Source organism: Colossoma macropomum, unplaced genomic scaffold (genome assembly GCF_904425465.1).
Source record: "Colossoma macropomum unplaced genomic scaffold, Colossoma_macropomum, whole genome shotgun sequence".
NCBI classification, from domain to species: domain Eukaryota; kingdom Metazoa; phylum Chordata; class Actinopteri; order Characiformes; family Serrasalmidae; genus Colossoma; species Colossoma macropomum.
In genome coordinates, this window is record NW_023494793.1 from 11,752,462 (window position 1) to 11,896,640 (window position 144,179).

General features: G+C 39.5%; 7 protein-coding genes and 1 long non-coding RNA gene across 10 annotated transcripts in view; 4 read left to right on the forward strand and 4 right to left on the reverse strand.

The window, feature by feature from the left end:
• Positions 1–4,413: 4,413 nt before the first annotated feature.
• On the reverse strand, positions 4,414–58,733 carry antxr1a (ANTXR cell adhesion molecule 1a). The gene is made up of 18 exons (XM_036578503.1): positions 58,076–58,733; positions 47,205–47,276; positions 45,529–45,600; positions 43,122–43,203; positions 42,857–42,890; positions 42,546–42,625; positions 39,759–39,827; positions 39,313–39,393; positions 37,368–37,428; positions 36,337–36,435; positions 32,660–32,729; positions 32,342–32,420; positions 31,628–31,723; positions 25,411–25,452; positions 20,893–20,988; positions 19,656–19,823; positions 17,355–17,435; positions 4,414–7,158 (listed from the first exon to the last, which is right to left on the reverse strand). Exons 1-18 carry the CDS (start codon positions 58,228–58,230, stop codon positions 6,802–6,804), a joined length of 1,794 nt encoding a protein of 597 aa, XP_036434396.1. The 5' UTR covers positions 58,231–58,733; the 3' UTR covers positions 4,414–6,801.
• A 3,263-nt stretch (positions 58,734–61,996) lies between these two features.
• On the reverse strand, positions 61,997–64,379 carry LOC118812885 (beta-microseminoprotein). The gene is made up of 4 exons (XM_036577995.1): positions 64,327–64,379; positions 63,998–64,079; positions 63,768–63,885; positions 61,997–62,247 (listed from the first exon to the last, which is right to left on the reverse strand). The coding sequence occupies exons 1-4, from the start codon at positions 64,327–64,329 to the stop codon at positions 62,121–62,123; spliced, it is 330 nt and encodes a 109-aa protein (XP_036433888.1). The 5' UTR covers positions 64,330–64,379; the 3' UTR covers positions 61,997–62,120.
• Positions 64,380–75,043: 10,664 nt separating this feature from the next.
• On the forward strand, positions 75,044–76,556 carry LOC118812886 (beta-microseminoprotein-like). The gene is made up of 4 exons (XM_036577997.1): positions 75,044–75,123; positions 75,290–75,383; positions 75,507–75,624; positions 76,183–76,556. Exons 1-4 carry the CDS (start codon positions 75,061–75,063, stop codon positions 76,298–76,300), a joined length of 393 nt encoding a protein of 130 aa, XP_036433890.1. The 5' UTR covers positions 75,044–75,060; the 3' UTR covers positions 76,301–76,556.
• A 5,428-nt stretch (positions 76,557–81,984) lies between these two features.
• LOC118813270 (beta-microseminoprotein-like) lies at positions 81,985–86,788 on the forward strand. The gene is made up of 4 exons (XM_036578504.1): positions 81,985–82,107; positions 83,514–83,607; positions 83,691–83,808; positions 86,268–86,788. Exons 1-4 carry the CDS (start codon positions 82,105–82,107, stop codon positions 86,392–86,394), a joined length of 342 nt encoding a protein of 113 aa, XP_036434397.1. The 5' UTR covers positions 81,985–82,104; the 3' UTR covers positions 86,395–86,788.
• Positions 86,789–101,198: 14,410 nt separating this feature from the next.
• LOC118812887 (beta-microseminoprotein-like) lies at positions 101,199–103,760 on the reverse strand. Its single transcript, XM_036577998.1, has 3 exons — positions 103,631–103,760; positions 103,430–103,547; positions 101,199–101,440 (listed from the first exon to the last, which is right to left on the reverse strand). Exons 1-3 carry the CDS (start codon positions 103,647–103,649, stop codon positions 101,314–101,316), a joined length of 264 nt encoding a protein of 87 aa, XP_036433891.1. The 5' UTR covers positions 103,650–103,760; the 3' UTR covers positions 101,199–101,313.
• Positions 103,761–114,185: 10,425 nt separating this feature from the next.
• Positions 114,186–118,093, reverse strand: LOC118813271 (beta-microseminoprotein-like). Its single transcript, XM_036578506.1, has 4 exons — positions 117,863–118,093; positions 117,171–117,255; positions 116,951–117,068; positions 114,186–114,662 (listed from the first exon to the last, which is right to left on the reverse strand). Exons 1-4 carry the CDS (start codon positions 117,863–117,865, stop codon positions 114,536–114,538), a joined length of 333 nt encoding a protein of 110 aa, XP_036434399.1. The 5' UTR covers positions 117,866–118,093; the 3' UTR covers positions 114,186–114,535.
• Positions 118,094–118,134: 41 nt separating this feature from the next.
• Positions 118,135–125,412, forward strand: LOC118813272. The gene is made up of 5 exons (XR_005007620.1): positions 118,135–118,292; positions 123,775–123,930; positions 124,107–124,198; positions 124,599–124,716; positions 124,990–125,412. It is a non-coding gene; the product is annotated as an uncharacterized LOC118813272 (long non-coding RNA).
• A 3,084-nt stretch (positions 125,413–128,496) lies between these two features.
• Positions 128,497–144,179, forward strand: part of kansl3 (KAT8 regulatory NSL complex subunit 3) — a 23,944-nt gene continuing 8,261 nt past the window's right edge. The window contains exons 1-19 of one of the 3 annotated variants that reach the window (XM_036578507.1): positions 128,497–128,670; positions 129,835–130,128; positions 131,263–131,433; positions 131,620–131,710; positions 132,041–132,226; positions 132,496–132,627; positions 132,988–133,104; positions 133,365–133,463; positions 134,187–134,258; positions 134,343–134,417; positions 134,955–135,112; positions 135,838–135,901; positions 136,085–136,273; positions 136,814–136,970; positions 138,278–138,355; positions 140,394–140,573; positions 142,155–142,242; positions 142,579–142,706; positions 143,022–143,110. In XM_036578507.1, coding sequence (XP_036434400.1) covers positions 129,914–130,128; positions 131,263–131,433; positions 131,620–131,710; positions 132,041–132,226; positions 132,496–132,627; positions 132,988–133,104; positions 133,365–133,463; positions 134,187–134,258; positions 134,343–134,417; positions 134,955–135,112; positions 135,838–135,901; positions 136,085–136,273; positions 136,814–136,970; positions 138,278–138,355; positions 140,394–140,573; positions 142,155–142,242; positions 142,579–142,706; positions 143,022–143,110 — 2,289 coding nt within the window. In that variant the 5' untranslated portion in view covers positions 128,497–128,670; positions 129,835–129,913. Of the gene's footprint in view, positions 128,691–129,834; positions 130,129–131,262; positions 131,434–131,619; positions 131,711–132,040; positions 132,227–132,495; positions 132,628–132,987; positions 133,105–133,364; positions 133,464–134,186; positions 134,259–134,342; positions 134,418–134,954; positions 135,113–135,837; positions 135,902–136,084; positions 136,274–136,813; positions 136,971–138,277; positions 138,356–140,393; positions 140,574–142,154; positions 142,243–142,578; positions 142,707–143,021; positions 143,111–144,179 lie in introns of all 3 variants that reach the window. The other 2 variants (XM_036578508.1, XM_036578509.1) reach the window with 2 other exon arrangements.

Sequence of the window (144,179 nt, forward strand, 5' to 3'; positions counted from 1 at the left end):
GGTTTTCAGATGTGTTCCTGAGCCCATGCAGTGATTTCCACTACAGAATCATGTCTGTTTTTAATGCAGTGCCACCTGAGGGCCCAAAGATCAGCCTTTTGTTCCCCCTGTCTCAACTTTTTTGGAGCGTGTTATTGGCATCAAATTACAAGTGGGCATATATTTTTCAAAAAACAATATAATTTCTCAGTTTCAACATTTGATATGTTGTCTTTGTACTATTTTCAATTAAATATAGGGTATAAATGATTTGCGCATCATTGCATTTTGCTTTTGTCATGTCTGTCTCAAAGATTGTTGACATTTCCTGTCAACAAATGCCATCTGTGCATTATTAACTTGCTAGCTAGCTCCATCTCTTTCTCACCCCTTATTTACTTTTTTTAGCAAGGCATTGTTGAGGGTAAGATAAACTCACTAACGGTTCCTGTTAAGTCAGTTTACAGTGCTGAGTGTTTCTCTGGAAAAGAGTTGACTTTGTCATTAGTTGCCCAGCACAACAGTTGTGACCGCTTAAGATTCCTTGTTGTTTCTCAACTTTATTCTCTATACGTAATTTCCCACCATTGGCTGACGGCAAACTTCGCTGGAAATACTATTTGGAAACCTTACAATTAGTAACACATGGTCCTATGGCCAAATCTACAGTATCCTTCCCATGTCATAGCTCTGGGACATGTTGTCTGGGGTACAAAGCATCCAAGAGCCTTCTGTGATGTAGTTTTCACACCACACTGAAAGGTCTGGTTGGTCTGGAACACCTGTTTGAACATGGATGGCAGATCTTGTTGAATGTTTTCCGTTACTACAAATGTGTATTCATTTGGTCAGTTGTTCTTCTGGGCATTTTGAAGCAACTGCCAACTCATGAACATTGATGTTGGGCAGAATGTTAGGCATCTCAGGTCTTTGAGTAGTGGTGCTAACTAGACTATGGTTGAATTTTTCCTTGTCCTGGTGTGTTTGGCTGAGGTTTGGGCTTCGAGTTTGTGTTTTTTGGATTCAGTACTGAGCTTTTGTGCTGCACGGTTGGGGTTTGGGGATGAGGTGTGGTTGTCCACGAAATGCATGAGCTGTTGTCCCTTGCTAGCTGTTAACAGCCTTGGCTACAATGTTGAAAGTCTTTGTGAGGCTCTGCTTTGGTGCCAGATTAAAAAATGGTGCACTATAAAGCCAGCAAAATAATTAAAACGATATTGTATATATTACATATGCTTAAACAGTACTTGTCTATGCCTCAACAGCCCTAGAAACCCAAGCCATGGGGAGAATAAATGACATGGTGATTAGGAGTTCTGCTCAGGCGAACACAAGACTGTGTGAAAGTTGTTTTTCTCCAAAAAGACTTCAGGTTGCTAACGGCACGGCTATGCACGCTACATTTAGCGTTCAAGTCTCAAGCCAGAAAAAGTGGATCTGTTGGTCTTCTTCGCCAAAACCAAGCCTGAACCTTAATTTATAGAAAATAATCACAGTTTTGCTCACAATGTCATTTTTAGGTGAAAGTACACTACTAATTTAATTCCTAGTGTATTTTAATAAGGTTGCACAGTACATTGTTTGCTAATCATTGTCGCAGTAGTAGTGTTTGCGATACTATATTACATATCGCAATATGCAACTTTTAAAAAAATAAATAAATCAGTTGTTCTGTGAGCCTCCTGGACAATGGCAGATGTTCCAGATAAGTTTCTGTGAAGGAATGTCAAGGAATCACATGATTCACCAGCACAATGCAGGCCGGTCTTCTTTTAGACTATTACATCAAGGCATTTTTGATGGATTGCAAAGTACAGATAAAGAATCTACTCTGCATTGCTTAGTTTATGTTGAGGAGCAGAATGGACTAAAACTGGCTGCAGAAAACATACACCATAGTTCATTTGATCAGTCTTAAATGAAAACAGCTTCCTGAAAACTCTCGGGTACCATTGCACTGCAGGAGCTCAGGTCATGCTTCTGCCTCCTCTGCTCACAAACAAATAAAACCACAGAGACTTGTAAAAAGTGAATGGAAACTGAATGTAAGAGAATGTCCCTCCTTCAGCTTGAGTTAGGTGAGGCGAAATCCCAAATACATTGAACTTCTGTTTCTTGCAACGTCTCTTTCTTTCTGCGGAGTTGTCTTTGGCTGTGCTTGAGAGAGGGTGTACTAAAGCTATAAGCACCAGCTGTGACCATAAGCAGTTTTAACCTCCTTTGATATCAGACACATCCATGACAGTGTGAGCTCTTTAAGATCTTTGCCTAAATACTGGCCAGCTTTGTGTGCTGAAGTCTGTGTGAGAGCAAATAAAGCACCAGTCCAAATTTGGAGCGTAGAGATGCCCCACTCCTGTTTTTTAGCCGCTGATCCAACCTAAGTCTTTAAATATGATATAACAGCCAATACTGAGCTGATGTATTTTGGCTGATATAATACAGGGTGATTCAAAAAGATTCATCTGATTTCAAAGCGCTATATTTTTACAACCGTGAGGTGTCTAGGAACCAATCACATACCAACCGAAAGGGGGGGTCATAGAGTTTCTGACAGTCACCCGAAGATGGCTCCCTTCAGTCTGCGAGGAGATGCGACCCCTGAGCAGAAAGCGTTTTGCGTTCTCCACTCTAATAAGAGTGAATCAGTCATAACTGTGCAACATGATTTTCGTGGGCAGTGAACCTCCAACAGCTCAGAGCATTCGTAGTTGGTTCCACAACACTGGATGATCTCCGAAATTGCGTTGAAAGAACCGTGAGTACAGTGACACCCGACATGCTTAATCAAGTTTTTTTTTTGCATGTGTTTTTATTTTTCCCAAAATTAGTTGTGGCTTATTCCTACCTACTAGCTAGGCCTCCTCCTCACACAAGGCTGGTAGGTTGAATACACTGCATCTTTCCAAACAACCACTAATGCATCGTGATTGTACAGCCGAACACGCTTGGAGGAGAACACTAACTGCCATCTGGACTTAGCTGGCTGTATCAGCTAACAGACCCCCCCAGTTAGCTTATCACTGTGCTGAATGTGCTCACTCTATAGTGTCATATATAAGGTACAACTTCAAAAGGCTGTGACACGTTATATTGTTTTAAATGGTTGCTCCCAGCATTAAGCTACAAAGTAAAGTTTTACTCATTTTAATAGTTTACAGTAAGTCATGTTGTGTCGTAAACCATAACCTAATGAAGAGCTGGATAAAGTTTGAGATACAGGCTGAGGGAAGTTTTGGCGATGTATACTTCTGTGCAAAAAAAAAAGGCAAAACATTGAGCTTTTAATGGTCTTAACAACAAATCATTAAACAAGTAAAGTAACTTGGTACATAACTTTAGTTCACTTTTATTTCTTTAAATGTTTTAAATGTTTTTCTTCAAAAGTCTTGTGAGTAAATTTGTGGACGACCTTTTACAGAAAGAAGAGTCAGTATTGTTCCACTGAGCGCTGATGGCTTCATACAGTTGAAAAACATTGCCAAGCTAGTTTGTGAGACCAAATATTCTCTCTAAGGTTTAAGGACTCTGACCACGCCAAAACCATCAGGAACAAACCATTATATTGAGCTTGGCCCCCTGCAGGGGAGTGTACTTACAGAAAGGTTTTTGACTGTTGACATTGTATTATAATTGTTGTCAGCAACGTTAGCCTCATAGCTCCATTGCTAAAGTAAAGAACCTGATCTTGGCTGATTGACCACGTCTATGATAATTATGTAAATTTAGATTTTCACCTAAATATTATTTTGATACAGCTGATACCTGATGCCTTTAAAAATGCTCAGATTGGCTCTGATACCAGTCTTTAAGATTGCTCTTAAATTGTAAAGCTTACACTTAAATGCATTAAATGTGTTTCTAAGACAAGTATAAATGTTAAAGTTGATGCCTATGTGTGAATTTGCTTGCAAAGCATAACATTTACATGGATAAAAATACGTGTATGAAATGATCCACCCCCAGCTGTTTTATTTCGCTGTTTTTATGTTTCACTGTCATTCTAAAAAATAAAACAGAAAAATAGGAAAATAGAAAAATAAAGAAGACTCTTTCAGGGCCAAATCTAGTGATACTATGCAAGTTTTTGACTGTTCTGGTTCTGTATATACATATATATTGCCCTGTTCATACCAAATGATCTGATCACAGCTGGACTGTAAGATAGTCTTTTACACCTGGCATTTCCATAGGTCTGAAATTTCTCCTGTAATGGCTTTTGATCAGATTTCATGACTGAAGAAAGGGTAGAAGGGAGATACAGTATCGCACACATTTAGTACATCAGTCTGTCGCAGTGCTTGTTATCAGAAAAGTCCCACAAGTCCTTTTTCCTGTACACATGTGAGCTGTTACAGATATTTAGATCATGTGGATTGCAAATGCAACTTAAACAAATGGGAGACGAAAAAGGAAGCTATGCTGCCCCTTTCGTCTCTTGCTATGATGACGCAGTTAATTAGGCAGTCCTTTGTGGCTGTATATGTCCCTGACCTCTTCTGAGGGTGGTTTGAGTGGTTGGGTCGCAGTGCATCTCCAAGACACATTTGACCCCATTCACACCTATACCTAGTGCTGTCCGCTGATTGGATTACCCAAGACGTGAGATGATGCCAGGTGTGGACGGGCCTTTATGTACAAGGAGATGGTCTGGCCAGGACTAAGTTTGGAGAGAAGACATAGTGATGCATTAAAAATTGAAAGTGTCATGAGAGTAGAGAAAAAGATTTTATCGTGTTAACAGAAAATAAGTGGCCAGTTTATCAGGTCGATTGATAAGTGTCCACAGATACATCCATAGTGATATGCACACAAATTTACACGTGTTCGAATTTACTAGTTAATACATTTTCAGTCCCTGCAAAGATTTTTCTGAAACTCGTGAGTAGTCAAAGTTTATTCCCATTTTCAAACTGCGTTCTCCTTTTAGTCTGTCTGACATTCTTTTAGTCTGTCTGACATTCTTTACCCCAGCACTCCGTCAAAGAAAAAAACACACAACTCTTATTTGTCACTATTTTAGTGAGTGATGCAAAACACAAGGAGAATGCCAAGTACAAAAAAATGCCTGCTGTCTTGATTTGCTTTGGATTCCTTACAGTCACCCAGCATGGAAGACCACTGAACTATCATGAAAACAGGCCATGAGTGTCATTCAAAGACGGTTTTGGCATGAGTGTTACTGTAATAACTTATGCTGAAAACGGCAAAAAAAAAACACAAACAAAAAAGGATTACGCATTATGTAAAAGTGTGACATGATGTATATACAACAGGTACAGAGGAAAACAAACATATTCAAACAAACACTTGTGGCATATTAGTCCTTGACCAGAACACGTTTTCGTTGGCAAGCTAGCAAAGGTTTCCAATGAACAAAGCTACTCGTAATGGTCTCTTGTGGTTATTCTAGGTCAGTGTTCCGAAGATGTAATGTGGCAGACGTGAGATTAATGAAAATAATCAGAATTCTCAGTTTCAATGTTAACTACTGAACTTCCCAGGTGTGCAAAACACTTCCTTTAGAAACTTACCATGCTCCAGCCAATGCAATCATAAGCCTCTATCTGACAGTTAAGTAAACAAAAACGAGAATACCTCTTATCTGATATCAAATCAAAAAGGAAAAGGCGAAGGGATACATATATTTATACATAATGCATGTATAAAAGTATGTGGAAAATAGCTCAGGTAATTGTGCTCTTGTACACCTTTACAGATATGTATTGTGCAAAGTAAGGTGTTGAATAGATTACATCCACTTATTTTTTGCATTGATAGCCCAAAAGACCCGTGCACAGACACCTTTCTAGGTTTATCCTGCTCTCCATATCTCAACTAGCATGTCTCTCATTTCTTCAGGAGATATTGTTTCTTCAGAGCTCCACCCCCCACTCCAGAATGTTCCACCTAGACCTTTTACTGAAAGCACTATTGCACAAGCGAATGACTAACATAAGAGTGAATGTTTCCTTTGGTAAGATTAAGATTGCTCTAGTTTTTGCTCTTTGGTCTGTAGTTTAAAGTACATTTATGATAAAAATAAAAAAACTAGCCTAGACCAAAGAAATGTCAAAGTACCATGCTTTGACATTGTCAAGTACACTAGTGTCATTGCACGTTAGCATAGGCCTGTAATGATTTATCTACAAACTTCCTACACAAGCAGGTTGGTGGATGTCTTGGTAAATTCAAAAGAAAATGTATGTATATTGCAACTTTTCCCACTGAATACATATCTCAAATCATTCGTGCATTGTGGTCGCTTTGTGGGCTTTTTGGTAAAATTCTGTAGCTCCATGAATTTTGCCTTTGGGAAACAGCAATATATGCATCCATTAATTTTGGCATGGGTCAGTGCTTTTCCCCGCTATTACCATTCTCTATGTTCTCAGGAGTTCATTAACAAGCAAATTGTGTGAAGTGAATGTCCATTTTGTCACTGGGGGTGAGCAGTGGTGGTCTTTTTGTGAGAGTCTGCTGTTAAGCTTTGAAGTCTTGACTGGTTTGTTCAGTGTCGTCTGGAATATTGCTTCCTCTAGTCCCGGTAGTTTTATGGCTTAAAAGTGAGTTGTATTCCATTTCCTAGCATTTTTCAAGAGAGCGGGCGCTTCGTTTCCTCCGGTGGGTCCATGCAATTAAGTTTTTAACTGTCAAAGGCCACAACCGTGTTGTGGTTTTGCAAACAAGAGAAGGAGGATATGGGAAAATTGAGTCTTTTGCACTTCCTGCCCTCAGATTTTTACTTCTCGAGTCTTCTGGTGACGTCCTGCCGTCAAGTTTTTACTTCCTGTTCCTCTCCATCCAGTCAGAGCCTCAGCCCTAAAGAGAGGGGCGTGGCGGTGGGCGCTCAGGTGGCGGAGCTCTCCCGGGGGGTGGAGCCTGAGGGGGAGGAGGCAGAGAGCCTGTGGGTGTGGTCGGGGCGAAGAAAAGAGGCGAGGAGGGTGGAGACCAGGCTGGCGGTGGTGAATATGAGGGAGGAGGAGTGATGGGTGGGGATGGAGTGATGGAAAGAGGAGGAGGAGTGGATGGAGGAGGGCAGGGGGGAGGGGGTAGCTGGCTCTGGGGTGGTGGGGGGCTGCAGCCTTGCTGGGGCTTGTAGATGGGGGTGGAGTGACTGTAGGCAGGGTAACGGGGTGGGGTGTTGGACTTGATGCGGGTGAAGTTCATACAGCGACCCTGGAAAGATATAATTAGAGGAAGAGTCAGTTGCATGTTATTAGCGTAGCAATATTCAATATAGAACCGTTTTTCTGTGCTCTGTACATTGTGTATTTCATGACAGAGCAATTTAACAAAAAACGTATAAAATCACATTAAGAACAACTTTTTCTTCTGTAAAATTAATGTTTCAGAGATTTTCCTAAGACAGCAACAACATTTAATGTATTAAATATAGAAGTATTCAGTAGCCTATAACAACTTTTTGATCATAGAAAAACAGCTTGTATAAAATCAGGACCAACTTTGTCTTCAGTTTCAAAAATTAACCTTTCTTTACATCATTTTAGTAAATCATACCATAAGCAAAATAGTAATAGTAGCATGTCAACCCAGTTGTTTTCTCCAGAATGACTCCCCATTGTTAGCCAACCCTTTTGACATTTACGCAAGGGCTTGAAAACTGGTGATATAAAAAAAAAAAACATAAAATGAGGCTTTTGCTTTGGCAGGCACTACAAAGGACCCCAGCAGGTTCCTCCTTGGATGGCCTTTTTAATAAAACGTTTGGCTTTTGTCACTGCGTCACTCAGCATCAGTGTGTTAGAGATGAGAATGTGCAGCATTACATTACTTCATTATTGGACTGCAGGTTGGTCTGAGCAGGTGAAGGGGCCAGCAGCATAAAATGTCTCTCTGACATGTAGCTAAGCTATAATCACGCTAATATTTCCACCAGATACAGCCTCAACACCCCGTGCTTTATGGGGAAGGCATGTACAGTCCACATCAGGCCCAGATTTGGGGTGAGGAGTAAAGCTGTTACCTCCTGCAGTGAGGTTCATACTGAGGAAGCTGTAAAAGCCAGACCTAAACTTGGTTTCAATAACTTTGAGAGGAAGGGAAGGCTTGCTGTTTTCTCTAAACACTTAAAGAAAATAACAGAGCTCTGCTTCCTCTCAGCTAATGAAGAGGTTTATGGAGAGACTGGATCTCGGCCTGTCACGTATCACTACTCTACAGCTTCTTCAGGAAAATGAAGAGCAGTTAAAAAACATACAAGTCTAATTTACATAATTTTCCCATCGTTATCTATAAAAGTGTCTATGAAAATGGACAGAAGCTAACAAGTGGCTAATAAAAACAATAGTAGCAGCCTGAATTTTGTATGTACTTTCATCTATTTAACACTCTAACATTCTATTTATCATCTTCACGTGGTTTAAATCAAGTCTGTGATGATTTAGACATGCATTTTGTATAATGGCTTATAAGGGGGGGGTGTGTAAGTTTTGGCCAAACATTACTTTAACATCTCAGGGTGTTTTCACACCTGGGGGTCCAAACCAAGCTTCATGTTTTTGTTATACTGTATACATTTAATCTGGTTATTTTTGGTTTCACGTCACATGTTAACGAGTGCACTAAAGAACATACCTACGTTCTGTCATCACCTACATGGACTGCGTCTCCCTTTACTTAACACTGGTTTGTAGAGAAGTGTGCGTCTGATGTCAGTGTGTTCCGATTGAATGGAGAAAAATTAATAACCTCTCTTTTATTCTCTCAGAAAAAAAGGGTTTTTTTTTGCATTTTATGCATTTTTTCAAGTTGACTTTTGACTTTTTCGTTGGACCAAATTGTAATTAAACATTTCGTCCCCTCCTCTTCCCATGTGCTACCACCACCTTTAATTCTCTCCCAGTTCTTTTTCTTCCTCTGTTGTTTTATAGCTGATGATAGCCTGCCTCAACTTACTGTAATTGGTCAGAAAGTTCAAACCATCAAAAAAACTGCACCGCAAACGAACCAAACCATGGGTTTGGTACGTTGGTCTGGTACGTTGGTCTGGACCGTGGTCCGAGGCAATCTTTCACTCCTGCTATTTTGGTTCGGACCAAATGGAAAAGTCAGAGGGTCCAGACCAAACAAGTTGGTGTGAAAGCACCCCTATGTACTAAGCCTCAAACACAACTAATAATAATGCAGCACATTAGTAAATAAGGGCTTTTTTTCTTGCAAGGATTTAAACAGCATTTAATGGACAGAATTAATCAGATCATTTTTTTCCACAGCTTGTTTTAAGCCTCCTCTGTTCTCTCCTCTGTTGTGGCAGCTGAATCTGCACCTCACTGAAGTACAGATGACCAACAAAGGATTTCTTTCTAGTTTTACTTTCCGACCATCAAGCCAAGCTTTCTCTCTCTCACCCTCTCCCTGTCTCTCTCTCTTTCTTTCACACAGTTTCCCTTTATGCTGTTTCTTAAATCTAAATTCCTCCGTCATCCATTTCAGTGGTTACATAATATTGAGGCGCATGTCCACGCTCTTCCTCCCTCTCTCACTCTGTCGTCTCTATATCCTTCGTTTCTTTGTCATCTGTCTATCCTGATGAAACCTTCACCTTAACGCAAGTCTTTCCTAATATTTCTAACTAGATGAAATGAACAGAATAGAACTACAAAGCAAACTGAGGGAAATGTTCCAAGATCAAGTCTGTTTAGAAAATTGCTGCAGTTTTAGAAGTTGGCGATTAGCAGTTTTAGCAATTATTAGCTAATTACAGAACAAATTCACTCCAGAAATACTAGCACACACTTAGTGGTCGACTTGCAGAACTTTTATATAGGACAGATATCTGAGAAAAGCACTTAAACATGTAGCAGAGGCTGCATTCTTTGAAAATTAGAAGATTGATCCAGTCACTGACTCCAAAACTGTGCGTGACCGCAGTTGCTATGCTAACCAAGATACACCACCGCTACACACACAACACACTAATGTTCAGAAACTGGGTCAGGCTCGATGATTTGTGGAGAATTTTGGGGTTTCTCAGTACTCATCCAACAAGCGACACGACTCCTCTAGACTGCTGACTGTGCGCGTGTTTTTCAGAGCACACTCTGGGGGTCAGGAAGGAAATTTAGAGCAACTTCTCGATTTAAAAGAAGGTTGGGGGGGGTGAACGTTAGCGACTTGGGGGTGGGTATTAATCTCTTTCACAAAACCATACCACAGTGTTCAGACGGAGGCCAGACGCCTCCCCAGGTGTCGGGGCATATTTTAAAGCTGGGTGCTTGTAATGGTTTTCCCAGACAGCACTGAGATGAACTGTTTAAGTCTAGCGCACTTTATGCATTTGCAGCCGTCTAGATGCCAGCTCGCAGCACAAAACCTGACGGCACATCTGTGTGTGTGTGTTTGTTTCACTGCTCACAGCTGCTTCCTCTTGACTTCATGCACACTCCCCTTGTTCATACTTTAAAGAACCACTCCACCAAATTTCAGAAGTCTCACCAACAATGAAGCATGGTAAACTTATGAGGAGTACTGCGCTGTTCAGCAAGTCAGAAATGCAGATTTGAGCCTGTACCGACTGCAACACGAATATAAATGCAGTTCATTATGTAACTGTAATTAATTAGGAAAATATAATTACTTATAAGTACAGCAGAACAGCTGCAGAAGTCTGAAGGTTATACATGCTCAGTTTATGAGGAGTATCATGACATTTTGCTGCTAAGATTTTGGTCTTTAATGCCTCATTATAGCGTGACTTGTTTTAAAACAAAGCCCTAGAGCTGCATTCAGCCATAGCGTCCAATGAAAGTATGAATGTAGAATTTGGAAATATTGGTGGAACCGCCTTGTAGAAGAAAAATGGCACTGGCTAAGCCATGTCGACGCCAAAATGTGACTCATAGCTGGGCTCGAGCGAAGAGCAGGACATAAGGCTGAGGACTGGCTCCCGGGAGAAAAGGTGGGGGTGCATTTCTGCGCCATTAATGACAACACCCTCGCCGTGCGGCTCTCACTGCACAAAGTGCTTTTTTGTAACGCTTGCAAGTCTCATTAACCACCATCACCAACAAAGATGAAGACCAACTAGCTGCAGTAAGCATTCTGTGTTTTCTGTTTTCACTCACTGTTTTAATGAGTTTAATGAGGTGGGAAGTAATGAACTACAGTCATTACAGTACATTTTCCCTACAACTGTAATTTTGACCATACTCATGATAGCGATTACTTTTATATGTGTGTCTTCCAGCTTCCGTTCTGAGGAAGCAATTAGCTGGCCAGCTAACTAAGACAGCACTTTATCAAACCTAAAGCTGTTGGGTTTATGTTCTATTTCGGTTCTTTCTAGCTAGCTAAATTTAGCTAGTGTACGCCAACATTCATGGTATGCTAATTGGATAGCTTAGTTAGGTAATAAACCAAGAGAGCCCTTAGGCATCAGACCTACTTTTATAAGGTGAATGTTAACCCCTTTAAATGGCCAGGGGTCACCACCAGGCCCAAAGTTTTATTACACACCAACTTAAGAATAGCTCAGCCAGTTTGCATTGAAGTGCCTTTATAATAAGCCTTTTTATGTAATAAGCTTGGGATTTTATGGGCTTAACCTCCAAGTAATTATGAGTAGTTTTTATACTTATCATATTTATCCCTACTAGAGTTGTTTTAGTACAATTTTTAATTTTTTTATTTATTTATTTTTTAATTACTTTATACCAGGGGTATAGCACAGCAACATGCGGCTCCAGAGCCACATACGTCTCATTTACTGCCCTGTTGCAGCTTCAGAGCAGAATTTGATTTTTAGATAAAAATAAAATAATCCTCCTTTGCAGTAAAATAAAGCTCTGCTGATCGTTCTAACACAGTTTTAACAATAAATGGTCTTGTTCAAGACAACGATCTCGCCTAGCTAGTAGCTAACGAAAAGGCAAAGAGATATAAGATGAACATCGATAATTTGGAGAAGAATGGACTTACTTGCATTTATAATCATTCTAGCTGGTTTCCTAATATGTTTAATCTGCAACGAGAAACTGTCAAACACTAAAAATTCACGAAGCTGAAGTCAGCTTCTCATTCACCAGCTTCTTGCTTGAATTCTCCTATTCCACGTTAAATGGTGCAGCAGTTATATTCTGGCGCCTCAGGCACCATTTGGATGGAACGGGAAAGTAAGAACAAGAAGCTGGCGAATGAAAAGCGACTTCAGTTGAACGTTGAGAGACATTTTATGTGAAACTTTTCCACTCATGCTGGAGATGTGAAAAAAGGCTATAGCTGAGCTAAACCGTTTTCATTTGTTATATTTTTAGCCTGTACTAGAACATCAGCACATACTGAGACATATTCACAGCCAAGATGGTAACATGGACATAAAATGTTGCGGCTCCCAAGGTGGTTTGATTTTTGTTGAAAGGACAAAATGGCTCTTCGTAAAATTTGGGTTGCCAACCCCTGCTTTATATTAAGTGAATTATCACATCAGTAGCAGTTCTCTTACTTAAACAGACTTTTTCAGTCCTCTTGCCACTTCTGTGGGATGCATCATTATATTGTGATTGATTATCAATATGTTGATTTTCTCAGTTATGTACAATATATGACAATTTTTCAAACATAGTTGTCTGTATTCGCTCATAGTGCCTTCCATGTGATGCCCTGTCTTGCTTTCCATCTACAGGTCAAGGCAACAGACTGATTCCCTCATTGCATAACATAACCACTGACACGTCCATTTGTTGCCAAACTATGTGGCCCAAGATTATTATGGCTTTCTCATTTCTCCTCTCGCTTTCTCTACACAGGCCTGCCCGTCCAGGCTACAGAGTGGAAAGTATGATGCATATCTAAGAAGGTGTTCACTCTTCACTATAAAGCAGGCACAACTGAAGTCAGTGACTGTGTTTTAACACTTAAACAATGTCTTGTCCCTTTAACCCCTGTCCACACTTCAATTTCTCATGACTATCTAATTATTAGTAAATAGCTAAATCGTTTTTGTGGTGGTTACCCAATTATTAATAGCAGTTTCTGCATAAATCTTAAGATGAATGCAGTTGTCGCTGGCAAGAACCAAAGTATGTAATTTTATATGAATTATATCTTACATGTAGCTCACGAAACTTATCAATATCACATTTGTAAGTAAACATATTTAAAAAAGTACAGTCCTCTCAACAGAAAAAAAGTCAGGCATGCAATTCAAATATAAATGTAGTTCAGTACCTAACAAACTATGTAAATAATAACACAATTACATTTAAATAGCAAATCAAAACGACAGCAATATCTCTTGACTTCCTCAGAGTTAATAACTAAATAATAAACCTGCAGGTTAAGAGGTCAACCTGGAAGAAGAGTTCCAAAAAAATAATTTTACATAAGTAAGATGAATGACGTATTCCCCAAAATAACCATGTCTTTTATATGGCTGTCAGTGCTGTAGGGAAATGGTAAATACATTTCCGCCTCTGTCTGTTTGCCTGGGCTGGGAGAAATGGCATGTAACAGGTGGCTTTCTCATTTTCAGTCTTTTGGGCATTATTTTTCGATCTAGGATTGAGGCATGTTTAGAAGCGAGGGAGGGAAAATAAGTACATGCCCCTGAGGACGAGTTCAGAGCTCGCCTGTGGTGCTGCTATGCACCATTAAACTCCTGACATGTGTTTATAGTCTGCTGATCCTGTCATTTTAGGTCAAGCGACTGACAAAAAGAAACTCCTCCGCTTGTTTTAATTTCATTCCTTCACCATTATATTTTTTGGAAGATCACTGAAATGCATCCTGAAACTGGAAACTGAGGAAAGGCTTCCAGAGAATGAACCTTAATGTTTACACTGTTTAACCTCTTAAAAGGCTTCTTATGTTCTAAGGCCTATTATTCATTTACCACATGGGCTACAATGTAAACTGGCTAAGATTTCTTAAGTTTTAAAAGGCCAGTCCTGGCTATTTAGTTTAAAGGACAGAGTTATTATTGTAATTTTGCTTTACATTTGAATTACGTTCTGTACTGGCCTGACAACTTGAAAAATGACAAATACATAAAGTAACTTGCATAAAGTAACATACATACAGTAACTCTTCTTCTGTTTACAAACACAAATGTGGTACCGATTGAAAGTTTAGAATCTGCACTTTCTTTGCTTGTTTCATTGACCTACATGGGAAAAATAATTCATATAAAATGTGTGTCTCATTACTCTCAGTACTCCTTTGCTTGTTGCCCATCTGCACTGTCTGTTAGTGTTTATTACTGTATGACTGTAACCCTGGAAAATGATTCTGTTTCTGATGTGCACTCTAAGCTAAGTAAGCAGATTCTGGAATACTTTGAGACTCAATTTAATGACATCTTGGATTAAACCAACCAATATGACTTTGATTATATTACTTTGCACCTCAAACGTTGCTTCACATTTATTTAATTTAAAATCCACAAACAGACTCCTGAATAAGGCACTATTCATACATGTAGCTGTCTAACACAATAAGTGTGATGTTGAAAAGTGGCAAAATATTTATTTGCTGATTTTTTTGACATTAAGATGTTAGAATTTTGTAAGATTTTGGCTGCAAAAAAGTTCATCTGTGGGACAACAGTTACTATCAATAATGATCTACAGAGGAGTTAAGAATAAACTTTTTTCAGTGTCACTGTTTTCCAGTACAGAAATAAATGACCTTTCTAAACTCATTGAGGATGGTTGCTGGTCAACTTTTTTTCATTTTTGTCCAGTTTTTTTCCTAATTTAGTCATGTCTCATTTCTAACAGTCAGCTAGGTGTCCCCATCTCACATGATGCTACCAAGCTGGGAGGGTAAGAGCACATGCTTCCTCGAGATGCATGAAGCATCTTTTCGGATAGTCCTTGAACAGCTCAAGACACTTGGAGGAAAACACTTACTGCTAATTCTATTAGGTCAGCTAACAGATGCCTACGTCGGCTAGCATCGCGCTGAGAACGTGGACCATGCCACCCACCAAGAGAGACTTCTGGCCATGGATGGTTGTTGCATCAGGAATAAAAACTCCATTTTCACCAAAACAACAGTTAAACGTTTGAACGCGCTGGATGGAACGTATGGTTTTCATAATCATACATTTTGATCGAAAGACTTTTATTTAAATGCCGGAAATTAGTTTTTAAGACAAATATAAACAGTTAAAGTTGACTACTGTATGAGTCCTAACCATGTAGTCATTCACTGTTGAAGATATTTTGTTAGTATTCTGTTTCATATCAAAATTTTGTGTCCTCAAGATGGTAGCTGTACACGAGAAAGAAGAAACATGCTTCTAACAAGATTTTAGTCTAAGTTGTTTTGGAGAAAGAAGAAACATGATTTTAACAAGATTTTTTAGATTTAATTTTAGACCACTTGTATTTCTGCATTCATCATGAAATTTTGACACAACGCAAGAGCAGCTGACATTTTTACATTACAAAAATAAAAGAAATTAACAAAAATGGAGATGTTTTGTTCCGACAGCGACGATTTGTTTGTTCTCTGATGCCTGTGCATTGAAGGTTACAGCCCAGAGTCAAGATTTCATTTCATTGGACTGTAAACACAAGCCAGCACTAACAGCTCAAGCTAACAGATCTTATCCTGTTATCTATATTAGAGCAGCCAGTGACTTTCTCTTATGTCAGCATGCCGCTGCATCTATACTGTAATACACTGAGAATACACTGAGTCTGCTATAAGCAAACATAAGTCCTCAGATCTATCTTATCTGCATCTATGCTAAACACACTGTGAGCTTCCCTGTGTCAGTGGGAATCTGCTTTTCATTTCCTCTCTGGCTGTAAGATGCTGCTGTATTCGTCTGCTCTCATCCGGCCAGGGGAAAGCTTCATAAAGCCAGGCTTTATGGTTTTGACTGACAGGTTTAAAGGTTGCTTAGCAGTTCAGCATGTTGGACTGGGGAGAAAAGGATGAATGATTAGATCAACACACTTTAATAGCTAGTCAACTTTCTGTAGAGACAGTTTGCACAACTGAGTACAGTACGACAGTAATTTCTGTTGGCCGGTGCTGGTGAACGTTCAACACTTGGCTGATTTCTTTTTCTTGACCTTTTCTTTACTTTTTCTCCCCAGTCAAAGTTTTTAGTCGGGTGCATCAGTAAACTACACCCCTGATTAAGTATGTATTTTTCATAATTCCAAAGGCATTTTGATCTAAAGGTGCATGCTTAAATGCTCAAAGCGTGTTTCAGCTAGTGAAGTTGCCTATGTATGAATTTATTTCCAAAACAACCTAAATTAAAAAATGTTGAAATACCATAAAGCTTAAACATCTTCTTGCTCACAACAAATCTAAAACATTTAGATGTAAACATTAATGCAGTCTATCTGATAGATGTACGAATACACCTCAATTGCTGAATCAGATGTAATAGAATCGTCAATCGATGTGTTGGCTTCATAGATTAGATCCTGAGGCGACCAGCTAAGCCATATAGGCGCCAATTAGGCTATTTCATGCACTTTGCAACCCTCACTTAACAGTGGTCATTATGAATACACTGAAACTAAGACTAGAACATGCAGTAAAGTTCTGTCATCCATTAAAAATGTGCATGTATTTGTTTTATATATGTGCTGTTGTCCTTTATTTTTGCTGTTAGCTAAAATTTTTCATGTCACTGACTGTGGGCAAGTGAATTATGTTATTTGGATAGTTTTGATCCAGCAATAGGGCCACATTAAATCTTAAGCTTTATAAACGTCTCGTTATTGGCCCATTTGTATTTGCCTTTATAGTCAACTTGGAGAAAAATGATGAATGTAATGAATGTAATTCATTCATACACACATAATTGAGTTCAGATTTCTGTAGTAAGTTGTGCGTATTTTCTTGTAGGACTTTGATTCATTTTCCTGGTCATACATTAGTTTGAATGTTGCACTCCTACATCATGTTGTCACAGTTGTTTGCGTGTTCTTCAACAACCTAAAACAAAAGCTCTTTGCTAACAATAAGTTTCTTGGTGGTTTGAGATGTGCCCCATTTTATCACAAGACCTCTTTTTCTCAAGCACCTTTGAAGTCAGTTTTAAATGGAATGTTGCAGCTCGAACTGCAACCCATTTATCAGTCCATTTTCCATTTTAACGCAGTGGATAACAAGCAGATGTCTTTACTGATAATCAGATCAGCATAAACATGTGTTGCCACACAAATGATCAAATAATAGTTATGTGGACAACAGCCGAGCATAGCTATGTGTTGAGTAAACATCTCTGATTGGAGTGATTCCCTTTGAGTTATTTCATACTTTTGATGTCTTCGCTATTATTCTGAAACATGGATAGTAATAAAAAATAAATCTTCAGGAAAGAGGTGTGTCGTTGTCACTTTTACCACTTTTTTGCTGTTTCCAGGTTGTATTGAGGTTCTTACCTTGTCTCCTGGTTGAGGCCTCATGATGGACACTCGGTCATAGCCCTTCTTTAGCAGCACCCACAGCGCGTCCAGCTTACCCTGAAATATCCCAACAAAGCAGACACATCAGGTCAGAATGCTTTATGAGATTATCATTATTAATATTACTTACATACATATAATTGCATTTATAAAGTGATGGTTTAGCCAAAAATCTAATTAAAATCTAGTTTTCCCATTACCTAAAATGTAGGCAGTCAGCCAAGACATGTTTGGTGTTTGAAGTTTGCTTCTTTAGTTTTATCAAGTTTCATAATGTTACACACAATATCCATAATTTAAGGGTTTAAAATGGCTTCAGCTGCTGTTTTTAGCTAATTCTGTCCATTTTCAGTGTCCAAATCTACGTAAGCAAGTGTATTTGCGATAACTATTGAAGTCTATAGCAAGTATGTGACATTTGCACAATGCTAAGTGATGATTAAGTTTTCATTACTTGTTAACTACATTAGCCACGTAGCTCCAGTGCAAAACTAAAGAAGCAAATTTCAAACACCAAGTATGTCTTGGCTGATTGACTACATTTGGGGTAAAGGGAGAATTGTGTAAAGTCGATTTTATGGCTAATGCATATGGCTAATGCATAACCATTGAAAAGGAAGCCAAAATGTAGTCTGCAGTATCTCCCAGTGGTCAACATCCTTCTTTGGATACAAATTCTGCAGTTGTGCTAACCTCTGACCTTCCCCCTTAGCAAACTGGCAGAGACTCAGAGCCACATTCGAACTCAATCATGGCTTGGCTATTGGTTTAGTGATCATTAGCATGCAAGTTACATGGAGTTCAGCTTTTTACGAGTTACAAGCCAGTTTATTAGCAAACACAATGGACAGGCATGCAATTAGAGAGTACTATAGACATTTTTAATAGCCAGCTGTATGTGCACATTGTTTACATGCAGAGGAATGAAAAAACTAAGAGAAACTAAGGAGAAAATAAAAGGTCATTAATGAGACAAAGTACTGGAAATAAATAGCATACAGGAGAGTATAGCTATACTGAAAACTAAAGAAGCAGAACATAATGTAGGAGTAAAATGAAGAGAAGTTTGTGTGTAATAGAAGCGCTGGATCTGCCACCTCGGGCTCCTGTGAATCTGCTCTACATTACAGACCCCCACCAGTTGGCAGCATGCATATGGAGCTCCACACCCAGGGCTACCTCACTTAACTTGGTTCTCCAATGCCATATGTACAGCTTAGGTCATGAGCCAGAAAGCTGGAGGAATCGGTTCAGCTATGATGAAGTGCGGCTTAGGGAAAATACTTGGTACAAATGGCTGTCAGCTGAGCTGCTCGCTAGAAGACCCATATCATTATACAGTTACTTCTAGGCATCACATATTGGGTGACCACAATAGTGATACACCAACTGCACTAGATCAAATATCTTTTACATAATGTTTACACTTGGTGCCATGACCCGTGAGTATAGTGGGTATGATATGTTGACACATTTCGTAAACACTTACAGGATCGAGAGTGAAACAAAGGCCAAATGCTGGATAAAAAATAAAAGTGTTTGGAAATCTAGAAGTCCAAACATCATCACACAGCTGGAGTTAAAACTACAGTTTGCCTCATAGAAACAGCAGTAGGTTTATTCAGCAAGCTATTGATGTCATCTTCAACACAAATCATATCTGAAAAACACCCTTTAGAATGAGAGTGGATTGTTCAACCACTTGGCAAAACCATGGAAATTCCTGGTATGCTGTAATTATCTAAAGAGACAGCAGTAGCAGCCATCTTAAAGTCTGGACAATTTTCATAGATAACAAAATGCCATACAGTGTCAGAAACTACATACGCAAGGCTTTTTGAGATTGAACAACACAGTTTGAGGAAAGTATGTGACGGTTTATGCCTGCATTACTCCATTAAGTGTCAGCAGCTGTTGTCTTATATCTCCAATAGAAAAGTAAGAAGTGGGCTTAGGACCTCAGAGTTGGTGTAGTGTAGTTGGTAACATCTTTGCCTTCTATGCTGTAGAGTGGGGTTCAATTTATGGCCTGGGCAAGTACCCTACACTATAACAGTAAGAGTCCTTGGGCAAGACTCCTAACTCTATCTTTGCCTACCTGTGTAAAATTATCATAATTGTAAGTCGCTCTGGATAAGAGCATCTGCCAAATACCATAAATGTAGATTTGTTTATTTTGGTTAAACTATTTCTTCAAACTCCACCCCATGTTCAATATAGGTGTTAAGTTAGACCACAGTGTAACTTGGCTAGGGTGCTACTGGTCACCATCCTCACCTTAATTGGTGAGTACCACTTGCGAGGACCTGGGGGTTTCCGCATGCCATTGTTGAGGATCCGGGCTGGTAGCGCTTCAAACTCTTGTTCTGGCATCTTTACTCTGGCGTTCTTCGCCTTCTCCAGCTTAGCACCCTCTTCAGTCGATCCTTTCTCTCCCCAGCGTACCTGGAGTCAGGGACCAAGATGGAGATAAAGCATATTCTTTCTGCTCACCCACATTGTTTTTGCTGCTGGTTTACCAGAAATGTTTGGGTTAAAGCTTTTCCTCGTCATTTAATTTCTGGAACAAACAAAACATAATAGCTTTTAGAAGCTTGTGCTAGAAACTGTGATGCAACTAAGACGATTCCAGAGAATCAGTGCAGCACTCGCTGTAAACTTGATTGTTTGCCATCTTTGTAAACTATGGATATTCTTGCTGCAAAGCAAGTTTTAATGGGCTGTAGCTTATTTGTACATTTGCGAAAAGGCAGCTGTATATCGCAGACAGATTTATTGAGGTTCTTTGTCCTTATGGTATAGTAAATGGAGTTTTCTGTCTGTGGTTTAGTTACATTTAAGTGCTATTCTGGCCTTGTGCTTTTGCCTCAGAGCTGATGTAGACTGCAGTCTCTTGTTTCTTGGTAGTTGAGTTCGGGTATATTTAACAATAGATGTATAAACATATGAATGATAAAATACTGATCCATTTAAAAATGGTTCGTATTTCACACACATAAGGGAATTTCCTTCTGCTATATAAAATAGAGTGAACACTTCGGAGAACAATAGTTTGGCAAAAATGGAGTTTACACAATTTTCCTCGTGCCTCAAAAGTAGTCGATCAGCCAGGACTTGTTTGGTCCAATGTTTGCATTTTTAAAAAATAGACTTTAGGTTGTTTCTTCTACAACACAGTTATCTAGAAAATGTACAGTGTGTGTAATGATGTAGACATGCAGTTTGATAAGATTATAAGATTCCATTGCTTGTTAGTTACATGGGCCTTGTGCAAATGTAAAGAAGCAAACGTCAGACACCACACGTCTTGGCTAGGTGACTACATTTGGCGTAAAAGGAAAACTGTATATTTAATTTTTCACAATTCTTTTTTTATGGACACTGAATACAGAAACAGTACGACTGATATAACTGACAACCTTTTGGACACTTCCCTGAGCTTCTGTGCATATTGTTTGTATATTACAATGCTGTATGGTCCACTTCACAGTATTTAAACGTCATAGAGCCTTACCTCCATCCTTTTAATGCCACCAACACCTCGCCCTCCATAGTAGGAAGCATCTACTGTAGGCCACTTCTTCTTTGGAACTCCATCCTCCTCCTCATCCTGATAAAGTAATTAAGGGGTGAGAATAATAGCCGGCAATACAAGCTACTCATTGTCTGTGCATAACCATGCAAGAACAGTGAAACTTTTCAACCAGTTTGGGTTTTTATGGTGCTCAGAGCACGTTTTTGGCCCAGTCTTCCAGATGGCCCAGTGCATTGCCAAAATAAGGTGTGACCCTTTCTTCTTGACATTTTCATTTCTTGGCCTCTTCAGAGACCAGAGCCCAGAGACGCTGCCTTTTGCTGTCCCTCCTTCACTCTCCCTGATCCCGTAAACTCAGTTCGATATGACCCGCCCAAGTCATTACTTCATTTTTTCCAGCTCTAGTTTAACAGGCTTTATTCTTCCCTCCGTCCTTCAGATGAAATTGCCGCCTCTTCTTTTTGCCTTAAACTTTTCCTGTTGGCCTATCAGCTCAACCTGACCACCCACATGCACATGTCTAACTCTTCTTTAAAGGAGAGACACACTCAGATCTGTTTAATCCTTTTTGAAAGACAAACGTCTGTTACACACTTCAGTGACCTGAGAATTACTCAGCCAGTTTGCATCGTATTCTGTGTAGTTACTGAATTTAAGATAAACTTGGATTTTAAAGGGTTACGTGTTGATTGTAGACACCATTTGTAGTTTTTCTCTTAGCCCAAATATAATTGATCAACCATGATGTGTTGCCTGAAGTTCACTTTTTACCCTGGAGCTATGAGGCCAGTGTAGCTAACAAACCATACAATCTTTATATCGTCGCTGTCCAAAGAAAAAGAGTATCTCCAAAATGGTAACTTTACAGGATAGGGCAAAAACTTTGTTTACTTTTAATGTAAGTTTATGTATAGATATTCCAAGTAATTTTACAGCATTGCTATTGGTCCATATCCTGCCTTCCGCCCAATGACAGCAGGGATAGGCTCCAGCAGCCCCCACAACCCAGAAGGATAAGCGGTTTAGATGGGGGGTTTTGTGTGTGTGTGTGTGTGTGTGTGTGTGTGTGTGTGTGTGTTTGTGCTATTGGTCCATTCATCATGAAATTTTCACACGATGACAGCCACCATGTTCAAATAATGCAGAAAACTAAAAATTGACAAAAATGGAAATACATGTTTTTCTTTGGACAGCAATGATATATAAATCAAAACTTGCTTTACATGGATTGCTTATCTTTAATAAATTGCTTCTGTGGTTTCTGACATTGCATGACCTACTTTTATCTATAAAACAGGCAAAAGTAGCTTAAAGATGAACAGATTCAGACGCTTTTGTCCATTTTATACAGATAAGTTTGTCATACAGCATCGGAAAACCACACAAGCAAGTCTATCTGAGATTACTTAACAACTCCAAATGGTTTGAGGGAAGTGTGTCTTGGCTGACTGACTACATTTGGGGTAAGGCACGTTTTTTGCTGATCTGTTCCTTTAAAACCATCTTGGAATATAGTAACAGCAGACTTTCAGATAGGTCCTGCAATATTGCATCTGGAGCAAAGCCAGACCGATCTATCATGGCCCAATAGAGCTAAGACTAGGTAGGTAGGTTGTAATGAGTTCTGAGGTTTTATTGTATAGAACTAAGCTCCCATGTAACTGATGAACCATTTTGCAGCATTCAGAGGTTAATGTAGCTCAAAGTTCAAAAGTTAAAGGGTGCTTAAAATATCAATGGGGTGCTGAGTTTACCACTGTGTCACGTATTCGGCCAGCCAGCCTCAAAACTACGATTCCCAGAATCCTCTGCTTCATCACCTGACTCCAGGAAGATCATCAGCAGCCTATCACCGCTCTAGTTCTCCTGAATATTGATCATTTTCACCTGTATGTTTTCTCACATGACCTGTTTTAGTTAGTATATTAGCCCAGGCTATAGTCAGGTTCAGTGCGAGGTATTGTTTTCCTAGTGAAACCACTGAGCGTTCTTTCTGGTTTTGATCTCCCATGTTTTGACCTTGTGTTTTGACTTTGTTTCTCGGATTTTCGGATTTGCCCTTTTGGTACTGTAGCCTGGTTTGCTGGATATATGGTTTTTGACTTTTGCCTGTGTTTTGGACTTTGATCTGCCTAGGCCTATTTTGTTATGATCGCCTTCTGTGTATTTTTGCTGACTTTGGAACTGACCCATGCCTGTGTACTGACAATGATATCTCGAACTAAATCCCCAAGTAAAGCTTCTTCACTGTTTTACATCCGCGAGCGTCTGCTTACTGGTCACACGTTACACACTGGCTAAGGATAGACTGACCTGACGTCCTCGGTTCCAATCAGCGTTAAGGGAGTCCTGTTTTACTGTAGAATAAGACTCCTCTTTTCTGTCCTTGTGTGTCCAACTAGTTAACCATGTATAATGACTAGCAAAAAGTATGACATCATCTTCAAAAGATTATTTTTTTAGGCCTTAGTTCACTTTCCAAGCATACAATCTATAACAGATTTGCAGCAGTAACAATAAACGCATGATCTAATGAAGGGCTAAAAACTCAGAGGCCATGATTTAGTTTGTTCCCCTGTAATTACATATAAATCTAATTTTTATCTCTCCCCAGAGATGATCGCATATGAAAATGGTTCACTAATGTCATTAACTTACAGTGAGCTGTGGAGCACATGTAAATACGCACAGAGACGCTGAAAACTTAAGTGGGACCCTGTTGCGACAAAAACAAATGCCTTGCCCCAGTGGAGCAAAACGATCACTTATCATTTGGTTAATATGCATTTAAAAACTGAAATGAGGCCCTAGCTTGCACAACCAGGCCTGTGCCTTCAGATGTGTGTTTACTGAAAGCAGCATTCATACATTTCGTCAATTGACTGGTCTGTAATTGTAAACAGGCGAAAAATTGGCACGTAACTATGTAAAATTGCTGTGCATGTTCGGAAAAGCTTCCAAATGTCCACTATCTTGTCCTCACTGAATAACATCACCGTAATGTGACAAAAGAGGAATTAGCAAAGTGTTTCCAAATGTCTGCAAAGCTTTGCTTTTTAACCTCCTCGTTTTTTTCCGACATTTTCAAGATGCATGATTTGCATGATGATATTGTTTTGTTTCTTAAATAACCTGGAACAGACAAAATAGAACCTGTACTGTCACAGAAATACTATAACAAAAATAATACATAAACTTAAAACTATGGTGATTTTTATTCTATGCTTTTCAAAATGCACTGCGTTAAATCCAATTAAACAGGACTTATTTTGATCTCTTTGTAGTGAAACATAGTTACTCAGTGTTCTGCAAGCTCTTAATAGCATATTGTCACATAATTTATCACAATAACAATAAAATATCGTCGTATAACTCAGCCCTGCCTCCAGCAGCAAAACTTTTCAGACATTTGGAAAGGTTTTGCTACCAGGGGTATAACAGTGAGGAGTGAACTGAATTGAAAACAGCATTATGCAAGAATACAACGTGGTCATGGATTCCAGCAGCATTCAGTCGTATTCTAAAGGTTTCCATTCATTGTTCTGACAGAAACTGGACCAAGACCTGCAGTACATTTCAAGCTCACTGCTATTTCAATTCACAGTAAACCATATCAAATATCTCCAAAATAAAAGTGCCAAGTGAGGCAAGTGTTTTTGGATTTAATAATTGAGATGTTGTTTTTTTTCTCCAATTAAGTGTAACCATCTCTCTCTCTCGCTCGCTCTCTCTCTCACTCGCTCTCTCTCTCTCTCTCTCAGGATTAGCTTATGTGGAAAATATTTGTATTCTCTGGTTGTGTGGGCTTGCTTCCCGCAGCATCTTAACATCTGTTCCAAGTTTTACATTTCAAAGCTTACGTCACCACTTTATTTACTGGCAAAGGACTCATTTAACTGTGTTAAATGCTACGTGAACACATTTTGTAGTTTTTGTAATCTTGAAAGCTTTTTCTTCTTGGGATCTACTTTGGAGGTTCTGTTATGACAGCGGGCAATATGACAAAAATACACCATCACAATGCTGATGATACATGACGTGTCACAAAATATTTAGTTTTGTGAAACAAACAGACAAAAAGCACCAGTAAAATAGTAGCACCACATTTACAGCGAGGTAAGAAAACTGAGTAAATATGCAGTGTTGAAGGAGGTGACTGGTAAAAATAAATTCATAAAATAAGATTGTATAGAGGGCTCGCATCCATCTACCTGTTTTTTCCTCATGCACTTTATTATTCTACACTGATTCTATATAGTAATAAAGTGCAGGGGGGGGAAAAAACAACTGATTGTTGTTGATTGTAAATTTTCACATGTTCATTTCATATTTGTATATGATTTACTTTATTGCAGTGTATTGTAGGAGATTTATATATTTTGGGCATTTCATTTAAATTGATCTTGTGTTTTGTTACATCATGTTTTCCTGTTGAGCAAAAACATATGAGCCTGATTTCCCCAAAAAAAAAAAAATTGAGAAAGAAAACAGTCTTACCGAACTTTCCTCTACTGGCGGTGGCGGGGGCTCATGGATGATCTAGAGAGACAGAAAAAGAGACAGAAAATGGAAGGAAACGGGTGAGAATTATTGGTCTCACGTGAGTCCTCTAATGCTGCTATGGCAGGCCACATGCTCTCCAGAGCCCAAAAACACTTTTTTTTCTGCCCCTCTTTCACCAACATGTCAAAGGCCCAAGTAATGCATTCAATGTGTGCCAGAAAGTCAGATTACACAGAAACACATGGTCAAAAAATTGCTTTCTCCCCTTCTTCCCTACTGCTTTTTTTTTGCACACTATTTACAAGCACGCTAAAATGACCTAGAAATCTGCTGGCCAGATCTGCTTAACCTGGAGAGGGGGCTGCTGGAGAAGGATGCGGGGGGGTGAGGAGGAAGTGATTACACTTCTCTGCACGCAAGCACCTCGTGACGACTCACATGCCTCTTGTCCGTCCGCTTTGTTTTTGTTTTGGTTTTTGGCGCGCTGGAAAGTTTCTGAGAATGACGTGTGAGGGGCCGTTCAGAGAAACAGAGGAAAACTCGAAAACATGTCACAGTGATATAGGCATGTCTGGTCCCTGTTGTTTTCTACTCTGAGCTCTGAAGGAATGCTGTGATTAATTGAAACGTTCACTTTACAAACCTCTGCTTTCCTGTGGTTATGTAGTACTCGCTCTGTCAACAAAAGCTATACATCTAATAATAGGCTGTAGGGTTTTTAAGGGTTCAGAGGTTCAGTGGTTCAAGGGGGCAGTGCTGTCAGTGCTCTGTAATAGTGCTGTTTATTATAGTAATTCAAACTGGAACACAGAACGGGGGGGCATCTACTTTTCTTTAAACATGCCTTCAAAAGCTGATCACTGAACAATCCATTCTTGTATCACTGCTGTCGGAACAAAACCTCTCCAAAATGGTAACTTTGCAGGAAAAAAACGTAATTTTTAACGTAAGTCAGTGGAAAAAGAATTTATTCAAAGTAATTTTGGGCTGTTTCTTTTGGTCCATTCATCATGAAATTTATACACACAGGGCAACAGGCATTTTCAAACTATGCCAAAAACTGAAAAACGATAATGGAGATACGAGGTTGTGTTCCGACAGCAGCAATATATTGTTGGTATTATTTACCCATTCTGTTGCATTAAAATATAATATTTTATATCTTAGGGGCCGACTGGATCTTCCTGCATTGCATTATATCCCTCCACCTAAACTTTTCATGACCTCTTTTATGGTTAAATTCTGCCATGATTTGATGTAATGTAAGGTTCTGGGAGCAGATTCCCACAATAAGATATGCAACATATAGTGAGGCCGCTATGAAACAAAGGAATGAAGCACCATAAAACAGTCTGAGGAGGTATGGCCAAAAATGTATATCATGCTCTAGCTAAAATCTTTCAGTAAATATCATGCTATGGTTTATTTTTGTAGTTTTTTTAAAAAAAAAAAACAGTTTATAAGTCCATTCACTTCCAAAAATTATATTGACAAATAAGAACTGAGCAATATGTAGATATGTCTGTGGCGTATACATCTGAATTTCTAATCTTTTGTCTCATACATGCATCCCATGCACTCATGCTTACATCTACGACAGCAACATTGCTGGAATTTGTTAAATGTTACGAGTCGTTCATGCTATCAGTAGCAGCTGTTAAGCCATAGATTCTTCATTTGATGCGACTGTTCCCAGAAACAGAAGCACAGTAAGCATAACAAGAGATTAGCCATTTTATGAAACATATTTCTCGCTAATATCCGCTCCCTCAACAGCAAACTGTTGCGGGGCTTCTGTGTGTTTTCATTTTTTTCTGTTGAAACGTGACTGAAACATCTGACTCCGTTCAGAAAAGCAGGCCATGGAGGACTCCAGAGTGATGCAACTATCTAAGCATTGACAATAGAGTCCAAGAGAACACAACTGGCCTCGTTTTCTCTGCATGGCCCTCCCTCTTCCCCCGTTACTCGGCAAGATGATGGCTAACACAGGCATCTGTTAGCTTATGTAACACAACTGGCAGTTAGCGTTCTCCTCCAAGCGCGCTCAAGCTGTCCACTGACGTTGTATTAGCCGTTTGAAATGCAGTGCCTGGAAGTTTGGAGGAAGCTTGTGTTTGCCTTTACCCTCGAAGCACTGGTTGTATCATGTGATAGAGGGCGGAATTGGATACAACTAAATTGCGGAGAGAATGAAGAACCAGAATTCAGCTACATGTGTGTTTGACTGTTTGTATGTTTGTATGTGCTGTTGTATGTGTGGCAGACTGGTATAAAAGTTAGGATAAAACTCATACACCCTTAGAGCCAGTACATTGTCCAGTATAACCATAAAAGGGTCAAACTAAAGCAAGTTAAACAGAAGTCTGTGACCACAATTAATTAATTATTTTATATCTTGCATACTTGCATACTTAGGCATTGCTGGTGATTGAGGTGGTGGTGATGTTTTTGGGTGGGGGTCAGATGCCTGACCACACCTATGTGGTAAAACTGTTACTAGGTTAAACTTAATAATATAAGTTGTAGTCAATTACATGTGGTTTCTCTTTTAATAGATCAATAGTTCAAATAACTGAATTTCTTAAACAACGCACTAAATCAAGAATAGCATTTAATTGAGTGCAGACCTACATACTGCCTTGCGGTTCCTCCCACACATTCTGATCGGATTTGCATGGTTGAGATCTTTTTGCTTAAAAACACTGCAAAGTGCAAATTAAACTAGTGCAAGAAAAATCCATGCAGACTGTTGGCTTCAGTAATAAGGTTCTGTAAGGTTCTGTTGGGTGTCTGAGCCAACCCCCGGTTGACTTGCCAGTCAAATAAATATGCATGAATGTGAAGCTGGACTGTTCTTCTCCCAGTCAGTCCAAATGCTAAAACATGCTAAAACAGAGCGCTTTCCCATAGTAACCGTAAGCAGCTTTCCTAAACAGAAATCCAGCCCCCTTGAAACTGATGGGGAGAATTCTAGCAGTGGAAAAACAGAGCTACCTTGTTAAAACAGACAAGTCTTTTTCCACTTTCAGTTTCAGCGCTTGTAAAAACATTCATTTTAAAAGGAAATCTGTTTGCCCCAAAGACTTGAATGCGACCCAAGTTCAGTAAATTTTTATACAATCTACGAGACACGAACCGAGCTAAGGAAAGGCTACTCTGATTAAGTAGGGGTGAGCATGCAGCGTGGAGATGGCCGGCACTGTCCTCCACAGAAACTGATCACCATGGAACATGGAATGTGTTTTGCTGGTTTGGAAACAGCTTTGGCAATTGGACATGTGGCTTATTGCCTCTTTGGCCTGGTGTGAACTTTGCTCCACTCTTACTCCAGTGCTAATTTCCAGGCTGTTCTAATATGGGTGGGAGCAATTTCTGTCCTCATCTTATCTTTCCAGACACACATTCCAATCTTGTATAATCCCTCAAGTGTGACCTCACTGAAAGCTGTTGGATGGCTGAATTAGAAGAAGATCCGGAGTAAGAGCTTGGGGTATGTTAATGTTAAAAAGACACAGTGTCCGGAGCCTGGGGCAGTGGATCTCATTCCACAAGCACCTACGAAGAATACAGCCCTTTCCTTAGCTATCTGAAATAAGTTTACTTATTTTGGCAGCTCTTCCTTTCGATCCATGCTCACTTAATCTGTCCCTTATCAGTCACTCCTCATCCAAACCCTACTAAAAATCCCAGTTCACCACAGTTTATTAACAATTTGCGCATTTGCAGATAAGCTAGGGAAACATCAACATCAAGTGGGACTGTTTTTCTTGTTTTGTTCCCTCCAATGACTAATTTACGATCTTATTCAATTGCACAATTCCCTCTGGAAGGTGTGCACAGAGGAGACTTCAGAAGGTAGACGTTTTGTTTTCTTTGTGCTCCTGAATTGCAAAAGCAGATCCACATTCTCTTCTGACTTTGAGCACCTTGAGAAGTCAAAGGTGATAAGAGGTTCAAGGGTCACTCTCAGGGGGAGTAAATTTGCACACCAGCCCCTGCATGGCACTAACAGACTCGTTGAGGTTTTAACAACCTGCTAAAGGGCAAATAGGGCGTGAAACTGAGTCCCGTATGACTTCAGCAGGCTGCATGCAACCCATAAGAGCTCTGGCTACAGGCAGTCGACCTTTCTCCATGATAAGACAAAACAAACATGGAATAAATCAGTGAAGCATCCAGCAGCGGAGATGATTCAAACCCGAGATATACCCATGACCAGCTGACCTCTTTTGAATGCTGAGGCATGCCTTTCCTCATAGGACTTCTCCTGTAAGCATTTACTGTGCCTAAAGTATGTTTTCCTTAAAAGAAAGCACTGAGGTGATCCAGAGTCTGGGGCTGCTTTTGCCAGCAGGCATCTGTCACCTCCGCTGCTGTGCCCTTCATAAGAGGAGGTGGTCTGGCAGGGATCAGGGAATATCTGGAAAAGTCCTTTGCAACATCTACACCTATGAACTATGTATTTTCTAGTGAGTTTTGGCAAAACTGTTTTATCTTTGTTTTTCCTGGAACCAACAGTTTTGTGATGTAGACGTACCTATTGTCAGAGAATCTGGTAGGTTTTATCACTTATTGTGGCCAAGAACTGACTACTTGGTCAGGAATAGGCCACTAACAGCATGAAATGACCAACCATTGACCATTGTTTTTGTGCAGAGGTGTCAAACTCAACCACTAAAAGGGCCATATTTAAAAGTCTCAACAAATTTGTGGACCAGAGATCATTTATATTTTAATGTGCCAAAACGTCAACAGCAAAATATAGCGACTTGTGATGAACCTTCAAATATTACATGTGAATTCTTGATGTATTTAGGCTACATTAGATACAGATACCCTGTTCTTCAGTGGTCAGGGCTCCCTTGGACCCTCACAGAGCAGGTACTATTTGGGTGGTGGATCATTCTCAGCTGCTGGGGTTTTTAAACACTGTGTCCACTCACTGTCCACTCTATTAGACACTCCTACCTTGCCAGTCCACCTTGTAGATGTAAAGTCAGAGACGATAGCTCATCTGCTGCTGCACAGTTTGTGTTGGTCATCCTCTAGTCCTTCATCAGTGGTCACAGGATGCTGCCCACAGGATGCTGTTGGCTGGATATTTTTGGTTGGTGGACTATTCTCAGTCCAGCAGTGACACTGAGGTGTTTAAAAAGTCCAGCAGCACTGCTGTGTCTGATCCACTCATACCAGCGCAACACACACTAACACACCACCACCACGTTAATGTTACTGTAGTGCTGAGAATGAACCACCACACAAATAGTACCTGCTCTGTGAGGGTCCACGGGGGTCCTGACCACTGAAGAACAAGGTAAAAGGGGGCTAACAAAGTTTGCAGAGAAACAGATGGACTACAGTCTGTAATTGTAGAACTACAAAGTGCACCTATATAGTAAGTGGAGCTGATAAAATGGACAATGAGCGTAGAAACAAGGAGGTGGTCATAATGTTATGCCTGATCGGTGTATTGAAGAGCATTTAGCCAGTTAGTGTATCAATGACAACTTTCTGATAGCTGTGGCCATCTTGGCATACAGTGAATATTAGTTGATCCAGTCTGAAAAGTGCAGACCATCTCTGGGAAATGAGATGAGGACGGCTCTGATCAACGCAAGATTGATTTTAAATAAGTCTTGTGTTCTGAATAACTTTTTCAGTTCAGATGGGCTTTGGGCCCATTTTCTACTAGATTTTTAGCTTCTTTAGGTCTGTTGGGCAGGATGGGAGACTAGCAACAATGTTTATAAATTATCTGAAATATTTAAATGACTATTGCCTGTTGGTAAATATTCAAGATTCAACTCTGAGGTTCAAGTAATATGTATTCCATACACTGTAGGCCTCAAGAACTGAGGTAAAAATATAGTTTGGCATATTGGGGTTAAATGCTGTAAATGCAGATTTATTTGTACAGTTGGAGCAATTACTGTATCGACATTGGTCATCTTAACAGACCTCGTGCAAGGCATCAGTAAGTCAGAGTCAATATATCTGTGGTTAAATTGTGTGTAGTATAGTAATTAGTAGTAGTATAGTAGTATAGTATAGCATGCTACTTTGAGTGATCCTCAGTGCGTTAAATGAAATGACAGTCTAGATAATTGAATATTACAACGGCTATGACATGTAAATTGCCTTTCCACAATATTAATTCTCCCTGTGTTAGCATTTCAACACCAAGACTGCATTTGGAGAATGGTCTTACCACTGTGCAGCACAAAGGCCAGAACCACCACAGAAGGGCCAACATCAACAGGAGCATCAGAATGAGCAGAGCTATGGCCAGGATTGTACCATCAGACTGTAAAGATAAACGACAGAGGACTGTTGAAAAACAGAGATGCAATAAACAGTATGTAGCTGTTGTAACAAAACCTTGCATGTCCAAAATGGAAATTTTTAGATTTCCCAGCTTTTTACCCATTTTAAATGGTCAACTCATCATGAACAGGGATTATTACTGTTTTGGGCATGATAAAATAATATAAAGATAAAGATTCATCTGAAGAGAGTGCTAGCTTTGAAATAACAGATGATTCGTAATGGCTGGAGGGGATGGTTATCCAGCCAGGGGCCAAGCAGAACTGCAAGGAGTCACAACAGTAGAGTACAATGCCATGTGCTTGTGGGGAACACTGGAAGCCATCTCAAAACTGGCAGGTAAGAAACTATTGTGTTTCTCCAAAGATCTATAACTGGCACTAATTTATAATCTTTAAAAATACCAGCGATCCATTTATTTGTTCATTTGCTTTCTTCAGGCTTTACTTGGAAGCTCAACAGATCAAGATTTCCACGTAGGCATGCAATTAGGGCATTGCCAAACTTTTTAATACAAATTGTAAATGTCATTTTGTTGACAGCATGGTTTCATTGCCACATGCTTTCAAAAGGACGGCACATTTGGAAAAGTACTTACACAGCCCACAGTGGTGATGGTCACAGAGCTGGAGATGAAGCTAAGGCCTTCATTCATGCTCACGTAAAGGGAAGCCGCCCTACAGCAAAACATAAACATGATGGTAAAGTTCCTGCACTGATTATATCACCTCTATCTTATTCTTTGAAAAAATATAGGTTCTTCCTAATGGTTGGTGGTTTGGATGTCGGATTCTAGAAAAAACACTATGACTTGTATAGAAGTTGAAAAAGGTTCTTCACACCCCGAATCTCATTTACAAAAGTGGTTCTTTTAGGGCACATCAACACAGAATCCTTACTGAGCAATGCAACTTACGTTCCCTCTTCTCGAAGTACTGGTGCAGGACATAGCAGGTATGTGTCCTCCACTACCAATGGCTTCACCACTAGAAAAACAGAGTGGAGGAGATGGTATATGCTTAGAGCTCCAACCTTTTAAGACCTTTTATACAAAGCAGAGAGCTTACTTCAAAGCATTGGACTTGATGAGACTGATTCCATGATAAATCCAACATCTAAGAAGCTGGTTGACCAAAAATGGCTGCTGCTGCTGTTGTTATTGTTCTTGAAAAGGACATAGATATTCCACTTAACATCCATGATGGAAAACTGATTCCCTTACTTTCATAGCCCAAGGCTTGACTGTTTGCTCTGGCCAGAGTATAACATACCGCAGCTCTGAGGAAACCGACACGTTGCCTGCCTGCATCTCTAAAACATCAGCCTGGATGAGGAGGTCCAGGGAGGAGAGGAGAGTTGAAGCTATAAGGCATTAGGATACTCCATGCATGCCCGAGAGAGCCGAATGATCACTTGGGCCAAGACAAACCCAGTGACATATCAGATTCTAGAATTTATCACATCTCGACCGGGTCAGGGAGGAGATGGTGGTGGATCTGGGTGTGAGGAGCAGCTCCCAAAGGGCAGACTTGTGCAAATGATAGTCTGTTTTTTCCTTCATCCATTAGAAGAGGATTCGATCCAAGCTAAGACCCTAGAGAGGTCATCTTGCTTTTGAAGCGGTGCCAGAAGAATCAGCATACTGGTGCATTGCCTTGTAGTATGTCTATGTGTTTCATTGGATTGTTTACCCATAGCACTGGAGAGAATGGCCTATTTTTCTCTTAACTAAAGACATGTGCTTTGGGTTTATCCTTGGTAAATAGATTACTCAGAATCACTGACAATGCAAGTTTCATCACAGTCGTCTGAGTGGGTGGCTGAGGTTATTAGTGTGTGAAATTATGTAAGCTGTTGTTATTTGTGGAACAAATAAAATTTTTATGTGAGCTGCATTCCGCAATATAATTCAGTGCCCCCAAATTCATGGCCATCAACAGTTTTACTGAGCTTCACTATTCCTCTCACAAACTGACATATACAACAACAGAGCTATTGGTGCTACAGTGCAAAGTTGGCAGTACAAAAACAAAATTTTGAGATAAACTACATCTTTTCAACCTTAACGACTTTGTACGGTGTTTGTCGCTTCCTGAACAGAACTCCTGATTGCCGTGGTAATCTGGTTCGCTGCCACAAAGCAGGCTTGCCACCTATCCTGGATTGTCCTGGATTGTCCAGGATTTTGGTTATTTTCATTTCTGGCCACAGCATGTCCAGGAATCCAAATAGGAAGTTAAAAGTGCTTTTTTTTTATTAAACCGTCTGCATAAAAGGATTGTGTCAGGTTATTCTCAATGTAGGGAAATTAGTTTAGGAAAAGTGCACTGCTGGTGACATGATTAGGCACGAAGCAGCATTTCAGCAGAGAAGATGAGATTCTGTAACTAATCTGACATCTATCTGCTGAATTTACTAAAAATACAAGCCGCTGATTGAGTGTCCAGGAATTTTACAGGGCTAATGTGGCAGCCCTACTTCTAGCAGTGCAGAGACTCACAGGGTTCTTTTTAAGTGTACCTACGACAGCGTGTTTGGGGGTAGTTCGGTTTCAGTTAGGTCTTGCATCGTTTGAGGTGGACTTTCAACTTAGGGGTACATCTGTCACTAAGAGAGGGTGGTATGTGGTGGTATCCAGTTAGTATTTATGTGCTAGATAATTTTGCTTTTCATTCATTTGGCTGATTAACACCTGCAGCAACACATGGTTCCTTTCCGTTGAGGCCCTTTAATCCTGAAAGCTGGGGCTATTAAGATGGGAGGGAGGAGAAGGCAAGGACCAAATCTGCCAGAGGGAGGGATACTAGGGATCTCAGCTAGTCAAGTCAAGTATGGCCTACTTTGTTTGGAACTACATAGGATGTGCATGAGTGTCATTATCTCTTATTTGCAGAGACCCCCTTCAGTGTTTACAGTGATCAAGTGTAAACAACCAATCTGCCCCTGTACAAAGACCTTAAGTAAGTTCTCTGCGGGTTTGGAGGGTGGGAAAGCAGGGGCGGTCTGGCTAGAGGGTGACTGGAGGGAGGCTGAGAAAAGGCATTTCCTTGTTTTTTTTTCCTAAATTGCTTCCATGTCACAGGCCTGTTCTTTTTTGCTTTCTGGAGGTTCTGGCCTTTAATTGGACACAAACAATTAACGTGGTGTCTCATCTAAAGTGAGCTGCTTTTATCCAGACGAGGGGGAAGACGAGAGAGCTGGCGCCAAAGCTGGTGCCAGTTAGTAATGCAGTACAGTGAGATTGGAGGCAGATGACTGGGCTTTGAAGTTGAAAGGTCCGGTTTTAATGGAATTACAATTGTTCAGCACATTTGATACCTGCTCCAAGGCATATTGCTCTCAATGCATGTGAAATACCCAATGCAATCTCGTCCCATTACACATCAAAGCATAGCGGTGTGAGACAGTCAGTGGTGGGTGGAGAAGCATGAACCCATACTGAAGTAACTTTATTAGATAGTGACACAAGAAGACATAAATTAAGCTCCCCAAATCAACTTGACTTGAAGTTCGTAGTGTGCCTATACTATGTTTGTTGGACACTATTGTTCTCTTTTTGTGATGATGAGGTGTGAACACACACAGTGAAAGTTGCAGATGTAATTAGTAACTAAAAGTGACAACAAACATTTGCTATTATTAATTACTTAGTAGTGAATCAGTTGTGAATATTGACCACAGGTTCTCTACTAGCCTATGTAATTAAGGGAATAGCCCACCACTTTGTCAACCTATCTGCTACATCTGTACTGCACAGTCAATTACCACTGTAAATAATTTTCTGGTACCTGGCAATTTGCTTGGCAAGGGTATTTTGAATCAATAGTTCTGGTTTTTATGAACTGAATACAGGTAAACGCCTTGTCCAAGGTACCTGATCATGGACTACAAATGGGGCAGTTAGAGAATGAGCACTGTATAGTTTTTTTTGCCAGAGTTCACACTAGAGGATAAATGCTGAGCATTTCATCTTCCTCCTTCTGTTTACCTCTAATAACAGAGCCCTCTGTGCTGTGCTGTGGGTTGCATGGTTCTCAGGAGGTGCCCTGTGTTTAGAAGCAAGGCCTCCAGATTAAACTGCATGGGGTAGAGCTTGGTTTTTGCCTGAAGGACACTGCTAGCTCCACTTAGCCCCTTGTGTGGCAACAGTTTTCCCTTATATCTCTGAGCTGGCACAGATCCACCCTATAAAAGCCTAAATGTGCCCTTTAAAAACTCCAAATGCCATTATCAGAAGAAAAATAAGGTTGGCACTCATTTGAGCAGAGCTGAAGATATCCTATATTCTGAAAACTAGCACTTGGAAGGAGAGTGATGGCTAATCATACATTTATAGGAGCTGATCAAAGCTCCAGGTTCATAGTAACTCCAGGAGGGAGTTAAGTTTTGTGGCACCTTTGTTGGCATTCATAGCCAAATGACTGTGTGGTTGCTTGAACAGTATAGACTTAAGGCTAGATAACATGCAGCCTACTCTGGTACAAGTTTTCACAGAATCTGTGTAGATTTTACATTGCCTCTGAGAGTCGTTAGCATACCCCAAGTTTTTTTTTACTCCGGAAATACACTGTACGTGTTACAGAGCTTACTTACTCCTGGTGAGAGTGTCATTAATTCTGAAGCTACACAGGACCTTATCCACATTCCTGGCATGGAGGAACCCATTCCCTCTCACGACAACTTGGAAAGACTCTGCAGGAGAAGGAGATGCATGCTAAATTAATAAGGAATTTGTCTTTCAATCACTTCCACTAGGCAAAAGATGAAGTAGCAAACCGAACAGTCTGTATATTTGTTGAAAGCAACTGTACCGAGATTTTACAGCAAGTTCAGAATCCACTAGAACAGTCTCTGGGAAACCTCACCAACCCCACCATAGAGGTTTTAAAAAAGAACTTCTTCACCAGAGACTTTGAAAGGCATATTGCGGTGAACGAGGTTTGTAGCTCCACTCAAAACGATGTAACAAATCCAAGGCAGTCGAAGCCAGACAGTACAAAACCAATAGTGATAGTTCCTGCTCTACTTTCTGCTGACTAAGCGGATCCATTTGAGGAAATTGAGTCAGAAGGTCAAGTTGTTTTTGGATGAGTTTACCAAAGGCTACTAGGAGAGCTCTGCTGTAGATGTGAACTCTGATATCGAACTCTAACTGTCTTTAAATCAACTCCCTTCAGATTGTACCTTCAGATAATCTCAGGTCCTCTCCAATATGTTCCTTTTGAGATGTGACTCAAGGCCTCAGTATAAATCTCGAGATCAAGGTCTTTCAGGATTGTTTTGACCATTTGACCAGTCCTTCCAACTTGAGAAAACTTCTCTTTGAAACGGTGACCACAACTTCACGAGGGTCACTCTTTACTGCACAACTTTTTAAGAGCTAATCCTATAAACCCACTCAGCACATTCCTGAACAAAGAGCCCACATTCATTGAAGCACTCATCATCTCTGCCAGCTAGCAAAACAAGGATCAAACAGGAAGTTTCAGTACTCTTATTTATGCCTTCATTGAAAGAACAGTGACTCATCCCAGCTTGAGTTAGAGGTTGATTTAGAGTCCCCCACTGTCCACAGCTTAGCTCGATGATCGGGGGTTGGGCACAGGGATTCATAAAATACTCACCTCCGGCACAGATACTGGAAGGTTCCGCTGCAAGAATCTCTATGCAAGATCTCCTTAGGATCTGATGGGAACAGAGAGTGGAGTTGGCATCATTTTAAATATTCGTACCACAGCAGGCATGCTTAGGCAAGACTTCAGGAATTCTCTTCACTATCTGACCCTTCACCATGGTGTCAAGGCTTCCCTGCCACCATATTGCAACAAATTTGTGGAGTTTGACCCACAGGTCACATATGCCATTGTTTGAACAGCGACCTAGGAATGGATTTGAGGTTCTTTTGTTCTTTTATGTCTACTTTCCTTCTCGCTGCCTCCTGTAGAAGTCCAGTGAAGTGTGCACTCAGTGCCTGAAGACCCTGCTGATTTACAGCTCTCTGTCTCATTCTCTTGGGCTCCAGCCAGGAGCTTTCAGCATGCGGTTAATTGGCAACAGATGCTGTCCGGCTGCAGCGACCTCAGCGTCTGCTTGAGGAACAGGCAACTACTGACCTGACCAGACAAGTCCCTGCCCGAAGAAGGTCTCTTTTAATTCCGCCCCAGCGTTTAGACGTTAATGTTAGATGAATCGTTAAATATAAATGAATACCTTTGAATGTAAAAAGATAGGATAGAGTGAACTTGCTTTGATGCTGCTTGAGGAGACTCCAGCATGTGGGATCAAAAGCAGCCATAGTGAGGGCACAGCAGGTCCTTTTCAGAAATCTCTTCTTGATTTGACTCCAGCATCCTTGACCGTGACTGACCGAATATTCCCATTTGCTGTTCTTTATGGTTTCTTCTGTACTTCTTTCATTTTTCATTAAGCAGCTCATTCCAGAATCTGGTGGCTATGCCAATTTTAGGCCCAAAAAATCAGTTTCCAGGTTGAAAGATTAAGACCATGCAGTGATAGAAAAAGTATGTACACTGAAAGCTTTTTAGGGAAAACACTGATCAGGCATAACATTATGACCACCTCCTTGTTTTTACGCTCATTGTCCATTTTATCAGCTCCACTTACTATATAGGTGCACTTTGTAGTTCTACAGTTACAGACTGTAGTCCATCTGTCTCTCTGCATACTTTGTTAGCCCCCTTTTACCCTGTTCTTCAGTGGTCAGGACCCCCGTGGACCCTCACAGAGCAGGTACTGTTTGGGTGGTGGATCATTCTCAGCACTGCAGTAACACTGACGTGGTGTGTTGGTGGTGTGTTGGTGTGTGTTGTGCTGGTACGAGTGGATCAGACACAGCAGTGCTGCTGGAGTTTTTAAACACTGAGTCCACTCACTGTCCACTTTATTAGACACTCCTACCTTGTCAGTCCACCTTGTAGATGTAAAATCAGAGACAGTAGCTCATCTGCTGCTGCACAGTTTGTGTTGGACCTTCAGTTGGCTGGATATTTTTGGTTGGTGAACTGTTCTCAGTCCAGCAGTGACACTGAGGTGTTTAAAAACTCCAGCAGCACTGCTGTGTCTGATCCACTCGCACCACACACTAACACACTGCCACCACATCAGTGTTACTGCAGTGCTGAGAATGATCCACCACCCAAATAGTACCTGCTCTGTGAGGGTCCATGGGGGTCCTGACCACTGAAGAACAGGGTAAAAGGGGGCTAACAAAGTACACAGAGAAACAGATGGACTACAGTCTGTAATTGTAGAACTACAAAGTGCAGCTATATAGTAAGTGGAGCTGATAAGATGGACAATGAGCGTAGAAACAAGGAGGTGGTCATAATGTTATGCCTGATCGGTATGTATCAACTACAACCCTAATTTTTTTGATGCTGAAGACCCCTGATGGAGTTAATGTAGCACTAGTTTGACTCACTAAGGTCATTTCAACTTATGCTGCTATAGTTGTACAGTGAGTAAGAATGTAACATTTGTATTTGACACTAACGAAGCATTTATTAGGAATACGGTGTTCATAGCAAATCTTCTCATAGAAACACTTACCGAATCAATGACGCTTTGCAAAGCCTCAAAGCCACCATTCACTGGGAAGACATGATCTTTGCTGTCTGCAATCTTGGCAAGCTGCGATGAAATTATGAAGGTTGTCACAGAGGTACTTTCTTTGAACACTGTCAGAAATAAAGGTTCTGTGCAGGTACATTTTTTGTTCATAAAGGTACAAACTATGTAAATATACCCTCAAAGGTACAGCAGTGGTTTTAAGGTCCAACTGTGTACCTTAAATAAGTTTTTCCCAGGTGAAAAGAACATATTTGTACCTTGTAATGGTACAATTATGTTCCCTGACTAAAGGTACTGAGATGTACCCTTGAGGGTCTCACCCCAGTGATAAGAGGGGTACTGCCCCAGTGACCGTTTCATAGAGTGTATCCACTCAGGCTTTTCTTCTCTGTTCTTAACCACATGTAGCAAAGCAACAAACATACCTGGGTCTCATTGAAGTCCTTCACCCCTACACAGTAGACGGAGGCCCCCAGGCTGCGGGAACGATTGGCCTGACAAGGAACACATCAATGAAAGCACAACCAGGTCAGACATGAAGACATCAATTTACACCACTATTTCATCATTGCTTCCATATGTGTAGCTCTGTATTTAAGAGGGCGATTATATATGAGTTGAGGGCATGATAAATGAGTTAAGAGTTGGACCAAGGGTGATAGTCTATGAGGCTGAATGATCTATTTTTCTATTTAAAGACATTAACACACGAATAATGGAAGAAGATGATGAATACAATGAAATATACTGGACTTACTGGGTCCGACTACAACAGAACCCTAAATGGTAGGTATGACAGAGTTGGCAATGCCACTGCCTTCCAGTCAGCACACCTGGACAAGCACACCATGCTACATCAATAAGGGTCCTTGGGCAAGACTCCTAATGCTACATTTGCCTACCTCTGCGACATATTAACTGTAAGTTGCTATGGATAAAAGCATAAATATGATAAATGCATAAATATCTAAACAATGTAAATTAACTTTAGCATACAGAGTAGCTTTAATTAGATTATAAGCAAAAATGAAATTAAGTGTGTGAAAATGATTTGATAAACATAGCTTAACAAGCGAGGGTTTGTTGTATTGCAGATTACATTCCTTAACCTCTTATTGAACAGGATATATTTTGTTTTTTCCATCTGAATTTACATGACCAAATCATAAGGCAAATTATTCAGGAACTGCATGAAATAAATGTAAATTTTTATTTTATTTATTTATGTTTGTAAAAGCTCCCCTCAAATGAACAGAACATGTGTTTTATGATCATATACATATTGCTATATGCTTACAATTTACTGCTGAAAGCCAAAAATCTTAGACGCTCTTTGTATTATTTTATAAAAATAATTTTTACAGAGCAGATCACTGAAGAGACGCCATCTGTTTATAGTTTATAGCCCAGATTTGTGGAAAAATGGGTCGACTTTCAGTAAACAAAAAAATTGTGAGTTCAGCTTTTTTTATTATAAGGGTTTAAAATTACATCACCCATCTATTTGACTGGAAAGAAGACAGTTACAGCTCTCATACGACACCCACCTTTTGAATGTAGCTTATGAAACATGAAAGTTATGAAGAATATGATGAAGTGCATTTTGGAACCACCCGTGGTCTCAAGGAGTTGAAAAGGTTAAAATTTAGACTGCATTCTTCTGAAAAGAATCCAAATCACTGCCCACATCAAGATGATACTAGCTGATGGTTTGTTTAACCTCAAGTCTCCAACAGCTGGAGTTTCTCACATTTATGTACAGCCAGACTGAGATGATCCATTTTGGGATCCATTTTTTGGTCTTCTGTGCTGATGTGTCATGACTAACCCTCTTTTTCATTGCAAACTGGGCAGATGGGAGGAGTGCAAATCATTGAGAACTCCTGATCCCTTTGGGTCTCTTGTAAAAAAAGCAGAGATCAAAGTGTTGGCCTGTTGATGGATGAGAAGTGTGGTGGTGTTTTAGTGTGTTTCAAGGTGAGCAGCGTGTCTGATTTATCATGTTCTCTCCACCTACTTTCCTTTTCTACATGCGCATCTATTTACTTGCTGAGCTGGTACAGGACTCTCTGCTTCTCTTTAAGCCTCTCAGTGGACCATATGTTCTGACACACATTGAAGTATTTTACAGGTTTAAAGGAACATATGGTCTTTCGTGCCAGCATGTGACCTCAGGTGAAACCAGTGGCATAACTAGGATTTCATGGGGCCCAGTGCAAAAAAGGCCTCCCCTGCCTTCATTAAGTGAAACATTGGCTTATTTAGACGGTATTGGTAGATGTCAACCAAGCTGGTGCTGTAAAGTAAGCTAAGGCCCAATCCCATTTCTTCTTTTTACCCCTATCCCTTGTTTTCGAGTGTCACCCTAACCCCTTGGAATGAAGTTACAAAGGGTAGTGGTTGAAATCTTGCCCTACGAAATGGGACCCTCAAATAAAACAAACAAACAAACAAACATTGCTTCATTAACAGGCTACTAGCGCTGCTCTGTAGGCGACCCGGCCTGTCTTCAGTGATAGTAGAGGAGGGTAAAGGTCGGCAACCTTACCGCAGGGCTTTGGTTACATTTAGGGCATCAAATGCTTTCAAAGAGGGGGTATAAGACAATTATTTATTATCGTCCACTGCTAATTCTTTGGTGATACGAAGCTGAAGTCAGCGATTCACCAGCTTCTTGTTAGAATTTTCCCGTTCCACCTTAAATGGTGCAGCAGTTACATTCTGGCGCTTCAGGCGTCAATACTGCCGGACTATTTAAGGTGGAACGGGATAATTAGCTAGCTAGTTACCGAGACATTAGCATGCTATTAGTGATTTTTTATGCTGGTTACGAAAGCATTCTCACATTTGTGGGTTTCTTTGGTCGCTCGCGCAGCCATCTTGCCAGTTTTTCTTTTTTTTTTCATAACAGTCCATTTGGAGGGCCATGTAGCCCTGACCCTTCGCCCTACCCCTCTATCTCAACAAAAATTGGGACACCCTAACCGCTAGACGTGAATGCGCAAAACAGAGGACTAAGGGCTAAGTGGTAGGGGCAAGGGGTGAAATGGGATTGGGCTAATAGTTGAATTGTAGTTGTAGTTGAAATAGTTGTTGATGTAGTTGAAATAGTTGTTTGTTAAACAGTGTATGAATTCAAGCTACCTATGTAGCATAAGTCAAAATATAAGAGGTGTTAGGGGGGCACGGTCACCACCACACTTTGTACCTACCTCTCTCTCAGCATAGTAGAAGAGATCTTCATGCAGTTCTCCGTCTGTTAGTGCGATGATGACACTAGCTGTGCGGTACCCTGTTCAGACCAACATCACCAAGCTCAGTGCTAGATCCAAAGACCAAGGACACATTTTCACAGCATGCTTTTTCAGGCAAAGTGTTGCACATGCGGACAGTGGCAAGCAAATCTACGTTGACATTTTGACATATGTTATAATGACCACTTAAGGATTAATGGCACCAAAAACGTATAACATGCAAGCAGGTTGGGTGTTGAGTGGTCTATATGGTGAACATATGAACATACCCTCAGAGTTCCCATAGTAAATCTGTTCGCTTGCCTAGAAGATGAATGAAAATAATGTCAGCCTACTGTAGACCAAACTGCACACACTGTGATTCTGCACACACTTCTCTCAACAAGCAAGGGACCAGCACTAGCTCAGCTGCTAAAGTCATTAAGAGAAATCATAAGTGACATGTTTGGGCAAAAGGCCAAGAATGTGCCATCCGTTCTGAGTCAATGGATGAGTGCTACTATTAAGCCAAGATGGCTACTGTCACTGACTTACCCTTTGAATGCCCTCATGCATGAATGTGTCTCCTCCTGGCAGAACTCTCTGGAGCTCCTCCAGACCTTTGCGAATTTTTTCCCTGGCAAAACGGATATGCGTTGAATGCGGATGCAGACAGAACTACAAGAGTTTTAACTAATACCCAGATTAATGCCTTCCCAATACAGTGAGTGTGTTTACATACACTTAATAATCTGATAACTGCAGTAAAGCAGATTATGGCAGCAATTTACATGCACTTGGGTAATCAGAAAAAGGGAAAACTCCGGGTTTATATGAGTCAGACAGTACTTGTATTTCTGCCAATAAGCTCACAGAAGAAGACGTGAAGTAAACGTAAAACTCAAACTTCATGCTGAGGCTTTTTTTAAACAAGCCACTTTAGCAGAAAATATGAATATACATCATCTAGAAGATGAAAAATATTTAAATTCCTTGTGTTTTGGTGCTGTCTCATGAATGCTGTGCTAAACTCTGCTTGCTGATTGCCGGTCTGTTTTCACCTATGCACAGACTGAAAATGAAAGAAATCAGAGTAAGGGTATGCGTGCACTGAAAAACCTGATTACTAGCTAAAATCCAGCTTGTTATCTGATTTTTTAAATCAGAATTCTAGGCCTTAATCTAAGAAATTGTAGTATACTGTATACATGACAACTTGAATAATCAGATAACTGCCGAATTCCAATAATGATCAGATTATTAAGTGTATATAAATGCACTAGATGTCACTATTTCAATTTTGTAGTTTTAGTCTTGATGTTACTGAGAGCATGCCGATAACTGCTGCCTATTTTTTTTGGTTGCGCCACTAATGGGATTCAAACTTGCAATTTCCTGATGACTGGGAAAAACCTTAGACCTTAAGCTACAGAGCAGAGCAACGTAATCATGAAACATCATCATGGTAAGTCTTACAAAATCATATAAAATGTGTTCAAACTTAACTGTCAGCACGAGAACAAGATTCTGGCCATCTCTGCCCTCAGGGCTACAGTGTATTATTTAAGACTGTGAGTTTCTGTTGTTTAACTGAGTTTAACAAGTGTGATAATAATGAACTAATTAATAATTAAGAATTGACAGCCATATCAGTCAGTAAAACACTGCATAACTAAAAGTACTGGAGTGTAGCATTAAAATTTAATAAAAATATTTTACCCAATATTATGGGCTACCCCCCTAAAATCGGTATCGTATTAGCCACAAAGTTTTCGTATCATTCAGGCTCTAGTAGCACTCTGCCTTTTTCATCTGAGAAAAAAACACTGTTGCAACCTAAAACAGTGAGATCACCAGTGTTATATCAGCAGTATCCATCAATGCACTTGCAGGCACGAAAACCGAGCTCTGTGGGGGCTGTTATGAACAGCTGGCTTTTGGTTTTAGAGTTTTTGAGTGTTTTGGAGTTTAGTGAAGAGATCTATCTGAACACGTTTAGCACTGTGTTCAGTTTGTAACTCTGAGCAGACTCTGGCTTTGTCTACTTTAGTTGGTTGGAAAATGCATTTGAGCTTCAGTAGCCACGTCGGCATGGTTCAACTAAGTGTGGGACTTCTCCTCGTAAAACAATTTGATTTGGGAAAATGTTAAAGCTGATATATTGCGTGTGTACTGAGAAAGTCTCGCCCATTAGCCAGTCTGGAAGCCAGTTAGGCACTGGATGCAATTAGATACCATGATATCACCTTCACTTGATCAAGCGCTGTCTTTCATAATGATGCGTTTTTATTTTATGCTTCAAACAGCTTAAGTAGATATTAGGAGAGGCTGTTGCTAGCACACTTTAAGAGAGGCTGCTTCTAGTTTTTGTTGGCAATCAGCAAGGCAGATGGTCAGGAAATCAGGCATGTATGAAATTGGAAAGGAGGAAGATAGTAAACATCCCACACTCCTAGACACATGGAAAACCCTTGCTCACAGAGATTATTGGCATATCCAGCTCACAAAAGTGACCATTTTTGCAATACTGGGAAACACATGTTGAAGCCTTGGACAGCCTGATTTAAGTCTTCGAGATGATGGCAACGTCAAGGGAATGCTTGGAGCAGCTGTTGCATGCTGTCCTGTACTGTACGGGTCATTGACCTTTGCCAAATCAGGCTCAGGGTATTTAGCCCAACTGGAATCATGGATTGGCAATGGAAGTGTAAAATTTGTCATCATCAATCTTTGTTATGACGCATCTGATCCAAATCACAATTGGACACTCTCTGTTGTCAGTGTCAGAGAGTTTAGTCTGGAAGCATAAGCTGGCAGAATGCTACAGCCTTCTAAGTTAAATATGGTCCAGTATCATCACAAGCAACGCTGTCCAGGCAATGCTCAAAGCTCAGTAGTTCATTTTAATAAGGGTTGTGTGACGTGACTGTTTATATCTTCAGCATTCTATATTTTCACTCACCTGTCCTCAGTTAGCCGCATGAGAATCCTACCCTCAGTGGAAAACACGATGAAGGACATTCGTAGCTGTGGACTGAGGACAACAATCAAATGAACAAGAACATAAAGGACTGCGGTCTGGTTAAATCGATGGTTTGGCATATGGCTGACCATCTGACATATGGCCATAAATGCATATATATCATTAGGGGTCAGGTATACATTTTAAATTTTATGTGCATATGTGTTGTGTTAGGTTTTATAGTTATATAGATAGTTATATATGTGTATTGCATAAGTTTTTAGAGTTTGTCACTTCATTAGAAAGTATGTTGTACAAACAAAGAACATGCATAAAACCTTATGAATGAAGCTAACATATACGAGTAATATATCGCTGCCGTCGGAGCAAAACCCCATATCTCCATCTGTGTCGTTTTCCAGTTTTTGACAAAATTCGAAAGTACCACATTCCCCTTTACATTGTTTGTAAATTTCATGATGAATGGACCAAAAGAAATGGCCCAGAATTACTTGGAAAAAGGTCTGGTTACACTGACTTACATTAAAAGTAAACCAAAGTATATTTTTGCTTTCTCCTGTGAAGTTTTTGTTTTTGAGATACAAGGTTTTGTTCCGACAGTCATATTCGAAAAACCGTTTTCTGTCATATATTATTATATATACTGTGTTATAAATATATGTTTATTTATATTGATATATCGCTGAAATATATCCCCCATACTGCCCTGCGATAGACTGGCGACCTGTCCAGGGTGTATCCTGCCTTCCGCCCAATGACAGCTGGGATAGGCTCCAGCACCCCACCGCGACCCAGAAGGATAAGCGGCTTAGATGATCTATGTATATCCCCCATACTTGAAAATGGCCAATTTCAAATAAGGTGGCTTGTATATCACATATATGTCCATATGTGACTAATATAAGTAAAACTAACATAAGGGAAATCCATATATGCTAATATATGTCATATGTTTGTTTATATATTACTATATATTAGATTTCCGTGTGGGATCGCCCCAAAGGTAGTCGATCAGCTGAGACATATATGGTGTTTCTTTAGATTTCACACTGGTGCTCCAAGGCTAATGTAGCTAACAGGCAATGGAGGCTTATAGTCACCAATTAACTTCATACAAATTGTAAACTTACTTCAAACCATGTTATTAAGGAAACTCAAGGCCATCTTGAAGCTTAAATTTTGACTGTACCAATTTTTGTCCATTTTTGGTTTCGGCTTGCAGTTTGTACAAAAGTAACTAACGGGTGGCTATTAGATTCCATGACGTCTTAGCCACATTAGCCTCACAGCTCCAGTGCAAAGCTACCAACAACAAACATGTTCTTGTTTGGCTGAACAACCACACTTGAGGAACGAAAGAAATGTATACAAATTGTTTTTGGACATATGCTAGAAGTCATAGTTAAGTATCTTTTCATAACATATGACTTTAGACAGCCAAGGATCACTTTGAAGGTCAAATAAAACGTATTACTGGGACAGTAAATTTCACTCTAATGAATCCTTCACTTGAAGGTTGAACTTTGCTTTTGAAATTCCTGAAAATGTCTGTGATTAAATGCAGTTTAGAAAGAGTCCAGCTGACCTTTCCAAATTAAAAGCGCTCATCTGTGCACCCGCATACTCAGCTGACATCTGGGCTACTCCTCTCCTACCTTATGAACTTATGAGCCAGATGCTCCACAAAGCTATAGATCTCGTTCCAGTGATGCTGTACGCTTCCAGACCTGCAGGGAGGACCAGACACAATATTAGGCTTTGAGTTTGGTATCAAAACTGTGTTACACAGTAAGAGATATATGGATGAAAGCATTTCTGCTATAGAATTAGAAATGAGTCGTGTCATTTAAATGGAGTAGACACATAGTCAGGGTTAGGGACTGTATGCCACTGCTGGTCTACCCTTAGACCACCCAGATTATTGTCCTGCATACAAGTTCTAACCAGTTTTTAATCTCCTCAAACAGATTTTAAATGCACACAGGCTTTTATTTTGGAAAATAAAAAGACAAATATGACAAACAACTGATAGAAATAACCACAATATAAATTTTGATGAGCATTACTGCTGACACTGTGCTAGATTGGTTACAGCTGTATAACTTTATTTATGATAGTGCTATTAAAATTATTTACTAAACTAATTTACAAAGGATAACAAAAGAAAGAAATGAAGAAAAAATAAGGAAATTGATGATTGATGAAAAGTGGCATTTTTTCTAACATTCTACTTAACCTCCAGTGGGCTGCCCAGAAAATGCTAAGCTAAAAAGCCAGTGGGCCGCCAGCTTTGCATTCAGTGGGCCCTCTGTCTTCTTGCTATCTGGGTTTTCGTAGGCAAAATTATATTAATTACAATGGAAATTCGCACAACCTAGAGTTAGTCATGCTTATTTCACAACAAGACCAAATGTAGTCGATCAGCTGAGATATATTTTGTGTTTCTTTAGTTTCACGCTGGTGTTCCAAGGCTAATGTAGCTAATGAAGTAATGGAAGCTTATAGTCACCAATCAGCATCATACAAAATGTAAACTTGCTTCAGTCATGCTGTGAGGAAATCTCTAAGCCATCTTGAAGCTTGAATTTTGACCGTACCAATTTTTGTCCATTTTTGGTTTCGGCTTACAGTTTGTACAAAAGTAACTAACTGGTGGCTATTAGCTTCCACGACTTCCTAGCTACATTAGCCTCACAGCTCCAGTGCAAAACTAGAAACAACAAACAGGTTTCTGTTTGACTGAACAAGCTACAAATGTCTAACATTACTGTGGCTTTAGCGTTTAGTGCCTAGTAAGTTGTCTTTATGGCATCTTGGGTTTATTCTCACAATAGACAATAATATTTATATGAATGAAAACATTTCTAATACAGATGATCCCTGCCTTTTAAAGAGCACTATGGTAATAGGACTAGAAATTGTACTCAGATGAGATTCTTTCACAGGCTGCCATTATTTTGCTCTCATCTATCAGGTCCTTAATTGCATGGCCCCAAAAGCGGCTCTTGGGCTAAATGATTTTCTATTGTATGGACAGAACTTTCTGACCTGAATATAAAACTTTCCTTCACGGTGACAAGAAACCTTCCAAAGCAGTGTGGCTTGCATAAATCACCACTGTCTCTACCATAATCAGAGTCCTATTTCAAAACCTATACCTCTGTCTACAGCAAATGGGCCACTCATTTTCGTATAGCACATCTAGCAAACCAAACAGCCATTATCCACATTTTCCTCTCTTTTCAAACAAGGCCCTGCCAAATGATCCTGATTGCATATGACATAATGTGCCTGTATTTTAAACAAAGGCCTCCGCCTGCTGACTGTTGTTGACCAATGTTAACTGATTGCACTCTGATTATATGGCAACACCGTCTGAGCAAAACGTCCCTTCTTGATGAATTGCAATTGCTTAATTGCCTCATTGTCACAGCTCATGTTTTTCTATCTAATTTCTAAGTAATTACTACATCATGAAGTGCGCCTGGCGAAAGCATTTGTTTCTACTCCAGATGTGAGCCTAAATGGTATGATGCCATGTCTAGTGGGAAAATACGTCCAAGCTAAAGCGGAACTGAGATCAGTGTTATGTTACACTTCCAAAATAGAAGAGTTTGTTGGAGCAGTGCCATCAAAGAACCACTTCTGATTTCCGAAAATGCTGTTAAAGGGCCTTTTTAAAGTATAAAAAGATAAAGTTTTTTCCTAGAAACACACTCCCAAGCCAAGAACCATTTGGGAGCCTTTATTTTTTAAGAGTGTTGCTCTGAAGTACACCTTGTTATCTGACCAAGTGAATGCTGAGACTAACTGTCATCACATAGTCAATAAATCTCCTATATAGTCTATTATGTAAACTTATTTCAGTCTAACTGAAAGCTGATGTTTATGAAGTGCTTAAGTTGTTCAGACTATAAAAAGTGCAACATGAAGTCACGATTTCCCACGGGTGACTCATTTTGGGTCAGTGAGAACATTTGTTTTAGGATTGAGGGATTGAGGGAGGGGAAATATGTTTGACCCACTTAGATAATAACGGCATTCCAGAATTAGGCCCATGCCATAATTTTCTAGATACAGACAGATGTCCATTTGTTATACCTCTGGGAAAATGTCGGCTTTCTTTGAATCTGTTCTGACTTTCCAGACCAACAAAGCCCTCTAACTAATGCAGGTTATCAGTGTTTCAGTGTACAGTCTCTTAGGCTACGTTTACACAGCAGGTAAAGTACCCTAAATCTGATTTTCTCACCAAATCTGATTTTATTGTTTGGCTGTTCACATTATCTTTTAAATGTGATCTGTATGCGACATCAGTCTGAACAGATCAGCTACCAAACCGACCCGCATGCGCAAAAGAACAATGCTTCACGTGGCTCGTCCAAACAATCATGACCACTAGCGAACACCAGTCGCTCCCGCAGCTTTCAGTTTCATCTTCGCCAGCATCACAGGAGCGATTATAAAGTTCTAATGGTTGACAGCTGGACTCATCACCCACAGTGTGCTCGAGTTCGCCGTAAAAGGGCTCGTTATTCTGCCACGGCCGCTTCTTTGGTTCGTGTCCTCAGATTCTTTAAACTGTTCTCTGACGCTACAGCCTCGGGCTCCTCCGGCCGCGTTCGGCCGTTCCGTTCAAAACCTCTTCGAACACGGAGCAGTTTGATGAGTCTCCTCTAATGTTTTGGTTCAGAAACATCAGCCTAAATGAGTCTCAGCAGCGCGAAATTATGACGAATGTCGAGTTGTACTGACGTAAAAGTCGCATGAATTCCGATCTGGCTGTTCAGACTGAGCCGCATTGCTGCAGATCGGATACGTGTCAGATTTCGGTACCACATATGAAAGCATCTCAAATCGGAATAGAAAATGTCAATGTTTTTTGCTGTTCACACTGCCACACAGACACATCTGTGTCACATTTGAGGAAAAAGATCGGATTTGGGCCACTTTTACCTGCTGTGCCACTTAGACCCACTTCACAAGGCAGACGCTAGATCTAATTTTCATCATCATTCGTAATACAGGTCACTTTGCACATCCTAGAAATGAGCAGTTAACTGCAATAAAGTGTTTAGACGCTGTGGTGGGGTTTCACTGAGTCGCCACTTCATGCTCCACTTCTCGAGACCAAGAACAGACTGAAATAACTGATCCATTATGCTCACCATATCTAAATGAATCAACTATGCATAAAAGTGCTAAGTCAGAGCAAGTGTGGACTGAGGTCATTATGGTCAGAGAGTGTGACAAAAATGTTTCAAGCACAGATGCATCATCTCATTCACCCCATCTACCCCTCCTTCGGTTTTTCCGTTGTTACTAAGATACGAGTCCCTCTGCTGGGCCAGCAGCCAACAAAAGGCCAAAAGTATGGAACATCTGGAGCTAATGGTGAAAGGGTTCAACACAAAGAGAGAATAGAAGAGACAAAAAGATACAGCAGCAAAAAAAGTACAGTTAAAAGAATTTAAATCTTACTTTGCAGAACTTGTATTTACTGTAAGAAAATCTTTGCTATCATTTTTATCTATACATCTATACATTTCCATTTATGTCAAATAAAAATGTTCCATAAAGACAGAGATTTCCCAGCTACAAACTAATAGATCACTGTTTTTTTATTTTGTAATCCACCCTGCTCCAGCACCTTAATTATAATGTCAATATCAGTGAGTTAAACTTTCATGCTAGCCTCTGTAGGCAAAAGCTAACACTTCCTGTTGGTCTACAACAGCAGCAGCTGCTGTATTTTGCTAATATAAACCTAGCGCTGTCTTAAAGAACCAAGCCCAGACTATTTCATGGCTGAAGAAACAGCAAAACTGCCCCCAGATCAGTGTAAAACAGTTATTTCTGCTAATTCTATAGAAGCTTGCATCACCATGTGGCACTTAAGCCGCTTTTCCACTACATTGTACTGCGTCGGATCGACTCGAGTTGATTGGCTCGACTCGCTTTTGGTACCAGCTACTTCGTATTCCACTGCAGATAGTACCCCTCAGTGTAGCTGGTCATCATAGCGACGGCAAATGAAACTGCTGCAATTTGAAGGAGACGGAGTTCAGACGACGAGGCGATTCTGGTTGCTCAGTTAAGATGATGCAAGAGGCTATGCTAACCTGGTAGCTAACATTAGCATATGTATGTGATTCTCCATGACCAATCAGTAATCTGTAGCATTTTTCAGCTCAGCTTGCTGGAACCTTGATGGAGGTGGTACCAAAATAGAACCCGGTACTAGGCACCAGATTTGTCTAGTGGAAAAGTGAAGAAGAGTCAAGCGGGTTTTGGTACTACTGACCTACATATGCTGTGTGGTATGTGACATAAATGGAGGAAGTGTGACTCCAATAAGCTGCAGTCTTTTAAAATCCAGGAATAATGGTTCACCTTTAATTCTATCTTAGCCTGTGTGAGCATCACAGCACAAAGTCTGATGACTCGATGACGGTAGCGAGTACACTGAGGCCTGTTTCAGTTGCATCATTCGTCACACAAACTACATCTGTGAGGACAATGCAGAACATCTTGTTTTTCACTTCAGCTCTCATGTTAACTGTTTTGATCTTACATCTGAGTGGGTCCCAGACATGGCAAAGAAGTGCCAAGGCCTTTAGAAAACCGAGCAGACACCTAAATAAAAACATTTAAAAAGCCAAGTTCTGCAATTCCTGACTGTTATCAACTGAAATATTGGCTAAACATTTTGTGCTGCATGCATAGCCTGGTAGGTCTACAAGGCATGAAAGGACTGCCTAAGCATAAGACAGAAAGCAGCTAAGGGTAAACAAATGTATCATGTTTTTTAATGCATTCAACTTTACTGGCCAAAGTAACTGATATGACCATTTATCCATTTGGAAAAAGGACGTCTGTAGAACGTTGTATGTGTGAATGGGCAACGCGTGTCCACCTGTATTAGTCATGCTGCCGCATCGCTTGTCACTCTGAGGTAGTGTGTGTTAAACTGGCCTGAGAGTTTAACACATTTGATAAAAACAGGAAAATAGCAAGAAAAAAAGGATTTTGTACATTTGATAAACTTGCAACAGTTCAAGACTGTGTTCATCTTTCACATATCCCTGTTGTCGGAAGAAAACCTCGTATCTCCAGAATGACAACTTTACAGGAGAAGGCAAAAACCTACTTTACTTTCAATGTAACCAGAATTGTTTCCAAGTCATTTTGGGCCATTTCTTTATGTCCATTCATCATGAAATGTACACACAATGTAAAGGGGAACAGGCATTTTTAAAGTATGTCAAAAACTGAAAAACGACACAAAGGGGTTTCTTCCGACAGCAGCGATGTGCTAAGCTAACTACGTAGCCAAGTGATGTGTCATGCCTGTGATTTATTAAGTTAAACAAGCCAGAAACTCTGCTAGAAAGTTTCAAAGGATGTTATAATTAGCTATTAGTCATAATTAGATGTAACTTATAATTAGCTAATTTGACACTGACAAGCTGTGTGACAAGCCAAGTGAACAGCAGTCAGCCGGTAATGTAGCAACATGTCAAAACCTAGCAAGCATCTGAAAATGCTATTTGTTGTAGCTTAAATGGTATGTGTGCAGGTTCCAGCACACATATTTAAGTAATTGTTTTGGTCAAACTATTAGCTACATGCTGAACATTAGCTTATAAATACCTTAGTTTTGTCACTAATGCATTTATTACCAGGGAATAGAACATTACTTCATACCTTAACCAAGGCTCACCGTGGGGCCAAAGTCTTATTACACACACCCTTAACAAAGATGGTGCTTCAAGTGTTCTTTAGTAAAGAAAATGGTTCTTTATAGAACCATGAACACTCAAAGAACCCTTTGCATGATTAAAGGGTTCTTTGCATCATGAAAGGTTCTTCAGATTGATGGAGAATGTGCTGTAGATGGTTCTATATAGAATCTTTTTGAAAAAGAGTTCCATAAACCACCCAAAGGGTTCTTCTGTTGTTACAAGCTTGACACCATAACAATAGAAGAACTCCTTTGGGTGCTGTATAGAACCATTTTCAAAAAGGTTCTGTATAGCACAGCACATTCTCCATCAATCTGAAGAACCCCTTTACAATGCAAAGAACCTTTTAATCATGCAGAGGGTTCGTTGAGTGTTCATGGTTAGATATAGAACCATTTTCTTTACTAAAGAACTTTTGAATTCCCATCTATAACCTAAGAATAGCTCGACCAGTTCACATTGAAGTCCCTGTAGTTACTGAATAATATGACTGTAATAAAAGGTAATAAGCTTGGGATTTTCAGGGGTTAATGTCAGTACATTTACATACTATTATTATTATTATTATTATTATAAAGTTTATTTATAGTAATAATAATAACAGGTTTAGTTTCTCTAGCGCCTTTCACATACTCATAGCCACTTTACAATAAAGACTTGAAGTATTGAAATATCACAGATGGCGTAAATTGGTAACAGATTAAAGAATGTTTTATTCAATTATTTTTATGTTTACTGTATATTACACTGCATAAAATGGGCACACATGCGACTCCATGAAAGGGATAAAAGATCAATCAGTGTAGCATATGTTGCTGTTTTTATTGTTTTTTAACAAAGGACACAATCAGAGCTCATTAAATATTCTGAGCAGATGCCGTACAAACACTCAATAGCAACAATCATATAGCCACTTAGACTCTTAATGATAGCAGCTCATTAAATGACAACTTCAGAATCATAACAAGAATACAAATAATAACCAAATAAATATAAATACACTATAAGGCTGTCACTATTTGGCGTTCCTATATGTGGAAGATGAATCCTTGATCTGGTCAGAGATCAGCCTTTATTTATGTAATTTCCAGTCAAAACAGCCATTTTTTTAGGAGATATTTCTGAGGAGATCTGATATGAGACTAACCATTTGCATAAGAATCAAGACCTGGTAGACACCAAAGCTGCCCCCATCTGATGAACAGCACTTAAAGCTTTCATCTTTGAGAGGGAGGAGAAAATCAAGCTGATTCAGATCTGAAAACATCCACAGCCATCCTTCCACTGTGAGAAGACGACTCAGCGCTGAGTCTAAAAGGATGTGTAGCTGTCAAGAAGAACCTCACTGAGAAAAGGAAAGAAGAACATTTGCAAAGCAAAGAAGCTGCTGATGTTCTCAGAACCATAGACTGACCACCCTGAGTCCAGACCCCATCATCACTGAATGGGGATTATTTGGATTGTAAAAAGCAGAAAATGCAACCAACTTCTAAGACTTTGAACTTTGAAGATGTGAAAAAAATCGCTGCAGATTTCTTGAACTGAAAGTGAGTCTCCTGAAAAGAATGGCTGTTATAAAGGCAAAGTGTGAACATACTAAATACTGAAAAATGATTATATTAAAATATTATATGCAGGTGTTGACGCCTGTGTAATTTTCTGTTAAACATATGTTTTTTTTGTGCTTTTTTCTTGAAATTTAAAAATGAATACCTTATAATTGATGGCTATTTTGACCATAAAGGAAATAAATGAATGCTGGTCACAGACTGTACTGTACATCTAATGTAACTAAACATAGTGACTAACTAACACAGCTGTAGAGTATCAGATGTATGACCACCGTGAAGTTGTAGTGCCACTATTTTCTGCACTTAGCAAATTACATTGGTTCAGCATTTGCGATTTCAATCAGCTCGCTCCATGTCTGGAGAAGACGTAAGTCATATGAATGAATTCAGGTCACTGTGCATGGTCTTCTCAGGCTCTAGTGACCACATGAACTGGCTCAGGCCTTAAACCCACAAACCTCAAACTGGAGTAGTGAGTAGAGAGATGTTATGTAAGTGCTGTTACTGTGTTTATTCCCATGGACCACTGAATTTACTCTTAAGAGCACAGATATGACAGCATTCTGTTGTCCCAAGTGATTTTGGAGGCTGAAACATTACAACAGATTGATAAAAGATTTGAATTTGCATGTTGTGAGATGTTAACTTAAGCCCAATACAATATAAGGTGTGTTACATAATATTTAGCTGCCAAGACTGAGAGATTTCTGTAAACATGGTCGGCACTGCATAGATAAAAGGACCTTTGCTTATTGGGCCCACTGGGATAAATAAGGACAGACAAACCCAAGTGACCTTTCTTCACCTAAATGACATAAACGGATGTTCTTTGTGTGCGCTTTGACTCTCTGAGTCAGACATAAGCAGTTGATAATGAATGCAATGAGAACTGCTTGCAAGTACTGCTAGCAAGAAGCTTCTGGAACCAGGACCAGATGCTTTTCCATTTGTCTGTCCATTAATTCGGACTGTCTCGGGCCCTGGCTTACAGAGAGTCCTTTTGCTGCTCTGTGCCAAAGCAGCAAGACACATTAGTTGTACGCAATTACACAATCAGGCCAAAAAATCAGGATGTTAACCTACCATAAAAAAATAATAAAACCTCAAATAATCATCTAATAGGCTACTAATATTTGGGACAGAATGTGTTACAATAATATCCACACTGCCATGTCTGGCCTATGTTAGGTTATATCAGCAACCCTAACCACCAGTACAATCATTTATAAGTAGAATTGTAGAAATGTGCCACTGGTGAAAAATGTACACAGCCTGGGATACAAAGCTGTTTTTATATTTAAATATGTCCACACATTAGAAAATCACTCCTGATTTTCTTTTAAAGAGATTCTAGCAAACAGTGCTTTGGTAGACATTGATATTATGTGTGGAAAAGTATTACAGTCCATGTGTTTGTATCCAAAGACAACATAGCCCAAGTAAACACTCTGTTTTGATGAGTTTCAAAGAAGCATATGTAACTGATTCTCTATGAGTACCATTGACCCAGTTCTGATACACTGTTTTCTAGTAACTGTACTGTTCTTGTGAAGTAAGTACCAGAAAACAGTGCTGCAGGACACTAAAGCTGCCACAAGAATCATTAGAAGCAACCACTTTACCTAAAAACTACATCCATTAGGGTCTAAATGTCCTTCAAAGACAAACACAGCGCATAACAACGGCAGTTCAACAGGGGCACACAGAGAACTAACCATAGGAGGCGCTGAAAGGCAATGACCGCAATGACCCAGAAAATGCGTCATCATTTTCGATGAAGTAAGGGTAATAAAAGAGGGAGGAGCTGCCGCTGAAGGGACTTGCTTATGCCAAGATTCATGCGGCCAATGACATTCACAATGGAACTGGACGAAGAGCACTTAATAATAAGTGAGCACATTTTTCACTTCACTGCTTCTCCGTCAAAACAGCAAGTGTGCAGAAACTGGTACCTCAGTTTGATGCTCAAATGATGTTTTTCAGTCCTCAAAACTGGCGCACATCTTCGTAAAGCCCTGGTTGCCAGGTAACCTTCTTGAACCTTGAATCCCTGACTATCCAAAATGGCTGTGGCTTCTTTAGAACATGAATGCCGACCCCAACCTCAAAATCCATTTGCAAAAGGCCCCCAATCTTTGCTGAGGTCAATCACCAAAAGTGAACTTGGGGGTCAATCACCTGACTATGCAGAATGACTGAGGCTTCTTTGGAACATCAATGCCGACCCCATCCTCAACTTCCATTTGCAAAAAGCCCCAAATCTTTGTTAAGATCAATCACCAGAAGTGAACTTGTGGGTCAGTCATCTGACTATGTGACCATGGCTTCTTTGGAACATCAATACTGACCCTAACCTCAATCTTTATTTGGAAAAGGCCACTAATCTTGCCTGAGGTAAATCACCAAAAGTGAACTTGGGGGTCAATCACTTTGGCTTCCTCCTATCAAACATCTACCTAAACTGCCAATGTGAATGGCTTTAGAAAATCAACCTCTGCTTACGAAAAGCTCCTTATCATTGCAGATCTCAGCTACCAAAGATAGTTGACCCCAGCCTAAACCTCCATTTGCAAAAGGCCGCTAATCTTTGCTGAGGTCAAGCACCAAAAGTTAACTTAGAGGTCAAAAATTTAAATTGTTGAAAATCTTTGGAATGAAATCTGCTCTGATCTCAGTGTTCTTCATTATTACCATGAATATTATGGCAATCATCACCATCTTGATGAACACCTTCAGTGATTGCTGTGAGCTGGATATGAAACCCAAAACCCGATGGAGAACAATTCACCTGCTACAGTATTCACTCTACTGCTCCCATCATACCATCTCTATTCCTCCCATCTACCCAAACGGAAGTGAATGGCTTTAGAAAATTAACCATTGTTTGCAAAAAAGCTCATCATTGCTCATCATCCTCATCATTGCTGATCTCAACCACCAAAGATGAACCTCCAGTTAGCTCTGAAGTTACTATCATCATCCTGATCAGTACCTTCACTGATAGCTGTGAACTGGAGGTGATATCTCAAATTGAGTTAAATCAAGAGGGACCAACCACCTGCTAATAGATATACTTCACTTCTTTCCAGCACACATCTGCTAAAACTGCTGACGTTGCATCAGCCTTCATCTGAACCTTACTTTTGGTGCACAACTGTCTTCAAATTAGTGCAGCAAGACAGTACAATGAAGAAGAAATGGATCACTCACTTGTCCAGTACAAAGTAGAGGTCAAACCCTCCATAGCAGGAAGGTGCTGCTGCTCCTTTCTCTGGAGATAACCCGGCATTCCCATCCGAAATGCACACCAGCAAAAAATACAGCAATACCACCATCCTCCAGCTCTTCCACACACTGTAAGCCATGGTCCTGGTCGGATGCTCAGCAACAAGCAGTCAGTCAGCAACAAAGAAAAACCAAAGCTCGAACCATGAGAAGAAAAATGAAGATAAGTGTTCCAGACAGTGGCTTCTTTGCTGCAGATAATCCTTGCTACAGTCCTGCCAGTGTTATCTTCCTAAACCATCCTTGAAAAGAAAAGCTTTTGTCAGCATTTAAAGGTCCTGGAAACTTTTATGGCTGGTGTCCTAAAGAGGGAAAAAAACAGATGCTTTCAGTGTCCAGGAGGGTGACGTGAAACTGATTCCCATTTACATTTCAGTGGGGGAAAAAAAAGCAAAACCAAAACAAAAAACAACTACCAGGCAAATGCACACATGTAAACAGAGATGCACTAGAAGTCAAGAGTCTGACACACTTTTCACTGCCCCTGTTACTCTATTCCTCACCATTAGAAGGAAGAGAGAGAGAGAGAGGGAGAGAATGCGTGTGTGCTTGTGCATCAGATGGCACTGTCTCCAAGCCTTTAACTCCACACTGAAACTTTCCATCTTTGTCTAAGACAGAAAATACAGAAAATGTCTGTGCAGTGTAGGACTAGTGCCATCTATGGGCACACAGCAGCACTGACTAGTGGTCAAGTAGCTAAAATCACAGAGTTATGAAATGAATATCTCATTCTAATTACTTTATAAATCTTCAGTTAAAATGTTTTTGGTCTCTTTTTTAAATGCTGTTTGGTCTTAACCATGCAAATCAAGTTTCTGAGGTTCTAAAAACTGGCAAGTGGAGAAAATAATTCATAGCCTCTATTAAAAGCTGTATGTGTTTAATGTGGTTTTTTTTTGTGGTTTTCATGGATTACATTTAGGCTGCATCTCAAGTCACATACTAATGAATACACTATATTACACTACACTACACTAATGAATGTACCACTAATGGGGATGCCTGTGGATTGAGATGCAGCTTTTGTCTTTAAAGGGGAATTCCTCTGATTTTTCAAAATTGCTACATAATTAAATGGTTAAGATCAGTCATAATTAAGTGGTTAAGTGTGAAATGCTCTGCTCTAGGAAAACTTGCCTAGTCAGAATTGTTTATAGTGGTGGTGATAGGAACCAGACATCTGAAGATTTTAAGGCCTCCAAAAGCTCCCTCACAGAAAGTTAGTAAAGAAGTGCTTATGAATACGTTATCTGATACATTGTCTGAGACATTGTTTTACAATAGTTTTGGTCTAAAACATATTTTAAAACCATTCATGGTTTTAAAACAATATAGGTTGCTGAAAGACGAAGTAGCATTCATAGAAAACTTCATATTTCAGATTTATCACTATTTTACCATCATTAACATTACATATGAAAAAAATCACATGTAGGTTTACTGGTGGTGTTGGATAGTAAATAAAATGGCTATACAACGTGAAGACCCCTATAAATATGAATCTGTAAGGATCTTTTTAACGCAAGCATTTTGAAATATAACCCTTAATTCTATTGTCAACTGTACAAATTGTTGATCATCTAGGTTTAGGATTAATCTTGGTCTGGAAAACCGTTCAATAGTAGAAAAAATAGTATAACCTTTAGCTTATGTTAAAATGTGAACACTATATTGCAGAAGAACTTAAATAGAGGTCACCCATTAGAAGAGTATGAAGTGAAGAACAGAGCAAGAAAAGAAACTTTAAGTACCTACATTTTATTAGACTCACTTACAAACAAGCCCTAATGGATTTTCCTTTTTATTTACAACTCATGCATATGGACATTCCAAAGTGCAAATTTAAGGGAGACATATGTACTCATGGCCTCAATAGCTATACTTTCTTATGCTGACTGCTCAATTATTATATATTTGTGTTCCCTGAACAATGATGCCAGTTTTGTATTAGTGAATAAAGAAAGTTTACTGCAAACAACTGCAGCACACATTTTACGATGCCAAATCTTTATGGAAATGGAAGCTTTAGCGAAAGTTCTGCCAGGAAGGCTCTAGGGCTACGTTTACGCAGCAGGTAAAAATGGCCCAAATCCGAACTTTTTCGGAGACGCTTTCATATCACCATCACCGTGAACAATTCTGACTCTGTACGTTTCTCACACCAAACCACTCAGAATTACTTTGTTTACATTTTAAACTCTTCATTATGCAAACTGTTTGAAAAATCAGCAGAATTCCATTTCAATTTCAAGTATATTAATAATAGTAATATAATATTTCATGCATCCCATATCTAGATAATATTTAGATAAAGCGTATTCACATTCTATTTACATCTGGCCACATAAATGAATCTCTGTTAGACGTACAGAAATCAGTATCAGTTCTGCTTTCTAGAATCTCTTGATGATGCAGTGCCAGAAATTTTGTTTTATTCAGTGATGCTTTTCATAAGAGCTAAAGAAAGAAACCTCAAGCTCAAGTTTTTCACGTCGCTTATGGTATTTCATACACTCTCAAAAATAATGGTGCCTAAAAGGGTGATTCCATAGAAGAACTGCTTTTGGTTCAAATCGATTGATTTTTCTATAAATGAGATGTCAGTGTGAAGAACCTTTTCAAAGTGTAAAAAACCTCTATAAAGTGTAAAGTTTCTATACTAATGAAAGACCTTTCTTAGAGCTGATAACCTAACCATTTAGAACCATTTAGAAAACTATATATATATATATAATGTGTGTGCAGCATTTTAAACATGAAACTCAAAGGGAAATAATTCCAGAAGACTTTTTTGGGATTATATTTGACTGGGTGTGAAACTATGAACCCATTCAGCACCTGCAAAAAAGCACAGTCTTCTCCTGGCCCTCGGATGATTAGATAAAGTATGAACAGTATAAACAAATATAGACTTAAGCTTTATAGTGGATTATTATCATTCGGGGACGGCCTGGTGGCGCTGTTGCATCACAACAAGAAAGGCCTGGGTTTGATTCCCCGGCCGGGCGACCAGGCTCCTTTCTGTGTGAATGTGTATGTCTGTGCGTCTGCCCTGTGATAGACTTACGACCTGTCCAAGGTGTGTCCTACCTTTTGTCCAGTGGGTGCTGGGACAGGTTCCAGCACTCCCCATGACCTCAGAGGATGAGTGGCTTAGAAAATGTGTGTGTTGGCATTGTCCTTAACTTGGCAGAGCTCTGAAAAACATTCTAGAGGATTCACACCTTAAGCAAACCACTAAGCATAGGTTATCATAGTCAAACAAGGATGTTTGCTTTGCAGTAACTTAAATCAGAGAAACATTTCCAGCCTGGTACACAAAGTCTGTTGACATTAAGTATGAAAAGTTTGACTTCTGCAGAACTTCACATTTACAATACAGCGTCTCGCTTACACTGTGCTGATAGTTGCGTATGAAGCCCGTATGCAGAATTTTGGAACTGTTAACCATTAATCTTACATCACCCAGATGTCTGTATACTTTGTCAGTAATAAATGAGGAAATATTACTCATATATATTTAATCTCCTGCTACTTAAGGAAATATTTGTTTTAAAGTCAACTGAATTCACAAGCACAGCAGGTTCCTGACCGCATGCTTGAAGGGTTGTTGGTTTTAGCCTGTGATTAAATATAGCAAACATATATCAGTATTTGATTATAGTTTATGTAAATACAAAATATGAAGTTTTAAATATTCAATACAAATACGGGTTAGCAAACTCAAAGACTATTCTGTATGTATGCATGTACTGGTAATCTTCATTTGCCAGAGCTGGCACATTTCTACATTCAGAACTGTGCAAACAGACTGGCTTACAGAGAAATGACACACCCCAATGATCAGATCTCCAATGAATTTTATTAATATTTCATATCAATTGATATGAATCAGAAAGATACCAGGATAAAGAACAGCATGCTGTTTTCTGTCAGGCGATGATTTTATTGCTGTCCACTGACAGAGTTACTTTAATACAGCTTCGAAATCGCAATGTTCCGAGGGGTCGTTCTTCTTGACGACTTCAAACGTGCATTTGGCGTAATCATACTCCACAACGCAGTCGTCAGGATAACCTGTGACTGTTGACAGGCTGAAAAAAACAAAAAGAAAACCTCTGATGAGAAGAAACATGCATTCAGATTTGATACACGTGTATATGAGACTATCACTAATAGTAAACAGCTGTAGATGAATTGCTGTATTACACATCGGTCTCTGTCAGAACAAAACCTTGGGTCTCCATTTTTGTTGTTTTCCTTTCTCTTTAATTAGATAACTTGAAATGCCAGCTGCCCTTCACACTGTGTCAACATTTCATGGCAAATTGACCAGCAGAAACAGTTCAACAGTGAGTGTTCACATGGATTTAATAACCCGATAACTGCAGAAAATCAGATTTTGTCAGTAATCTGATCCGCGTTTACATGCACTTGAGTTATCAGATAATTGGAAACTTCAGGTCTACATGAGTCAGGCAGTAATCAGATTTCTGCTTTGCAACCAGCCAATAAACTCACAGAAGAAGACGTGATGTGAGCGTAAAGTTAAATTTAAACTTCATGCTGCGGCTTTTTTTTTTCTTAAAAAACATTGCCCCAGTTGAAAATATGAACATACATCATCTAGAGGATGAAGACTATTTAAATCCGTCATTTTGTCAAGCATGTAGTTGGTTTCGGTGTCACTCCAAAAGTGTTTTGCTGCGTCTTGCGGCAACGCTGATTGCTTATTTCTGGTATCGGCCGTCTGTTTTCTGTTTTCTGATTACTGAGCTAAAATACAGCTTTCTTTATTGGATTTCTTTATTGGATTTCTAGACCTTACTCCAATCTAAGAAATCGGAATATGCTGTTTACATAATCATTTGAATAATCAACGAATAACCGCAGAAATCCGATTATGATCGGATTATTGATCACTTAAAATACAACGTTGTTATATTAACTACAAGGGTTTGTTCTTAGAGTGACAATATACATAAACATCCTACACAAACGGCTCCACATTCACGGGCCAATTGTGACCTAAACATCCACATACAGTGCATACAGATGTTATTTTTTCCATTTTTAATCCCAGTATATGCTTCAACCATTAGATCTCAACAGTAATTACTTTTATTTCGCTATATTATTACATTTAATAATTCATTTAAATTTCTCAGCATGATTCTATAAGGCACAAGTGAGAAATAATTTATACCAAATGATATGCTTTTCGCTGCTGTTGGAACAAAACCTTGTATTTTCATTTTTGACATAATTTAAAAGTTGCCCTTTACATTGTGTTTAAATTTCATGATGAATGGACTAAAAGAAATAACCCAAAATGACTTGGAAAAAAATACATTAAAAGTAAAGTATGTTTTTTCCTTCTCCTGTAAAGTTACCATTTTGGAGATATGAGGTTTTGTTGTGACAGCAGTGTTTTGTTACTGCTGGTGATAACTGTGAGTTAAGGTGCATTCATTTGTAAAGGGTTTTCCAGAGTTTACCAGGTTTTAAGCTAAATGCATTGTTTTCTCCCTCCTTTAACATGATATGAAGTGTGTTGGTTCCATGGTTCTGCTTTCTAATCGGCCTAAAAAATATTTGCAAAATGTACATTTACCTCTCGCAACAGCTCATTAAGTTGGGCTCGCATGAACATTCAAAACATTCGCTGTTTCTCCAGGAGGATCCGACTGCATGCCAGGTTTTATCAGTCTCATCCTGACAATGTGTGGCACCTTTAACAACACAGCAGAGTGAAACAAGCGATAAGAGTTCAGAGACAAAATGGCAACGTTAATTTAGCGTAATTCAGATTGTCAGTCAGTTCGGTGTGTCAGTTGCGTATACCTTTTTCCAGCAGACTTATAAAGCAGGCACCGCAAAACAGGGGGAAAAGGGCACACAGACCCAAAACCAGCACTGCAGACCTCTTTAACATCAAAGCAAAAAGATAGTGAATATTACAAACACAAACCTCTACTGGTTCAGTATAAGATTGAATATGAGTGTCAAATCAGATGGAGAACCTTTTGGGAACTCTCACTTTCAATACTTTACCAAAAGCTATGCACCTTTAGAATTTAATACATTTAATAAATGAAGAAATATGTTTTAAGTGCTATACGCAGCACAGGCATTATGAAACAATTGGAGAACAATGATGAGTGTGAACTTACCATGGTTGTGTCCGAAGTGACAGTAACCTGAAGTTCAGCAAGTGTCCGGATCTAATCTGACAGGGGTTTTAAGGAGTCTTAATTGGGCGTGGCCCCAGAGTTACTGATGTTGATTAAACACAATGGCAGTTGCTGTTTACTCTGATCATGAATAACAGACTCAGTCCTATGCAGCCAGAGAGCAAATAGAACGGCTAAGAACTCAAAAAACCGAAAGAGGACAGGGGGCAACCCTGACTGGTGCCAGTGTTCAGTGGTGAGGAGTGGGATATAACATCTTTTGTAATTACAACTACAACAGGAGTTAGGAGTTCATCATAAACAAATTCTGTAGTTGTCCAGTGTTACCGGCGAAGTTCCTGTACTTTTTAAAATACATTTTGTTTGATCTGGCTAAGTGAAAAAGGAATATTGGCTTTAACATTAGTGATATGAAAACAACGAGTATGTTTGCATGCCCTTAAAACTCGATAACTGTTGTTTGTCAGTAATCAACGTGTTTATATACACTTGAATAATCAGATAATGGGGAAACACATGGTCTACATGAGTCAGACAGTAATCCGATTTCTGCTTTGCAACCAGCCAATAAACTCACAGAAGAAAATGTGACGTAAACATGACGTAAACCTCAAACTTGATGCGCCACTTTACCTGAAAATATGAACATGCATCATCTAGAAGATGAAGAATGCTTAAATCCTTCATTTCATCAAGCATGTATTTGGTTTCAGTGTCGCTCCAAAAGTGTTTTGCTACCATCTTGCGGCAACTCTGCTCGCTTATTTCCTGTACCGTGGTCTGTTTCACACATGCGCAGACTGAGAAATCTGAAAGAAATCAGAGTAAGAGTTTTCATGCACTGATAAATCTGATTACTGAGCTAGAACCCAGCTCTCTTTATCAGATTTCTTAATTGTATTTCTAGACCTTACTCTGATTTAAGAAATTGGATTATGCTGTTTACATGACCATTTGAATAATCAGATAACTACAGAAATCCGATTATGATCAGATTATTGAGTGCATGTAAATGCACTCATTGTTTATATGAGTTGGGAAATTGCCTGCACTGTATATTTAATTGACCATTTTCAAACAAGACTAGCCTAGTTTTGCCAGACCACCAGGCTGCACGCTTTCGCCTCTGCGACTTTTGTTAAAAAAATGATAGAGGCATAGCAGGCATTTTAAAATTGAGGGGGCACAGTCTTCAGTACATGACACTCCTCAAACCCCACACCCCACACTTACAGATTCAGTATTATTATTACAACCCTGTTTCCAAAAAAGCTAGGACGCTGTTCAAATCATGTAAATCCTATATTTAATTGAAAATACTACAAAGGCAACATATCAAATGTTGAAATGAGAAGTTTTATTGTTTTTTGAAAAATATATGCCTATTTGAATTTGATTCCAGCAACATGTTTCGAAATAGTTGTGACAGGGACATGTTTACCACTGTGTTGCATCATTGCATTCTGTTTATATTTACATTTTGCACAGTGTCCCAACTTCTTTTGGAAAGAGGGTAGTATGAAGTCAAATATTTGAACATATTGAATAACAAATGCCCATCCCTAGTGATTAACTCAGCTACACCACACCTAAAGTTCACCATGTGTTTTTCCCTTTGTTTCCTGCAGCTCGCTCTCAGCTATAGCCAATTTAACATGCGCTGTTCTGATGAATTGTGCTACTTTGTAAAAATGTTCCACCCTAGTGCATATTTATAGGTGGCCTGTACATAAAACTGTAGGTTGGATATTTTGCTAGCTCAAATCACTTTATCAAAAATGCTACCAGCATCAAAACTATTAAGCTTAAGTCAGCTTCTTGTTCGAATTTTTAAGCTCAGGTGCCAACTTAGCCTCTTGCCCCTCTTCGGCACTTGGGGCTTGAGTGCTTGATGGTCGGCAGGCCAACTTAGGGCACTCTACCACCACCTACACTCCTGGCACATGCACATTTAAACGAAGTTGTCAGTCAGTAAGCAAAAATGCCTCCTCTAGGCAGAAAATTGGATACTCATCCATGCCTGGAGTCTAGTTTCTTTCTTTCTGGGTTTCTTCTTCAGGCCTCCCCTATTTGCAACCACCTACTCTCGCCAACCACCAATGTGAGGCGCATCTCATCTTGAATAAGCCCTTTTTTAACTCCGCGGAAGTTAATTCCTTTAACCCTAACCATACGTTCACATTAGGTCGCTCACGTCACTCCAAGCCTGTGTCTTGTGGGTGTGTTCAAAGCTCCTCTTGTTACATGTGGCCTTGCACCCTGCTCAGCTTCCATTTATGTACCACCGTTTTGTTTAAAATATAAACCACAGTTATGTATTTTTAAGTTTTGCATGATACTACTGGGAATAGGAACAAATGCTGGTAGGAACATAAAAGTCAGAGAATAAAGACTGGGGACTCCTATGTCTACTGTTTGTTTGAGGAAATTGTTGGAGCCAGTCCATTAGATTGTTGTTTCACTGTGGCACAATTCATTTTCAGAAAATCTCAAAACAATTTGTCACTGGTTGTCTGTCACCTGTGTCGCTTGTGGCTGAATTTCAGATACAAATCGCTTCTTTCCGTAGGAAATCCATAAGAAACTGTGTAATTCCATAGGCCCACAAGTCAATTCCTCAGTCTAAAAACTGCATGCTTAACGTACATGCTTTTTAGTCCTCACTGATACCAATACCTTAATGAGTAATCTACTTATTACTTATTAATAAAGATTGCTGGTTTGGTCGCGAGGCATCTGCACGTGGCAGTGTGAACTGAAGCCGGGGTGCCAGGCTGAAGGAGAGCTCACCTTAGGGAGGAACTCTCTGCCTCCCTCTGGTGGACACAGCTAGTCACAGACAACCCAGCCCCAGTCTGGACTGTTTACAGACAGTTGAAAAAAAATCACAGTACTAACATTTTTACCTCATAACTCTTTTCAGTCAAAGTTAGCATATATGGCACAAACGCAAATGTCCACTTGTTCGCCTCCGTTTTGCTACCCCCCTTATTTGGGAAGTGGTTGGGATTGTGTTTGTTTAAAAACGGGTAAAAATCATACAGTGTATGCCTGGCGCAAAATTTCTAAGGTGTAATGTTTGAAGTGACTATTTTTCCTTACAGCGTCCTGCATGTACTCCTCCTCCGTAGATTTAAAGACATACGTGGGCAAAACCTTCTCTCAAAACTATCTTAAACAATCTCAGGCAGTCTCAGGTATCGAGCAGCATATCCCATTTAGTATACTAAGTTTGTGTGATGTAGCTTTTAGAGACATAAGCTCTCCAGATCTCTGGCTCCTATCACCACCACTGTGAACAATTCTGACTCAGTATGTTTCTCTAGAATTTAAGTTCACAACCAACCTCTCAGAATGACTTCATTTACATTTTAAACACTTCAGTACGCCGAATGTTTGGAAAATCAGTGGAATTCCTCTTTAAATTCAAGTATAATTACACCTGTCGTTTCATGCGTCCCATATCCACGTCTGATTACCTACTTAAATCAGATAAACGTTTCTAGCCAGGCTGGATAGTTGATAGTTGCGTATAAAGTCCTTGTGCAGAATATTGGAACTGTTTACCATCTACCTAATATCAACCACATGTCAGTATACTTTATGTCAGTAATAAATGAGGAAATTTTACTCATATATTTTATCTCTTGCTACTTAAGGAAATATTGGACAACTGAATCACATAATCCATAAGCACAGCAAAGTGAGCTCATTTTATTCTAGCGTCATTGCTATTGTTTACTGATGGCAGTATAAGAGAGAACTGTGTGCCTCTTAACCACTGCAGTGCATTGAAATGTGTCTCTCTGGGATTATGACTGCACTGTGGCATATGACTGCATGTTTGAAGGGTTATTGGTTCTGGCCTTTGGTTAAACATACCACACATATCAATATTTGATAAGAGTTTATGTAATCATGAAATATGACATTTACTAAATAATTATATAAATAATGGTCAGTAAACTGAGAGACTGTTCTCATCTGACTGCAGAAAGCTCTGTATACATGTACGGGTAATCCTCGTTTGTCAGAGCTGGCACATTTCTACATCCAGAGAGTGAACTGGATTATGTGCAGACTGTCTTACAGAGAAATGACACACCCCAATGATCCGGCCTCCAGTGAATATTATTATAGTTTCATGTTTATTGATATGAATCAGAAAGATACCAGGATAAAGAACAGCATGCTGTTTTCTGTAAGACAGCTTCAAAGTCGCAATGCTCTGAGGGGTCGTTCAAACGTGTATTTGGCATAATTGTACTTCACACTGCAGTCACACAGACAGAGTTATGCCATGTCACACATTACGTTGTGTTGTCTCGCTAAACTCCGTGTTTTTGTGTTAAACATTTGGTCTTTGAGGGGTGTGGCTCATTGTCAGGATGTTGTGAATAAGACATGGCACCCTGTGGGACCCTCCTGAAACAAACAGCAGATGCATTGAATGTGAATGTAACACCAATTCATTGAGTTGCAATAATTGGTAAATCAAAGCAAAGCACATAAACAAGTAACATGAACATGGAATTCTCAGAAGAGTTACATGTTAAAAAGTCCATTCTAGTGGGTCAATACGTGCCGCATTTCAAAAAAGTGCGTTTTTCAAGCTTTCTTTCTTCAATTTCAGTTCATCAAAATGCAAGAGAGATGTTCCAAAGCAGTCAGATGAAACCTGTTTCCTTTAGATCATGTTCTTCAGACACTCTGAAGTTCTTTTATTGTTTATGGATTTATTTATTTAACAGAATGCCAAGAGCTGGGAACTTTCCTGAACACTGCATGGAATATGAATATGACAGCTGCACATATAAAATGTGTAAAAAGAATGACCCGACAATTCTGGGCGCTCATGTTGCTGTTCTTAAGTGATCATCAAGAAATACAGTATTCATAAATTCTGTACATCAGATGAATCTGACCAAACCGGTCTTAAAACTCAAGGTTAGTAGGAATTATACAACAGTTAGTTCCGTCCACGCAAGCTGATTGGTTGAGAAGCGTTCTAACCGTGCTGTTATTTCACCATAATATTACTCCGCTAAGATGCCGTTGAGGAACGACTTTGACAGCTGTAGGAGACGCTCGAGCCATTTGAACGTTTTTACTTCTTACTTTGCCACAAACAGAAAATGGATACTTTTAAGATCACATTTGACCGACAGCCGATTTGGTCAGACTCTGAAGATGAGACGACACTAAATTCCCAAACTGTCATCACCACTGAGCAGCTTTTCAGACGGCAGCTGTGACAGAAGAACCTAAACCTGGAATCAGCCAGAAATGAACCGAAAACCATTCGCCAAACTAAATGGGCTGTAAGATGCTTTACAGACTGGCTGGAACAAAACAACATTAATACCGATCTGACAAAAATTGACAAAACTGAGCTAAACTTGATATTGCGGCTGTTTTATGGCTCAGTCCGATTTGGTCGGACTCTGAAGATCAGACTACACGTTTGGCGAATGGTATTCGGCCGTGTTCTATTGCTTAAATGTCACATGAGGAGACCTGCAGCACACATCAATATTAAAGTGCAGGTACTAAGATATCTACATTCATAAAACATTCAGGTATTGCAAATTCTACATATTTTAAGCCAGTTAGTCCTGATACAGAATATAAGAACAAACTCAGACTCATACAGATGAATACAGATGGGTTGTAAAGTACAATCAGATTCACAACCTTTAAAGACTTTAAAAGACTGTATAGCTAAATTGGCTTAAAGATGAATGATGTTCTACAATCTTGAAGACTTTAATGATTGCAGATTTATAGCGCATTAAAGCAAAGTCCATTTCCATTCTGCTCCATTGTGTTTTATTTCCTACAGCAATCCAGTCCTGTGAAGTATAATCTATGCATCACATTGTAATTGCAAAAATATCCTGTAAATCAATACCATACTGTGCTATTTCTTTTTTCGTAAGGAGTGATAGAAAGGCCACTTTTAACTTCGGCTTAAAACTAATGTGAGAGAGTAATCAAGAAAGAATAAAGTGGTTTAATGGCCAAGCCAAAAACTTTTAGGTATATTATGTCAGAATGGTCAGATGGGAGGTACATTAGACTCTGAAGCCCACAGTATAATACTCCCATCACCATGCTTCACTTCAGAACTGAAGATGTTTGTTATATGTGAAATACCTCTCTAGATTTCTGAAAAGTCAGAAAAGAGAGACTATGCCCTTCATTTCTCCTGAGGATGCTGGACCCAGCTGACAAATATGTTGTGGCTTGAATTACATATTCTTCATCTTAACAGTGCTTTTTACCCTATCATACTGTTCAGAGACTAGTAAAAGGCTTAAACTTCAAAATTCAGAGTCTAAGGAAGATGTAGCTTTGTGAAGGAAGTCTGTGGGTGGGAGGGATCACTGTGGTTGTAGTGGGCTAGTATAGACAGAAGTCCAGGGCTGAATTTAGTTCCCAGTCCAGCCCTGCTCCGGAAGATGCTGGATCCATCTCACGAGCATTTTGTGGCTTTGCTGAAAACTACAAGATGAATTCCACCTGTTGCCAGCAGTGCTATTCTAAATACAACCTCAGGCACCTTAGTACACTATTCAGACACTAGAAAAGCATCTGAGCAAGACTCAGATTTATGAGGGAGTCCTATAGAAGCTACAGAATACATTGATTTAAAATGAAGGTGCATCCACCATATAAAGAGCTCTGGCCTGAGAGTGGCAGGAAAGAAGCTGAGACTCACGAACAGTTTGCCAGAAAGCACGAGAGTGACCCAGTTAAGATATGAAAAAATACTTTGTGGTCAGAGGAAACAGAAGAAATGAAGCTTTTTGGCCAGAATTATTGGTGACATGTAGAGCACATAAAACATTGCTGAAGGGACGCTGTTTGTCTGTTGGCTGGCCTCTGCTGACTACTGCGTGGAAGGGCGTTTGAGTGATTGGAAACTGGAAGTGGAGTGCTAAAGTTGTGCTGTCTGGGTTCAGTCTTTTATCTATATCTTCAGTTTTGCTTTCCACCCTGTTATAAAAACTGATTTAGCTATTATTATTATTATTATTATTATTAAAGGGCAATTCTACTGATTTCCCATTTGCAGCATAATTCAACTTGATAACTTTCTTTACAGTGTCTACAACACAAATATAGCCATTTTGTTTACTATCTAAAACCACCAGTGAAGCTACACGTGTTTTTGAGTCTCTCAGTTTCATACGTAATCTTGATGATGGTAAAATAAATACACAAAAATAAATCTGAAAGTTTTCTTTAGGTACTGTTTTGTCATACAGCACCCTGCATGTATCCCTTCCCCATGATTGGATTTGAAATAATACATTTTGTTTACGTCTTAACCATTTAACAATGCAGAAATTTTGAGAAATTGGTGGAATTCCCCTTTAAGTGTCATCAAGTCAGTTCTGACTCCTGGTGACCATATGGATTGTCAGAACATCATCTGTTTGGGTCTTTATGCATCTTAATGGAAACAGCACAGTGGCACATCGGGTAGCTAGTTCTCCAGCTTGGCGACCAGGGTCCCTGTCCTTGCATGTTCTCCCCGTGTCTGCATGGGTTTTCTTCTGGGTGCTCTGGTTTCCTCCCACAGTCCAAAGACATGCAGTCAGGTGAATTAGAGATGCTACATTGGCCCTCGGTGTGAGTGTGTGTGTGTGTGTGTGTGTGTGTGTGTGTGTGTGTGTGTGTGAGACTGTGTATGTCTATGTGTCTGTCCTATAATGGACTGGCGTCCTGTCCAGGGTGTTTCCTGAACTCTGAACAATTAGCAACCCAGCAGCCCCTGTGACCCAGAAGGATAAGTGGTTTTATGTGTGTGTGTGTGTGTGTGTCTGTGTGTGTGTGTGTCTGTGTGTGTGTGTCTGTGTGTGTGTGTGTCTGTGTGTGTGTGTCTGTGTGTGTCTGTGTGTGTGTGTGTGTCTGTGTGTGTCTGTGTGTGTGTGTGTGTGGTGTGTGCTTCTTAATGGAGAAAATATTCTCTGCATAGAAAGTGACACTGCAGTTACAGTTAACTCTAATTAATGTGAGAGAACTATCAAGACAAAATAAAGAGCTTCTCTGATGGAGACCGAAGATCCACTGAGGTATATGAGAATGATCCATGACTGAAGCTGAGATGGACAGTTTTATATCTCTTCTCTGAGGTACCCATGGCGTGTGCTGCTGTAGTCTATCCAGATTCCCAAATATTTGTCACTTGTATTTTCAGCTCTATTAAACTGCTTATTTGGGTCAAGGCTCATCAGAGAGGAAGCGTGAGAAGGCGAATCCACACTTGCTCACTATATTTCATTCATTTATGAATAATTCTGTTTATCAGGCAGCACATAACGTCTATGTGTCATTGGTGCTATGTGCTTTAATGGCTGTGTAATTAAAACTTTTTCAAAAATAATGGCGTGTATCATTTTTATAACTGATTTTAAATAGTTGTGCAAGGTCACCTGACCACCAATGAGTCAGCCAATTGTAATGGGTTTTGCAATTTTAATGTTATTATTGCTAGAACCTTAGATAAGGGTGTGGGGTAACCCAGATTTATTTGAAGTCTACAGACCAGGGCAAGAGAGAGAAACATTTGCACTAAGCATGCTTCAATAAAAGGGAATTTATTGGCTAAATATCAAACTACTTTTGGACTACATTCAATGATAAACAACAGAAAATAAAACAAAAACAAAACAAAAAAATAATAATAAGAGTCAAAAGGACAAAATAGCTTGAGTAAAGTGATTCACAGTTAAATAGTATAAGGCAGTGTGGTTCTTGGGAAGTCGCTCGAAACTTAGACATGAAAGGATTAATCTAAGCATGGACGGGAATAACTATATGGCTGGATGTACCTATTAAAAGTTCTCTTATTAAATAAATTGGCGTCAGGGCCCTGACTGCAAATTGATGGAACCAGCTTACGTTGGAGTCGAGGGCTGACTTCAGGAGGGTTCGTCTCAGGATTGGCTCGATTGAAGGCTGGAGCTCACGCGTTGGTTCATCTCCTCGCTGGTCGTGGACGCTGCATCTCCATGCGGGCACGCGCCTTTCCGTCAGTGATTAGGCGGAGGCGTCTCGTGGCCGTTTTAGGGTGGAGCTTGGGCAGCCTTTCAATGGTCATTCTGCTCACAGGTTAGTGCGTGGCTCTGGGTGTGATGCCGGGTCTCCGTGGCGTCAGAACTGCTCCCACTCCGCTGCCGCCACTAATTACCTCTCTTTAGCAGAATCGAAGGTTGTGGATCTTCTCCCTGGCCAGACAAGAAATATCCACCTTCCTTCTCTGAGGGTGGTTTAAACTTAAAGTCTGTTGATGAACAGACAAGTTACAAAAACAAACAAAGGTTTCAGATCTGAAATTTTAGTGTTCTAATACTTCCGACCTGTCTTCCTGACCAAGGCCGGCACAAACTTAGAAATTAGCTATCTTCTTGTTGAGAACGCAGGACTCCTCGAAATTTGCGGTGCACTCCGGTTTTGCTCAGCTGTTGGCGCTACCCTTTGGAGGTGGAGCCAGAGTGCTGATAGGTTCTCCTCACCTAACAGTTAATTAGTTATTCAGTGTTTCCAATTCTGATTAATTGTGCATAATTTTAGGAATGCCTTCCCCAGAATCACTGCCTTCTTTGTTTCAGCTAATTTAAACAAAGAAAAAGAAACTTTCTTACATCATCAAATTGGTTTAACTTTCAAAATCAAGGAATGAACAACTAGGATATTCAGGTATGTTTATAAGAGAGAGTTTAACCCTTGTTACCTGATACACAACACATGTTAAAGAACACAGGTAATGTTTGCCTGTAATATCTGAATATGACCCAATGACTGAAGAAATAAAATCAACAATGAAAGAAAAGGAACAAAAGAAAGAAAAGAAAACCACATTCAGGATACATATTGGTCAATGGTCTAAACTCATTACAATGAAATGGTTGTCTCTGTCTGTTATCAAAGTTATACACTATGTATTTCTAGCACTTAATAGTAGAAAAAGATTTTATGGTGGTGGTGTGTTGTGCCTCATTCTCACCACTTGGGGGTGTTGTGGCTACATATCTAAATTGTCAATAAAATCTACAAAGGCTAACTTTGTTATAGATTCTCATAACAACCTCGTTCTTGGTGTCTCCGGACTTCTTGAAATGTACCCCATTGAATGGTGGCAATTCTGTATTGGTGCACACTTTAGAAACTCAATTTCTTGTACGTTTGGTGAGGCCTATAGCTGGATTCCAGGCAGGGATTTATAGCTGCCTGGTATGCCTATGGAGCAAAGGGGGGTTGCTAACCGCCCACAGTGTCCAGATTCCCAAGGTACCGTCCTTTTAAGATGTAAAACTTGTTGGCAACTTAATCCTGTTTTATGGCTTCTACCTCAGACTTTGTGGGCCCAAGCTTTTAGTTCGGGTCATGTGGGGAGTTCTTCTAAACAAGAGTGACTTTGGCTCAACCAGATGTCGGTGTTTGCTACACAATGCACAAAATCCTCAGTTTTAACCAGAAAGTCACTGGAGTCACAGTCACTGGTGTTACACCATATTCATATAACACCAGCGACTATAAAATATGTTTGAAATTAAGCTCTCCTTTTGGCATATATGATAATAGGAGATGTTAATGGACATATTAAAACTGTTTAGTTTTGGGATAAAAGAAATTGCTTTTTTAAAATGTACCCACCTGTCAATGTATCAGCATCAGTAGCCCCGCCCCTCTGCTCCATTTAAAATGAAGCATCTGCTAGCAGTCTCTCATCATTTTGGAAAGCCTAAACATCTACATGCAACCATGGTAAGTTTATACTGTTATAAAAATGTCATGTTTTAATGAGAATGTTTTTCCTGAAATGTTATCATTTTGGAGAAACAAGGTTTGTTCAGACAGTAAATATATCTGTACAAAAACGCCTGAAAAAGTATTTGTCAAATTCATTTGTTTACTTTCTTTTTGTTCAAAGTCCGTGTTGAGGAGGTCAGTGTTTGTGGAGTTAGTGCTGTTTGCTCTCGTTCCTCTGAATGATGCCGCCTGCTGGACGGGGTTTCTTAAAAAGGGTACACACACACACACACACACACACACACACACACACACACACACACACACACACACGGAGTTACGCCAGGTCGTTCATATTGTTTTAAATGTCTGTGTGTTGACCTTTTGACCCTTGATAGACGGGACTCACTGTCAGGATAGTGTGGATAGGACCTGGCACGCTGTGGGATCTGCCTGGACCAACAGCAGATGTGAAAAGTGTGAATGTACCACTACCGATATGGCATGCTGTGATGGGTAAATATAGGAAATCTAGCAACACAGTAAAGCACCTCACACAGAAATATTTAACAACAAAACTAGTATAGACTGTGTGTGTATGTATATATATATATATATATATATATATATATATATATATATATATATATATATATTGTTATGAGAATATATATAGACTGTGTATATATATATTGGGCCTCATTCACCAGCCATTAAGATATTTCCAGTTTTCATGAAGATTCTTACATTCAGCAACATTTTCTGATTTGGGACTTGTTCTTAGGTAGGAACAGAATCTACACACACTCAAGAGCACAAAGGTGTGAACAATTCTGTGGTTTAAGAACACGTTATGAATCTGATGTAGACTTTTTTTCTCAGGGTCTTTCTCAAGAACACATTTATAAAAACCTAGGAAGATGTTGGTGAAAGAGGCCCAAAGTCTTTTCATTTTCAGTTCATCAAAATGCATGAGGTGTTCTCAAGTAGTCAGATAAACTTGTTTTTTTTTCTATACTATGTTTTTCTCTGAACTTCATTAAGAATTTCTTTATGTATTTCTTTTGTTTCCAGAATGCTAAAGGTGCACGTTTCCGGCGACTGCACTGTGGTGTATGATTATGACACCTGTACATTTGATGTGCTTTATAAGAAAGACGGCACATGCACTACCATGGGCATTGGAAAGTGAAATAAGGTGAAATTGGTGTAAAGAACAGAAAAGAAAGCAGAATTCAGTAATTCTACATATCAGAAAAATGTAACCAAAGCATTCTTAATAATGAAAGTTGATAGAAAATAGTAAATTTTAGGTACTCAGTTATTCCTAGCTAGCTGAGAAAATATTGTATAGCTAAACTGCCTTAAAGATAGTGTACAACACTCTTCAGGATGTTAATAATGATGGCAGATGTGTGGCACATTAAAGAAAATCCATTTCCATTGTGCTCCTTTGTATTGTCATTCCTGCAACAATCCTTTAGACTGTAGAAAGATCACTTTCAACTCTGAAATCCACAGCATAATACTCCCACCACCATACTTTACTTTAGACATATCTGGACAATCAGTGTTGAAACACAAAATCCACAATACCAGTACTTTAAATTATTTATGCAATCATACTTTTGGCAAGTGCAAGAAGGAAATCCACTTTTGTGTAAGTGATCTAAGTTACAGGTTAAAAACATTGTAAAATAATGCATGAAAAAAGCTCTCAAAATGGACAGGTTGGAAACAAGTTTCTGACAAACTTTTAAAAACAAATATTGGTCACCCATGGACATTGTCACCCACAAAATTACTTTTAAAACGAATTTTGGACATGCCGGCAGTATGATTGGGTTCAGCAGCCCCAAACCCACACAGTTTTATCATTTGCCCACCCAACATGAGCTCAAGTTTACTTGTAATATTGAAATGTCAATGAATACATTGAAAGAGAAATTAAAAGAGAAATTAAAATTTAATCAGTAACTGTAACTGTGAGGTGCTTGCTAAGCATTGCTCCCTCTTGAGCTACCAACACCTGTGCTGTTTCTACCTAATGATTGTCATAAGCAGCTGCTTAGGGCCCTGTAGCCACCAGGGGACCCCCTACAAACCTCTCAGCTGGCAGGCTATATTATGTTAGCCATGTTTACCAAACTTGACAGAAGCTTTGATTATGTCCAGCAACAGCCACTTGATTAGTGAAGGACGTTTTCTCCAGTGCCCTGAGATAATATTTTATCGCACTGCTGATTGGTTAAAGGCAGTGCACTAAATCTGATGAAGAATTAGGTTGTTATAATAGTTCAGGTTGTTGTAAATATGGTTTTTGAAGTCATAGGCCAGATGTGGTAGTTTGAGACTCCTGCTTAAAGGAAAAATATGAAATACTGAGAGCAAAAATGGGTACTGCAATCCAAATTCAAATTATTGGAGACAGTTGTCTGCCCCCGCCCCCTCCTCCCAAGACTCGAAGCTCACGCGGGTTGTCAGGTTGAGGACACTGAACTTACACAAACAAGTGCAATGTTAAACTTTGACAATGGCAAGCGAGGACAATTCGTACACTGTAAGCTGATCAGCTAATGTATACATTTGCAATGTTTTTATTGTTTGCAAATTATAAACCAGCTCATGTGGATTTTTTATAACTCTGTATGTTGGCTAGATGGCTAGATGCATGGCTAGCTACAGTGGAGGAAATAAGTATTTGATCCCCCACTGATTTTGAAAGTTTGTACTCTGACAAATAATTAAACAGTCTATGATTTTTATGGTAGCTTCATTTTAACAGTGAGAGATGGAATATCAAAAAGAAAATCTAGAAAATTAAATAATATTTAAATAAAAAATAATTTGCATTTCATTGAGGGAAATAAGTATTTAAAAACCATGACTAATGTTGGATCCCACAGACCACTGACACACCCTAATCTCAGTGAAGTCGTTACCTGCATGAGAGACACCTGTCCCAAATTGTCACCTGTATAAAAGGCCACCTGCCAACAGACTCAGTGACACTCCAACATCTCCACCATGGGCAAGACTAAAGAGCTGTCTAAAGATGTCAGGGACAAGATTTTTGACCTATACAAGGCTGGAATGGGCTACAAAGCCATAAGTAAGAAGCTGGATGAGAAGGTGACAACTGTTGGTGCAATTATTCGGAAGTGGAAGTACAACATTACTGTCAATCGACCTCGGCCTGGAGCTCCATGCAAGATATCACCTCGTGGAGTCTCACTGATCATGAGAAAGACTAATGGTTAGTGATCTCAAGGCAGCTGGGACCACAGTCTCCAAAAAAACCATTGGTAATACACTGAGACGTTTAAAATCCTGCAGTGCATGCCAGGTTCCTCTGCTCAAGAAGGCTCACATCCAGGCCCGCCTCAAGTTTGCTAATGAACATATTAATGACTCCGAGAGAGACTGGGAGAAAGTGCTGTGGTCAGATGAGACCAAAATTGAGCTCTTTGGCCTCAACTCAACTCGATGTGTTTGGAGGAAGAAAAATACAGAGTATGACCCTAAAAACACCATCCCCACCGTCAAGCATGGTGGTGGAAGTATTATGTTTTGGGGGTGTTTTTCTTCTAAGGGCACAGGCCAACTTCACCGCATCGACGGGAAGATGAACGGGGCCTTGTATCGCAAAATCCTGGGTGACAACCTCCTTGCCTCCGCCAGGGCACTGAAAATGGGTCGTGGATGGGTCTTCCAGCACGACAACGACCCAAAACATACAGCCAAGGAAACAAAGGAGTGGCTCCATAAGAAGCATATCAAGGTCATGGAATGGCCTAGCCAGTCTCCTGACCTCAATCCCATAGAAGATCTATGGAGAGAGCTGAAGCTTCGCGTTTCCAAATGCATGCCTAAAAACCTTAAGGATTTGGAGATGATCTGCAGAGAGGAGTGGGCCAAAATTACTCCTGAAGTGCAAACGTTATAAAAAAACTACAAGAAACGTCTGACTGCTGTGCTTGCCAACAAGGGTTTTGCCACCAAGTATTAAATGATGTTTTACTAGGGGGTCAAATACTTATTTCCTTCAATGAAATTCAAATTAATTTTTATTTCTCATTTCATGTAATTTTCTCAGTTTTTCTTTTGATATTCTATGTGTCACTGTTAAAATAAAGCTGGCATAAAATTATGAGACGTTTCATTTATTTTTTTGTATTAAAACTTTTAAAGTCAGTGGGGGATCAAATACTTATTTCCTCCACTGTATATACAGTAGCCAAAGCTAAACCCAGAGCCCACTGTCCAAAGTCCACTGCTTCAAAAATACTCACTGCCTGGAATGAGGCTGAAGTCAGCTTTTTTATTTGAATCTGCCAGTTCCACCTTAGATGGTGCCACAGTTGTATTCTGGCACCTCAGGCTATTTGCTGGTTTCTTGTTTGAATTTGCCCATTCCACCTTAAATGGTGCAGCAGTTGCATTGTGGCGCCTCAGGCTATTTGTGGGCTTGTTGTTCAAATTTTCCCATTCCACATTTAAGATGGAACTGGAAAATTCGAACAACAAGCCGGCACAATTGGAAGTCAGCTTCAGCCTCTTCTGCCTTGGTAACCCAGCTGCATGCAGACCACAGAGTATGAATGCGAGTAGTCGAATGTTGAAATCACTTAAAATGTCCATCCCTGCTAGTAGCCGTGATAAATTAGGTAAGGTTAGCTAACCTCAGCTGAAGCCTGGTGCTCACCTGTTCAGGAGAAAATTAGCCATCTTGGCATGCATCTTAAACTCCTTGAGGGCTCTAAGCTGTCTCTATCTTTTGAATGCATCGGCAATATTTACTCGCATTTTACTGCGTTTCTGGTCATGGAGCTTTTTAGAAGAATGCAGAGGCTTTTTAGGTCAAGATCAAATTTGGTTGCTTCCATGGCTGCAGCACGCTGTGTTTGCCTGCTATTGTGTTTCATAACCCAGGGTATTGAAATGGTACTGAGAAATGGGCAGTGGGTGGGATCATGGGTCAAAACACACACAAACTTTCCATTCCACAATGTTTAACTTACCAGGTATTCTTAATCTCTGATGACATATCATGGTCATTTTATGATTTAGTAGAGTAAATGTATTACATATTGTTCCTCTAAGAATATCCAGAAAAAGAACATATAAACCAAATTGATTAGAGTGAACCAGAGAGAACATTCTAAAGCAGGAGTGTCTAATCTTATCTGATGATAAGAGTCAGAGTGATTGCAGGTTTGTATTCCAACAAGGCAGGAGCACACATGATCAGTTGTTTGAAGACTGAGAGCAACTGATTAAACAAGTGGAATCAGGTGATTCAGGTGACTCCTACTTGTTTGGAATAAAACCGGCAGCCACATCAGCCCCTTGCAGATAAGATTAGACCCCCTTGTTCTAGAGTCTTTCAATAATCTGACACAGGCAGGGTATACCAACCAAACAACTGACCTACTTCTTCCATCAAGAAGGGGAAAAACTGACAAGACTCCTTACAACAAACCTGCAGTGAGAACGGCACTAGCAGTAAATTAGTCAGAATTATTAGGTTAAGAGATGTGAAAAGGTGGAGGAATGTTTAATGCTTGACACACACTAACCTGATCATCTGGAGGACAGTGTTGTGAAGGATATACTGAGAAGGCAGAGGTAGTGCAGCTGTATCGCTAACTAGGCTAGCTACTGTAACTGATGTTAGCTAGGTCCAGAAACAATGAAAATACTTTTCTTCAACAAATAACACTTTGGCGTTGTACACTGAGGGGAAAATACTTTGTATAGGACATTAAATCCTCATCGGCATCCACAGATTAGCTGTTAGCTTAATAACTTATCTGAAGAGGCAGAAACTTACCAGTGACCCTCAGCTGTTTTTGGATAATTGAAGACGTTCCTCTGCCTGCTTCTATACGTTTGTGTAACACCAGTGTTGTTGCCAAAAATGGTAAGCACTACCATTATATTACATTACGTTGTTTTTGACCAAAGTTTACATTTTTTGCCATTGTTTTTTTTTCTTCCTTGCAGTTAACAAGATATCTGTTAATGAACTCCTACGGATACTCAAATATCAAAATTAGTCAGAATATCCACCCCTAGTAAAGATAAATTTTACTCCTGTCATCCCTTCTATTTTTTCATTAAAGACTGCTAAAAGACCTAGTGTACATAACAAGTCCTCCAACTATCTGGGACAACACAGCAATGACCTAACACTTCACCTTATCGACCACCTGGGATGCCACAGCAATGGCCCAGTAACACCTTAGTATCCACCTGGGATTCCATAGCAATGGCCCAGTAGCACCTTAGTAACCACCTGGGATTCCATAGCAATGGCCCAGTAGCACCTTAGTAACCACCTGGGATTCCATAGCAATGGCCTAGCAACATCTTAGCAACTGCCTAGGATAACATAGCAGCATCGTAGTAACCACCTTGGATTTCCTAGCAACAGCTTTGTCAAGCCAACTTAAAGTTTGTTCACAAATTTCCCACCTCTGGCTTTTCCATTATTGTTTTTATCAGTTGCAGTTAAGCTATTCTGAAATCTGGAGATGCTACAGCCCCCCCAGCACCACTACTTCATACAGCCCCCCAGCATCACCACTTCATACAGCCCCCCCAGCACCACCATTTCATACAGCCCCCCCAGCACCACCACTTCATTACTTCCCAGGTTGCCATCTGTGCACGTTTCCAAAGACTGCATGGTTAAATATGCGGTCTAGCAGTATGTGTCTCACTGAAGCAGTCTACTGTATGTCTAACTGTGAATTCTGCAGAAACAAATAAGTCTGCATGTATACAAACTTGTTGTCGGAAGGTTTTTTACTTCACTCCCTCTCACTGTTATTGACGTATATATGATAAGATAGAGGCAACATGTCTCAACAGGGAAAGGGGCTGGAATGAGACTGTCATAGGCCAGCCTTATGGGCAGTGCAGCAAAAATGTGACTTCATTCGGGTAGTGGTCACAGACCTCAGAACATTGATCCACGTTGAGCCTGCAACCATGGTGAGTTTACATGATTTCTCTGTTTACTAGTGCTGCTTAAATGAGATTTAAATGTGATTAATATCAATCATTTAAAGTCAGGGTACATTGAGGGTGACCTTAATTTAAGTGTAGCTGAGAAATGTACAAAAAAAACAAAGGACTCAAAAAGAGTAAATATAATTCTTTAATAATAAACATGATATAAAGCATATGCATAAAATTAAACCACAATAAACACAATAACAATTATCAATATAAGCAAATAAAATGATAACTCTATTATAAAACGAGAATAAGAAAAGGAAATTAATAAAATAAAAGTAATAATAGTAAATTACTTTTTAAAAATCCTAAAAATCAACTAAAAACTAAAATCAACTAAAACAGTTGTCGGCTCAGTGAAGGTGGTTAAAGATTAGAAGTTCAGTGACTCTTTTGATACTATGATCAAATAACTGGATTATTAAATCAACGTTGAAGGCTCTGAAAATCAGTGTATATATTTTTTTTTTCATTTCAAACTAATTTTTGGTTGTAGAGGGCATCAAATGATTTGCTGCTTGTACAGCAATCAGTAATCAGTGGTCACAGCAACATTGTTAATAGTAAACTGAATAAGATGCCTTAGGATTTAACCTTGTGGAACACCCATAGATGTAATACACCAAAAGTGTTGATTTCTTTAGGATCATTTTGATTACCTGTATATAATGTATATAATAATATACACAGAAATGACCTCACAATCAGTCTAGGACAGTGATTCCTAATCTTGGTTGTGATGTAACCCTTAACCTACATATTTTGTTGTCTTCCCTGCTCTAACACACATGATCTAACTTGTCAGACAGTTAGCAACCCCATTCTCAGGAAAAATGGTAAAATGTGCTGCGCAGCAGGCCAGAGCCTGTTAACATAAAGCTTCTGTAAGCCCAGAGTGCTGATCTAGGATATGTTCCTGCATTATAAATAAGTAAGGAATCTGATCCCAGGTCAGCACTGATATACTGAAAAGCTTTATGAATATAGGCCCTGCTTTGGGAACCGCTGGTCTAGGAGGCCAGTTATTCTTATTCGGAATGACCCGTGCTGGGATTCCTGAAAGTATTTCAGCACAAAGAAGACACTTAAATGGTAGAGTGAGCATAGCACTGAATACTCTCTCTAGCAGTTAAGATAATCTTAATTCTAAGATGGGAAATCAGAAGCAGGAGAAAGAAAACAGGAGTTTGAAATCTAGTTATGTCAGTGAAAATAATATAAATTTAATAAAACTGGACTTTTCTTACATTGAAAAGGAAATCTTGCTGGTTGTATCAATAAAAATAGTAGAACACTGCAGTTCATTAAAACACAAAAATTCTCCAGACAGAGTGCGGAGGTGTTTGTTTACTCCATTTGTTTACTTGCTCTTTGTTCCAAAGTCTGTGCTGAAGAGGTCAGTGTTCGTGGGGTTGGTGCTGTTTGCTCTCATTCCTCTGAATGATGCCGCCTGCTCAATGACGATGCTGAAAAGAGGTATCCATTTGCCAAGAGTTGAGTCATGTTATGCTCATGTTGGTTTATATTGTGATGTGTTACTAACTTTTGACCTTTTATAGGTGCGACTCATTGTCAGGACATCATGGATAAGACCTGGCACCCTGTGGGATCCTCCTGGACCAACGGCAAATGTGTTCAGTGTACCTGCAGTGCTTCTGCAATGAGCTGCTGTGATGGGTAAGTAAACCAAAGCTGTTTATGTCTGTCTAAATTGTTGTTGCAGTCGGAACAAAACCATTGATCCCCATTTTTGTTGTTTTGCCTTTTTTTAACATAGTTGAAAAATGTAAGCTGCCATTTACATTGTGACAAAAATCCAGGATGACCAGACCAGTAGAAATGGTCCAGATTGACTTAGAATAAAGTCTGGCTGCATCAACTTACATTGAAAGTTTTTTCTTCTCTTGTTAAAGTGCTTTTTTGGAGATATGAGATTTTGTTCCAAAAAGAATGATATGTACATCCGTTCCTTATCCTAAATGATCCTAAAGGACCCATGTTCTACATGTTTTGTGCATGTTATTTTTACCTTTGCGGTCCTCTTGAAATGTTTGTGTTGTTTTATATACCAAAAAAGCATCTTTCTATCTCTCTTTATCCCGTATAATTAAACAAAGTTTTGTTACTCTGCCTTTAAGACTGATATGTAAATGATCTCTAATCTGATTGGTCGCCCTCTGTTGTGCCTCATTCAAAAAGCAGGCCAAACCTTCACTGTGAATAGGCTAAAATGCTATAGGCTGAATAGGCGGTTATATGTAAATGTGTGACATCACAGAAACAATTTGCAATTTTTGCTGCTTAGTTTCTAAATAGGGACTGTATAAACTGAGGAGTGAACGGAGTGTTCTGAAATTTTAGCAGTGTTTATGTACTACTTCAAAATCTCATTTCCAAAAAGTTAGCAAAATTCACTTTTGCATTGTATGGGTACTTTAAACTTTCTAAAAGTCTGTAGAAAAGCTGATCAAACTCAATGTTATTTAAAACAAATTTGTACTACTTTTTTTTTTTAAAAATGGGTCTTCAAGGGTTGTTTAGTTAAAGGAATGGTTGTGTTTAGAAGGAGTTATATAGAACCATTTGAAACTTAAAGGGTTCTTTGCATGGTAAAATAGTTCTTCAGATTGATGGAGGATGTGTTGTATATGGTTCTATATAGAACTTTTTTAAAAATTGCTCTGTATAGCATCAGAAAGCATTCTGCCATTGTTACGATATCAAGCTTCTAACAAAAGAACCCTTTTGGGTGCTGTATAGAACCTTTTTTTTTTAATTACACCAGCCTGCAGAACACGTGAAGCACAAATATATGCTTAGTGTCTCTTCATGCTTGCTGCGCATGGCATGCTAATGGTTTCTAGCTAGAAACAGCACCACATTCTTTCTATTCTTGCTATTGTTCAGAGCAGCCCCATAATCAAAACAGCATACAGCTATTTTTTAAGTTGTTGCAGCAGCTTTGCACCAGTGCAGTAGAGTTTGATGGATTCATGAGGGGAGTAACTGGGAAATTAGCCAATCAGAACCTAGCTAATAACCAACTCAGATGCATGCACAGTTCTAACGGGGTGGTCAGAGTAGCCAGTGCCCCCCTGGAATCTGATTGGTCCCAGATGCAACCCTAAAATTTCTGCCGCATCATTGGCTTCCACGGAACAACTTTCCACCCCGCGCTCACACGCTCAGCCCCATATAAAGCATAGATAGTAGTTCTTGAATAACACCTAATGAGAAAATGCGAAGATACAATTTGTTGTGTTTGAAAACAGTCAAAACTAGCGCCCCTGTGTTGGAGGAGTGACTAGAGGCATCCTCGATGTTGATTGGTCAGTTGTGGAAGCCATATGGTGCATTTAGTAGGTGAACGTTGAAAGAAAAATAACATTCATTGCTCATTTTGTAAAAACTCTGGAGAATCTATCATCCACTTATTTTGAGAATGAAGAAACTGTAATGGTTATTGAATTTGGATAATTTGATAAACATAAAAACTGATGTTTTTATTAAGCTAAAAGTTGAGTATGTACCCCTTTGAATATGTAAAATGTAAATTCCAATAAATATACTATCAAAAAGTTTATATTAATTCAAGAAAATTTGTCAATTAATGCCAATTAAATGCCAAGCTTTACTGTATTTATAGCACTTATTCTTTTTTGTTTGTTTGTGACATACTGTATTATTTGCACTGGTATATTAATAATGCCCTTAATAATACATAGCACTCATTCTTTTGTGATATGCTGTGTTAACTGTTCTGGTACATTAATATGTCTTATATGTATTATGTATTATATGTATTAATATGTATAGAAATGTCCTTGGTAAAATTAAATAAATAGGTTTTTGATAAAAAATAAAATGAAATTAAAAATGGCCAGTTTTACAGCTTAAACTATAAGAGTGCGTTTAAATCATAGGCTACATTGCTGCATAGAAAACACTGTAAACAATGAAAAGAAGCAGATTAACACATTCTCAGCCACCATTTTAGACGTTCTGCACTTTTGTATCTACTTCACCTTGTTCTGAAGATGTTCCAGAGCAGATGCTCCTGATGAAAAGTGTTACTTTTACTTGACCTTCTTTGGATGTTCTGTTCTTTGATATTATTTTATTTCTTTCTTTTACAGATTGCCGTCATCTGTGCATTTTACTGAAGATTGCATTGTGGAGTACAATTATGAGACATGCACATATAAAGTGTTTAAAAGGAACGACAGGAATAGTCCATGCTCTCACGGCGCCGTCGGAAAGTGATAAAAAAAAAAAAACAGAAAATGAAGGCGGATTTCAGTGATTCTGAATTGATTTGAAGTGGCTTGTCAGTGGAGATAATGAATCTAACCAGCACTCAGAGCTGCAGCACACAGCAGTGGTGAAGTGCACAGTGATTTACATTCAAAAGCAGAAGTGTTTTAGTCCTGCTGCAAAATATAACTATAACCATTAATGGTAGACTGAAGATGCACATGTAAAGTACAGTCTAATAAAAGTCCAACTTAATCCCAACTTTCAGTTAGGAGTTTAAAATGCTGTACATCTATACTGGCTTACAGATAATGTTTCATAAACGCTTGCAAATGTATGGCACATTAAAGCAAGAATGCTTTTCTGTTTGGATAGTAAGTAAAATGGCTATATTTGTGTTGTACACATTGTGACCCCTGGTTCCTATCAGCACCACTGTAATGAAATCAGAGTCTGTAAATTTGACTGTAATGCATTTCACATCAAACCACTCCGAATGACTCTGTTTACATCTTACTTGAATTATTCAGAAATCTTGAGAAATTGGTGGAGTTCCCCTTTTAAGGCCACACACTCAGACTCTGTTTAGGCTGCCTCCTCATGGATGCTGTTCACAAACCCCCACGTGGCCTAGCTACACATGTAAAACAGACGGTTTTTCAAAGGTTCTTCGGTGAAGGGAATGGTTCTATTTACAATCATGGGTTCTATACAGAACCATTCACAAGTATAAACAGTTCTCTGCATGGTGAAATGGTTCTTCAGATTGATGGAGAATGTGCTGTATGAGGTTCTATATAGCACCAAAAAGGGTTCTGCTACTGTTACAATGTCAAGCTTGTCACAATAGAAGAACACCTTTTGGTGCGACACAGTACCATTTTCAAAAAGGATGCAAATGGTTCTATATAGAACTCATGGTTCTAAATTGGTCCATTCATTTGACTAAAGAACCCTTGAAGAAGCATCTTTTTTTGCTTGTTGTCACCTTACAAACAAACATAAAGCAATAATTCTAAAAAAACAGATAAACACATCAGCACACTGTCCTGGTTTGTACTTACTGGTGGTGTAATGGTGTTTGGTAACTACATCTTCATCTGGAAGAGTAAAGGATTTGCTAAAGTGTCGTTAGCTTTAGCTGCTAGTGTTAGCAAACACAGAGGACCCCTCAGCGGGATTAATACTAATACAGCTCTACCTGCTTTAGGAAGCTGGAAATGGGGAGTAAAATCCATTACGTTCTTGGGTACATTTGATATTACAGACTCAAACACAACAAGATATTACAGTGCCAACGTCTGTTATGTTTATCATTAGCGTAAAATAGCCAACCATTATACTTACAAACATTCTGATTTGGTCTATAAAAGCTTTGGTTACTTTAAATCCCCGTATTACATTTATTATCATCTCATTTCAAATATGAAACTTTAGTTTTAAAGTGTGAAATCGTGCTCTTGGTAGCCATAAAGAGTCGCTTCGAAAAGAGTCGATTCTTTGACTCCAGCATGTCTGGCAGTGAGAGAGGGGCACTGCGGCTCTTTTCAGTGAGTCAGATCAATCAGCTCAGCTCACCAGAAAGAGTCGACTCTTTTGGCTCCCTAACGGATCTTCATTCAACAGAAAATTAGAACAAGAAAGTGGCGAATAAGCCGAATTCAGCCAATAACAGAGGAACAATAACATTCAGCTGCTCCATGATGAAAACCTCACTTTAAATCTGGCAAATAATGGTTTATTTTCATAGAATGAACTATATGACTACAGAAATGATTTTCTCAGAGCATCATTCTGAGTTTCATCCTTCAGCTGCCTCATCATGTGAAATGATCTGAATCCTGATGGTAAAATGTGTTGAAACATTAATAATCTTCTGTAATAATTTGTCAGGCTGCCTGATTTTACTTGGAATCTACAAATGTACTATATTATCTGTAGCTACACACAAAAATGGGTGAACTACATTTGTGATTGTCTAATATCTGCTGTATCCGTTTATCACGGACTCCTTAAAGTGGATTCGAAGAGTCGACTCCATTGATTCAACAGCAGGAGTCGAGAGTCAGAGTCGACTCCAGAGAACCTGGAGTCCTGCATCGTCTACTCCTGACCTGAATCAATCCAAAACACAATTCAGTGACTATATTACGCGCCGATTATGACGTCATCGCGGTGACGTCACGCCCCCACTATATAGGGACACGAACTCCGGTTTTTATTTCAGTATATATTATTATTTCAATATTTTGGCTTTCTGTCACTCCACCATCAATCAGCAGAGTTTGCTCTCGCTGTTGTAAGTTTTTATCAACTATACTTGTGATAGCAGAGCACCAGGACCTGCACTGGGGTGTTTGGATTTCTTCAGCTATGCTAAGTTAAGGACAGAGGAGCCGGCTAGCATTAGCTTGGCTAGGAGGCTCCAGCTCCAGAAACGGTTCAATTTCGGCTTTGTGAGTTTCTGTCAGTAACCTTTTGTTAGTCAGAATCGAACCTGTTCTGTAGTGAGCAGAGCTGGCAGCATGTTCGCTAAGCTAACGCTTACCGGTTACTCTCTCCTGGTTATCAGCACCATTGAAAATTTAGAATTTGGTGTTAGATTGAAGCTTTGACATTTATTGAATGGTAGGTTTAAATCTTGCACTGCTTTCATTTATTTGCAGCAGGATGCCAATCAGCAAATAGCTACATCATCCCACTGAACGGTTCTGTGGCTCTGAGTATGATTAGCCAGAGCCAGAGGCATGTAGAGAGAAACTGTGTCCCAATTCAGGGGCTGTATCCGTCGGACGCTGCATTTGAAGGCTGTTTGCGTCAGAGTGGCGTGACTAGGCTGTCCCATTTCAAAGGCTCCTTCATATGTGGACGAAAAATGTGGCCGGGAAATTCTTTTCCATAGCAACGAAGGATCCATCGGGTGGATCCTTCACCAGCCAACATATCCCGAGGGTCATTGCATGCCAGCGAGGGTTTGCTAGCTAAAAATACAGATGTTTAAAAAAGCTAATCTCATCAGTCTAAAATACTTCACGTGCTGGTGCAGGCATTGGTGGTGAAGCATCTCCAGCTCTGCTAAAAGAACTTGACAATAGCAGCGTTTCGTGATGCAGCTGTAAGAGCGGGAGCAGCGCTGCTGTGACGCAAACAAGAAATCTGCCGTAGAGCAGACCGTCTCATTTCAGTTTAGCCTCTACGCAGCCTTTGAAGGGCACCCCTTCGAAGACGCATCCTTCGAAGGATGCAGCCCATGATTGGGACACACTGAGAGAGTTGCATCATCTCGATTTTCTCCAATGGACCATTTTTTCAGAAATGGTGAATTGCGGTGCCCCTCAATAGTTCCCGAAAGTTAGCAGCAAATAATAGCAGCGCAGCCGAATTGCAGCAGAATAGACCGTTTGTGATGAACTTTTGAGAGACAGGATATTTAAAGAATCATTTTTTATATAATCAGCACATCTGAATCAAATTAACATGTATATTTAAGCATGTTAGTGGATTGTCCCCCACTAAATTAATAGATTTAAAGAGCATTAACAGACAACACATTACCCTAGAATACTGAAGTTAGCAGCACATAACAACCATAAACAGCCTATTAATTGTAAATTCCCTCCTTATAATGTCATTTCATTTACCGTTGTTAAATTATAGAAAAAGGCTTCTGAACGTGCTTTTTTTGCAGGGTGGGATGGGAGTTAAATATTAGTTAAACTAAAGGTATTAATGACACCTGCTTATCCTTTATCACTATTAATGACACCTGCTTATCCTTTATTAGTATTAATGACACCTGCTTATCCTTTATCGGTATTAATGACACCTGCTTATCCTTTAACGGTATTAATGACACCTGCTTATCCTTTATCGGTATTAATGACACCTGCTTATCCTTTAACGGTATTAATGACACCTGCTTATCCTTTATCACTATTAATGACACCTGCTTATCCTTTATCGGTATTAATGACACCTGCTTATCTTTTATCGGTATTAATGACACCTGCTTATCCTTTATCGGTATTAATGACACCTGCTTATCCTTTATCGGTATTAATGACACCTGCTTATCTTTTATCGGTATTAATGACACCTGCTTATCCTTTATCGGTATTAATGACACCTGCTTATCCTTTATCGGTATTAACGACACCTGCTTATCCTTTATCGGTATTAATGACACCTGCTTATCTTTTATCGGTATTAATGACACCTGCTTATCCTTTATCGGTATTAATGACACCTGCTTATCCTTTATCGGTATTAATGACACCTGCTTATCTTTTATCGGTATTAATGACACCTGCTTATCCTTTATCGGTATTAATGACACCTGCTTATCTTTTATCGGTATTAACGACACCTGCTTATCTTTATCAGTATTAAAGACACCTGCTTATCCTTTATCAGTATTAACGACACCTGCTTTTCTTTATCAGTATTAAAGATATCTGCTTATTCCATATTATCAGTATTAAGATGTCTCTAAGGGGGAGAACACATACACAGAGAGAGTAAGTGGTAAGGTCAAGGCCTGATAGTGGCCTTGGCCTGCTTGGCTTGCTTGGCCTGCAGCTATTAAAAACAAATATGTTACTTTTGGGTTTGGAAACATTGGTGGGAATTTTCTCAAAGATAATGGTGGCAAATCAGGAAAGAGATGACATAATGGGGAGGCAGAAGAAGTATAAAAAGTGTGACTTTTTGTGGGTTGGTCAGTTGCGGCCCCAGACAACTCAGGTTAACGCCTCCATTGTGAGACCTTAATCTTTAACAAAAGATTTCACTTTCTCTTCTTGGTGTTTAACTGTTTTCTGTTTTGTATTAACTGAAGTTTATTTTTGAACTAGAAGCCGTTTTAGCCACGACACTACACAACCCATTAGTTTACCCAGGCCACATCAGCCATAGTTTGTTTAATATTTACCCTGTGAATGTCTATATGCATTTAAACCAAAGTTTGTTTTAGCCTAAAGCTAAAATATAATGTTAGCCCAATGCAAATTCATCACATATTTGTTGGGAACACATAAAACGACTGAAATGTCAATTAGCCTAAAACTCGCTAAGAAAAACCAAACTGTATGCCACTAGCTTGAACCTGCTGGAGTGAAACTGCTGGCGTGAAACTGTGGCTCTGCGGACAGATATATTATTAACACATGTTGGTGTGCTATATAAATATTGTGAATCAATGCATTTGGCTGCAATTTTAATTAATTGCAGTTCTGTCTCCATGTGTTTACGGGTTCAAATTGTCTGCCAAAAACTTCCTTGAAATATCTGAAGTCTACGTGAATCACATGACTTCCTTTGACACAACTCTCTCTACATGGCTCTGCGATTAGCTAACCATGCTGAAAAAAAAGGGCTGAGCCCCGTTTTTAAGTGTTCTGTGCAGAACCGTGTCCATGTGGAAACGCCACTGGAACGGTTGCCCTCCGTGCTCAGAACCATTTGGCCCTGCAGTGGAAAAGAGCCCAGTGAGAGAAGTCCATGTGCCCCAGAGGCAAACTGTGACTACTAGAGCTAGGCCTTCAATTTAGGCCAGAACACTTCTACAATAATGCTAACTTCTGCTAGCATCGCTATGGGAGTCTACCTGTTTGTCAGCGCTAACAGTGATTTAAATTAACATAATTTGGCAGTTCTAGATTAAACATAGATTTCTGAAGTTTCTAAAAGACTTTACATGTATTATTTGACGCTGTGTGTGAGTGTAGGCCCCTGTGTGCGAGTGTAGGCCTCTGTGTGCGAGTGTAGGCCTCTGTGTGTGAGTGTAGGCCTCTGTGTGCGAGTGTAGGCCCCTGTGTGCGAGTGTAGGCCTCTGTGTGCGAGTGTGGGCCTCTGTGTGTGAGTGTAGGCCTCTATGTGCGAGTGTAGGCCTCTGTGTGCGAGTGTAGGCCCCTGTGTGTGAGTGTAGGCCTCTATGTGCGAGTGTAGGCCTCTGTGTGTGAGTGTAGGCCTCTGTGTGTGAGTGTAGGCCTCTGTGTGTGAGTGTAGGCCTCTGTGTGCGAGTGTAGGCCCCTGTGTGTGAGTGTAGGCCTCTGTGTGCGAGTGTAGGCCCCTGTGTGTGAGTGTAGGCCTCTGTGTGCGAGTGTAGGCCCCTGTGTGTGAGTGTAGGCCTCTGTGTGCGAGTGTAGGCCCCTGTGTGTGAGTGTAGGCCTCTGTGTGTGAGTGTAGGCCCTTGTGTGTGAGTGTAGGCCTCTGTGTGTGAGTGTAGGCCCTTGTGTGTGAGTGTAGGCCTCTGTTTGTGAGTGTAGGCCCTTGTGTGTGAGTGTAGGCCTCTGTGTGTGAATGTAGGCCTCTGTGTGTGAGTGTAGGCCTCTGTGTGTGAGTGTAGGCCTCTATGTGTGAGTGTAGGCCCCTGTGTGTGAGTGTAGGCCTCTGTGTGTGAGTGTAGGCCTCTGTGTGTGAGTGTAGGCCTCTGTGTGTGAGTGTAGGCCCTTGTGTGTGAGTGTAGGCCCTTGTGTGTGAGTGTAGGCCTCTGTGTGTGAGTGTAGGCCCTTGTGTGTGAGTGTAGGCCCTTGTGTGTGAGTGTAGGCCTCTGTGTGTGAGTGTAGGCCTCTGTGTGTGAGTGTAGGCCCTTGTGTGTGAGTGTAGGCCCTTGTGTGCGAGTGTAGGCCTCTGTTTGTGAGTGTAGGCCTCTATGTGCGAGTGTAGGCCTCTGTGTGCGAGTGTAGGCCTCTGTTTGTGAGTGTAGGCCTCTGTGTGCGAGTGTAGGCCTCTGTGTGCGAGTGTAGGCCTCTGTTTGTGAGTGTAGGCCTCTGTGTGCGAGTGTAGGCCTCTGTGTGTGAGTGTAGGCCTCTATGTGCGAGTGTAGGCCTCTGTGTGTGAGTGTAGGCCTCTATGTGCGAGTGTAGGCCTCTGTTTGTGAGTGTAGGCCTCTGTGTACGAGTGTAGGCCTCTGTGTGTGAGTGTAGGCCTCTGTTTGTGAGTGTAGGCCTCTGTGTGTGAGTGTAGGCCTCTGTGTGTGAGTGTAGGCCTCTGTGTGTGAGTGTAGGCCTCTGTGTGCGAGTGTAGGCCTCTGTTTCTGAGTGTAGGCCTCTGTGTGCGATATGATATGCATATGTATAGGCGCGCCCAACTTGCCCGTCCACACATGCACCGGGAGAGAGAGAAAACAGTAGAGAGGGAGCACAGGAGACCAGCACCACTGGTTACATATTTACAGCTAAAGTAACACAGCTTGACACTACAAGTCTCATGCACGCTAAACGCTCCCCTCCATAACTAGTCTCAGGTGAGTCCTTTTATCTGCCAAGGCCCGCCCCTTTGCAGAAAGCAGCCATCCGGATTGGTAGAGGGCAGAGCACAGCCAAGCATATGTTGTCCACATTGGTCCTTTTATCCACACCTGCACCATGATCTGGATGGGTGAAAGAGGAGAGAGAGAGAGAGAAAGGAAAAAAAAAAAGAAAAACAAAACGTACGTGTATCGCAGGCACGTAACATCATATTTCAAAATATGAAGTTCTGATCCTATTTTGAACTTGAAGAAATGACTACAGTCGTTCACACAGTGGCTCTAGAACAGTGCTAACTCTGCTTCTGCAGACTGTAATGGCATATTGTGGTGTTTTGTGCTCTAACATACATTTTGCAGCTAATTAAAAAAGCACTTTCTGAGCTGAAATAAGAGGAAAAGCACCAAAATGTGTAGTCATTAGTACTCAGGAGGTGTCCAGCAATGCTTTTTCTGCAGAAATAAAATAGAAGTTACTAAATCAGGTTAGTTGATACCAATGAACAATAGAAGTTACAGTGAAACGGCACTTCTGTTTAAATATACTCCTGAAAAAGAACACAGGTATTTGTCCGATCAATTTCTTTACTTGTTTTTTTTTCCTAAGTCCATTTTGAAGAGGTTAGTGTTCGGGGTTTGTCCTGTTTGCTCTGATTCCTCTGAATGATGCCTCCTGCTGGTTTGCACCGCTTAAAAGAGGTACATGTATATATCATGTTGCGCTCATGTTGGTTCTTATTGTGTTGTTTCTCTAAACTCTGTGTTGATGTTTGGTAGATGCGACCCATTGTCGGGATGAGGTGGATAAGACCTGGCACTCTGTGGGATCTTCCTGGACCAACAGCAGATGTGTCCAAAGTAAGATACCTCAGTTTGGTTATCTGGGCTTTGAGTGAGAGGTGAGGCGTGACTTGGTTTTGGATCCATTTGTTTGTTTTCTTTGCCGTCCAAGGCACTCTCAAAAGTCGTCGACAGCACCAGAGTTCAAAGGCATCTATATTTTTCCTGTTCATGCTTCATTATTGTCCAGCTTTCACCACAGAGACAACCACAGCCTGGACCATTCTAATCTTTGTTTGCAAAGACAAATAATTGCATTTAAAGATCTTTTAAAGCTTCTTCATCCTTGTTCTGTCATCAGTGGTTAGTGGTCTACTTAGTAAGCTTAGTCTTCTTCATATTGAGTTGAAGTCCTTTTCACCAGCAGGCCCAAAGGTTTATTGCACGCTTCTATAACCTAAGAATAGCTCCACAAGTTTACATTGAAGTCCCTGTAGTTACTAAATAATAAGCCTCCATATGTAATAAACCTGAGAGTTAACCTCCCTAATAAGGGCCTCCAGATTTCCCCCTGTGAGTGTTGTATCATCTGCATATTGATCATCTTACTCCAGTCCTGCTTCTCTTATTATGTGTTCTGTGTGTGGTACCATTCTGTTTGTCCATCTTCTGTCCTGACTGTGGCTTTATGAAACGTGTTGATTTCCTTCTTGAATTCCTTGGCTTTTTCAATGGTTCCCCAGATGCCACCGCAAAACCTCTGCTGCATCATTGGCTTCCATCTCACTGTTGGGTGGGGCTTTGCGCCTTTAAGAGGAGAGCAGTTTTGCTTTTGACGGAATAGCTCTCCACCCCCGCGACCCCCGCACCCTCTCGCTGACACGCTCACCCCCATATAAAGCATACATAGTAGTTCTTGAACAACACCTAAAGAGAAAATGCAAAAATGCGATTTGCTGTGTTTGAAAACAGTCAAAACTAGCGCCCCTGTGTTGGAGGAGTGACTAGAGAAGGCATCCTCGATGTTGATTGGTCAGCTGTGGATGACATATGGTACCTTTTGTGGGTGAAAGTTGACAGTTAAAATAACATTGTTTACTCATTTTGTAATAACTCTGGAGAATCTATCATCCACTTATTTTAAGAGTGTAAACAAACTAAAATGGATTTTGAATTTGGATAATTTCATAAACAGAAAAACTGACATTTTTATTATGCTAAAAGTTGAGTATTTACCCCTTTGAATATGTAAATTCCAATAAATTATATTTTTTATTTTTCAAACTTTCCTTAATATTATCAACATTTTATATTAATTCAAGCAAATTTGCCAAATACCAAACTTTACTGTTTTTTTAGCACTTATTCCTTTTTTTCTTTTTTATGTGATATACTGTACTGTCTGTACTGGTACAATAATAATGCCCTTAGAAAAAATTAATGAAAGGTGTTTAAAAAAAATGTAATTAAAAATTTGATAGCTTTACAGCTTAAACTCCAAGAGTGCGTTTAAATCATAGGCTACGTTGCTGCATAGAAAACACTGTAAACAATGAAAAGAAACAGATTAACACATTCTCAGCCACCATTTTAGACGTCCAGCACTTTTGTATCTACTTCACCTTGTTCTGAAGATCCTCCAGAGCAGATGCTCAAGGTGTAACTGTACTTGACCTTCATTGGATGTTCTGTTCTTTGATTATTTTTCTTTCTTTTACAGATTGTGAGGTTTGCTGAAGATTACACTGTGGAGTACAATTATGGCACATGCACATTTAAAGTGTTTAAAAAGAGAAACAGGACTATTCCATGCCCTTACAGTGCCATCAGAAAGTGATCATTAAAGACAGAAAATAATCGAACCAGCATTTAGACCTGCAGCACACAGCAATAGTAAACTGCACATTTAATTACATTTAAAAGCACAAATATTTTAGTTCTGCTGCAACATATATCTATAACAAGGCTATACTGAACATGGATATGTGAAGTACAGTCTAATAAAACATTCACAGCTTTTAGTTACAAGTTTAAATTGTTGTACATCTAAACTTACTAAGTACAAATAATATACAACCTGGAAGATTTTATCAGTTACAATGTTTGCAGATTTATGGCACATTAAAGCAAGAATCCTTTTCTGTTCTGTAGTCGTTCTTATAACAAGCCAATCCTTTGTGGAACACTGGGTGCATGTATCTGACTGCAACTTCCGCAAAAACGTCTTAAACATTTATATCACACAATGCTGATACCTTATTAAAGGAGCATCAGAATGCTCAGTCTCAGCTTTAGCTTAAAGCTAACTAATGCAAAAGAAATATCAAGAAAAACAAAGAGGTTTGATGGCAGAGACTGAAGCAGTTAAGCACATTCTGTTAGAATGATTAGTGGACGAGGTTCTCTCCTCTCCAGTGTAGAACTGCCTTAATGAAGTCAGGAAAGTTGTTTTCTTTTTTTTTGGAAAAAACATTTACTTCATGGTCAGCTATAGAGGAGGAGCTTGCCAAGATATCATTGTCATCCCAAATATGTTTTAAATGGGAATTTGGAATTCCACTGATTCTTCTACATTTCGTCATGATTAAATAATTAATAAATAATTCAGAGTGGTTTGGCGTGACTTGAAATGCTCCGTTCTGAAGAAACTTACCGAGAATTTTTCACAGTGGTGGTGATAGGAACCAGACATCTGAAGAGTCTAAGTCTTACTGCCTCTAATAGAAAGTTATTACTTGCAATTGTTACAAATAATGCTGCGTGATGCCTAAAACATTCTTTGACGATAGTTTTAAGATAAGCTTTTGACCTAAACCATATTTTTTAATGTTCATTCATGGTGGAGAGGCACATGCAGGGGGTTATGAGGCAAAATAGTCCCCAAAGAAAACTTTTTTCAGATTTAGCGCTACTGTATTATCACCAGCATTGCATATAAAAACATGTGTGGCTCGTGGAGAGACATGTATAACTTTTTTTTTATTTCAATTACAGAACTGTGGATGTAAGTTACAGAATTCATTCTATATTATTTTAATCTCTCTTTTGGTGGCTGTTATATATCATCATTTTATAGCATGTAAATAACTCACCTCTGTTAGCTAGCCAGGCTAAAGTACAGCCTCCACATAGTGGGCCGATCCTCGACCCAAATTAAGGCCATTACTGGTGCTGACTGCAGCTCAATAACCATCAGACGGCATCTGCGAGGGAAGGGCTTCAGAAACAAAAAAACGTCTTCAAAGGCCACGTCTCCTTCAACGCCACGAAATTGCCCATTTGGACTTTGCAAGGGAGCACCAAACATGGGACACTGAAAGGTGGAAGAAAGTTTTATTCTCTGATGAGAAAAAATTTAACCTTGATGGTCCTGATGGCTTCCAATGTTACTGGCATGACAAGGAAATCCCACCTGAGATGTTTTCTACATGGCACAGTGGTGGGGGGGCACCATCATGATTTGGGGTGCTTTTTCCTTCAATGGAACAATGGAGCTTCAAGTTGTACAGGGGCGTCAAACAGCAGCTGGCTATGTGGAGATGTTGCAGCGGGCATCCCTGATGATGCAGGGCCCTCGTCTGTGTGGTAATGACTGGGTTTTTCAACAGGACAATGCTGCAGTTCACAATGCCCGACTGACAAAGGACTTCTTCCAGGAGAATAACGTCACTCTTTTGGACCATCCTGCGTGTTCCCCAGATCTAAATCCGATTGAGAACATTTGGGGATGGATGGCAAGGGAAGTTTACAAAAATGAACATCAGTTCCAGACAGTGGATGCCCTTCGTGAAGCCATCTTCAACACCTGGAGCAACATTCCCACTAGCCTCCTGGAAACACTTGCATCAAGCATGCCTAAACGATTGTTTGAAGTGATCAACCACAATGGTGGACCAACTCACTACTGAGTCCTTTTTTTGACATTTCAATTTTTGTTTTCGGGTTTTTTTGAGACATGGTCTTAAACTTTTGATTAGCTGATGAACAGCCTATTTCAGTTAACTTGTTGTTTTTAATAAATTGGCTGCTGAAAATCTTTTGTCTCTTGCTCCTATTTCTTCTTTTAGCATTGTGAAGCTCTACTTAGAACCTTCTTAAGATCCAATAGTGCAAAGTGAAAATTCTTGCAATTTTTTAACTGGTCTTAAGATTTTGATCAGGAGTGTATACAGCTTTACACTACCAGCAATAACTGTTTACAAATTGAAGTGTCTCTTAATCTGGGTCTGGTGCTTACCGAGGATCTCCATACGTGGCCTCGCCTACCCGCGCATCCACAGCCAGTAGCTGGTTTTTACTATAAATTAGTTTATATCCTCGATATATAAATTCGTGGCCTCAATATATTCATTTGTGGCCATATTAAAACCACGTCACCTTAGGGCTCCATAAATGCACATTTTTTTAATGAGTAATTTACTTTCCCTTTTAAAGTGACCTCTTCAGTCATTATTACATTATTAATGAAAACAAAGTAATAAAGAATGACTTTTCTTCTTCCTGTGGTCTTCAGGCAATTTGGATGGAGCAATTTTGTGTTGAACATGTGACTTGTGGTATATTCTAAGTAGATTTCTGAAGTCGTGTGGTCATTCTATAGTCAGTGTCTTGCCCTTAACTCTGGGACTAAGCAGTCAACGGCATTTTCAAAAATTGCTTTTATCATGCCTTGCTGTAAACAAAAATGCTCCAAAGTCCTGTGAACACCCCATCCCCCCATATGGATCCCCTGATTTTATTAGTCAAAATATGAATTATTCAGAGGGTCTGGCAACGCTTTGAAGGGCAGCTGTGGAACATGTTTATTTGTGGCAAGGAAGGAATAATTGAAAATGGCATTCATTTTTCTAATCGAGAAACCTGCTGATGTGGGCATGACGCCGGCCACAGAATGACGACTAACCGGGATTTTCCTGAACTTTAAGGTTTCCCATGATTTGTAGCTAAAGCCGGTGTCTGGTGAAGCAGTATATGTGCATTGTTTTTTTTTGTTTTTTTTTACAAAAATGGCCAAAAAATACTAGGTGGCTGCTTAGAAATTACATAAAAGCTGTGGTGACTGCTTTTTGACAGTGCCCCATCTCTTAATGCTTACAGAGTGTGCAGATAACACGTAATGGTGACCTGAGGTTAGCCATATTGACATTGAGATAACTATTTCAACCTTTCTGAAGGTGTTGATTGTAAAGAGCTACAGAACTGTAAAAGCACAGAAGCGTACAATTAGCTTTATATCAACAAAAAAGGAAAGGTTCTGTATAGCAAACATAGTGACTTCAGTTTTCTGAAAGCTGAGGTCAGAGCAACAGCCAGGGTAAACATCAGGTGTGGGTAATGCTGAGGGAAAGTGGAGTGGTCGAGACTGTGGGCTGCTCGTGCATTGCAGAGTTGGGGAAGTCCTGCAGCCACACAGCAGCTGCCAGGTTAAAGGTTAGGATAAGCTCAGATAGACTTTGCAATCTATCCTATTTATATGAGCAAACACGTGTGACGTTTTAGTTTTAAAGCTGTGTGTCCACGAAGGGCCAGTGTGGCTGCTGGATTTCATTCCAGCACAGCAGGAGCTCACATGATCAACTGTTGGAAGACTGAGAGCAGCTGATTAAACAAGTGGAATCATGTGAACTCCTGCTTGTACCTGCATCCATACAGGCCCATTGTGGATAAGATTGGACCCCTCTGCTTTACATACACCAATCAGGCATAATATTATGACCACCTCCTTGTTTCTACGCTCATTGTCCATTTTATCAGCTCCACTTCCTTCAGTGGTCAGAGCCCCCATGGACCCTCACAGAGCAGGTACTATTTGGGTGGTGGATCATTCTCAGCACTGCAGTAACACTGACGTGGTGGTGTTGTGTTAGTGTATGTTGTGCTGGTCTGAGTGGATCAGACACAGCAGTGCTGCTGGAGTTTTTAAACACTGTGTCCACTCACTGTCCACTCTATTAGACAGTCCTACCTTGTCAGTCCACCTTGTAGATGTAAAGTCAGAGATGATAGCTCATCTGCTGCTGCACAGTTTGTGTTGGTCATCCTCTAGTCCTTCATCAGTGGTCACAGGACGCTGCCCACAGGACACTGTTGGCTGGATATTTTTGGTTGGTGGACTATTCTCAGTCCAGCAGTGACACTGAGGTGTTTAAAAACTCCAGCAGCCACTCAGACCAGCGCAACACACACTAACACACCACCACCACATCAGTGTTACTGCAGTGCTGAGAATGATCCACCACCCAAATAGTACCTGCTCTGTGAGGGTCCATGGGGGTCCTGACCACTGAAGAAAAGGGTAAAAGGGGGCTAACAAAGTATGCAGAGAAACAGATGGACTACAGTCTGTAACTGTAGAACTACAAAGTGCACCTATATAGTAAGTGGAGCTGATAAAATGGACAATGAGCGAAGAAACAAGGAGGTGGTCATAATGTTATGCCTGATCGGTGTGTATATGTGTGAATGTAACATCAGTGGGACATAAATGGCACCCCAAACATGGAACCATGATTCTCATCATCCCATAAATGATACCTGAAAATGTATTTTTACTAGGATAAGCTTCATGACAACACTGTTAGATGTCAAACAGATGAAACGAAGGATAAATGAGCAACGGCTGATTGTAAGGACTTGTGGAATGTAAAGGTAGTGAAGACAGCTTGGGAGAACAAGATATTTGCTAGGTGAGCAACAAAATATCTAGGGAACTGTGCTGGACACCGGCCGTCCAGAGTTGTGCACCCCTGATGTAGGGTGTATACTTGGAAAAAAGTCAAAGCAGTTTAGTTTCTATCAACCTTTAATAAAGTCGCTTTGATTTAATTAACATGCACTTAAGTACAGAATTACTGACTTCTGCCCTTATCTTCTGTTCTATATCTCTCTTTCACTTCATTTCACTTTCCAACAGCGCTGTGAGAGCAAGGAATTGAGGGGTTCTTCTTTTCAGACACTTTAAATGTGCATGTCTTATAATTGTACTCCACAGTGCAATCTTCAGGAACGTTAAAAATTTTTGGAAGTCTGTAAAAGAAAGAAATAAAAAAAATAATCAAAGAACAGAACATCCAAAGAACATCAGGTAAATGTTACACAGGAGCATCTGCTCTGGAAGATATTTAGAATAAGGTCAAGTAGATACAGAAGTGTTAAGGTCTAAAAGGGGGACTGAGAATTTATTAACTTCTTAAAACCCCAGGCTTATTACATACTAAGGCTTATTATTCAGTTATTTCACAGACTTCAGTGCAAACTAGGTGAGTTATTGTTAGGTTATAGAAGTATGTAGTAAAACTCTGGGCCTGTCAGTCAGCCCTGGATGTTTAAGAGGTTAATCTGCTTCTTTTCATTGTGTCCAGTGTTTTCTATGCATGAACCATGACTTAAAGATACTCTTCTAGGTTAATTTGGAAAACTGTCAACTTTTTTATTTACTTTTATTTTATTTCTTTTTTATTATTTATTTTAGATATTCAAAGAGGTTTGTAGTCAACTTTTAGCTCAATAAACATGTCAGTTTTTTTCTGTTTATGAAATCATTTAAGTCCAAAATTCATTACAGTTTCTATATTCTCAAAATAAGTGGATAATAGATTCTCCACAGTGAGCAAGCAATGTTTATTTCAACTGTCAACCCTCACCTGCGAAAGGTGCCATATGTGGCTGTTTGCCATTACTTACCATTACATGCCTGTTTGGTCAACAAATTAGCCTATCCCAGCAAGATACGCTAATTATTAAATGCGTATAATCAGAGTCTCACAACTGAGTGGTGACTGCCCTGATTTTCACCATAAAGCATAATCAATGCTTTATTAATGATGACTGACTGATGATGGGTCACTTTCTGTAATTGGGGTGGTCAGAAACATGGCCATGCCTCATTTCAGGGTTGCACAAGCCACCTCTGGCCCCCTTATGGATTAGATTTTACACCAGAATTGGTGCACGTGGTAAGCCAAAACTGCTGAACGACACTTGTTATTTCACTACAGATGCGACTCGTTAGCCTCCTGCTGACCATTTTTGACCATTTGTTTTTTACACATATAGATAAGTTAATATAGCATGCAGATGTTTTCATTCCAATTACAAATTAAATAAAATTAAATGAATGGAGAAAACTTTGGAGCATAGTTACAGCTAGATAGATAGTAGTAGATAGCTTAGATAGTAACTGTTTAGAGGTTTTGATTGGCTGATTTCTCAGTAACTCCCCTCATGAATCCAACAGACTCTACTGCACTAGTGCAAAGCTGCTGTCTGCTGCTTTGATTATGGGACTACTCTGTACTCTCTACACACTTCTACAGGAATAGCTCAACCAGTTTGCATTGAAGTCCCTGTAGTTACTGAATAATAAGCCTTAGTATAATAAGCCTGGGATAGTGAATTTTCCTCACTGTACATAAACAACCACTTTTTCTATGACAACACAAAATCTATCACATTTACATATATCTAACTATTCAGCCTTTCTACCCCCATTCACAGTGAGTGTTTGGCCTGCTTTTTGAAAGAGGCACAATAGAGGGCAACCAATCATAACAGAAGTCATTTACATATTAGTCTTAAAGGCAGGGTGTCAGTCTGTTTAACTGTATAGGATGAAAAGAGGTTGGTGGATGTTTTTTGGTATATAAAACAAAACTAACATTATAAGAGAACCGCAGGCCTACAAAATAAAATGCAAGAAACATGTACGATATGGATCCTTTAAGATTTCAAACCATATTCTGTATTTAGTTTTTGTATGTATTTTGTATGTGCATACAAAAAAGTAACTTTACAGTAGAAGAAAAATAGTCAATGTAAGTTAATTCAGCCAGACCTCATTATGACTTTATTTAAGTCAATCTGGGTCATTTCTATAGGTCTTTTTTTATCCTGAAATTTTGACACAATGTAAATGCTGAAAAAAAAAAAGTAAAAACAACAAAAATGGGGATAAATGGTTTTGTTCCTACTGCAACAATATTTTAGTTATTTCATAGCTAGCTTTTGTTTATTTACCCATCACAGCAGCGCATTCCATCAGCCTTGCAGGTACACTTAACACATTTTTTGTTGGTCCAGGATGATCCCACAGGGTGCCAGATCTTATCCATGATGTCCTGACAATGAGTCGCACCTATAAAAGGTCAAAAGTTAGTAACACATCACAATATAAACCAACATGAGCATAACATGACTCAACTCTTGGCAAATGGATACCTCTTTTCAGCATCGTCATTGAGCAGGCGGCATCATTCAGAGGAATGAGAGCAAACAGCACCAACCCCACGAACACTGACCTCTTCAGCACAGACTTTGGAACAAAGAGCAAGTAAACAAATGGAGTTAACAAACACCTCCGCGCTCTGTCTGGAGAACTGCAGTGTTATTGATCGTTTATACTTTCTATTGATAAAACTAGCAAGATTGAGATTTCCTTTTTAATCAGACAGAAGTCTAGTTTTATTAAAACTTGAAAACATTATTTTTTCACTGACACAACTAGATTTTGAATTACTGTTTGATTTCTGCAGAAACAGGGCCTGATTTCCCATCTTAGAATTAAGATTATCTTAACTGCTAGAGAGAGTGTTCAGTGCTATGCTCACTCTACCATTTAAGTGTCATCTTTGTGCTAAAATACTTTCAGGAACCCCAGCACGGGTCATTCCGAATAAGAATAACTGGCCTCTTAGACCAGCGGTTCCCAAAGCATATACTCAAAATGATCCTAAAGAAATCAACAGTTTTGTTGTATTTCCAAGAGTGTTCCACAAGGTTAAATCCTGGGGCCAGTCTTATTCAGTTTATATATTAACAGTGTTGCTGCCACCACATTGGGCTGCTGATTCCTGTACAAGCAGCAAAAAAATAGTAGTGCTCATTTCCTGCCCTTTACAACCACAAATTAGCCTGATGTAGTTTTTTTTATTATTTGATTATAGTATCAAATGAGCCTCTAAGTTCTAATCTCTAACCACCTGTACTCGCAATTGTTTTAGTTCATTTTAGTTTTAATTTTTAGTTGATTTTTAGGATTTTCTAAAACTCTATCATTATTGCTTGTTTTATTATTTGTTTTTAGCTTATTCTGTTGTTTTATTTGATTTGTATTATTCTACTCAATAATTTTGCTCATCTTGATATTAGTTTTTTATTCTAAAGAGCCTAAAATATATTTAATTTTCTGTATTGTTTTAACTACACCATACATTATGCTTTATATCACTTTCTTTGTTACATGTTTATTATTTCTGAATTATATTTACTGTTGAGTCCTTTGTTTTTTAGTTCTATGCCTGGCTACATTGTAAATTAGAGTCATCTTCAATGTCACCTGACTTTAAATAAAAGTTGATTAATTGATATCAAGAACATTTAAATCTCATTTAAACAGCACTACTAAACTTAGAAATCATGTGAACTCACCATGGTTACAGCCTCAGTGTGGATGTTCTGAGGTCTGTGACCACTACCCTAATAAAGTCAAATTTTTGCTGCACCGCCCACTTATGATAGTTTCTCCTCCAGTGTCATTACAGCATCCATTTCCTCTGTCTAAACACTCCGCCTCCACGTACTGGCGGCTGTCTTCAAGTCAACAGCCAGGAGAAGGAGTGAACTCAAAAACTGTCTTACAGCAAATGTACATCCTTGCAGACTTAATTGTTTTTCCAGAAGTTACAGTTAGATAAATACAGTAGGCTGCCTATTCAGCCATACAGTCTCCAGAAATGTGCAAAAATAGCAACATGTAAAATAAACAAATTCTTAAGTAATCAGAGATCCATCTAAGAAACATCAGAGAAAAAAAGCTGCCAAAGTGGGCTATCGGGAGCAGGGATGTGGGAAGATCTCAAGACCGTTTAACTGCAACTAATAAAAACAGTTAGCTTGTCAAAGCTGTTGCTGTGTTATCCCAAGTGGGTGCTAAGATGTTGCTAGGCTATTGCTATGGAAGCCCAGGTGGCTGCTGAGGTGTTGCTGGGCTATTGCTATGATGTCCTAGGTGGTTACTAAGGTGTGGCTTGACCGTTACTTTGTTATCTTATGCGGCTACACTATAGCACTATATAGACAGAAAAATACTGGGACACCCCTCCTAATGATTGAGTTCAGGTGTTTCAGCCACACCCATTGCTAACAGTTGGTTAAAATTAAGCACATAGCCTTGCAGTCTTGATAGACAAACACTGGCAGTAGAGTAAGTCATACTTATGTGCTCAGTGGCTTCAAACGTGGCACCGTCATAGGATGCCACCTCTGCCATAAGTGAGTTTGTGAAATTTCTGCCCTGCTAGATCTGACTCTGTCAACTGCAAGTGCTGTTATTGTGAAATGAAAGCACCTCAGAGCAACAACAGCTTAGCTACAAAGCCATAGACCACGCAAACTCACAGTGCCTATCCTCTGTTGAATCACTCACTAACAAGTTCCAAATTGCCTCTGGAAGCAACATCAGCAAAAGAACTGCACATTAGGAGCTTCGTGAAATGGGTTTCCATGGCTGAGCAGCTACACACAAGCCTAAGATCAAAACGCACAATGCTAAACAAGGCATGCCGCCACTGGACTCTGGAGCAGCGGAAACGTATCCTGTGGAGTGACGAATCACGGTTCTCTATCTGGCAGCCTGATGGATGAGTCTGGGTTTGGTGAATGCCAGGAGAACATTACCTGCCTGACTGCATTGTGCCAAGTTTGGTGGAGGAGGGATAATGATATGGGGTTGCTTTTCAGGGGTTGGCCTAGGCCTCTTAGTTCCTGTGAAGGGAAATCTTAATGCTTCAGCAGACCAAGACATTTTGGACAACTGTATGCTTCTAACTTTGTGTGAACAGTTTGGGGAAGGTCCTTTTCTGTTCCAGCATGACTGATCCCCAGCGCACAAAACAAGGTCCATAAAGGCATGGCTGGGTGAGTTTGGTGTTGAAGAACTTGACTGGCCCTCACAGAGCCCTGACCTCAACCCCATCAAACACCTTTGGAATGAACTAGAACAGAGATTGTGAGCCAGGCCCTCTCATCCAACATCAGTGTCATTAGGATTCGTATGGCGCTCTTTTCCTCAAATGACCATTTTACTGATGATCTTTAAGCAAATTCCTGGATTGAATCTCACTACTGCAGACAGGGAGATATAGGCTACAAACACCAATAAATAAAAACCATAACTGAGGTGTTTACTACACTTGTATCTCTGTAACCGTATGAGGCCTTTGTTGTCATATGTGTCATGTATGTTGACAGACAGGCCACTCGAGCACATGCACTCTCTCAGTACACAGCCATACTGTTGTAACACTTGCAGAATGTTTCTTGGCTTTGTCATGTTGAAACTAGAATGGATGTCCCTAAAGAAGACGGCATCTAAAAGGCAGTATATGTTGCTCCAAAATATATCTATATCTTTTTGTGTAATGGTGCCATCACATATGCGCAAGTTACCCATGCCATGGGCACTAATACACCCCTATACCATGACAGACTCCAGCTTTTAAACTTCATGCTGGTAACAGTCTATATGGTCCTCTGTAAACCAGAAGAGTTGACATGTATAATCACTCATCTCACGCAGAAGCAGTATGCATTTATTTAAGCAACTGCCTAATTTGCCACACAACACAAACCTTTTTCTGTTATTAAATTGATGCTGTGATTAAAGCACAACGTACATTTCATGCATGTGTCAGATGGTTTAGTTTTAATTTTCACATAAACCCCAGACCCCACAATATTCCCACCCCACCCCCATCTTTATTGACTTTTCAGGGTTTTACAGGGTTTAGGCCAGTACTAAATTTCACAAATCATAAACATCTTCAGTTCTAAAGGGAAGCGTGGTGGTGGGAGTATTCTGCTGTGGGTTTCAGAGTCTAATTGCATCTGTCTCTACCATGAAATCCCTTTATTTTCAATTGATCATTCTCCCACATTCATTTGAAGATGGAGTTTAAAAAAGGATTTTTATCACTTAATATGAAAAGGAAATAGCACTGTATGGTATTTATTTACAAGATGTTTTTGCAGAAATTTAAACCGACACATAGAGTTTACAGCACTTGTACACAAGACTGGACTGTTGTGGACATGGATTTTGCTTTAATGTGCCACAAATTTGCGATCACTATTTAAGTCTAAGATTGTAGTACATTATCTTTAAGCTAGTTTGGTTATACAGTATTTTATAGTCTCTGAAGGTTGTGAATATTTGATTGTATTTTGCAACCCATCTGTATCCATCTGTATGGGTCTGAGTTATTTGTTCTTATATTCTGTATCAGGATTAACTGGCTTAAAATATGTATACTTACATTACATATACATATACATTTTTAACAAAGGAGTCTGAAAGTCTGACCTTCAAATATCGGGAATTTGGATAGGCTACAGTCTATCCAATGAATGAAACACCTGAATTAAATGATTAAAACGTGTGTCCCAATACTTCTGTCCATATCGTATATATAAAAATAACCCACCTGCATAAGAAAGAAGACTCTTGTTGTTGTATGGAACAAAATGAATATTCTGCCTTAAACCTGAATGCAAACCAAACTACAATTCCGGTTATTAAAATTTGCTTATTATCCAGATGTCAAAAATGTAGGTTAAGTTTTACTGTAGGCTCATGTTTGTTCTCTTTATATAATCAGCACCATTATAATAATTTTGCTCATATTTGACACGTCCTGATTTCTTTCTCATGGTGCCACCCATGTGTTATCTTCTGTTTATCTTTCTATAGAGTTCTGCCAAGAATACTTCATTATTCACACTTTTACTACACAAGGAAGTTATTAATTATCCTGGCTGATTACAGGGAGTATAATGACAGGAATTTAGGCCATCTGAAGTCTTTGTGCTGTTGGATACCAAGAGCTGCTAATGTGGCAAGAATCTGCTTTGAGTTTTCTAAACATTTGGTCATGTGCCTGTTTTTTTATAGTAGAATGCTTAACCTGATGAATGTACTGTTTAAAACTACTTTTTACTGTTTAAAAATAATTTAATATGTAAAGTCTGATCATAGAATAAAAGCCCAGTATGTTTTAGATGTTCATTAGTTTTATGTATGCGTGCAGAAGTGTTTGGTCCTGGTTGTGGTCCTGTGTTAGGGAATTTCCAGACTGTGAAACTACATTTCTCAATTCAAGTTAAAAAAAAGGAATGTTCAATGATGATTATTATAATATTCTATCAAATAATGCACACACAACAAGCACATATATGTTGTGATTAATATTATTATGATAATACTTAGGGGACAAAAGAAAATCCTAAGACTATTTGAAAAAAAATCTATGTATTGCTACTGTCAGAACAAAACCTTCTAGTCTCCAAAAAGGTAGCTTTACAGGAGAAGAAAAAACTTTCTTAACTTTTAATTGAAGTTAATATAAGAATTTTTATAACATTTCTTCCATTGGTCCATTCATGATGACATTTTTAAAGTATATGTAAATGTAAAGGGCAGCTCATGATTTCACTGCGATTTTCACTGTTGTGTAAAATTGGTCACATTTGTGTAATTTTATTATAATTATGATGATAAATAGCATTTACTGTTAAATTTGCTATATAAATTTACAGCTAAGATAAAGTAATACATTGCATTAATTACATGTTGACTGGATTTGTAATGGTAGCCCACTGCTATTAAACCATGCATGATGTTTCCAGTTTTGTGAAACATGTGAAAAAGTGAGAAGTATATAATAATAATCTCCTTTCTAGGTCAAACAAACTGTATTGATGAAACTGATGGCTTGGAGCATGAAATGGATTCCACCTGGACGAACTCACAGTGTTACAAATGTCCTTGTTCCTCCACCGGCATGACATGCTGTGACACGTAAGAATCGAACTTCTCCTTTTCCCCTCAGTAATGCAGAATCATGCAGCATCTGTTTGTAGTATCTCTAATCTGTTTTCTGCAGAAGATGCTGCAAACTGAACAATTCTCAGTAGAGAAAAGAAGAAGTATAAATATTTAAAATCTGCAAATCTTCAGCACAGCTAGTGTGTTTTGTAGATTATTTTAAATTTTAATTTCTCTTCTTTTTATACTTCTGAATATACTTCTGTTTTGAGTGCTTAGAGCTACACAAAGACATTAAATGTATAATTTGCTTTCAGCATTGTTCCACCAAGTAACCCAAATCCTACAACCTGCACTGTGGTGTACGACTATCAGACCTGCCAAGCCAACCTTGTGAGCAGAGATGACCCGTTATTAACTAACTGAAGAGTGGGACTCCATCACAGCTGTTGAAGTGCTTCAGAGATGCTGTACTTTCTTCTTAAAGTAAAAACAATGAACAGAATGTTTTCTGCACGTGTTTCAAAATGAAAAACACAAAAGTTCTCAATACCAAACACTGTAAGCATTTCACTGTAAAATGACAGTAATTTACTGTAATTACGGTAAAATTACAGTAAAAGTAGCTGCATTACTTTCACAGTAATTTACTGTACAATGTTAACAGTAAACAACAGTTAAATAACAACTTTATATTGTGACTCCACGGTGACCGCACAAGATTAATGTCATTTAGCTGTATTCTGCTGTACTAAATAAGTAATAAGCTGTAATTTACTTTACATTTACATATGAAAAAAATATTACAATGTGTTTTTACTAAATAATACTTTTTAACTTTCCTTTGCTGTTATATCCCACAATGCTCTGTGGTACAGCTCAACATCAAAAGCACAGTAATCTACTGTGTTATTACAGAGAATGTCTTAAGATGAGTTCATTTCAAGGTAAAATGATGAATACAGCATATTACTATGAAACATTTGTGTTAAATATGGTGAAATATGGCAATAATTAACAATGTACTCAGTAAAAGCAATGCCAAGTGCAGTAAAAGTTTCAGGGTTAAACAGCCTAGTAATATACAGGGTGATTCAAAAAGATTCAACCAATTTCAAAATGATTTATTTCACTTGTAAATCATTACAGAATAATGCAGTGAACTGTAAATGGTTTAAATGAGCATAAAGTTTATTATGTAATTTTACAAGTGCTCAATATGAACCTCCTGCAGCTGTACGGACAGCATCAACGCCATAGTCAAATTCATCCCATACTCAATCGATCGGCTCTTTCAATACGATTTCAGAGATCATCCAGTGTTGTGGAACCAATGACGAACACTCTGAGCTGTTGTAGGTTCACTGCAGACAAAAATCATGCTGCACAGTTATGACAGATTCACTCTTATTGAGGTGGAGAACGCAAAACGCTTTCTGCTCAGGGGTCGCATCTCCTCGCTGACTGAAGGGAGCCATCTTCCAGTGACAGTCAGAAACTCTATGACCTCTTCTGTCAATTGGTATGTGATTGGTTCCTAGGCGCCTCATGGTTGTAAAAATATGGTGCTTTGAAATCGGATGAATCTTTTTGAATCACCCTGTACTTCTAAGGCTCAATCTCTCCCAGAAAAGAAAAGCATCAGAGGAAAAGTGATTTTATGCACGATGCCTTTCAGCACTTGGCGGCCCTCCTCTGTGAGTTTATGTGGTCCACCACTTCGTGGCTCAGCTGTTATCACTTCTAGATGCTTCCATTTCACAATAATAGCACATACAGATGTGCATTCAAAAGTATGAAGAATATATAGAGAGATATTGAATTGATATTGAATCTACAATTGGAGAATTGGAGATTTTGAATATTCTGAATATTATTTTCTCTACAGAGGTAAGAATTGTTCAGCATCATCTGCAGCACATAAACGATCACAGATAACTACAAACAGTGTGCAGCTGCATGATTCTGCATTACTGAGGGTAAAAAGGAGAAGTTCTGTTCCTATGTGTCACTGCATGTCATGCCAGTGGAGGAACAATGACATTTGTAACACTGTGAGTTTGTCCAAGTGGAATCTATTTCATGATCTGACCCATCAGTTTCATCAGTAGTTTGCATGACTTAGCTATTGTGTTATTGTTCACTTTTTTTTACACGGTTCAGAAAATAATCTGGAAACATCAGGCACAGTTAAAGCTGGAGATGAAAGTAGACTTTCTATCAAAATTTCCAAAAGTTGTCCACAGTGGTGGTGATGGGAACCAGACGTCTGAAGAGTTTAATGTCTCTAAAAGCTCCCTCACATTATGTTAATATATAAAATGGTAATGAATATCGCTGTTGTCGGAAGAAAACCTTGTATCTCCATTTTTGTAGGTTTTCAGTTTTTGACATACTTTGTTGTCTTTTACATTATGTGTAAATTTCCTGACGAAGGGACCAAAAGAAATGGCCCAAAATGACTCGGAAAAAAGTCTGGTTCCATTGACTTACATTAAAAGTAAAGTAGGCTTTTTCCTTCTCCTGTAAAGTTACCATTTTGGAGATACAAGGTTTTTTTCTGGCAACAGTGATATGCTGTCTGATGTTTGAGACATTCAAGTCAGTTACTTTCACTTTCACTTTGAGCGACTTTGTTTACATCTTAACCATTTAAATACACAGAAATTCCAAGCGGCCTTTTTTTTATTTATTTAGTCCTTACATACTTGAGGGCTATCTGGAATGACATTGGCATTGGACTGTCCCACTCTTTGAGCCACTGTAGGCCTTGTGATCAGAGGCTCCTGAGGAGTGAGAGGAAAGAGACCCCTGGACAATAGCGTCACTGTACTGTGTGTGAGTAGGCAATGTGTGAGAGCTGTAGTGGTCACAATGCCACATCACTCGTAGGTGTCAACCTCTAGAGACATTAAAATCATTACAATCAGCAACTACAATTTTTCTGTTTTGGCTTGTTGGTTGGTTTCAGCTTTGGTGTCCTAAAATGTCTGTTTTTGGTGCAGTTACAGTTTGAAATACACCTTAAAAATTCCATTCTTGGATTTCCATAATCAACCAATAATTGCTTAAATCTAGTGCTAAGCTTAACTTTACCTCACATCAGAAATCTCCCACCTTAACTGAAAGACCAAAAACACTCAAATTCTGCACTCTGCATTTATTCAAGCATAATTTATCACATAAAAACCTGTTATTAAATTGGTGCTGCGATTAAAGCACAAAATAGTCAAGGTTTATTTATACAGAGCTTTTTACAACAGACGTTTTCACAAAGCAGCTTTACAGAAAGATCCACGTCCAAGTCCCCATGAGCGTCGCCAATGGAGACAGTGGCAAGAAAAAAAACTCTAAGAGCAAGAAGAAGAAACCTGAAGAGGAACCAAGACTCAAAAGGGGAACCCCTCCTCTCTGGTCGGCACCGGTTTGCAAACAACGTTAGTATAAAACATTAAAATGCAGAAACGGGGAAAAACAGGTGAAGCAATGTTGATGATTAAATGGTTAGTGTGTGAAGCAGCGGCAGCATCAGGAGGGTCAGTAACATGCGGGTGAGGTTTGCACAGCATTGTACAGCAGGAAGCTCAATGTCAAATTATTCCTTTCGAATTTTTATCTGACCACAAATTATTTTCTCACATCATAATTGGGTCTCTCTCATTCTTTATGGTGAACTCTCACATACAGGCCGGTTTTATGCAGAGCTCTTATATGTTGGGCACCTTCATTCCACTTTAAAAGTCTTTGCTGTCTTATCTCTGACTCCCCTCATTAAGTCTACATCTTCAGCTCATGTGCTGTGTGGGGATGTTGGGGTGTAGAGATTGCAGGACTGCATTATTTTACATGATCGCATGATCACATGACAGTGTAGAGACAGGGTTCCCCTCAAATAGTCTACTTCTAATCCCTTACGCAGTCCAATGAGGATATTTCTGGCTAAACGTCAGCCAGCTTGTGCCGCATAGGCCACATAGACACATCCTCCATTCCCCCTCTCTTTTTTTTTCCTGAATGAATCTCCCCCAGAGCCGGTTTATGAGGAACCTGGCCATTTCCTACCCAACCCCCCTTTATATCAAAAACAGGACTGCTGAACAGCAGAGGGCGCCCACAAGGGAGTCCTTAATGAATGGGAGTAAATGGAGCTCAATGGCTAAAAACGAAAAGTTAAAATAGTTTCTAATCACTCGCCCAGAACGTTTCTTTGATTTTAGAAAGTAGAAGGATGTATTTCACTAAAAAAAACAAAGAAATCTTACCTGTATCTTTCCTTTTTTCTACAGCAAACAGGTTTTGGGCAGCAGAAGGCGGGCATTACTGCAAGAGCATGACGATTGATTGGCGAGTAGCTCATTGGCTGTTCGCGCTCACTGACGTCATGGACATCCATGAGGTGCCGTTTTAAACTACTATAACTCCAGTTTAAAAGCTCTTAAAAATATAACAGCGGTGTTAAATGTTTTATGCTATTCAGTGTTCAGAAAATGATTGTATTCTTTTACATTAAAAATGTTTATAAACTATGATTTTGCTCGAATGCTCCATATCAACCCATTCATCTACCGGCCAGTATAAGGGAAGCCCTGGACGGCATCATATGGCATGGTCTCTCTTCTTAGACTTCTCAGGAATCTTTACAGGATTTCTGACAGATACTGAATTTCACTTGTAACAAACATCTTCTGTTCTAAAGTGAAGCATGGTGGTGGGAGTATTGTGGGTTTGAGTTAAACTTACCTCCATCCTGATCATTCTGATATAAAATACCTGCATGTGTCTGTTTTTAGCATGAACCCATTCTTTATTGATTGTTCTCCCACAATCATTTTAAGCTAATGTCCAAAATGGGTTTTCTATTGGTTCCTATGAAAAAAATAGCACCATAAATGAACTATACTGCACTTATACACATCCAGACTGGATCGTTGAAGGAATGACAGCACAATGGTGCAGAATGAAAATGGATCATTTTAATGTGTCAAAAATCTGCAATCATTATTAGTGTTTAAGGCTGTAGTGCATTATCTTTAAGCCAGATTAGCTATGCAGTATTTTAAAGTGTCTGAAGGTTATCAGTATGACTGTACTTTACAATCCATCTTTATGTATGTGTATGAGTTCTTATATTTATATTGTGTATCAGGACTAACTGGCTTAAATTACTTATTTACTTATACTTAAATGCTTGAATATTTTATGAATGTGTATATCTGAGTACCTGCTCTTCTATTAAGCTTGATTTTTAAGAATGCTGAATTTTTAAGAATTACTGAATACTGAATTACTGCATTTCTTGATGATCACTTAAGAACAGCAGCATGAGGGCACTCAATCGTTGGGTCACTCTTTTTGAACACTTTAAATGTGCAGGTGTCGTAATCGTACTCCACGGTGCAGTCTTCGGCAATGTTCATAACTCTTGGCATTCTGTGAAATAAATAAATTCATGAATGACAACAGAACTTCACAGTAGCCACGTTTACATGCAGCCTGATAATCCGTTAATAATCCGACTAATAGCTCAATCGGAATAGAATACGTCCATGTAAACACCTCAATCGGAATAGTCTAGTCCGACTGAGGCCATTCGGAATACAATTTCTATCTGATTGAACAAGGTGGGTAAACTTCTAAATAATCCGTTAAATAGAAGAATAATAGCCATGTAACTGCCTGAATCCGATCACATTCCAATCGGAATGTGTAAGTACGTTCTGCATGTTCGTCGCATTATAGTGAAAGTTTATAACGTTCAACATGGCGGAGCAGAAACTGGTCTGCAGAGGAGACGAAGTTTATGCTCTGATCTTTAAAAGACGGCGGTGGGACGGACGTCCAGCTTATGTGTCTAAGAACACGACGTCTTCCTCTCGGCCTTCTTTAATAAGGACATGTGAAGGACGTTTTCCTGAGTCTGACATCATTTTAAAGCAATTAAAAACACAAGTGCGCCAACTGGAAACTCATCTCACGCGGACTGGACCTCACGTGATGTTCGCTGTCATGGTAACGTTTACTCTAAGTGCTACTCCACGCATGCGAGTCATTTTGCATCGGATTACTTGTAGTGAGCATGTAAACGAAGATTTTCCATCAGATTGTTGAATAGAGTGTTCATATAAACACCTCAGTCTGAATACAATCGGACTGGCAAAAATCTTTGCATGTAAACACAGCCAGTGTCTGAAGAACGCGATAAACAAGAAATAGGTCTCATCGGAGCTGAAACTAAATAAAGAAAGCCTGAAAAAAAGCAACTATTTAAAATGCACTATGCATTTATTTTCTAGAATTTTAACATTTAACTCTTCTGAGAACAACACTTCACGTTACTTGCTATACATACAGAACTGTGGAAAAGTCAGAGGACACACTTTCTTTTATTTTTCATATGTTTATTGTAGCACTCACAACTATTAAAAGAGACACTGCTTTTTGCTGCTTGCAAGTAGTGGTGCTTTATCCTCCGGCTGTTGTTGGCCACAGCCACGCCACATATAAGCCAAGCTTTTCTCTGCCTAATAGCTTGTTCTTTACATAGCTCACGTCTCTCACTCTCCCTCTCTCTCTGCTCACACACACACACATACAAACACCCCTGGGGAGGTTCCTAGCTCCACTCTCTACAATAAGAGTCCATAGCAAAATGAACCAAGTGCTAGAGAACACATAACCCAAAACTAAGATGCTAAAACATTTCTTGAGCACACTACAAAGTTTTTGGTATCTTTTATATATTTTTTAGCTCTTCTCTTTCAAAGGTCAAAGCTTTAAGCGCTTTTTTATCTGACAGGGACAGTGTTGGTGGTCTACCAGGTGTTACAGGTGCTTGTTAAGAGTCCCATTTTCTCTGTAGCTTTTAATCATTTTTTAAACACCAGTTTTGGGAACTCCTAATTTTTCACGTATTTCCCTTTGACTTTCTCTTCTATTATGTAAGTAAATGATCTTTTATTTAAGCTAACCCCCTCAGAAATATCTCCATTAGCCACTTTAGGTGCACATGAGAAAGAAATCTGCAAGGCAGCTGAGGTGAGTTTGTGTAGTTGCTTGTGTGAATATTAGTGCCTGTTTGATGTCAGTGATGTCAGAACGTCAGTGACACCTTTGAGAATCTTTTGTTGGTGCCACACAGCTGTTTTAAGTTCAGAACTTAAAGCAGCACTAAGCGTACAAATGTAGAGAGTGGACAAATTAAATATTACTAGATTCAAAATTATACATTGTGTACATTAAAATATACTTTAATGTAAATATGTCTCCTGCTTTTTTCCCTGACACTCAAAATAACTTCAACTTTACTGGACTGGAAATTAAGCAAATGAAAGGGTGATCTCTGACTTTTGTACAGTACTGCACAATAGATTCTCTGAAAAAGGCAGACAATTCACTTCATTTCCTTCCTGCATGACTTGAATATGTGGAGAAGAACAAAAACGAATCCTTGAACGATTCAGGATTTTTATGAGCCCAAACTTGACATAAATGTGAAACCGAAAAATGCCGTTGGATTGGAATAATAGGATGTGAAAGTAGATTAAACGTGTCTGAAGTCTAAAAAAAGAATGAAAATGTACTGTGTTGTAAATAGCACATCATTTTATTTGAATGAATTGAATCTTTTACGGAATTAAGGAGAGCTGAATGTATTTTGTTTGTACATATGTTATGTGTGTGAGTGCTGTGCTGTGTATAGCAATCCTTTCCACATTTACCCATAACAGCAGGTCAATGAAGTACTGTCACAGTCACACTGATCACATCTGCTGTTGGTCCAGGAGGATCCCACAGGGTGCCAGGTCTTATCCGCACCATCCTGACAATGAGTCGCACCTATCAAAGGTCAAATTTCCACCCAAAAACCAGGGTTTAGTGAAAAAACCACAACCATATTATGGCATAACTCTGTCTTTGTATGTGTTTGTGTGCAAATACCCTCTTTGAGGAAGCCCTTCCAGCAGCCGGCCTCGTTCAGAGGAATGAGAGCAAACAGGACAAACCCCACGAACACTGACCTCTTCTACATGGACAGTGAGACAAAAAGCAAATAAACGAATTTGGCAGATAACGGTTTCAAACTTCAAGGGTCAGTTTCCCAGATTAAGCCTAAGCCTAGACTGAAAGGACATTTAAAAAGACATTTGAAAAGGGTTCTATATAGCACCTAAAGGGTTCTTCTGTTGTTAAAAGATTGACATCGAAACAATAGAAGAACCCTCTTTGGTGCTATATAGAACCGTTATTAAAAAGGGTTCTATATAGAACTATTTCAGCACATTCTTCATCAATCTGAAGAAACCCTTTCACGAAAAAAGAGTTTAGAACCCCCAGCCCACCTATTTAAAACTGTTTTAAATAATATAGAAAATAAATGATTACTTATTTAATTTAACAAGAAAATCTCTGGACTCTACAAATAAGTAATAAGTACATAATTAGAGCCCCCCGGTGGTTCGGGGGTTATAAACGATTGCTTATATAACTTTTTGCCAGAAGCTGTTAACGACTGCATGGAGATTTCTAAATGTGACATCATCAAACTGACCCTATAGTGGTGAACAGTTCTAGTGCACTGTAACAGATGCCAGCTGACTAAAACAGACGTTTCTGTGATATCGTGAACTTACCATGGCTCCAGTGTTACTCGTGAGCGTGTGTATTTTTCCCCTCTCTCTCGTCTTTTCTACTCCGCTCCAGAGCCGTATAGATATATAACCTACGGATGTAGATCTATACGGCTCTGCTCCGCTCCTACCTTTCTTTCACCTCATAGGTGGATCGAGGTGTCACTCTTCACGGTCTCCTTTAGACCAATCGGAGAGCACGATCTGACCAAAAGGGGGCGGGACTTCGAGTTTAAAAGCTGCGCGGCGGCGCTTGCGCAACAGTCCCTCGGCTCACTCGTTTGGTTGGCGGCGGTCTGCGGCTCTGTTTAGTGAAGGCTGATGTGTTCGGTTACTTTGTTTACTATACACGTTAACTCTTAACTGGACTGTCCTGACGGCTCTGTTGTTCTCGCCACCGTCACACTGTTAACTCTTTGTTTACTGGGCAAAGGTACTGTCTGTTCTTACTGTTTTGTGCTGGTTTCTTCTGGGAGGAAGAACACTATAGAACGTGCGCGCGCTTACGTTGCCACGCGTGCGTGCGTGCGTGCGTGCGTGCGTGTGTGTGTGTGTGTTGACACACTAGTTTAGCAGTTAGCTGTTTGGTTTCTGTTAGCTAGATAAAATACTGAAAATACAGCCTAAAATACAGGGTGTCCCAAAAAAATTGACATCATTTCATAGTCTAATAACAGCCAATTCTCCCTCAAATTATCTCAAATTTACACAAAATGTGTAAACACTAGCACGGTGGCGCAGTGGGTAGCGCTGTTGCATCACAGCAAGCATGGCCTGGGTTTGATTCCCGGCCGGGCGACCGGGGTCCTTTCTGTGTGGAGTTTGCCTGTTCTCCCTGTGTCTGCGTGGGTTTCCTCCCACAGTCCAAAGACATGCAGTCAGGCCAACTGGACATGCTAAAATTGCCCCTAGGTGTGAGTGTGTATGTCTGTCTATCTGCCCTGCGATGGACTGACGACCTGTCCAGGGTGTATCCTGCCTTCCGCCCAATGACAGCTGGGATAGGCTCCAGCACCCCACCGCGACCCAGAAGGATAAGCAGTCTAGATTGAAGATCTAGGTTGAAGAATGCACTACAAATGAAAAGGCATTTTGTGTGTTAGAATATGCGCGAACACAGTCAAACAAGAGTGTGCAGCGTGCATTTTCAAGAAAATTCAATAAAAGCGCACCAACTGGAGACCATTACGCCAGACATGCTACAGCGTGTTTGGCAAGAGCTGGACTACCGACTTGACGCGTGTCGTGTCACAGGCGGTGTGCATATTGAACATTTGTGAAGCTTTGTGAAATCGGTTATAAAATCAACATCCCTCTGAATTTCTTGTTTGAATTTTGATAAGTAAATCTTGTATTGTTCACCATGAAACCTATTTAATTTCGTTTGCCCAGGACATGTAGTTCCTCAGATATTCAATCTGAAATGATGTCATTTTTTTTGGGACACCCTGTACTAAAAATACAGAAGTTCCTTTTGTTATTTTCTTTTCTTAGTGCCGTCTACGTTCTCTCCCAGGTTGGTTCAGCCCACTGACACGCCAGTTTTCTTGTCGATCAGTGTCTGTTTACCTTTGGGATTGTTTTTTTTTCTTTTTGGTGTCTTCTGGGGGTATAGGTAGATAACATAAACCCAAAGTCAAACCTGTCCACTGCAGACCACTGTAGTCGTGCGTCATTCTGTAGTCCTTGTTATGCCCATATTAGGAACTCTGGGTCTAAGCTCCATTTCTCTACGGCCAGAATGAATAGGGTTTTCGTACAATCGCCTCTATCGCACCCTGTGTTAAATAAAGATCTTCAAAACCCGATACGTTTTTTCCTGTGAACATTTTTCTATCGAATACCACTGGATCCTCTGAATTACGAGGACCCTGAGTGCCTAATATGGACATAAGAACATGGTGCCGACTACAAAATGACGACACGACTACAGTGGTCTATAGGAAAAGATCTGAGGGACATTCCCATTGACAGTCCTCGTCTTTGAGCTTAAGTTATTTGGCTAACTGAGAAATCCTGCTTTGTGGAATACCCCCCTGGTTTTGTGACCGTGTTTATAAATAACCTCATGATTATAGCAACCGGTTACGTCACTGGTTCGCCATTTCCATTTACTCACTCCACACGTTACTGTCCCCATACTCAACTCTAGACTGTAGCCTTTTGTGTTGACGTAACACCAGGTTAAGTAGATGTTCTAAAAATGAGAGACCACCAGCAGATGCTTCGTTTTAACTGGTGCAGAGGGGTCGGGGCTAGTGACAGCAGATACACTGATGGTAAAAGTCATTTTTAATTTTTTCAAGACAAAAATTTGAGCTGACTGGTTTCTCAGAGCAAAATATCAGAGATATTATTTGTAGTAAAATGGTTATTATGGTCATTTTCTGAAAAGACCTAGCCCAATCATTTTATAAGTCCAGTGGGGTTGAGGTCAGGGCTCTGTCCAGGCCGCTGGAGTTCTTCCACACCAGAGTTCTCAAAATGTCTTTATGGATCTTGCTTTGCACAAAGGCACAGTCATGCTGGGAAAGGATATTGGTTCTTCCTCAAACTGCTGCCACAAAGTTGAAAGCATATAATTGTCTAAAATGTCTTTGTATTCTGTAACATTGACATTACCCATCACTTGTAATGAGGGTCTGAGCCCAAACCCTGAAAACAAGGTCAGACCATCATCCCTCCTCCTCCAAACTTTACTGTTGGAACTATGCCTTCCATTAGGTAGTGTTCTCCAGGCATCCACCAAATCCAGATTCATCCAGTGACTTCATGCAAAGGATGAAGAGAGTAAACCTCCCTGCTTCCATCCTCACTACATTCTCACGCTTTAAAAAGATGGTTCTTCAAGGTTCTATGGTAAAGAAAATGGTTCTATATAGAACCATGAACACTCAAGGAACCCTTTACATGATTAAAGGGTTTGGTGCATCATTAAATTGTTCTTCAGATTGATGGAGAATATGCTGTAGATGGTTCTATATAGCACCAAAAAGTGTTTTTCTATTATTACAATGTCAAGCCTGTAACAACAGAAGAACGCTTTTTGGTGCTATATAGAACCATTTACAGCATATTCTCCATCAATCTGAAGAATAATTTAATGATGCAAAGAATACTTTAATCTTGCAAATGGTTCTTTAAGTGCTCATAGTTCTATATAGAACCATTTTTTTCATTAAAGAACTGTTAAAGAACCATCATTTTTAAGAGTAAGACAGCATCCTGACCATCTGTCTCACTGTATGGTATAGGAAATGCATCATTACGGAACGCAGGTCCTTATAATGGACCTTATAAAGGTCAGCTGAGAAGATCATCGATGTGTCTTTACCCACCATCAACACCTCCTAGAACATGCGCTGCATCCCCAAGGCCACCAACATTGTGGATGACCCCTCTTGACCCTCTCACGGACTCTTCACCCTCTGACAGAATGTACCAGAGCTCCTATTCCACCACCCCCAGACTCCTCAACAGCTTCTTCCCTGAGGCGGTCAGATTACTGAACACAATGATGCTCTCTAACATCCACCTGGACTTATCTGACCTTTTCCAACATCCACCATAGTCTTATCACAAACCCCTTTACCATCACTGAATGCCTACACTTTAAATTCTTTGACTATTTGAAAGCTGCCATGAGACCTCAGTTTTTCTGTAGCATTTAAAGTTGACTATATACACACATATGCACTCTATGTAGTCCAGTGTGATGTGCTGCACCACGGGACTTTAAGAACAACATTCTGTTCCAATGTATACACGTTATATTGAGTAAACATTTTGCAAAGAATATAAGTTATATAGAGGAATTTTCACTGCTCCAAAGTCTAGTGGTGACGTGCTTTACACCATTCCAGCTGCTGCTTGGCATTGCGCATAGGGATCTTTGGTTTATATGCAGCTGCTCAGCCATGGAAACCCATTTCATGAAGCTCCCCCCACACAGTTCTTGTGCTGATGTTGTTTCCAGAGGCAGTTTGGAACTCTGTAGTGAGTGAAGCAACAGAGAACAGGTGATTTTTTAAGCACTATCCACTTCAGCATTTGATTTGATTTGACTTAAAATAGTTCAAATAGCAATACTTTTCATAGAATTAAATCATAGCCTTCTTTCTTTCACTCCAGTTTATTTCTTATGAAATAATCAACAAAGCTAATGCATTTAAAAGAATGTTTGCAGGAAAGCCTGTTTTTCACAACTTTACAAGCTTTAGCTTTTTGTCCAAACTAATCACACTTAGCTAAGTAGCTACTGTTCTTTCAGCATGTTATTGTTTTATCATTGAAGAACAACCATGTTAGCTTTGTTGTTATTTTTGGCTAATTTAGCTGATGTAAGCTAATGTGTCTGCTGCAAGTGTCTGTTTTCTAATTTACCAAATGTTGACGGTAAGCTAATGTTGAAGTAGCTGAGCCAATAAATCCTTTAAAACGTTGGTGCATTTTTTGAGCTGCACTTGAGCTTTAGGTCATGAACTTATGGGCAGACATTCTCCTTCAGGATTTTCTGATTGATGGAGCCATGAATTCTGCTCTCTATTATGATAACTCATCCAGGTCCTGCAGAAGCAAAGCAGCCCCAGACCATCACACTACCACCACCATGTTTGACTGTTGGTATGATGTTTTTATGGTGGAATGCTTTGTTAGCTCTACGCCAGATGTGGATCCCGGCCACTCCTTAGAACTTTCACTACTGTTCCAAGTTTTCTCCATTTATGGCTCTCACTATGGTTTGCTGGAGTCCTGGAGCTTTAGCCTTATAACCATTTCTAGACTGGTAGATTTCAGTGACTTTGTTTGCCATCTGGATCTGAATCTCTTTAGAACGTGGCATCATGTACTGCTATTTGAAACATTCTAGCCTGCTACACATTGCCATACAAGTTCTATTTAAATGATGTTTAGATTCAACAGGTCTGGCTGTAATCATGCCTGGGTGTGGCTGGTGAAATTAAATCCAGTAGTCAATTGAATTTGGTTAACTGGTTGATTTAATAGCTAAGGGGGCAATTACTTTTTCGCATAGGGCCAGGTAAGGCTGAGCAACATTTTTCCTTCAAATCATGAGATCATCATTTAAAAAGAGCATTTTGTGTTTACTTGGTTTATCTTGGTTTGTCTAATATTAAAAGTAGTCTGATGATCTGAAACATTCAATTGTGACAAATATGCAGAAATAGAAGAAAATGAGGAGGGGCAAATACTTTTTCACAGCACTGTACTTCTGTCTAAATATGCTTCAGTATGTTATGAAATACATTTGTGTACAAGTGTATTTCATCACGGCATAATAAAGTATAATGCAAAAAGTGTTACTTCAAAAATATACTTTTTGAAAAGTATATTTTGAGTGTTTTTTTCCATAAAAAAACATGAATTAAAAATGTATTTTTGGCCTTCTCTGTCTGTGTCATGTATACTATTGATGTACTTAATTTTTTTTTCTGCAAGGGTTAATGTCCATTTTAACAAATATGTAATAAATGAAGGGTGGCAACTTTTGTACAGTTAATGTCCGGTCTGAACTAAGTTTTAGACTCCTGACTGTCGTTGTTGTTCTGAACAAAATGAATATTGTGCCCTAAATCTGAATGCAAACCAAACTGCAATTCATCCATCCATCCATCCATCATCTAAACTGCTTATCCTTCTGGGTCGTGGTGGGGTGCTGGAGCCTACCCCAGCCGTCATTGGGCGAAAGGCAAACTGCAATTCACGTTATCAAAATTCACGTATTATCCAGATGTCAAAAATGTGGGTTGTTTTACTGTAGGCTCATGTTTGTTCTTGTTATATAATCAGCCCCATTGCAATAATCTTGCTCATAATTGACATGCCTTGATTTCTTTCTCACGGTGCCACCCATGTTTTTCTTACACTGTTATCTTCTCTTTATCTTTCTCTAGAGTCCCGACAAGTATACTCGATCATTCACACTTTTACTACACAAAGAAGCTATTATTTTTCTCGCTGATAATGATGAGTATAAAGGCAAGAGTTTAGGCCGTCTGCATTCAGTTCAAGCCTTCGAGTGTTTGATACTAAGAGCCACTGCAAACATGGTAAGACTGCAGAGTTTTCTTAAGTATTTTGTCATGTGCCTGTTTTGTTTTATAGTAGAATGCTTAGCTTGATTAATGTACTGTTTTAAACTATAGTAATTTTATGTGTAAAGCCTGATTACAGAATAAAAGTCCAGTAGGTTTTAGCTGAACTGTAGTGTCATATATGCTTGCAGAAGTGTTTAGTCCTGGTTTTGGTCCTGGCTTTAGTCTCTCCCTCTGATCAGAGGGGAATTTCCAGACTGTGAAACTACATTTCTCAACCCAGGTAAAGAAAATAAAATAAAAAATAATAATTTTCAGTTTTTTAATGTTTGTTTGATTATTATGATTGTATTATGTTCAATGTTGTACTGTAAAATAATAAACATTCAAAATGCATTGAATCAAATCGTTGTGAGTCTGGAGGTTTAATTCTAGTACCATGTTAAAAAACTGTGGTACCATTTGCAATAAAGATGACTGCTGTTAATAATATTGGTAAAACACCTGCTGGTGAGTCCAGACTTTTACTACCCACTTATGACCTAAACTTATGTAACTTATCCAGTCAGCACTGTTTCTATGTAGTCACATAAGCCCTGCCTTATGATGTAATAAGTCAGAGATTTTAAAGGGATTTTCCCAGATAATTTTGCTGTCCATGTAAAAAAAAACTCTCTTTCTAGGTCAAACAAACTGTATTGATGAAACTGATGGCTCAGAGCATGAAATGGATTCCACCTGGACGAACACACAGTGTTACAAATGTCATTGTTCCTCTACTGGCATGACATGCTGTGACACGTAAGAACAGAACTTCTCCTTTTTCCCCTCAGTAATGCAGAATCATGCGGCATCTGTTTGTAGTATCTCTATGCTGCAACTTGAATAATCTTCAGTAGAGAAAATAAGAAGTATAAATATTTAAAAACTGCAAATCTTCAGCACAGCTAGTGTTCCTTTGTTTATTCAATGTCAATTTCATTTCTCTATTGAATTTTTGGTATATTTTTGAATATGCATCTGTTCTGAGTGCTTAGATCTACAAAATGACATTAAATGCATATTTGCTTTCAGCATTGTTCCACCAAGTAACCCAAATCCTACAACCTGCACTGTGGTGTACGATTATCAGACCTGCCAAGCCAACCTTGTGAGCAGAGATGACCTGTCATTACTGTGCTAACTGAAAAGTGGGACTCCATCACAGCTGTTGAAGTTCTTCGGAGATGCTGTATATTCTTCATAGTGCTTGCGGCATGTCTATTTCAAAGGGAAAAACACAACTGTACTCATACCCCGTAAAAGCAATGAAAAGGGCAGTTCGATCCATTCTAGGCCATGTGCTGGAAAACAAACAGCCTAGTAATATAAGCTTTCAAAAGTTTTATCACTTTTTAATATTGGAATAAGTAATTCAGCATAAATTAAATTGTGAATCCTGTGTGTAACTAAACCTAATTCTAATTAAAGTCTAATAAAAATACCAATTAAGCTTGACTCAACTATTTCTCTCTGTTTTATACACCTTAGATTCAGTGCACCATGGATGCACACCATAGATTCACATTCAGTATTTCATGAAAAGCTGCTATTAACCTATAGAGTGAGGGGCATCACAGATTCGCTGCACCTTCTGGTCAGAAACTTGCCAAGCTAACTTTGTTCTAACTTTGTTTAATATGGTTCAGAAATTCATACTTTTGCAGCCTGTAAATCGCTTCATGTTAAAGATGAACTCCAATGTAAAATTTCTTCTATGACTTTGTTAGATAAGAACAGAAGTGTAAGAGAGCATAATTGGCCTCACTTTCTGGGTGGGTAGGATGGCCCACAGTCTTACCTCACCACTCCCCGCGATGCTAGTCAGCGCAGGCGTCTGTTAGCTGACATAGCAGTTTCTGGCAGTTGACGCTTTCCTTGTTGCAGTAGTGGCAGTTTGAAAAGTTGAGGTGGCGCTCCACAGGTCTCGGAGGAAGCCTTCGCGATGGTGGTATTGTGTAGTCGTCACGAGTCCTAACTAATGGGGGATTATGCTTATTATTTAGCCCAAAAAAAGCAAAGGTGAAGCCTTGTCATCAAAGAAGCGAAAACATAAAAGGCAAAACGAACTCAGGACAGGCGAAAAACTGACAGCCACCATAGATTCTACTACACACTTGGAAAAGGAGGGGTGAGGGAGGAATATTCAGTTGGTTGCAATCTGCAACCTCACCACTAACTCACTAAACTTTATACACTGCATCTTTAAGGGTCTAAATATTAAATTCATGCAGTTATTAGTAAATTTGTTTGCAATGTCTGCATTTGATCATTTCTGCTGTAAATGGTCAATTGCAGATTTTGTTCCTCATTGTGTTTTGTGCATGCTGGAATCCTTGCAACCAAATGAAGTTGAACGTCATTTCTGTAGGCTCATTGAAATGATGACTAAACTATATTCTGACCTCACTAGACAAGGCCAGAGGGTGGCTAATAGGCTAACAGGCTGCTTCAGTAATGATCAGAAACAGGCTTCAAATTCAGATCTTTCCTGGACGGTAAAACTGCAAAAAGAATGTTACTTGTATGCTTGTTACGAACTTCACATATCTAGAAGTGGCTGCAACTGTTGCTTTATCTTTATCTTTACATGCAGTAGCAATTTCTCCAGGTTTTAGAACACATCCACTTCATAAAATCATGAATATTAAATATTATATTATGTTGCACTGTACATAATCCGTACCCCACACCTGTTGACAGTATAGTATGATGTTATGCATCATTTGAGTATTTGCCACTGGAATGCATCTTTGGCTAAAGCTTATACTGTGCATGTTAGCCTATAAGCTACTGCTACTGTAGCCTACTATGGTGTTTTGAGAGGAAAGATGTTCCGTTTGAGCCCTGGTTAAAAAAATAGCACAGATCAGTGTGCATTTCTTGCTAGTCTAAGCTGGTTTGTGCTGGTCAGCTAGTCACCCATCATGGTCATGCTGGTTGACCAGCATACCAGCATCTAAAACACAACATATGCCAGTTTTGCTGGTGACCAGCCATGCTGGTGCATGCTGTTCTAGTAGGGTGTCAGGCAATGTATATGGACTGATATGGACTATTTGATAAAAGAAAACATGGACCAAGAGATACGTATGTTTTTCTTTCATGCACTGCAAACTGTTTTTTTCTGACATTTAAATCAGCCAACTTGATGGCCATTGTTATAGATGCATCTTTGTCAATAAGTTCAAGTCTATCCTAAGGTGAATTTTATCGTGTAACTGTACAGACTGAAATATTTGTTCGGAAATGTATTTTACTGCAGATAACAGCCAGTAATTACCTTTATATGAGGTTACATAACGTAATCATGAGTCACTGAAAGCAGGGCACGCACAGGATCTACTGACTTTTGTCTTTCACACACAAATGAAGAATTCATAAAATAATCTTAGAAATGATTTACGATGACATAATATATAAGTGCTTCTGCGTGAATTTGTTAGCATTCATAAGAAACCTGCTATTAGAGAAGAAACAGGAGAGCAAATGCAGCACAAATGTGCCTGATTGTATTTCATACTGCAGTATAAAACAATGTTAGTACATTTTTCCTGTCATGTTAAAAAAATATGTGTATGCTTGTATTTCACGTTTGAAACAAAAGCATGATGCACGTAATCAAATATACAACAGACCATATTTTATCCTTCACAATTGTTTAGAAAGATTTGATTCTGTTTTACAAAATGTTTTACATAGTTAAATAACTACTTTTGGACGGTCTCCACTCATCACCAAACCCAAAATGCGCCAGTTCTGTTTGCCACCTTCTTCCTTAAGCCACTAGCTAGCACACTGTAAAAAATTGCTGTAAATTTACAGTATTTCTTTCAAAATACTGTAATTTTACTTGTTATTTTACATGATCATACTGTAAAGGATTGAGCATTTACAGCAGTGCATTGGTTCACAGTAACATACCAGACAACGCAATTTACAGTAATTTACCAGTAAAACACTGTAAATTTACAGTGAATAATTGTTCATTTAATATATATCATAAAATACTGTGAAACATTTACTGTGAATGTACAGTACTTTACTGGCAACTCTGCTGCCAGTAAATTACTGTCAATTTTACTGTTTTGTTTTTTTCTGTTTTTTTTCCAGTGCAGTGTTTCCCAATCCCAATCTTGTTTTCCTGCACTAACCCACCAATTTAAAACTCACTAAGCACTTGTTAAGTACCTACTAAGCTGGATGAGGTTGCTATAGTAAGGCAGCATTCATATGTGCAGAGCGGGGTAATACAAAAAGAATAGGAAACCACGTCCTAAAGTCCATTCCGTGTCTTATGCCATCCCGTTGTTCACCTGTAATGCAGTGAAAGATGAAGTCCGTGTTTTGTAGCATCCCGCCGTTCACGACAGAGAGATGCATTCCGGATTTTACAGTATAGATATCACAGAGATGTTAAATATCCGGTCCGAGTTTTGTAACACCCCGCCGTTTTCCTGCGGGGAATCCAGTTCGGCGTCTCTTGTAGCGTTATGAAAGATCCAGTCCGTGTTTTGTTTGTTCCCGCAGAGGCGCGGTAGTGGCAAAACAAAAGGCGGCGGCCATGATCATACAGCGAGATCATCGGGACGTTCAGCTTTGACCCTTTTTACATTCACTTTCTTCAGTTTTCCTTTACCTTCGACACAATTTAATCACCATGTTCAGATTACAATGACGTGAACTTACGCAGTTTTATTACACTGTCCTGAGAAAGTAAGTAACCAAAGTGAAAAGTAAGTACGTTACGCGAGCTAACCTGCTAAGTTAGCTTGCGTGCTAGCACACGCATATAGGGGAGATGTAGCTTAGGCAGCCAGATAACCTAGCTCAATAAAACAGTTCATAACAGCTGTTTTAACCTTTTCGGAGTCCTGGTTATGTGCGGGATGTTTGACATACTCTGCAAACAGTTGACGTTTCAATGTCTGAGCTTTGAAGCCAGCCAGCTAACCTAGTAAAGAGACTGACAGTGGCGCCAGGCCAGATAGCAGCTCTACAAGGGGCTGGATTACTAAAAGCGTATCTTATGCAAGACGTTAACTATAAGTGTAACGTTAGTTTACGAGGTCTGAACTGGATAAATTACTGAGCTAAGTTCTTTGGATAAGGTTTGCTGTGTAAGTCGGTTCTGGACGTCAAGGCTGTTGTATTCATTGCGCATATAATCTTAGCTGAGCAGATGCTCGTATGACAGACGTTAATAGGCAGTAGGTTATCTAGATTAGGAGTTTATACTTCACTTGAATCCAGGAAATCAAGGATTACCTGCTTAGATGTGTTGGGAACTGAAATACAGTAAAATGTTGAATGGTTGGAAACGCTCATCTTCAATAACTGAGCTCTTTGTTATGTATATCTCCTTGTGTTTTTACTCATTGTCTGTTTTGTCAGCTCCACTTACCATAGTGATGTTCTGCAATTACAGACTGTAGTCTATCTGTTTTTCTGTGTCCCACTTTTATCCCGTTTGTTAATGGTCAGGACCCCCACACGACCACTACAGAGCAGGTATTTGGGTTATGGATTATTCTCAGCACTGCAGTGACATTGATGTGGTGGTGGTGGTGTTGTGTTAGTGTGTGTTGTGCTGGTACGAGTGGATCAGATACAGCAGTACTGTGTGCACTCACTATTAGACACACCTACCTCGTCGGTCCACCTTGTAAACTCCAGCAGCACTGTTGTGGCTCATCCACTCGTACCAGCACAACACACACTAACATACCACCACCAGGTCACCGTCACTGCAGTGCTGAAAATGATCCACCACCCAGATAGTACCTGCTCTGTGAGGGTCCATGGGGGTTCTGACCACTGAAGAAAAGGGTGAAAGGGTGCTAACAAAGTATACAGAGCAAACCCTTTCTCTCTCCCCAGACTGACCGTTCCTATGTTTGTGCTGCATGCACTCCATCCTCCTGGGAACTGCGAGGCTCCCACGAGGAGCTAGAGAACTATGTATCGCGGCAGCGGAGAGAGGGACTTCCAGACGTCGGCCCGTAGGATGGGAACGTCGCTGCTTTTCCAGTTGTCTGTACATGAGAGAGAGCTTGATCTGGTCTTCCTGGACCACAGCTATGCCAAGCCATGGAACGCTCACCCAGATGCCAGCAGCGCCCGGCCCACCCGAATGCTGTTTGTCACCCCACGGCGGCAGCCCGATTCCTCTGCGTGAGTGATGTTTAGTGCTTATGTGATGTTTAAACATATTTAAAGGCCCGTACGGGTTAGTTAGAGGTTCAGAGGATCTGTAAATCGTGGAAGAAAAATGGGTTATAGAGTCCTTTAAGACTTCTGATCCAGATTTAGCAATAGCTGTTTGATGGTACTGTCTAAAACCCATGTGTCAAGGCCCGCAAAAGTATTCTAACTTTATATTAATATTAGCCCATTTCACAATGCGCTGCGCAACAGTCCCCAGCATGCACTGCAACGTAATATGTGCTCCAACTCTCCTACCCCAACAACAGTTTATGGGACAGCAGTTACACATCAGTTGTACACAATTCTATGCAGCTCCACACCAATCATATCACCAAACATTAGCTGCATTTCAGCTGCATTTCAACCAAAATAAACACCTAACGTCAGCTCAGCAGCCCAGAAATTGAGCTCAGGTATTAATGAACTTGCAGCAGGAAAAGATGCCAGGTGTCTAGTTCAAGCAGAGAGGTGGGATTAAAAGACTAAGCTCCTGGGGAAATTTAAAATTTGAATATTTCCAGTATTCATGTAATATTTCAGGGTCTACTACAAGTGCCTATATTTTACTACTGAAGTTTTTCCGTTTTTTGAATGAACAATGGCCAGTTCGGGTTATAGCACAACATTAATTAAAAATGAACCAAAAACATTTTCTCTAGCACACGGGTTAGTTGAGATTTTTTACAATGGCCCCTTTAGTGGTTGACTTTGACTCTTTGACATTTCCCAGAGGTTTAAATTGCTGGGGTCAAATTGGCCCTAAGGATAAAAGACGTTAGTAAATTTGAGGATAGCAGAAGCATTAAAAGGGCAAGTATGAACACACCATGTCTTGACTTAATCACGATCCAGTCACCACAGTCACACTGATAGGATGTTAATGCCAATTGTAAACGGGGCCATCAAACTTTAAGTACTGACGAAACCCATGAAATGCTCAGGAAAGCTTATCATTATGTAATTTGTGATTACAATATCATATGTTGTGTAAGCCTACCTACTAAAAATCTTGATCAGGGCTTATTCCAGCGAGAGCAGCACAAGGTCCTGATAGGCCCATTGGTAGGCATAAGCTTATGTGTGTGTGATTGCTTTGTCCAGGGACCTGGACTTGTCCATTGATGTGGAGACGGTCACACCGACACCAATGCCTCTCTATGACAACCACAAGGCGCGTAGTGTTATGAACGAGTGCGAACGTCACGTTCTGTTTGCCCGAACTGTTGCTGATGGACCTCCACCTCCAGACGACTGGGAAGAACACATTAACAAGTAAGAAAGAAATGGACGTAAGGAAGAATTCTTGTCTTTTTCCCCATTCACTAATATTTTATAGTGCTTTTAGATCCACTAAAGTATGATGTTGTTTTCTCAGAGTAGTACTGTTATGCCAGAAGACAGAATAAACATGTTGATGCACTGTGTTGATATCGCTTATCTTAATCTGTGTCTTTCTAGGACTGGGTGGAGCATGGCTCAAAATAAGCTGTTCAATAAGGTCCTGAAGGCTCTGCAGGCTGAGAGACTGGCTCGGCTGGCCAATGAATGCGTGAGTTCCCCATGAGCCTCAATAGAAGATCTCTTAAACCTAACCATAAACCGAACATTAGCTGTAGTGTAGCTGTTTTGACAGGATAGATGGTTACTAGAGCAAAGCGTAGATTAAGCTTTGTCTGTATATCTCCTTGTTGATCTCTTGTGATGTTGTTCACAACATTTATATACTGAAAAATGTCTCACTTCCCTCCTATTAGTACATTAAAGTATTTTCTGTATATGAAATGTTCTGTCTCACCATATTTATGGTCATGCTGGGCTATAGAATACATGCCTATGGGTGAATTTAAATGTGCCTGACCTCATTTTTTCCTCCTTTCAGGCTGTTAATGAGCCTGTCCTGCGTAGGATTGCAGTAGATAAATGTGCCCGTAAGGTTCGGCACGCGCTGGCTAGTGTGAACTGGGACACCAAGTTGACCCAGTGGCTCCACATTACCCTCGTGGAATCTCTGAGCCTGGCGATGCTGGCAGCTTACTTGGATGTCCTGCAAACACTCAAAAGCAAGGTGAACCACTTCAGCCCCACCTCTTATAACTACTCAGTTCTGATTCTTTCTGTGTCTGAACTCTTTGTCATTTGCCCCCCCTTTATTTTTCGCTTTTTGCTTAACATCTCATTCAGTTGTTTTTGCTTATGTTTACTGTGTTGCTTGCCTTTCTTTATCTGTCCTTTGTTATATTATGTGTGCTGCATATATGATCATTATTACCAGTAGGGGCTTGATTGACTGCTTTCAGAGATGCCATGCTTTTCTCCCTCTCTGTGTTCTATTAGGTGCCGTCTCTGATTGATCGGATGCTGCAGTCTTCATCGGCTAAAACTGGGGCAGTGGGGTCCGAGGCACTGTCCCTGTTGCTGAAGCGACCTTGGGACCCTGCTGTGGGCGTGCTGTCCCAGAACAAACCTGTATGTTCAAGTTGCTTTTTTTTTTTTTTTAAGTCACTGGTTTGGTTTTTAGACAGGAAATGGATGAAAGACTGTAGCCACATGTTAACTGGTCAAAACATGTGACATGTTAATTGATGTTGGCTGATTTTCATTGTTAGCGCAATTTGTTCTTGTGGTTAAATTATTCCTATCTCAAAAACCATTTGACTATTTTTATTTTTACTTTTACAGGTGGTAACAGTCTAGTCCATTAGTGGCTTTCATTGGGTTTTTGTCATTTGTAGATAATTTTCAGGAAGTACTTTTGAAGTCTGACTGTATGAGGTTTTACAGTGTGATTACCTGTTGATCTCTCTCCTTGTTTTGTGGAATATTTAGAGTAAACTTCCTGGTTCACCTCTAATCCTGCTTTGTCCATCCTCACCAACGATCCCCACCTTCTCTGCTTCACGACGAATGAGATTCTGGCAGTCACAGCTCTCCTGTTTGGGAAAGGCAAGTCATTACCAAACAAACTGTGCATCTCTTTGTTGCACTTAAATATGATTAGGTTTGTCCTTTCATGTTTGTCATGTTGCTGGCTCCCCGTGATTGACAGCCACTTGATGACAGCTCTTCTCTCCCATTTCAACCAAAATTGGTCATTTTATTCCTTTATAAGTATGTGCACTGTATCATTATGCTGAATCTGGTATGTATTTGAAGGAAATCAGTCCTTCATTAAATAACTTAACCCTGGCCCTCTGTTGTTTCAGGTCATCCCTATAACCACTCATGTGGGCAGTGGATCTAACTTAGGCATCACTCAGTGTCTGGAGCACATGGTCGGCACAGTCCGAGGGAAGGTTATGGAGGTGAGACCTCACTCATTTACAAGGATAAATGGTCTTCTTTATATGAGTGGGCTTCACATATATAGTTGTCAGTGTAACCAAACTTTTTCCCCAAGTAATTTGGGCCTTTTTTTTGAATTGTCAAAAAATGGAAAACTACAATAATGGAAAAGGTTGCGAGATTTTATTCTTATAGTAACGATATGTATGAGAAAATATAAATGATATCTGTTCTGATTGGTTGTCCTGTATTGTGCTTGATTGAAAAAGCAGGCTGAAACTCTCCAATCACATAACTTCATTGTGATTGTTTTATACCCAACTGCTGTAGGGTGAATGAATATATATATATATATAATATATATATATATATATATATTATATATATATATATATATGTATGTGCGTATATATATATATATATATATATATATATATATATATATATATATATATGTATATGTGCGTATATATATATATATATATATGATATATATATGTATATGTATGTGCTGGTTTTCGTGACCTCACAAAAACACGGAATTTAAAAGGCTCTACATATGGACTGTATAGGTTGAGGAGCAAACAGTATGTTTCAAAACTGTGACACTGTTTCCTGTTTAAAAGGGAAAATTCAGGTGTTTAATATATTATTTCATATTTGAAGTTTCCATTTATTAACCGTCACATGCTCAGTGTCGGATAATTCCACTGGTGATTAATTGGCTTTGTTACTGTTTCCAGGTTCACAGTCACTTCCCCCACAAACCCATCATCCTGGTGGGCTGGAACGTTGGTGCACTAATCGCCTGTCATGTAAGTCTCGTAATTAATGATTTGGGCAACTCTTCATTCCTTCGGCTGTAAATTATTATTTATTATTGTTTTCTCTTTGCGCAGGTGTCCCTTATGGAATATGTGACTGCTGTTGTATGTCTGGGGTTCCCTCTACAAACGGTCAATGGACCCAGAGGGGTAAGACAGAGTAGACTGTGAGAAGATTCAGGTCAAGTGTGCTAATCTTGGATCAGGGATTTTACACTTGTTTGCACAGGGATTAAGCCTAGTCCTGGACTGAGCATTTCTGAATGGAGATTCTCCACTGAAAAGGAAATGTAGACCAGGACTAGGCGTAATCCCTGTCTAGGAAGCCGACTCGTAGACAGTCTGTGCTGATGTATCAGAGGGCTTAGCAATGTATGTCCAGCCCTTAAAGGACTCATGCATCTGAAAATATTATCTGATGTTAAGTTGTGCATTAAGATGAATGGTATTTTCATATGCAAATAGGTTTTACATTGTGATAAATAAATAACGCGTACCCTGAAAATGTAACGTGTCTTTTGGGTGCAGCCAGCATAAAAGGTTATTCATATCTCATTTATTCATTTCATTTAGTTGTTTGTTTGTGGTGTAGGCATGTGATTTAACATACTACCAGATGATGTGCAGAGCAGTAACTCTTACATTGCTCAACTTTGTGCATGTTGCTGTATTTTTGTTTTTGCTCAGGATGTGGACGACCCCTTATTAGACATGAAGACCCCTGTATTGTTTGTAGTGGGCCAGAATGCACTGCAGTGTGGCATAGAGAACATGGAAGAGTTCAGGGAGAAGATCAGAGCGGACAATAGCATGGTGGTTGTTGGAGGGGCAGATGACAACCTCAGGTGGGTGGGTGGTTATACTTGTGGACGATAAGTAGTTACACACCAGTAGTTAATAGACGTTACATTTTATACCATAGCATACCAGGGCTCTCGCTGAGCTGCTACTAGGTTTTTTATGGACATTTTTCCTGGCGCAAGAGCCGCACTGTTACAGAGAAAAAGAGATGTCCCTGATGTTAAACATTCTGTCAGAAATAAATGGAAAACAGGAAAACTGATATTTAAAAAAAAAATGGGAGACTCATTCGTGGATAACCTTCATCGTGAAGTGGGTAATTCACGTTGCAAAGTCATGCTGTGCATGTAAATAGGACTATAAATGTACTAGTCTTTTATACAACCCTTGTAAATGTCTCAGGTTATTATGTCTGTATGAATTATGTTAATGTAAATGATGAAGTTCTTGCGTGTTTTTTTTTATTGTACAGTTTCTGCATCATAAATAATCATTTTACTGTAGATTTTTTAGGGAGCATTGCTTAAAAACTCATTCTGCAAGTGTGTTGGCATTTGGGACTTATGTAGTTTGTGCTTGACCAAGAGGTTTTTTTTTGGTTGTTTTTTTCATGTTCACTTAATGTGAAAGTGTTTGTGGTTTTTTTCTTTTTCTTTTTTTGCTTTTTTTTTGCTTTTTTGTTAACAGGTTAAAACAACTATTCTAGTGCTCAACAACATATTTTTGTATATGAAGCTTTCATTGATTCATTATTTTGTCCCCACTGCAGGATCAGCTCTTCTAAGATGAAGACTGAGGGCCTGACGCAGACGATGGTGGATCGCTGCATTCAGGTTCTTACTTTCAGTTGATGTCAAATATGAGGACTAGGGTTGTAAATCTCTGAGCTCACAATCTGTCAATTTGAACATAGTCCTTTAGAACATTATTCAGTGCATCATGAAGTCCAAAATTTCACCATGACGTGATTCTTTTGGTGCAGTTTGGAATTAAAAACAGTGATTTGTGTCCTTTAGGATGAGATTGTGGACTTCCTGACAGGAATCCTGACACGAGCAGAAAGCCCAAGTCACACGTCGGGAGAAACACGGGACCTTGACACAGAGAAGAAAAAGAAGCCTCGTCGCGAGTTGCCCTTTGATTCAGAGAGGTCACGACCCTCCTCACCTGCCATCAGGGTACCAATCTCTCCCTCAGGATCAGAGGTTAGATTATTTTGGATTGTGGAATAATCAAATTGTTACTATGACTACAGTGAAATGGCCCAAAGGATTTTGACCATGAGCGATTTCACTGAAAGAACTGGAGCTTTCTAAGGTGCTACCATGTTTTCTGTCATTATATAAGATATGCATGAGGGTTCCTTATTGGACATACCGTGCTTCTTTTTCTAAGCCAACGCTCTCAGAGTGCAGTTCGGATCAGTAAGCATTTAATATTGATTGGTTTAATCAGAGTAATGATAAATTCTGACTGATGTGTGACTTGTATTCCTATTCATCTGTTTTCTTGTTCAAAAAGTTAGTTTGGGACACATGGGACAGTTTTGTTAGACATTCTTTAAATAGAAAAAAAAACAACATCAGCATTTGGAAATAGTTGTTTTTGTTTTTTTTGTTTTTTTTAATAGAAAATAGTGGTTTAGATGGCAGAAATAGTTACGTTTGTGCATCAGCTTTAAAGGGTTAAGGTCAGGTTTAAATGCTGAAGGCAGTAAATAATGGAAGTTTTGGATATTTGTCTAGGACATGTCCAGTGTGTGTAGTAGTCCTACAGCCAGTCCCAAGCCCAAGACTACCGGTTTGTCTCCAGCCCAGAAGTCCAGCCTCATTACTGCCACCCAGCTGCTCAAGACTCACATGCAGCGCTCTGGAACTGTGCTAACACACAAACAAGCTCAAGGTGTGTACATACAAAGCACACACTCAAACTGTATGGAGGTGTGAAAACACACACACACATTATGACCTGTGAAAAGTTTGGGAACATCTGGCTTTTCAAAATCTTTATAAATGAACACTTTTTTCTGTAAAAAGCCAAGGGTTTTTAGCTCTTGCAATTTCTGTGAGAACTCTGCAGATATTAAAAAGATAAAAAAAAACACACACTTTTTATTCTCTTCATGTGATGTCAGCATTCATCAACACTTAAACGTTTCATGTGTTTAAACCACCTTTGGGCCAAAACGCTAAATCATTGCAAGCACTTTCTTAATTTACTTAATTTAAAAGCAACAGAGAAATTCAAATATTACCCTAAAAGGGTCAAAAGGTCGCAAGATATCCCCAAACTTTTGACAGATATAGTACACTCATGTTGTAGATTCACAGACTAAAGGTGTTTATCTTTGTTCTTCTCACACACAGATCCTTAGTTTTAGTTTCACTTTGTCTTTGAGTTGTTTATTTGTGATTAGTTGCAGCTTAACATCTAGTTAGCATTAAGGGGGGATTCCACCAATTTTTCAAAAATTTCTCCAGGTATATAGTTAGGATGTAAACATCCTGAATTGTTAGGATGTAAACAGAGTAATTTAGGTTGGTTTGATGCGAAACGCTTTGCTCTAGTTCTAACTGCTGATGTGAAAAAAGGTCAGAATTCTTCACAGTGGTGGAAGAAACCAAGCATCTGTTAGAAGACTCTAAAAGCTCCCTCACAGACAATTATTTCATGAAATGGTTATTAATACACTGCTTGATGCCTGTGACATTGGGTTTCAATAGTTTTGGCCTAAAATGTATTTTTAAAAACATATCTATGGAGAGGTACTGGCAGGATATTGTGAGGCAATGAAAAACGTTTTTATTTTTATCAAATTTACCTCTGGTTTACCATCATCAACATTACATATAAAATATTAGATAAAATGGCTAAAATGGCAAAAATTTGTGTTGTAGACATTGTGACCCCTGGTTCCTATCACCATTGTAAACAAATGAGAATAGAGCAAATTTCTCTATAATGCAGCCTTTCACTTCAAATCACTCTGTATGACTTTGTTTCCATCTCAATGATTGAAATATGTGGAAATTTTAAAAAATTAGTGGAATTGCCTTTTAACCATGTTGAACATGTTTCCCTCCTCTTTAGAGTTAAAGCCATCGTAGTGCATCCCAGCTCCCCCTTGTAGTTTGCATGTGTGTTTCCTTTCTTTCCTGTCCCCTTTCCTTTTCCCCCTTCACTCTGTCCGTCTCTTCCATCCGCTCCAGCTCAGTTCGCTGCCTTTATGAAACAGAACATGCTGGTGAGGAAGAGCATTCCTCCTGGCAGTCCATCCTGTCTGTTTGGTGAGTATGTCTTCTCTCTCCCTCTCTCTCTTTATATACCACTTGTCCTGCCTTTTTCCCTTCTTTCTTTCCCTTCTTTGCATCTCAGAAGGTGAAACATCTGTTTGTAGATTCTTTGAAGTCAACATGTTCTTCACCGTGGCTAATGAAAGAAAGATGTTGTTTCATTGGATCGCATTTGCTGTTGTTTAACAATAGCAATGGATCTGAAACACATTTCCCTACAAAGTCTACCCCCCCCAAACAAACTTGAACTTGCTTTTGTGAAACTTTGTCTTTGTTTTTAATTGTATTGTATTTTTAAAATGTGGATCTATTTCTGTTAGTAAGGTTTTCACCCTTTAGCTCACATCCATTTGGATTTTGTTCTGTATGCATTTTTTTTCGTACCCTATAGCCGCAATAGCCCAAGAGCTAACATTGATTGGCTAAAAATGGAGCTGTTTACTCTGCTTGTATTACGGTGGTGATTTCAGCAAGAATCCTAATGTACTCAAATGGACAAAAGAACATCACATACCTAAAAATAGTAGCAGCAGCATTTTGAAGCAAGAACACAGCTAACTATGCTCAGGGCTATGTGGCTATTTACAGGTTGGTATTGTGCCACCAAAACAAAAAAAAACAAACCAAATAAGTTGAGTTCACATACGCAGTCATCATATAATTGAAAACAGTGCACAATTTTCAATTAACCATTCAATAAATGTCAAAACGTCAGATGTTAAACTGCACTGCTATCTAAGAGAGAGGAGCTGGTTAGCAGTAGTTTAGCTAGCATCCACTACTGAACAGGTTCGATTCAGTCTACAAAAAGCTACACTGATGCAAGTTCAGATGAAAATTACTCAAATCTGAGGTAACGAAGTAGAGTGGCTGGTGTTGAAGGGACAGAAAGCTGAAATTAAACCTGTTCTGTGGTGTTTGGATGTGTAGCTTCCTAGCTAGGCTAGTGCTAGTCAGCTCCTCTGGCTTAGTTCTCTTATCCAGTGGCCGACTCATCCAAACACCGCAGTAGAGCTTCACTTCTGTGTAAGTAGTGCTCTGTAGATGATAATGACTGGGGTTGGAGTGAAAGAAAGCTCAAATCAAACCTATTCTGTGTTTTAAACTGTAACATGCTGGGCTAGACTAACACTAGCAAAGCATTCACTAGCACGCTAAAGGTTCCACTCACTATAGAATTGGCTCAGTACCAGCTAACTAATGCTCATGTAACACCTGTTGAGAGGTTAAAGAGTGTGAGAGCACAAAATTGAGTGGCTGGCATCGGAGTGCTACCTGGAAGTGAATGTGTTCTGTAGTTATTAGCCTGTTAGCTGTTGCTGAGCCACTCTTGTGTATAGTTTTCTTGAGGATTTCCAGGTTCTGATTTAGCAGATGGAAAAAAAAACGTAACCAGTTTCACGAGTCCCTTAAAGAGTAGGAGCACTGCTAGTTTCAGATAACTCCATCTGTAATTTAGCCCTGAAAAATACTCGAAATTGGAAAGGACTGACTCCAAAAATGTTAGTTTAACAGATCGGAAGAGGTGTTAATATTAATGTTAATATACTGGGTTCATTTTATTATTACCAGCAATATTATTTAAGTTTTTAATGAAAATTGGTTTTAGGGCCTTACCACTCATCAATAGGTCAGGCAGGTGTGTGATGGTTTAGGCATGTATCCTGATGGTTGGTCAACTATAAGCTTTCATTAATTGTTAGCTACATTCGCCTCATAGCACCAGTGCCGAAATCTAAGCAGCAAATTTCAGACGTCTTGACTGATTGACTACTTTTGAAATCAGGGCAAAATTGTGTGAATTTAATTTTGACCAAAATTATACTTTTACAGTAGAAAAACAACACGGTGTTAGACGGTATGTTGGCAATCATCACAAAAGAGAGCCATTGACTTTTTGACAACGTTCTGTCATTTTTGATCTGAACATTTCTGAAAGCCAACCCTCAGGAATTTCACATTTATTGGCCAGAAAGCTCCCTCACTGTGTGTAGGCGTCTCTGACTCTCTCTTTACATATTCCGTGTGACAGTACCCGTGTCGGGCGAGCAGGCGGAGGGTTTGGATCGGGATGACCTGCGGCTCCATATGAAGAGGAGGCAGACGCCCAGCCCCACACCTAGCAAATCCTCCAAACGAGCCAAGATCAAAGTCACCATAGTCTCCCACGCTGACACCGCAGGGGCCACGGCCGCCTCTGCGGCTCAAGAAGGTAAATTAAAGGCCTTTCTGGCTTCATTAAACCACTGAGCTGCTATTGTAATGAAGCAGGGTTGAGCACAGCCATGCACACCTAATGAAAACGAATGGTGAACCGTGGGTTGCGGTACTGTGCCCTTGAATGTTTTGTCCTGGGTTTTTTCCCCCAACCTTAAACTGTCAAAAGTAATCTTGTTGAAGAATCCAAGAGGCCAGTTTATCTGCTGACATGAAGAAAAATGTAGAAAACAGCCACAGGATAAGGACCTGTTTTTGATGGACTCTTTTGATGTTTTTCTTTTCATTGCAGAAGTGAATAGTGTCCTGAACCTACAGTTGTATACAAAAGCTAACGGAAATTAATATAATAATATGTTCAATATTAAAGCACCCTTTACCAAACCTGAGTGTACTATACATTAGGAAAAAAATAAATAAAAAATTAAGAAAAAATACTAAGAATTGGGCAGAGAAGAATAACGTGCAGTAAAGAGGACGGTCTTAGATTGAGCTTCAAAGGAAGAGAGGGTAGAGCAGTCCTGTGGCAGGGAGTTGTAAAGTTTAGGAGTAGCAGCATTGAAAGACCTGCCGACAACTGATGAGACTCTTGCATGAGGGACTGCAATACGACCAGTGCCAGAAGATATGAGAGCGAGAGACGGACAGTAAGGGTGAAGGAGCTCAGTATAGTATGTAGGGGTGAGACCATGAAGGCCTCTGAAGGTTAACAGGAGCAGAATAGAAGTGACTAATTAAACATGAAACCGAGGTTTTTATTAACTTGAGCTGATCTCATACTAATAACATCAACATTGACAGTAAAATTGGAGAAGTTGGAAACCAAAGTTTAGGATCTACTAACAAGACATTCGTTTTGACTGCCTTGAGTTTCAGGAAATGTAGAGGATGCAGTGCTAATGTAAATCTGAATATCATCGGCATAACAGTGAAACCTAAAGGGGAATTCCACCATTTTTTCAGAAGTTTTATATAATTAAATGACTAAGATGTGGTTTGGTGTAAAGTGTCCATTTTAGAGAAACTTAATGAGTCTGAATTGTTCACAGTGGTGGTGATTGGAACCAGACGTCTGAAGAGTTTAATGCCTCTAAAAGCTCCCTCACCGAAAGTTATTACATGAAATGTTTATGAATATGCTGACTGATGCCTGAGACATAATTTTGCGATAGTTTAGTGATGACCTTTTGGCCTAAAACATCTTGTTAGTACATTTATTTTAATACATTTATGACGGAGGGGTTTAGGCAGGGCACCCTGGACAGGTCACTAGTCCATCAAAAGGCAGGCACACAGACATGCATTTTCACATATTTAGATGTAAGGGCAATTTAGTATTGACCAGTTAGGCCAATTTGTAATATATTGATTAGATTTAAGAATTGTATTTGTTGATATAATTTTTTTGCACTTTTGTTTTAATGCACGGAAAAGTAGGATTGTGACGCTTTTACTCAAGCAGATGTTGCACATCTCTTCGTTTAAACATATCAATGTGAGGGGGAAAAAACAAAAAAGGGGAGTGCTTTTAACATGCGCTCTAAATCTTATCTCTGTTTTGTTTTGGTCTTTAAAGTCGGAGCATCTGGAAAGCCCCTCACAGTGACCATGGGCCAGACTGTGTCAGGAGCTAAAGAACTTTCTGGACTTTTAACCGCTCAAAGGTTTGTGTGTAATTTATTTAGCTATGTGTTTTTTTCACAAACCTTTGACAACAAGCGTAAGAAAACATACGATGTGCAGATTTGCTCTACATTTCAGAGATGATTGGTATGGTTTGTGAAGTTGTTCAGAACAGAAGAGAGAAACTGATATGATGCATGTTTGATTTCACAACCTTTCAGCCTGAATATTTCAACACTCGTTTCCATCTCCACGATTCACAAACATAAATCTATGAAGGAAAAAATGCAGAGTGGATCTGTAGATCTATTTATGCAAGTTGTATTGTGGTGTTACAATGCTGATGTGCGCTTGGTGGTGTTCACACATGTTTATAGGTCTAGCGCTCTGACAGATGTGCCTGGAGGTCTAGGCTCTAGTGGAGGTTCCTTCCACAGCCTGCAGGGGAGTGTCATATCTGGCTCGTCCTCTCCAGTGCAGGTTCAGACACCTGCAGCTGCACAAGGTAACTCCCCAACCCAGTGCATCCTAGCCCTCTAGCCCTCATCCTGCAGTACCCCTTACTGCACAATTTTAATATTAGGAGGACTCGGACTGACTCAGACCTAAAAGGAAAGGGCCTTGTCATTGTGCTAAGTTGTTGGATCAGGTGTGTTAGAACAGGAATTGCACCAAAATATGCAAGCTAGACCCCTCCAGGGTGGTTCCATATTGTGGGTTCTGAATTTCAGTGTAGAATTGCAATTCAGGTGCACAGTTGAAATCAGCAAGGTCTGTATTTCTGGCACTTTCTGACTGTGCGTGTTTTGTCTCTATGCAGCTCCCTCTGCCAGTAGCCTGTTACAGGGCCTCAGCTTCAGCCTGCAAGAGATCAACACCAAATCCCCGGGTTTGCCCTCCAGTGCACAGGTACTGCCCCAAACCCAAAACCCTATAAATGTAAATTTCATTAAACAAAATAAAATTGAAAACTTAAGTCAGCCTCCACTTCTCTTTAATGGACATTTAAACAAACAGTGTCATGTACCACCTCGTCAGCAGCAGTTATGCTCGACCCGTCATGAATCTCTCTCTGAAGTACGCTTTTCGCTCCGGGTCTAAACCCTAAAGCTTCAAATTCTTGGAAACTGCAGCTGTTAGGTTTTATGGAGGTTTATTGTTGTATGCATAATGCCCTCTAGGGGGCAGTCAAGGAGCTTGTGAAATTTTTGATGTTTTTGAACTTAGAAGTGGTGTGTCAAGCTCGCTCTCACCCTTTGTCTCTCTCTCTCTCTCTCGATCTTAATTGTAAGCAGACTCTGTCAAACTAATTTCCAATGACAATATTATAGGAAAATGAAAAGTTACAGTTCTTCAGGCAACCCACAGATACAGTATTTCAGTTTTATGCACCAAAGATTACATTACCAAAAAGTGAAGGGGGTGTTTTTCATGAATGGTAAAGTGTCATCTCACTTATTTGGAATTCTTTCTTCAAAAGCTTTTGATGGGGGGAAAAAAGGTTCATATAAATATTGTATAAATAATTTAATATAATGTAAATGAATGTCAGCAATGTGGATGATCAGCTTCTTTTAAGTTTTGTTTTGAAACTGATGTAGAACATGTTGAATTTTGTGAACTTTCCTAACTGCCGGAAGAGCTTAGCTTGCCAGTTATCGGGGTCCATGCACTTTATGGAAAATTTACCTCTTGACCTTAGTATGGTAAGCAAAAATGTTTTAACAAAAGTTAAAACATACGGGGATAACAGTGCAAATGTCATACATGTGTACCATTGTTGAACGCAGCAGGTGCCCCGGTGTTTTAATGCACCTGAGTGAATTCATGTTAAAATCTCTAAGATGTTCTCCCAATGACGATGCCACGGACCCCTTCTCAACTTTTTCCTTGCTCGTGAGTTTTCCTGTCTGAACAAGCAGAAAGAGGAGAGAAAGAAAGAAACTATGCTGTTGCTTTAATCTCTGGTGATGACCCA

Excerpts from the sequence above, each read along its gene's own strand:
- antxr1a (XM_036578503.1), bottom strand. The coding sequence starts at position 58,230 with ATGGCTTACAGTGTGTGGAAGAGCTGGAGGATGGTGGTATTGCTGTAT. Across the intron at positions 42,626-42,856 it reads TTACTATGGGAACTCTGAGG|GGTACCGCACAGCTAGTGTC; the intron begins GTATGTTCATAT and ends TGGTCTGAACAG. Across the intron at positions 31,724-32,341 it reads CCATCACCACTGTGGGCTGT|TCTGATGGTACAATCCTGGC; the intron begins GTAAGTACTTTT and ends TTATCTTTACAG.
- LOC118812885 (XM_036577995.1), bottom strand. Across the intron at positions 63,886-63,997 it reads TATAAGTCTGCTGGAAAAAG|GTGCCACACATTGTCAGGAT; the intron begins GTATACGCAACT and ends GTGTTGTTAAAG. Across the intron at positions 62,248-63,767 it reads TTAATGAGCTGTTGCGAGAG|CCTGTCAACAGTCACAGGTT; the intron begins GTAAATGTACAT and ends TGTTTTTTTCAG.
- LOC118812886 (XM_036577997.1), top strand. The coding sequence starts at position 75,061 with ATGAAGCATCTGCTAGCAGTCTCTCATCATTTTGGAAAGCCTAAACAT. Across the intron at positions 75,124-75,289 it reads AACATCTACATGCAACCATG|TCCGTGTTGAGGAGGTCAGT; the intron begins GTAAGTTTATAC and ends TTTTGTTCAAAG. Across the intron at positions 75,384-75,506 it reads GACGGGGTTTCTTAAAAAGG|ACGGGACTCACTGTCAGGAT; the intron begins GTACACACACAC and ends GACCCTTGATAG.
- LOC118813270 (XM_036578504.1), top strand. Across the intron at positions 83,608-83,690 it reads AATGACGATGCTGAAAAGAG|GTGCGACTCATTGTCAGGAC; the intron begins GTATCCATTTGC and ends GACCTTTTATAG. Across the intron at positions 83,809-86,267 it reads GCAATGAGCTGCTGTGATGG|ATTGCCGTCATCTGTGCATT; the intron begins GTAAGTAAACCA and ends TTTCTTTTACAG.
- LOC118812887 (XM_036577998.1), bottom strand. Across the intron at positions 101,441-103,429 it reads GGAATGCGCTGCTGTGATGG|ACTTCCAAAAATTTTTAACG; the intron begins GTAAATAAACAA and ends TTTCTTTTACAG.
- LOC118813271 (XM_036578506.1), bottom strand. Across the intron at positions 117,069-117,170 it reads GAAGGGCTTCCTCAAAGAGG|GTGCGACTCATTGTCAGGAT; the intron begins GTATTTGCACAC and ends GACCTTTGATAG. Across the intron at positions 114,663-116,950 it reads TCATTGACCTGCTGTTATGG|AATGCCAAGAGTTATGAACA; the intron begins GTAAATGTGGAA and ends TTTATTTCACAG.